Source organism: Schistocerca cancellata, chromosome 6 (assembly GCF_023864275.1).
Source record: "Schistocerca cancellata isolate TAMUIC-IGC-003103 chromosome 6, iqSchCanc2.1, whole genome shotgun sequence".
Taxonomy (NCBI): Eukaryota; Metazoa; Arthropoda; class Insecta; order Orthoptera; family Acrididae; genus Schistocerca; species Schistocerca cancellata.
Window position 1 is genome coordinate 724,194,333 of NC_064631.1, and position 144,179 is coordinate 724,338,511.

The 144,179-nt window shown below is 44.0% G+C and overlaps 1 protein-coding gene across 1 annotated transcript; it reads right to left on the minus strand.

Moving 5' to 3' along the window:
• Positions 1 to 20,079: 20,079 nt before the first annotated feature.
• LOC126088491 (translation initiation factor IF-2-like) lies at positions 20,080 to 88,934 on the minus strand. Its single transcript, XM_049906632.1, has 7 exons — positions 88,840 to 88,934; positions 83,108 to 83,313; positions 69,037 to 69,268; positions 51,542 to 51,712; positions 48,199 to 48,212; positions 38,583 to 38,728; positions 20,080 to 20,493 (listed from the first exon to the last, which is right to left on the minus strand). The coding sequence occupies exons 1-7, from the start codon at positions 88,932 to 88,934 to the stop codon at positions 20,080 to 20,082; spliced, it is 1,278 nt and encodes a 425-aa protein (XP_049762589.1).
• Positions 88,935 to 144,179: the final 55,245 nt, after the last annotated feature.

The following is a 144,179-nucleotide window of genomic DNA, read 5'->3' on the forward strand; positions in this document are numbered from 1 at the left end:
GTGTACGTTCTACACTTTCCAGAATGAATTTTACTCTGCGGTGGAGAGTGCACAAATTTAAAACTTTTTGGCTGATTAAAACTGTGTGACGGGCCCGGACTCTAACATGGAACCTGGTCCCTGGTTCGAGTCCCGGCCCGATACACAAGTTTTCATCGGTCTAAAAGTTTAGTTCTACACTTTGCCTGATTTTTCATCATATATAAGACATAGGGTTTTCATGTGCCGTTTTTTCGTTATGTTTTTACTTTGTTTATGTAAATCAGTGCACCAATGGCGCCGGCACAGAGAAGCGAAAAATAATAGTGATTTATCGTACTTGAAGAGACTTTCCACGAATTGGCATTACAGTCTTGAAAATTAGGAAAACTGCTTCTAGCTGTTTAGTGAAATGAATAAAGAACGGCAGATTTGGAAATATTTGAAATTCGCTTCATATTTTGGGATCTTTATTTCAGACAACAGTAGCCATTGTGTGATCACATTACATTCTATTGAATAAACTTCGCAAGTTATACATAAGATCTCCACTTTGATTATGAGAGCTTTCACCATTGTCTCGTTTTCAAAGGTACGATCTGTTAAGTAAGAGCGTGGTCGGCATTACACACATATGGTAAAAGATACCTCCTTATTTCTTTTAGAGCCCAGTAGAGGCAATCTTTGTCCTTCATACAATGCCCATAAAACATTAATTTACATTGAATTCTTGACTGAGGTACGCAAGAACAGATACGAATGCAGATTACGTGTCACATTTTGAAGCAGTGTTTCACTGCAGCCACGCCAAAGGTCCGAAAATGAGTCACGCAGCGGCGTCTGAATATATGGGGAAATCAGAGTGATTTGTACAGAAGTGGGTAACCCACTATAAATTGGTTTAAAACGTGGATGACTTTGAAAATGCGCTGCAGTCATTTCTTTTCTTGTGTGTCTCTGTCAAGAATTCAATGTAAGCGAACGCTTTATGGACATTTCATGAAGCACAAAGGTTCCCTCTATTGGGTTGTGAAAAAACTAAGGCAATATCTTTTCCCACACTCTTACTTAATACACCGTATATCACATTATCGTAAACGATCTACAAATAATAATTTTTTACACTTTTAACCGTGTAACGAATTAATTGATTTTCTGCGGCACCGCGTTCAGATCTTACGAGAATCGTGCCCGTGCTCGGTAAATCGGAAGGGAAGTCTCTTAAAGTCAAGGCCGCCGCCACAACAGCGCCTAGAAGTGAAATGCGTGCCATTAAAATGGAATTCCGTTTCTGTTTCCATCCTGTTGCATATTTCATGTGCGGCAGACATAAAATTCGGTCTACGCTGTCACATAAATCACAAATAATTAGCAAGCGCTGTAAAACTTAAAATATCTTTGCCTTTGGGCGGCTTCAAATTACAGGAATTGTTTGCGACTGTACCTCATTTGATCTTGTTAGATTAAAATAACTGTGGGTTTTATAGGGAATGTCGCTCCGTCCACATGTAGAGACTGAAAGGAATGTCGTTCCATTCTCAACTGGTACTAATCTTAGTGGTAGTAAACAGGCACAAGAACGGTTGTTTTGTATTTAAACGCACTGTGAGACCGTTTTTCAGAACTTGCGTTTACTCAGAAGGAAAAATTCCGAATTAGAAATGCAGTATACAGTGCTTCGGTTCCTACCTGCCCTGTCGGAAATCGGTTCTACCTGTGTTACGCCAAACTATAAAATGGTGGGGAGAAGGACGTGGGAAGGTGGGGAGAGAGGTACTAATCAGATACGAAAATGTGTGGGTGTGTTGCAGTAACTGTTAACTTGGCGCTTCGTAATTTTGTAAAATAGGATACTCGGATTCATCAAACACCAGGTTCAAATGGCTCTAAGAACTACGCGACTTAACATCTGTCATCAGTCCCCTAGACTTAGAATTACTTAAACCTAACTAACCTAAGGACACCACACACATCCATGTCCGAGACAGGATTCGAACCTGCTACCGTAGCAGCAGCGCAGTTTCGCACTGAAGCGCCTAGAACCGCTCGGCCACATAGACTGGCTCAAACACCAGGAAGGAACCCTGTATAGGTATATGATTAGGATGAAATAACGGGGTGAACCACTTTCTTTAAAGCTCAAGAATGATTATTAAAACACAGTTTAAATTAATGGTTCACGCTGTACAAAAGTAAATTTACTGTAAAAATGTCTTATCTGGTGGCTGTAGGCTTGGGTGTGGCAAACAATTATGGCGCCTACACTACTTCTCTTCCTGGCGTCGTTCATTTCTGCATACAGTAGCCCTATAACTCGCAGCTATACCGCAAGCCGTCCTCAGTCTTCATCCGAGGCATTTGTGGCTTACTTCCAGCGCTTGCTCTAGGCAGCGCACCAATTCGCCCTTGCCACCTTTTCCACTCCCCAGAGCCACTTTCGTTTTAAACAGAAGCACACTGGCTTTTACAAACACCTATTTCTTATGTTGTTGCTAAGCGTGACCATTTCTTAAATTGTCAAATTTACATCAACATGAACAATTTATACACACAAATATTTTTAAATACGAAAGGTCATCAGAAAATTATTTAAGGTAATAAACAATTTACATAATTTTTTACATACATTACTCACATACAATGCAAAGAACTTCAATCTCCAATATAGTACACTTTGCTTTACGTACAGAGAAAAGTTAGTGCCAATCTGCGAAATTTTTGAAGCAATAAATTATAAAAAAAATTTCAAATGAACCACAAACAAATATTGTTATAACATCGCTTGTAGATGTAATTTTCCCAGTCTAGTTTTTGAACTAACGTGTTGACTGATTTCAGGCACGAAGGAACTGTGAATTTGGTAATGGAGGGAAGCGTGGAAGGCAAGAAATAGTTCATGGTGACGAGAGTTTGCCAGAAGTCGCTAACTGCTCTCACCATCAAACAGTAGATGAATATGGTGTGGATAATTTGCGCAGCATTTTTAGCAAGAGCTAGTTTTGCACGCATCTCAGTGTTTATAACGATACATCTCCTGAACTGTGCGTCGCACAATGACATAATTTTGCAAGTTGATTCTGTGGTACATGTGGATAGTGTCTGCAAAATGTGTTGCAACAGAATTACTCATAAAGAAGTAATACATTAACACGTGATGCCTGACGCTCACGTTTTACTGCACGAACGGCGGAAATGTAGTAATCTTTTTTCCTTTCGCCATTTTGTGGGGACTGTTAGCGAGAAAAAGTTGGCCAAGTCGCTAAGTGCTCCCATTTATTAATTTGATTTTATTTACTGACGAGGCTACATTGACGAACCATGGAAATGTTAATTTGCATAAGATCCATTATTAGGCAACTGAAAATCCATGTTGCCTGCGGCAAGCTGCATACCAAAAACCGTGGTCGGTGAATGTATGGTGTGGGATTCTGGAGGACACAATTATTTCATGTAAGGAAATCTTAATGGTAGGAAGTACACCACATTCCTGCAAGAAACATTAGGTCTGTTATTGGAAGAAATACCTTTAAGGACAAGGAACAGAACGTGGTATCAACACGATGGGTGTCCGGCACATTTTTCGCTGTTGGCTAGAAACGAGAGAGACTATTCCCAAATCGTTGGATTGGACGCGAAAGATATGTGAGAGAGAATTTTCAGAGCACGTGCTTCGATCAGTGCGGCTGTGATAAGGAATACCACCCAATCGATGATAAGAAGATTGTAGCACTGCATTGATACCAATGGTCATCACTTCGAACACCTTCTGTAAATCGACGTTCATGCCACTTTTGTGACCTTCGTTGACCTTCAAAGACCTTACTGTTAGACATCATTGGATTCGTCTCGATAGCCGCTTTGAGAAAGTAAGTAGCAAACTATAACATCCAATTAAAAAAAAAAAAAAAGGTTGACCTTCATATCTCTGAAGTCACCCCTCATAGAAACAAAAAACCAACGTCATATTATGGCCCCCGTTGTCCCACGCAACATTTGTCCCACAAACTTTTCAGCTCCTGCCATACTTTCGCAGTTTTGGTGGCAATAGGTATTGACTCATCCTGTATAATGACATTAATAATCGTGTCTATGGATTCTATAGGAAGTGAATTTCCTCTCTTATTCTCGAGAAACTCTTCTGAAAGAGCTATGGTTTGGAGAGAGGGACCGACGAGCAACAAGTAAATTTGTGATCGGGTAACCAAAACGGACTATGAAATATTTTCCACAACATGAAACTTGCGTCTCAGTGAAGTGAATGGTGTGGAATGAAAGCTATTCCATCATTGAAACTTTTACGGTCTGACGTTATCTTCTTCTCGATTTGGAACAATCGTGTGTTAGATATAGGTAGGTACATAAAGCGCCAATGAAGGCATCACTACTGACCCGTGCAGATGTGGCACTACTTTGCAAATGACGTTCAGCTAAACCAGAGAGAAACGTGCTTCAGCTGTTGGTCGCACGACTTTCATCCTGTCTTGCCTCCGCTGAGAGCGTAAGCTGTCGTCCTCGTGTTTCTTTTACAGCAAGAGAGGCAGAAGTAAGAGCGCGAGGAGAAAGATTAAGAGATGAAGGATGGAAGAAAGGAACCGGGAGACGAGATGTGAAGTATCCAAACCGGAATGCCCTCCGAAGCGAGTCTCTGCATGAATCAAATCCGGTTACGGGATGAATTTTGAGTCCGAACCCACTCGGCGACCGCTCCGAACAGAGCGCGCGCGAATGCACGCAGCTCCACTTCCCCATCTTTCTTTCCGCCGTCACGTACTGCGATCTCCCACCACATTTCCGCACCGTTCCCCCCACCCCGCTTCCCCTCCCTGCTGCCACTGGGCAGCCTAAATAAAGAAAGTCGTCTTTTGAACTCTAACGCGTGGGGGAGTGGAGGGGGTAGGGAGGGAGGGGGGCACCGCTTTTATTTCGGCGGTCCTAAGGTCAACTACTTTTCGGGGAGGGGAATACCATTTTCTGATTCCGATATCCAAATAAGATTTATAGATGTACACGGCACATACATAGCGGGGAAACAGACGCAGCTGCTGTAGTCGTTTTTCCTAGTTCCACGGCCGCGCCGGGCCAGCGGAGCAGATCGCGATAGGCGAGTGGAGAAGCGGGCGGCGGCGGCGACGCGGCCGCGGGGACGACAATGCTAATTCGGCGGCCGGCTGATCGCATATTCGCTGCCGAGCACTTGGACGAGTTTTCGTTCGGATCGTTATTTCATTCCAAGGCCAGCGGCGAGTGGGGGAAGGTTAGCGGGCCGGGCAAACCGGCCCGTGCCGCTTGCGTGCGGCCGTGCGTGCGAACGCGGCTGCCTCCGCGTGCGTGCGCGCGCGCCCACGGGTTCCACGGTGAGAGGCCGATTTAGGCCCGCTGCCCGTCGCTCAGTGGCTCCTATTTAACGGCCGAGATTTAGAGCCACGCACACCATCTATCACGTTGCCGCGCTAACGGGAGCCGCTTTCTTTGTTCGACTGCATTCTGACCTTCCGTGTCACTCGCCTAGAACAGTTATAGCATTTTTAACGTATTTCCGTGTCTACGTACGTATTTTGTGTCACAATCACTCTTCGAATATTATACTATTCATTGTACCATTAACTGGTTTTCGAGATTCGTGATCAGACTAGACTTGGCCACTGTTTCTATGTTTCGATACAGTGTATCGATACCTGGAACTGTTTCAGTGTTTCGGAACGGCTGTGGTTCACTGTTTCGCAACAGTGGTGTTTCATTCCGCCCTTGTCTCAGATCTCGAGCCAGACACAGAAACTGTATTCGTTGTTTCAAAATAAGACTGTTTCAGTCCACCTGCGCCTGGAACGGACTAATTGTATCGAAACAGTGATGTTTCATTCCGCTCTGTGTCGGACGAGATTCGGGCTCGGCACAGGTACTGAAACACAACATACCACTTCATGAAACACTTTCAAGAGTGTCGAAATCTTTTGACAAGCAATAGCATGAAGCTCAAGATATCCGAAAATAAAGCTACGTTTCTAGCTGACTGTCCTATTCCGAAATGGCGTAACATCTCCTTTATAAACACTAACCAAACAATAAAACAACGCATACTATTCGCATTCAAAATAATAAATATGTGAAAAGTCATTCAGTTAAATTACACTTTTTTTTATAACATACGCTTCTCTGTTCATGTACAGTAATCATATTAAGAAACGCAAGTAAGACTACAACATTTTAAATAAAAAAAGGCGTAGAGTGACAGTTGTATATAAATTTGATGTAGGTATAATTGCAAGCAATCTGTTTGACATATCACTGATAGTGTAATGGTGAACGGGAAGCATCGTAAATTCATAGTAACGGTTCGAAACACCTTGAAACACAATTTTTTTCTGTTATATTTTGTTATTTATTCGAATTATTTGGCGTTATTTGTGAGTCTATAGTCACTGTGTGTATTATCCACAATGATTCCCTTTGTGTGCATGGAAATTAAAAAATGTTTGTGAAGCCTTATGGGACTTAACTGCTAAGGTCATCAGTCCCTAAGCTTACACACTACTTAACCTAAATTATCCTGAGGACAAACACACACACCCATGCCCAAGGGAGGACTCGAACCTCCGCCGGGACCAGCCGCATGGAAATTAGTAGGATGGGTATATTAGCCATACTAATGGAATGTGGGAATCCCAGTAGCATATCTGTTGTTTCTGCAGTTTGCTCCCACCTCCAGTTCCGTTCGTGGTGGTTCTTCTGTCTTCAGCCAAGGCTTTCCTCAGCCAATTGAAAAGTATGAAAGTCACATGACATAAAAGCAGCGCATTTGCTGCAGGAAATACGAAACTGCCAAGACGCCTAAGTGATAGTTTCATACTTTCTGCGATATGATTAGCGCTCTCGCACCTCATTTGTGTTTATATGGACATACTTATACAGTAGAGATTCAAGATGATAAAATGTGTAGGTTTATTAGATTTCAAAACAAACAAACTGTTTCACTGTTTCGAAACACCGTATCGAAACATTACATTGTACTGTTTCATTTGTTTCGAAACATTTACGTGTTTCAGTTTGCCCATCTCTACATCAGACCATTACACTGAGGTGACAGAAGTCATATGATAGCGACATGCACATAAACAGACGACGATAGCATCGCATACACAAGGTGTAAAAGGGCAGTGCGCTGACGGAGCAGTCGCGTCTACTCAGGTGACTCACGTGAAAAGGTTTCCGACGTGATTACGGCACGACGGGAATTAACACGCTTTGAACGCGGAATGGTAGTTACAGCTAGACGCCTGAGACATCCCTTTTCACAAGCTGTTAGAGAACTCAGTACACAGTGTCAACAATGTAACGAGATTACCAGATTTCAGGCACGATCTCCCACTACGGACAACGCAGGTACCCACGAACTTTTCTTAACGACCGAGAGCAGCGGCGTTTGCGTAGAAAAATGTTCAAATGTTTGTGAAACGTTATGAGAGTTAACTGCTAAGGTCATCAGTCGCTAAGCTTACACACTACTTAACCTAAATTATCCTAAGGAGAAACACACACACCCGTGCCCGAGGGAGGACTCGAACCTCCGCCGGGAGCAACCGCACAGTCCAGGAATGCAGCGCCTTAGACCGGTTTGCGTAGAGTAGGTAGTGCTGACAGACAAGTAACATTGCGTGAAATAACCGCAGAAGTCAATGAGGGACGTACGACGAACGTATTCATTAGTACAGTGTGACGAAATTTGGCGTTAACGAGTTACGGCAGAAGACGGCCGACGCGAGTGCCTTTACTAACAGCCCGGCATCGTCTGCAGCGCCTCTCCTGGGGTCGTGACCACAGCGGTTGGACCACAGAGACTGGAAAACTGTGGCGTCAGCAGATGAGTCACGATTTCAGTTGGTAAGAGCTGATGGTATGGGCCGGCAGTGGCGCAGACCCGGCGAAGTCGTGGATCCAAGTCGTCAACAAGGCACTGAGCAAGCCGGTGATGGCTTCATAATGGTTGCGTGCTGTGTTGGGATGGAATTTACTGGGTCCTCTGGTCCAACTGAACCGATCATTGACTCGAAATGGTCATGTTGTGCTCCTTGGGGACCATCTGGAGTCATCCATCGACTTAATGTTCCCAAATAACGATGTTATGTCACCGGCCTACAATTGTTCGCAACACTCGGACTAGCATCTTATATACGGCCTCCATTGCAGAAGAACTATAGTCTCCTAAAATTCCGCCAGTATACCGAAGCCGACCACTGGCCTTCCCTACCACAATCTTCACATGCTCTTTCCGTGTCATATCGTTTAACAACGTTACGACCACATATTTAAACGTGACTGTGTCAAGCATGACAATACTAATGCTGTATCCGAACATTACGGGTTTGTTTTTCCTACTCGTCCGCATCCGTCTTTCATGATGAAGACCTTGGAACAAACAACCTAGCGTCTAGGTGCACGTTGTCCGGAATGTAATGTTCTTGTAATTCCTCCTTTTGAGGAACCAACAGTGTCTCAAAAACTAGGTTATGGTACAATAAATCATATAAAATTCAAAAAGCGAATGGTTCCACATTATCTGTATCACTAAACGGCTAGCCTGGGGTATGGTCCGAGTATTGCGAACAATTGTAGGCCGGTGACATACGATTCGTACCAGTTAATTCTTGGTGAAGACTCATATGGTAAGGCTGATGTTTATGGCGACGTAGAACACGAACAACAACACAAAGATGCCTTTGAGATTTGACGCGAACTAACACAAGGATTCTCCGCAAATGAGAAGCATATCGACTTGCTCTTTGAAGCAATACGTCATTCACATTCGCTTGATTCGACGATACTAGTCTTACCGTTCTTCTCAGTGTTGTATTGCGAAACCGTCAAATGGTGTTTACATGTCAATGGCACGTTAGATGGATACGCCGTATTTTGCGAATATTTACTATTTGCACGATATACGAGAGAGAATGGTCAGAGCATGTGCTTCGATAAGTGCCGATGTGATGAGGAACACCACTCAATCCATGGTAAGAGGAATACAGCCCTGCATTGATACTAATGGTCATCACCTCAAACACCTTCTGTAAATGGATGTTCATGACACCTTTTTGACCTTCATTGACCTTCGAACACCTTACTGTTACACATCATTGGATTCGCCTCGATAGCCGCTATCAGAAAATAAGTACCAAACTATAGCATCCCACTTAAAAAACAAGAAATTGACCTTTATGTTTTTGAAGCGACCCTTCCAAGCAACAAAAAAACGTCACATTATGGCCCCCGTTGTCCCATGCAACATTTGCCCCACAAACTTTCCAGCTCCTACCATAATTTCTGAGTTATTCTAGACGGCAACAGTTAGTGCCTCACCCTGTATTTTGTTGCACGTCAGGTATTTTTTCTGAGCATCATCGAACACTGTATTCGTGATACCTACACATATATACATGTACAACATGGTTTAAATAGTTAAATTCCGTCTTTCACTGGAAATGTTCAAACTTTTTCTCGGCAAGTCCTCGGATGCACAGCGACGTGGAGCGGCCAGAATCGATGCACTCTTAGCAAACATTTGTTTGCGGGCAGGATCAATCGCCGGCACTGGTACACTTTTAAAACAGTCTCTGTAAAGGTTGGCAGCCTCGCTTTTAGCCGAAAGACAGGATAAAATCTGTCACTGGTGTGGAACACGTGCTGTGCTAAGAGTCAATACATCCACCCTAACAGATCCTTTACAGCTTGTGCGGATAATTTCCTCAAAAACAAAACAAGATAATGTATCCAAGTCACATAGCTCAAGAGCAATATCAAAACACTCAAGTAAACATGGGAAGAAATGTGTTTTAGCTGGAACTACCTTTCGCCATGTCCGTCAGTTACACCAAACTACACCTCCATCTAGTCAACGGATTCACGATATACTACTAGACCTTGACTACGAATTACGCGAGCCCTCACTAGGCCAGAACGCTAGGCTACAAAAAACAGGAGAAACTGATAAGAATTCACAAGCTGCGACATCGCCGTGAATCGAATTGTCGTCCAGAAAATGTAGAATACCTTTATTTATTTCTGTCTATGATTACACAGTGTTAGGTCTTCAGACTACCGGTTCTGGTCAGCAATGAGAATCTTCAGATCTGTTTTTAAAACATGTCCTAATTTAATGGAACCAAAGTGGCACCGTCAAAAGATATCACGAAATCAGCTCAGCATCGTCACACCTAAATGATAATACTTCCTCATGCCGTGCTTGAGAATTCTTGCAGATTTGGCGTAATGCAAAAATAACTTTTTAAATAACCGTCGCCAGGTTTCGGCATCGTAAAGCAGTAGTGCCACTCGACTCATCCTAAATCCAGCAGTGCTGCCGACAATAAGTGAGTTTTTGCGAGCTCCCATTCAGTCCCGAAATTGTTTTAAGCATCGAAATCTTTGTCAGTCACGCCTCAGGAGCAGAAATGTTAACTTCCAGCTCACAAGCAAACTATCACGTTGACCATCCCCTTCGTCAGCTAATAGCACTTCCCCGAAATGGTTTCACTTCTGTAAGTATTTCTCGCACTATGTTTTCCTAATAAATGCCACTGAAAAATACCGAACACTGGGGAAGTCCCTAACCTCTTCAGTGCTCCTAGGAGAGGCACAGAACAACAGCTTGCTCGTACCGTGAATCTTCGCTATAGCTCGCTTTATGTGGTTTAAGGAAAACCACGCCGTCAGTTATCAGCAGCAGTCAAACCGAGCCCTATAGCTCAAAGGGCTGTCGGAAGCAGTCATACGCCTGCTCTTCCGACGGTAGCAGCGGAGACCACGTCGAAAGGCCGGCCGGAGTAGCCGAGCGGTTAAAGGCGCTACAGTCTGGAACCGCACGACCGCTACGTCGCAGGTTCGAATCCTACCTCAGGCATGGATGTGTGTGATGTCCTTAGGTTAGTTAGGTTTAAGAAGTTCTGAGTTCTAGGGGACTTATGACCACAGCAGTTGAGTCCCATAGTGCTCAGAGCCATTTGAACCACGTCGAAAGGTCACGGGCGTCTGCGGCGACTGACGCATAATGACACGAAATCTCCACCCCAGTTGAAATTCTGAACTGGTAACTGTTCCTCTAAACTCGTGTCTCAAAAGCCTCGGGAATGATATAGGACACCATGAGTCCGTCGTTTCATTCATTTCAGCTAAATTTTATCAGGCTACCATGAGTTGTTATTTATGCGTTGTTTCTGTTATTTATATGACCACTACAAAAGGCTAACGGGTTAGACTGGGTGTTACAAAAAGGTACGGCCAAACTTTCAGGAAACATTCCTCACACACAAAGAAAGAAAATATTTTATGTGTACATGTGTCCGGAAACGCTTACTTTCCATGGTAGAGCTCATTTTATTACTTGTCTTCAAATCACATTAATCATGGAATGGAAACACACAGCAACAGAACGTACCAGCGTGACTTCAAACACTTTGTTACAGGAAATGTTCAAAATGTCCTCCGTTAGCGAGGATACATGCATCCACCCTCCGTCGCATGGAATCCCTGATGCGCTGATGCAGCCCTGGAGAATGGCGTATTGTATCACAGCCGTCCACAATACGAGCACGAAGAGTCTCTACATTTGGTACCGGGGTTGCGTAGACAAGAGCTTTCAAATGCCCCCATAAATGAAAGTCAAGAGGGTTGAGGTCAAGAGAGCGTGGAAGCCATGGAATTGGTCCGCCTGTACCAATCCATCGGTCACCGAATCTGTTGTTGAGAAGCGTACGAACACTTCGACTGAAATGTGCAGGAGCTCCATCGTGCATGAACGACATGTTGTGTCGTACTTATAGAGGCACATGTTCTAGCAGCACAGGTAGAGTATCCCGTATGAAATCATGATAACGTGCTCCATTGAGCGTAGGTGGAAGAACATGGGGCCCAATCAAGACATCACCAACAATACCCGCCCAAACGTTCACAGAAAATCTGTGTTGATGACGTGATTGCACAATTGCGTGCGGATTGTCATCAGCCCACACATGTTGATTGTGAAAATTTACAATTTGATCACGTTCGAATGAAGCCTCATCCGTAAAGAGAACATTTGCACTGAAATGAGGATTGACACGTTGTTGGATGAACCATTCGCAGAAGTGTACCCGTGGAGGCCAATCAGGTGCTGATAGTGCCGGCACACGCTGTACATGGTACGGAAACAACTGGTTCTCCCGTAGCACTCTCCATACAGTGACGTGGTCAACGTTACCTTGTACGGCAGTAACTTCTCTGACGCTGACATTAGGGTTATCGTCAACTGCACGAAGAATTGCCTCGTCGATTGCAGGTGTCCTCGTCGTTCTAGGTCTTCCCCAGTCGCGAGTCATAGGCTGGAATGTTCCGTGCTCCCTAAGACGCCGATCAATGGCTTCGAACGTCTTCCTGTCGGGACACCTTCGTTCTGGAAATCTGTCTCGATACAAACGTACCGCGCCACGGCTATTGCCCCGTGCTAATCCATACATCAAATGGGCATCTGCCTACTCCGCATTTGTAAACATTGCACTGACTGCAAAACCACGTTCGTGATGAACACTAACCTGTTGATGCTACGTACTGATGTGCTTGATGCTAGTACTATAGAGCAATGAGTCGCATGTCAACACAAGCACCGAAGTCAACATTACGTTCCTTCAATTCGGCCAACTGGCGGTTGAATCGAGGAAGTACAGTACATACTGACGAAACTAAAATGAGCTCTAACATGGAAATTAAGCGTTCCGGACACATGTCCACATAACATATTTTCTTTATTTGTGTGTGAGGAATGTTTCCTGAAAGTTTGGCCGTACCTTTTTGTAACACCCTGTATTCTGTATTAAATACATTGACACAAATGGTAATTGTTACTCCATGAACATTTTGACCGTATGCTACCACACTGACACTTCAGTATTTCCACGGGTCTGGGAGGTGTTTATTAAAATTCATCCTAACGCGAGTTTCACCGAACGAGGTGGCGCCGTGGTTAGCACACTGGACTCGCGTTCGGGAGGACGACGGTTCAACTCCGCGTCCGGCCGTCCTGATTTAGGTTTCCCGTGATTTCCCTGAATCTCTCCAGGCGAATGCCGGGGTGGTTCCTTTGAAAGGGCACGGCCGACTTCCTTCCCCGTCCTTCCCTAATCCGTTGAGCCCGATGACCTCGCTGTCTGTCTCCTCCCCAGCGAATCCTTTACGCGAGTTTATTTTCAGTACAGAAAATATCCATATCTACAAATGCTGCATGATGTGGGTGCACGATCGCTACCCGGTGTGTCTAATGTTACTGGAAACTTTCAGGCGGAGATTGCAGCACAGTGCTGTCGGAGAACGTGTACGTTCAGGTTGTGCCAACTTCGTACCTTGAGAAAGGTCGAATCATTAGCATGAGCGGTGTGGGAGTATCATACGGATATGTCGCAGAAACATTTGTGTGTAGCGCAATGATTGACGAACGAGTGGTGACGAGATGTACTGGGGACAGCAGTGCTGGCAAGAAGGGTAAGCACGGGTCCTTCCAGGAGCACTTCACCACGGGAAGATCAGAGCACCGTTCGAAAGGCTCGGACAAACAGACGAATAACTACAGCCGAATCAAGGCAGACATTGCAGGCAGAGTATCACCAGGCACTCTTCGGAAACCGATTACTTGGAGTTGGATTGAGGTGTGGTGCGTCGTTGCATTGCCAGCTAAGACTTGCACGGTGTAGAACCAGACACAGCTGGGGCACTGAGTGGCATTCTGCGCTGTTCAGCAATAAGTCCCACTTCTCTTTATGCCGGTTAGATCGGCGTCAACGCCACGGAGTGGCGGCGGGCGGCAGCAAGCAAAGATTCTCGAGACCTGTTCCTCTTCATCCTCTGGAAATCACGGTGTGGTGCACTATCGGATATGAAAATAGGACTGATTTAGTAACCGTTCAAGGTTGGCCGAATGCTCGCGAATATGAGGCACTAATGGGTAATGCCGTTGGCCTACCACTCGTGGTCGGAGTGAGACCTTCCTGCTCGCCCGTTTCTCGTGGCTGCTGTAGCGTCCGGCGAAGCCCCCGCGGCCGGGCCGTGCAGTGCGCGACGTGTTGCTCCGCAGACGTCCTTCCGAACGTTTGTTGGTGGACCTGGATAGTTTTTTGGCCCTGTTAAACCCACGCTGCAATGCCAAATAACGGACGCCAGTCTCGCTTAGGACAGAGAGACGGACTTAAGTCACTTGCGCTATGCCACTATTCAGTGCCCTGAACCCATCTGACTACCTTTAAAACCTCCCAAGTCTGACCACTGGATTGGACAATAAACACTGCAATCAGCCACCATACTGTCACCAGTCGAATTCTCACGTATCTTCTGTAAACAACACAGGAGCATAGCCAAAAGTCAAAGAAGGTAAGGACACACACGAGATTTCTCCACTTCAAATTTTTATTGGAGCAGTACTCATTTTATGTCCACCCAGTTCGCCGTGCGGTCTGACGTACGGCTTTCCTGGCGGGAAGGAGCGCCGGTACCCGGCACGAATCCACCCGGCGGATTTGTGTCGAGGTCCGGTGAACCGGCCAGTCAGTGGATGGTTTTTAGGCGGTTTTCCATCTGCCTCGGCGAATGCGGGCTGGTTCCCTTTATTCCGCCTCAGTTACACTATGTCGGCGATTGCTGCGCAAACAAGTTCTCCACGTACGCAAACACCACCATTATTCTACCACGCAAACATATGGGTTACACTCGTCTGGTGTGAAACGTTCCCTGGGGGGTCCACCGGGGGCCGAACCGCACAATAACCCTCGGTTCGGTGTGGGGCGGCGGAGGGGTGAACGGAGTGGCCGAGCGGTTCTAGGCGCTACAGTCTGGAGTCGCGCGACCGCTACGGTCGCAGGTTCGAATCCTGCCTCGGGCATGGATGTTTGTGATGTCCTTAGGTTAGTTAGGTTTAAGTAGTTCTAAGTTCTAGGGGACTGATGACCTCAGAAGTTAAGTCCCATAGTGGTCAGAGCCATTTGAAGCATTTTGGAGGGGTGAAGTGGACTGCAGTAGTCGTCGTGGGGTTGTGGACGACTGCGGCTGCGGCGGGGACGGAGCCTCTCCGTCGTTTCTAGGTCGCCGGTTAACATACAATACAATACAATATTCATTTTATTCTTCTCCTAATAACCCTCTCCAAATCCGCTTCCTTCGTTACACAATGCATCCCGCTATCCAGATGCTCCACACACTCTTAGGCGGTCTCTTACTTAACAGTCCCTGTACGCTCGCTAACATCAACATCCGCTTCGAAAACCACCAATAGATTAAGCATTTCACACGCGGGATAGGGAAACGCACTTCCGAACACGTCTGAACTTTCCTCATCTAGAATACAGCCTTACTTCAAGCTGACTGCGAACGTCCGAAAATACCTCACCGCACCACCTTTGCCCCAAAAGATTCAAACTCGTCTCCTGCGTCCTACCAGATCCACCGGTCGACTCCTCGATTTCGCGATCTTGCCCACAGCTCCACGACAGTAGCTTTACGTGCCGACATTTCGGACGATCAGCGTCCATAGCAGGAAGTAGGCACTAGGACTGGTCATTTCCTGATGATGCTTGTAGCACTACGGTGAACTGCTGCTTCCCGCAAACACATTTAGTAGTTTGTTTCCCAGACAGTAGTAGGCAACGGCAGCCATTCTGCTGGAAAAGCATTCGGGCCAGGCCAGCACCCTTTAGCCGGGTTGAGGGAACCCACCCCGTTACCTTCGGGCCTGTCAACAGCCGCACCCCCCACGGAGACTGGCGAATTGGCGCTGTCACTCACGATAGCGGTCAGCGCTTACCGATAGCCGCGGAACGTAAATAAGCCGTTAGCAGCGTACCGAACAGCATATTGCAGAACGATACTGCTAGATCCCAGACTGCAGTTCTCTTCACAAATCTGAAGAATGCTCCGATACTTAAGAGGTGTGCCCCTGTTTTTCGTCCATAAACCATGAACAAAAGAAAGTTTAAGGTGTGGGATAAAAATTCAGTGTGAAATGATATCCGTGACAACACTCGTGATTCTCTTTAGTGGAATTGACAGTGTAACGAGTGAACACTATGGACCGAGAATAAACCAAAGAAAAACGAAAGTAGTGAGGAACAGCAGAAATAAGAATAGCGATAAAGTGGACAAGTACACTCGAGCAGAGGATTCCTGGAAAAAGGAGTCTACTAGTATCAAGAAAATTCCCTGGATGCCCGCCTGGAGCACCGCAATGTATGGAAGTGAATCGTGGACTTTTGGGATACCGGGAAAGTAATTGAACTATTCGAGATATGGTCCTATGAAAGGCTGTTGAAGGTCAAGTGGAGTGATAAGAAATGAATATGCAGAATCGGAGATGAAAATGTGAGAAACATGCACAAGAAGAACGGACAGTATGATAAGGCATGTCTGAAGCCATGGGAAAATAAGTTCCTTGGTGCCAGAGACAGTTGTAGGGGATAAAAATTACATGAGAAGACAGAGGTTGGAATATATCCAACGAGTAATTAAGGACATGGGATGTAACTGGTACGCTGAGATGAAGAGGTTGGCACAGGGGACAAATTCGTTGCTGGTTGCATCAGAGCAGTCGGAAAAGTAGACGTATACTTTCATATACCAGTCAACAGCCAGCAGTCTGTATGAACAGGGACAACATGTGTTTTAGATACAACTAGAAGTTCTTCAAGATGACACGCATAGGCAACGTTTACGTAGGTGTGCATTCGTGGCTATGGATGTCACACGTCATACTGATGTTCAGTTTCGATATCAGTTCCGAGTGGGAGGTTAATCATCCACTACGCTGAATGTGATCGACATCTCCATAATGTCTGACAGATACCGGATTGTTCATTTATGCTGTAACAGTTTCCACTTCTGTCAATGTATTTATCTTACCGTCTAAGACCATTAGTTTAGATACGAATATGATAACAATGGCGATGACATGAACGTCTATATTTAAATGATTACTTCGCAGTTAACAATTAAGCACCAGCACAGGGCTCATGGAATTACCTTCAAGCTATTTGTCCACTATTTCACTCTCGAACAGCGCGCGGGAAAAACGAACATTTAAATCTTTCCGTGTGACCTCTGATTTCTCTTATTTTGTTGTGAACATTTGGTTCAAATGGCTCTGAGCACTATGTGACTTAACTTCTGAGGTCATCAGTCGCCTAGAACTTAGAACTAATTAAACCTAACTAAGCTAAGGACATCACACACATCCATGCCCGAGGCAGGATTCGAACCTGTGATCGTAGCGGTCGCTCGATTCCAGACTGTAGCGCCCAGAACCGCACGGCCACTCCGGCCGGCTATGATCATTTCTTCCTACGTAGGTGGGCACCTACAAAATATTTTTGCACTTTGTAGAAAGTTGGTGATTGAAATTTCATGACGTTGCGGCAACGAAAAACGCCTTTGTTTTAATGACTGTCACCCCATTTCGCATACCATAGGGCGTGACAATGTCTCCCCTATTTGGCGATAGTACAAAACGAGCTGCCGTTCTTTTGGCTTCATCGGTGTCCTCCATCAATCCTATCTGATGCGGATCGCACACGGCAATACAGTTCTCCAGAAGAGGGCGGATAAACGTACTGTAAGCAGTATCTTTACTGGACATGTTGCATCTTGCAAGTGTCCTACCAATAAATCACAGTCTTTAGTTTGCTTTCCCCGCAACATTAGCTATGTCACCGTTCCAATTTAAATTATCCGTAATTGTAATCCCAATGTATCCAATTGACTTTGCATAATTTAGACTTGTGTAATTTATCCTGTAAACGAAATTTAGCGGATTTGTTTTATTATTCGTGTGTATGACTTCACAGACATTATTATTTAGAGTCAATTACCAATTTTCCATACAGATATCTTGCCTACTTACTTTACAAGACTGTAAATGACAGCATCATCTGCAAACAATCCAAGAGGGCTGCTCAGAATGACACCTAAATCGTTTATGTAGAGCAGGAATAGCAGAGGGCCTATAACACTTCCTTGGAGAGCGCCAATTATTCCTTCTGTTTTCTCAATGACTTTCCGTTCGGTTACTACGAACTGTGACCTTTCCGACAGCAAATCACGAATCCAGTTGCACAGTTGAGACGATAGTCCACAGGCACGCAGTTTATTTATTTAATTACACGTCTAGTTCCGTTGGACCAAATTGAAGAGCAAATCCCCAAGGTCGCGGAACGCGCTAGCACGTGAAATTACTACGTAAAAGTAATAACACATAAAATAAAATGTTTATGAACCCAAAAATTGTCAACCCGTAAGTTTAAGTAAATGCAATCAACTATGTAACATAGGAATCAGCTTAGTTTTTCAAGGAACTCCTCGACAGAATAGGAGGAAACTTCAGTTTCGATTTGAAAGCGCGGGGATTACTGCTAAGATTTTTGAATTCTTGTCGTAGCTTATTGAAAATGGATGCATCAGTATACTGCACACCCTTCTGCACAAGAGTAAAGGAAGGGCGGCCCAGATTGCATTTCTGCCTAGTAGCAACTGCGTGAAAGTTGCTAATTCTTCGGAATAAGCTGAAATTGTTAACAACAGAAAAGAATATATATATATATTGGAAGCCCAACGTCAAAATACACAGGCTAGTGAACGGGGGTCGATAAGAGATTCGCGAACTTACACCACTTATTGCTCGAACTGCCCGTTTCTGAGACAAAAATATCATTTTAGAATGGGGAGAGTTACCCCAAAATGTAATACCATACGACATAAGCGAATGAAAAAAAAGCAAAGTAACTAACACGTTTGTTTGTGTGGCCATCCTCCGCAGCAAGCACATAAAAACTTGTTTTGCAAATCAAACTGCCTTTTCCTGCTGCTGTTTATTTTATTTAATCCATACGCGTTTCGCCTTCTGCTGTTTTAAGGCATCACCAGTGGGATCTATAATGATACAGTTTTGTTAGTTATAAATTATCAAACAGTTCACTTCGCGATTTTTTGTAAAAAATGTAATTACTTACGATTTTCTGATCTGCGTTTGCTCACATCTGGTCTGGAGGTCGCGCTACCACTTTTTTCAGTGTTCTACATTCACCTCTTAGAGTTTTCGCCATCCACACACTGTTCAGCATGTTTGTCACTCTTTTTTGTGGTGGACTATCGTTCTTCTGTCACTCGATACAACTATTTCGTCGTACACTTCTTTTCACAGCGTAAATATTGCGACTCCATTACGTGCTTCATCGTCTTTGGTATGTTTCCCTATGTCTCGCCAACCTAAAAATAAAAGAAAAAAAAGAAAAATCGGCTCTATCCCCCCGTCTCTCTCTAACTCATACGCACACACAGACTGCATAAATAGCATAAACAGAAGTTAGTAACGACCATATACTTAGTTAGGTTGGCGACACAAAGGTAAACATACCAAAGACGATGAAACACGTAATGGAGTCGCAATATTTACGCTGTGAAAAGAAGTGTACGACGAAATAGATGTATCGAGTGATAGAAGAACGATAGTCCACCACAAAAAAGAGTGACAAACATGCTGAACAGTGTGTGGATGGCGAAAACTCTAAGAGGTGAATATAGAACACTGAAAAAAGTGGTAGTGCGACCTCCAGACCAGATGTGTGGAAACGCAAATCAGCAAATCGTAAATAATTACATTTTTTACAAAAAATCGCGAAGTGAACTGTTTGATAATCTATAACTAACAAAACTGTATCATTATAGATTCCACTGATTATGCCTTACAGCATAGAAGGCGAAACGCGTATGGATTAAATAAAATGAGTAGCGGCAGGAAAAGGCAGATTGATTTGCAAAACAAGCAAAGTAACTAATTTTCGTGTCGAAGGATCACTTGCTTCAGATACCGTTCGTATAGTAAAAATGGCAGCATTAAGTGTTTGAACAAGATCCTGAACGTGGGCTTGCCACGACAGTTTGCTATGTGTGTGAACACCTAGAAATTTGAACTGTTCAATGTCACTAATCATACGCCCATTCCGATTCCGTCCTATTAACCGACCTATTAATTCTGTATTTAATTTAATTGTACAATAACGGGAAACGCGGCTGTTAATATGTAGAGCTGAGTGACGGAATTGTCCAGGTTTATCTGAAGTACGTAAATGCGGATGACGGGGACCACGACAGGTGCGATGCTGGTGTCCAGGAAGGGACAGGCCGGACAGGCCGGCTGGAAGAGTCGGCGAGAGCGCAGCGAGTTATTAGGCGGTTCCGGCGCGGCGGGATGCGCTGCGAATCGAGTGGGTGTGCGGCGTGCCGCGGCGGCGGCAGCCGGCGTAACAGGTTAGACGGGTCGTCCGCGCAGGCGCAGCAGTCACGACGCAGACGTCGCCGGCGCGCACGCAGCGCGGCCATGCGGCGCCGCAGGCCGTGCCGCAATGGGCGTGGGAACCACCGTGTGGACACCCGACCACCGAGCAACGCAACGAGGAACTTCACGGGGGCGGAGCAATTGTCACTGGGAGCGAAGCGCGCAGGTGCCTCTGGCAGAAGCAACATCTGCAGGACATATAACCAGATTCTCCATATCCGCATCCAGCGACGCTTGCGATCTGAGGATGAGACGGCGGCCGGTCGGTACCGTTGGGCCTTCGTGGCCTGAACGGGGCTGCGTTTAGTTTTATATAACCAGATTCCCCCCACGAATCGTGACCTTGCCGCGATGGGGTCGCCGGGTGCCTCGGGTGCTACTATGTCGGAATGGTATCTGTGGAGAGGTCAGACCGTAGCAACTGAAGCGACACTACTCAGCAGCCGTCGGCCGGAGTGGCCGAGCGGTTCTAGGCGCTACAGTCCGGACCCGCGTGACCGCTACGGTCGTAGGTTCGAACCCTGCCTCGGGCATGGATGTGTGTTATGTCCTTAGGTTAGTTAGGTTTAAATAGTTCTAAGTTCTAGGGGACTGATGACATCAGAAGTTAAGTACCATAGTGATCAGAGCCATTTGAACTACTCAGCATCCACTGGGTTGGCGTCACCAAAATTGGACGTGGAGGCTCCCAGATTGCTACGCTATCACCCGAGTGACGCCACTTTTAATCATGCCACTAACAGTTAAAGTCGCTGTAATTTCGTGGCGCTATTTTTCTCGCCCCCACCACAGATTATTCTCATTCGGCTACCGTCTCGTGGCTGAATTTCGAAGCGACGTCACTGTATTCTGGTTTTCTTGTTTCTTAGACACCTGTCCAGTGAATTCGTCTAAGAAAGTAACAAGGTAGCTAGTGGCAGTATACTTTTAGCTTCACTGTAGCTTTTAATAGAGAAACGTGAATATCCAATTTCCAACTACATTATAGTGTCTTTCAGTGCACGTGCGAAAAGCGTACCTCCAAAATTCAATAAAAAATAACTGCAATATTTACAATGCCCATGGTGAACATTCTGACCACCTACCTAATAGCTGGTATATCCACCTCTGGCACGGATAACATAAAATGGTTCAAATGGCTCTGAGCACTATGGGACTTAACATCTGAGGTCATCAGTCCCCTAGAACGTAGAACTACTTAAACCTAACTAACTTAAGGACATCACACACATCCATGCCCGAGGCAGGATTCGAACCTGCGACCGTAGCGGTCACGCGGCTCCGGACTGTAGCGCCTAGAAGCGCTCGGCCACGGCGGCCGGCGCACGGATAACAGCGCCGACACGTCTTCGCATGGAAGTGATGAGTTGGCACCATATTTGCACACACGAGTCCCTATTTCTCATTAATTCTGGGGAGGGGGGCGATGAGCTCTGACGCTACATTCAGTGACATCCCAGATGTGTTCAATCGGGTTCTGATGTGGCGGGTTGGGAGAGAGGGGGGTGGCAGCACATCAATTGGAACTCGCCACTGGGTTTCTCGAACGACTCCATCATAGTCCTGGCCTTGTGACACAGTGCATTATCTTGTTTAAAAATGCCACTGTCATCCTGAAACATGATCGTCACGACGGGGTGTACGTTGTTTGGAATCGGTGTACGACACTCGTTCGCCGTCATGGTGCCTTGCACGAGCTCCACTGGACGCACAGGTGTTTCCCAGAGGGTACTGGAGCCGCCACCAGCGTGTCTCCGTGCCGCAGTACAGGTGTCAAGGAGCTGTTCCCCTGTAAGGCGACGGAGTCGCGCCCTCCCATCGGCATGGTGAAGATGGGACTCGTCAGACCATGCAGTGCTCTGCCACGGTGTCAACGTCCAGTGCCGATGGTCACATGCCCATTTCACTTGTAGCTGCCGATGTCGTAAGTTAATATTGGGACATGCATGGTTCGTCGGTTGCGAAGGCCCATAGTTGGAAGTGTTCGGTGCACTGTGTGTTCAGACACACTTGTTCTGTGCTCAGCATTAAAGTGTGATGTTACTTGTGCCACATTTCGCCGCCTGTCCTGTTTTACCAGCCTGCCCATCCTGTGACGTTTGATATCTCTAAAGAGGAGTGGATGCCGAACCCCACGAGGTCCCCCGTGGTTTCAACTTGGTTTCATCACTTGTTGAAGACACTCCCCACAGCAGTCCTTGAACACTCCGCAAGTCGTGCAGTTTCCGAAATGCTCGTGCCGAGCCCCTGGGCCATCACAATCTGCCCTCGGTCAGACTCAGATAGATCGCGCGCGCATTCCCCATTCCACACTATGTGACGCTGCTATCGCCTGGACGGGTTTATATCGATAGTAGGTCGGTGAACCTTCTTGGCATCGTAAGTGGCATCCAAAACATCACACAACTCTGCAACTGTACTTGTGGTGACGTGGTTTATACTGAGTGAGTCAGGAGGAAAGGTACGTGCTTTGAGGGATGATAGTATTGGTGATTTTGAACAAATAATTTCACGTGAAAGTATACCCTTTTCTTAACCCTTCCGACATACAGTTGTTTGAAAATCCATATGGCCAGTGTCACAGCACCGCACTGAAACGTATCCTAGGCGTTAGAACGGTCGTTGTGGTGTCATTTCTTGGCTACCGAGGCTACCCATTCATTCTCTATTAGATTACTGTTCGTTGGGTTGGCTTGATTACTGTTCGCAGGGTGGAGTCTACAAGGGCACAGTAGACACAAAGGAGGACCTTCTCGCTTACATTTTAGATGCGTCCATCGCCCCACGCGCAAGTGAAGTGCGCTTTGAAATGGTCAGTAAAGACAACACTATGTAGCTTAACGTCGCTTTAGTTTTTCTTCGCGCGTGAGTGCTAGTAAAGAAGTACATGCGTCTGATGCCCGTGTGGTCAAGTAAAGGTTCGTGCGAATGACGCTCAGATCAGCAACACAGCATGTTTCTGCTAGAGCTTCAAAGTGCACTCCAGTTTCCTCGGAAACTGTTAAGGAAAGGAAATATGTTCACACGACATTTCTTGTTCCGGATCACTAATAGTGTCACCGTTCCTCCTGACTCACCCTGTATACGGGATATATGACACGCAGTCACCAGATGTTAAACATCCAAGTATCACTTGTAGTTTCATTCGAGCCAATACTGCATCTCTAGTGTGAGTAATGGATTTTTTTAATATAGCCCGATACGCAGCTCAGAAAGAATGCTAAATTTTCTATTATTATTCGGAAGTGGTTTACGAAAGGATTTTCGTTTATTTTTTTTTTTTAGACAACATAGTTGTATGGAGATAAACAGCGATTAATTTACTTATACTCAATTATTCAAAATGACGGTCACAATCGCATTATTTATTTTGCCGCCAACCGGTTTCAACCCGCGATGGGGTCATCTTCAGGGCAATTTACACCATTTGGCCGCTCGCTGGAGTCGTCACACTGTCTGATGGTCGCCAACCGTGCACAGGTAGGGTGACGACTCCAGCGAGCGGCCAAATGGTGTAAATTGCCCTGAAGATGACCCCATCGCGGGTTGAAACCGGTTGGCGGCAAAATAAATAATGCGATTGTGACCGTCATTTTATATAATTGATTTTCGTTTATAATGGCTAATTCCCTGTGCGTTTGATCTCTCTGTCTTATCTCTGTTCAACACCCATTTCCAAATCCAACATTAATGCTTTCTTTTCTTGTGAAGTGGATTCTTGGCTAAATTCTAGTGCCATAACCTGAATGACAACACCACAGTCCGTACGAATAATCTCAGTTGACGCCATATTGAGAAAGCTGCCACTGGGATTTTGAGACTATCGTGTGTAAACAGCAATGTGCGGTGCCACAGCCGTATCGCCGGTCATGCCATTTGCTGTGGCGTGGCTTCAGTTGCGTGTGGAATCTCGTCTTATCGTCTGTTTCTTAAACAGGTCCGTTTTAGTATCTATAGAGACTCAGAGACAGCAGTCTGGAAGTCACTGACCTAACCTTTAAATAATTAGCCGTCGTGGCCTTGCTATGTTGGAACTGCCAGCAGATAGAGGCAAGATAAAACTACAGCCATTATATTTCCCGAGGACTTTTCGGTCTGCTGTATGGCTTAATGGTGATGACATCCTCTTGAGTGGAATATTGCAAACGCAAAATAGTCCGCCATTCGGATATCCTGTTGCGGACTACTTTGAATATGTTGTCATCCGGAAAAACAAAAACTGAATTCCATGGGTCAGAGTATGCAATCTTAGATCTCAAAATCTGGCAGAAGTGTTAGAGAAATTAACAAGAGAACTGTATTAGTTGCTGTTATGTATCGCGGGAGTAAGAGAAGCCTGTGACAAGAAGAAGTGGACGCCTGGTGAGGTGAGTACAGGTTTAGCAACATCACACACACACACACACACACACACACAAACACACACACGCACACACACACAACGAGGACAATGCAGAAAGAGACCTAATTCGTTTCATTATTCATTATAAGAAAAAAGAGATTTCTAATAACAGAGAAAGGTTGCACACGGCAAGACTGGATTAGTGACGAACAAATTAGAGAAGAAATGGTTGTGAAGGGATAACAAACACAATTAAGAAATATATGAGAGAAGAAAGACTGACTAAATAACTGTTGAGATACAGTCCTAGAGGAAAAACACACCCTAACTAGCTCAAAATGAGATCAGCTTAACAGTAACCTCTGGAGATGGAACAGACAGCTAGCCTAATTCCTGAGAGTGAAGATGACGATAATAAAAACAGGAATCAGAGTGAGCTACTAAGAACAACAAAGTTAAATCACTGCAACAACCACGATAGACAGAAAGCCAACTTCCACTATAGCAGTACAAGTTTGAATGCCTACTACATTCGCAGATAAGAAACTGAAGGACTGTAGCCAATGATGAAATGGAAAAAAAATATTCAGATCGTTAAAGGAGACTAAAATTTAAATGTTACTGGGGACGGGAATTTGAAAGTGAGAAAAAGAAGAGAAGGAAAAACAATACGAGAATATGGACTGGGGCAAAGGAATGAAAGTGGAAGCTACCTCGTGGAATTTTTCACATGTACCTACCGTGACACTCACACATATACACAACATACATACACAATACACATATAAACAATTTTAACACAAACACTTATTTTTAGCTGACACAAATTCACCTGACGATGGAGACTCAAATATCCAATACGCATAGTGGAAACGAAAATAAATTGTTGACTGGTTACAATAAAATTGTAGTTTCTATTGGAAAAGGTGTAAGCTGGTATCAGAAACTTATGCATCGACGTAACCCACTGTTTAATACGCTGAACAGCAGGATGGAAATGTCTGTCTGACCTCCTGGATTTTGGCGCTTGTGGTTTTCCTGCATCGCTTCAGTGTAGAGTCTCATACTTGCACATTCGGAACTCTCACTTTGTCTCTAATGAGATAGTTGTCGAAGAGACGTGAGACTCTAATAGTATTTTCCTCTTCTTGCATATAAAATATTAACGGAGAACTGAGGATAATGTTCTTGAAACTATATGTCTGGAGCGTTGCAATATTTGGAAATGTACGTCGTAGTGTAAGAGAGTGTCTGCATATATGCATGAAGCAATAACACGGCACAACACAACAAGCGAATGGAAAAAAAGGTTCAAATGGCAATAAGCACTATGGGACTTAACATCTGAGGTCATCAGTCCCCTAGAACTTAGAACTACTTAAACCTAACTAACCTAAGGACATCAAGCCCGAGTCAGGATTCGAACCTGCGGCCGTAGCAGCCGCGTGGTTCCAGACTGAAGCGCCTAGAACCGCTCGACCACAGCGGCCGGCAAGCGAATGTAGAATGTAAGTACAAAGTGGCATCGTTAGTTTTTGTATTCCATTGAAAATTGAACTGTGTTGAAATTATAGGTACTGAAGATAATAGTACGACGTGAGGTAGACACTAACTGTACGTTTATTTAACGGAAAACGAACACCTATCACTTTCATTTCATACTATGTACCTTCAACAGCACGGTTTCATTGTTTGAAGTTAATCAAAACTAATTTATTTTGCAGTACTTTACTTTTTCTCGTACCACATTAATGCTCTGCCGGTAACTTTGTGAATGAATATGCACAGGTAAGGTGTGCTTGTATCCATCTGCAACAGCGAGACGTCACTGGGGCTATGGCCATACTTTACTAAATGGAGCTTCGATATTCACCGTGTAAATCCTTCTCGACATGCAAATAACCGCACTACGATTCAGATGTATGGGAATGATGTAAGTGCAAGGAAGTAAGGGAATGATGCCACTGACACGTGAACATAGCTGGGGGTCGGGTATGAAAGTAACAGATATGAGGGTAGCTTTGGGGACACATGACTATTGGAATGAAATGAGAATTCAGAAACATTATGCTATATTGACAATTTAGTCACATGTAAATTATCATTGGACAAAAGTATTCAAACCGTGTAGAATGTATGACCCAGTGCGGCTGATTATTGTACCAGGCGCCATGGTAAAACTGTAAAACGCTAACTTACAACTGTGTAGACTATGATATCAACATACCTTAGTAAGTAACCTTGAGAGGTAATGCACAAAGATGTCAGGCTGAAGGTCATGTTCCGAGACAGAAAAGGTGAAGGGATCTCTGCCACTCAATCTAACCTAATATCACTCTTCTTAATCAAATTCTCTTAGTTTTATAATTTCCTGTTTCCAATATGATGTGTAATATTTTTATAACAGAGCTGCCATTTAACTAAGAAAGGGGACAAACCGCATCTACAGGGCTATTACAAATGATTGAAGCGATTTCATAAATTCACTGTAGCTCCATTCATTGACATATGGTCACGACACACTACAGATACGCAGAAAAACTCATAAAATTTTGTTCGGCTGAAGCCGCACTTCAGGTTTCTGCCGCCAGAGCGCTCGAGAGCGCAGTGAGACAAAATGGCGACAGGAGCCTAGAAAGCGTATGTCGTGCTTGAAATGCACTCACATCAGTCAGTCATAACAGTGCAACGACACTTCAGGACGAAGTTCAACAAAGATCCACCAACTGCTAACTCCATTCGGCGATGGTATGCGCAGTTTAAAGCTTCTGGATGCCTCTGTAAGGGGAAATCAACGGGTCGGCCTGCAGTGAGCGAAGAAACGGTTGAACGCGTGCGGGCAAGTTTCACGCGTAGCCCGCGGAAAATTGGCTCATGCCACAACTGGAGACCGACAGCGCCGACTTCATCTTTCAACAGGATGGTGCTCCACCGCACTTCCAGCGTGATGTTCGGCATTTCTTAAACAGGAGATTGGAAAACCGATGGATCGGTCGTGGTGGAGATCATGATCAGCAATTCATGTCATGGCCTCCACGCTCTCCCGACTTAACCCCATGCGATTTCTTTCTGTGGGGTTATGTGAAAGATTCAGTGTTTAAACCTCCTCTACCAAGAAACGTGCCAGAACTGCGAGCTCGCATCAACGATGCTTTCGAACTCATTGACGGGGACATGCTGCGCCGAGTGCTAGTAATGTATCTGAACTGTCATCCAAATGTTTTAAAAAATGTCGTAATAATAATTTTGGTAATATAAAGTAATTTTTTTTAAAAAAGCATTCATTTCAAAAAAATCAGTTGCTTCCTTTCACAAATCACAAATGCATAGGCCAGCATTCATTTAAAAAAAATCAGTTGCTTCCTTTCAGAAATCACAAATGCATAGGCCAGCATTCATTAAAAAAAAAAAATCAGTTGCTTCCTTTCAGAAATCACAAATGCATAGGCCAGCATTGCACGGAGCTGTGCCGAAAAATTTTAGGTAAGAGCAGATATATTCGCCTTTTTTATTGAGGTAAGAATTTTTGCTTTTTATTCAGAATGATATTACAGGGCCACGACGCAGCACTGCTGTCGTCGAAATTTTACCAGGTTACTGAATTTATTTTTTTATTATGAGGCTTAGGAATTTTTCTGTTTCGTGCTTACATTAAACGAGAAAAGAATTTTGTGGGTACATTAAATGGGAACCAGTTTTGTTTGTTCTGAGGTCACACAAAAATAAGAGAATCGCTATCCATAATAATTATTATTAATTTCAATTTAATTTTGTGGGGAAGTTACACTATTATTTTAATTTCAATTTTTAATAAATTTTGTGGGGAGGTTACACTTGGCGTGAATATTATTTATGTTCACATTTTCTGTTGAGAGGTTGTGGTGGAAAAATTTTACGTGTGGAGAGGTTACAAGGTGAAGAACAAAGCGTGACCTGCTAGTATCATGAAGTCTAAAAGTTCCTATTCCCGCACGTGTGTTACTTGCTTGACACATTGCTGTGTAAACTTACAAAAGTTATACGGATCTGAGGTGAGAAGAAGAACAGAGAGTGAGAGTCTGGAGAGTACGCGATGTCTCCTGACCTCTGCTGTCCCCTCCTGAAGTGTCCCCGAAGAAGGCTAACGCGTGCCTGCCTGCCTCTCGAGAACACTCCCGCCTGGATGTCCAACAACCTGTGCTCTCCGCTTCTGCACTCGCGATCTACTGGTAAGTCAGTCTAAATGAATGTCTCAAGCTCTGCCAATGGGAGATCTCATCTCAAAAATGGAGCATTCATTGTGCAAAATAATCGGATCTATTTCGGGGAGTTGTGACGAATGGTAAGCCACGGTTCCCATGGTTTGCGAATGCCGACCAATCGTAACTCAGCCTTACTTTCCCAACTACTCTTCACATGGACGGTGCTTTTAATAGCGACTCCAGCGAGGAGGTTTCAGCAAGCTACAAAGCTGGTCTTCAAAGCGAAATTTTGCTTTTCCGAAGTTAAGAATCGGTCTCAACTTGTCAAGGTGTCCGGAGTCGCACGGCTTTACCTCCTGCCGACTGGACACCCCGCCCCATATGCGGGTGATGAACAGTAGTTCGGAGGCTCTCTACAGAATATACCGCGTCCTCGCCGAAGCGCCGCCAGTTCGAGGAAACGTTAATCCCCTCAAACATAGAAACCGCCGGCCTACCTGAAGGACCACGGCGAAGCGGCCCACTGCCCTCACCTATACAATGGCTTGTGGGTGAATGGATTTCCGGACGCTGACTTGGCTTCCAGGCCTTTCCTAACGGCATTCTCTGGCCACCGATCTGCTGTTCTGCCCTCTACATACCCACAGATGTAGTACAGAAAGAAGTATTGAAATCAGGAATGGGTTATCCAGCATCAATCACTCATGCCCTTTGGGAATTAAGACCCACATTACGTATACGTCAAATTCTCCAGAGCAAAATCTACCTGTCATTTTACTGATTCAATAAGCATGCGTGGTTAGAATTAAGCGCGAGGCAAGGATACAGCCTGATGCGTTCCACAGCAACGAAGCATTGTGGAGTACATCATAGCAAACACACTTCACTGAAAGAAAACAAAAACAGAGTCGCACAGTATGGGACTGCTACATTCCAGACTCAGAAGAATGCTGTTGGCAACAGTAATATTACTAAACAAAGAGTATAAGAATTTCCTTTAGGGTCATTCCATGTCAAGTGTCCCACTTTAGATGCTCCCAGCTCGACCAACTTGAACTTTGATTAAATTTGTACAATACGTACCTGAGGGCCCTACATGAACTTATGCAAAGTTTCAGGCTCACCTCTAACTTGGTTGAGGTGCTAGAGCCACTTTTGTGAAGACCACTTTTACTGAGACCGAAAAGTCGAGAAGAAATCTTCAAAGTCGCGCGGGTTTAGCGGATGGTCTCAGGCGCTGCAGTCACGGACTGTGCGGCTGGCTCCGGCGGAGGTTCGAGTCCTCCCTCGGGCGTGGGTCTGTGTGTTTGTCCTTAGGATAATTTGGGTTAAGTAGTGTGTAAGCTTAGGGAGTGATCACCTTAGCAGTTAAGTCCCATAAGATTTCACACACATTTGAACATTTTTTTGAAATCTTCAAGTTTGGCATTCTACTGTTCCTAATGTAAAAGAACTAGACTCTTGCTTCTGGATGTAGTGGTACAACTTTTTGTGCACTACGCACAGATGATTCAAGTACAGTTCAGCAATCAATCTCCATTCAAAGTGGGCAACAAATCGTGTCGTGAGATATTTGTCCCATACTTTAACGAGGCATAAGTAGTGGAGAAAGTGCGCTATGGACCTAGTCTACTACGATCTGTCTGGGTGTTTAGTATATCTCAAATTTGGGCCTGGCTTGTGTCTTTAATTACTGTGCTACCATCCTGTAAATTTGCTAAAAAACATGAATGTATCAAAATATACCCATGTTCAAAGTCATGTGTCTCAAAATGGACACCTACCACATTACATTCATTAACGACATTCAACAGATCACATTCCATTCTATTAGAAAAACGTTTTTTTTCATTTTGGTATCTCTTGGGTAAGGTGCAAAAATGCGCCTAAACTTCTTTTTTTATTTTTTTTTTTTAACTCGAGAAAAATCTTTGCGTTGGTCCATGGTGGGCTATGCCATTACCAATCTCAGTGACTGGTAGCCCCATCGCCAGGAGACCATTTCCGATAGCCATGCAAGGTCAGCTATTGGTGGATTTCTTTACTACAGGTTCCCAAGCCTTGTTTGGGTCTCTCTGTAGTTCCCAAACCATACTGCAGAATTCTTCAGTTGTTAAATACTTTAAATTTGTTGCTAATGTCCAAAACTATTGCTTCTGGCAAAATGTGTTGCCGCCCCATCATTGAAGCAGCTGGAACTGGTATGACTGCAATTATCTGTTGTTCTGGAATCCAGCATATGTCTCTTCTAGCTGGTCAGTGATATGATCGAGCAGCTCCATGAGAATGCATGAAATTAATCAAGGCATCTTTTTCTTCACATGAAAGTTCTCAGATACTTCCTATGCACCATTTTCCATGATAAATGCAAGCGACATACTGGCCAGGCGGTAGTGCACTAATGGCGGTTGACATTTGCTATAAAGGACGATGTATCATTTGATACTCTATGAATCTGAAGTCGCTCTTCATCAGTTGGCACAAAATGATTATGGTCTCTTTAGCGGTCACTGTACGTGAGACGTCCTGCTAAACCCGCTGGACTGAACAGGTGATTAGGATTGTGGAAAGGGCCAAATAAGGTTGGGGCGAGTTGCACCTTAAAATTGTAATTTATTGTAATTTAATAACAGATTTACAACCAAAGCGGCACATAGCCGAACTTTTACAACTACAAGTTTCCAAAATGCAATTCTTTCACAGCTGAAGGCCTCCAAACAGGAAATTTTAAAAATCAACAAGATAAAAATGCAGTTAAAATAGCGAATAAAATAATTAAAATATATTTTTATCACAGTTAGGCTGAACCCCTCAAGGCAAAAGTGGGTAGACAAACATAAACAAGATGCAGTACAAACGGCCGAAGGCCCACAATAAAATTTTGATGATTTTAAAATAAATTAGCATAACCTTTCAAAGGCAGAAGGCCGCAGTGTTTTGCTTAAAGGGTAATTTTAAGAATAAGGATCCAAGCCGCAATGTTTAAGCTTGAGATGTAATGAGGTTCCAAGGCTGAAGGCCCACAGTTAATTTTCCAAAATTAATATATATATATATATATATATATATATATATATATGTGTGTGTGTGTGTGTGTGTGTGTATGTATATAAGCCAAAAGTTTTAAGTAGCCGAAACCGGACTAAAAGAAAAGACAACACAACGGCAATAACCTTTCAGCAAATATCCACTTGCCGGAATTCGAACTTACTTTCAGAAAACACAGTAGAACCAAGAATTTTTTTGTCATTGGCTATGATAGATTATAAACAGACAACCAAACACCAGTGAGAAAGACAGTAAAGACAACAGCACGCAGAAGCCTCCGGGGGTCGGTCTGCCCTCGTTCACTTAGGTGAGACAGACAGGTGGTGAGCCCAACTACACTTGATCCGTCGGAACCCAACCAGGGGACAGCCACGGACCGACGGACAAACGACTTGCTTGCCACTAATCGGTACATGAGAATACAAACAAAATGTTATGGGAGTGATTATCCACAATCAAATATGTATATGTATTAAGCTGTCAAAAATACGCACCGTGTTGGACAGTGACAACAGGTGAGGAAGGACACTGCCTGAAATTACGTTAGTGGCCAGGGCAGGTAACCGGAACACTGACGGCCACAAGGCAGAAAATTCCACTGGTGCACTCGAATTGTAGTCAACCAATATAGTTAATTCAACCGCATGGCGGCTAAATTTCAGCAATACAAACACTCGGTGTTGCTCACAGGAAAACCTCCCCAACAGCGAACCACCGAAATGAACCACCACAACATGAATAGACGTGGCTTGGGTACTTGAAACCACTACTCAACTTTGACGTCCTGGGTCGGCGAATCACGAAGCCCGTAGCGATCGGACAGCTCCACACACGCTCCGACACTGCGCAGGGACCGCCAGCGGACCCAGCCGACTGCACCGCGCGGAGAAAACTTCCCTGGTCCGCAGCAACCGACCGACTCCCTGCAGACCCGCTAGCCGGAAACTATATGCACAAAACCAAAGATGGTACAAGGCGCAAGTATTGATACACATCGCTGTTGCCACACATAGGAGGAAGAAGCACCACGGCCTAACCGCAACAAGGGCGGGAAACCAAACCCAGACAGACAGCCGAGTTCACGAAACTGCATAGCTGGGAGTGAGCGCGGCTCAGTACGTCCATCCTCAAAACGTTTTTCTTGATAAATTTTTGCATCTTCAATAATTTTCTTTTTAATATACACCCCTGGAAATGGAAAAAAGAACACATTGACACCGGTGTGTCAGACCCACCATACTTGCTCCGGACACTGCGAGAGGGCTGTACAAGCAATGATCACACGCACGGCACAGCGGACACACCAGGAACCGCGGTGTTGGCCGTCGAATGGCGCTAGCTGCGCAGCATTTGTGCACCGCCGCCGTCAGTGTCAGCCAGTTTGCCGTGGCATACGGAGCTCCATCGCAGTCTTTAACACTGGTAGCATGCCGCGACAGCGTGGACGTGAACCGTATGTGCAGTTGACGGACTTTGAGCGAGGGCGTATAGTGGGCATGCGGGAGGCCGGGTGGACGTACCGCCGAATTGCTCAACACGTGGGGCGTGAGGTCTCCACAGTACATCGATGTTGTCGCCAGTGGTCGGCGGAAGGTGCACGTGCCCGTCGACCTGGGACCGGACCGCAGCGACGCACGGATGCACGCCAAGACCGTAGGATCCTACGCAGTGCCGTAGGGGACCGCACCGCCACTTCCCAGCAAATTAGGGACACTGTTGCTCCTGGGGTATCGGCGAGGACCATTCGCAACCGTCTCCATGAAGCTGGGCTACGGCCCGCACACCGTTAGGCCGTCTTCCGCTCACGCCCCAACATCGTGCAGCCCGCCTCCAGTGGTGTCGCGACAGGCGTGAATGGAGGGACGAATGGAGACGTGTCGTCTTCAGCGATGAGAGTTGCTTCTGCCTTGGTGCCAATGATGGTCGTATGCGTGTTTGGCGCCGTGAAGGTGAGCGCCACAATCAGGACTGCATACGACCGAGGCACACAGGGCCAACACCCGGCATCATGGTGTGGGGAGCGATCTCCTACACTGGCCGTACACCACTGGTGATCGTCGAGGGGACACTGAATAGTGCACGGTACATCCAAACCGTCATCGAACCCATCGTTCTACCATTCCTAGACCGGCAAGGGAACTTGCTGTTCCAACAGGACAATGCACGTCCGCATGTATCCCGTGCCACCCAACGTGCTCTAGAAGGTGTAAGTCAACTACCCTGGCCAGCAAGATCTCCGGATCTGTCCCCCATTGAGCATGTTTGGGACTGGATGAAGCGTCGTCTCACGCGGTCTGCACGTCCAGCACGAGCGCTGGTCCAACTGAGGCGCCAGGTGGAAATGGCATGGCAAGCCGTTCCACAGGACTACATCCAGCATCTCTAAGATCGTCTCCATTGGAGAATAGCAGCCTGCATTGCTGCGAAAGGTGGATATACACTGTACTAGTGCCGACATTGTGCATGCTCTGTTGCCTGTGTCTATGTGCCTGTGGTTCTGTCAGTGTGATCATGTGATGTATCTGACCCCAGGAATGTGTCAATAAAGTTTCCCCTTCCTGGGACAATGAATTCACGGCGTTCTTATTTCAATTTCCAGGAGTGTAGATCAATTCAATGCATGCTCATTCCTTTTTTTTTTTGTGATATTCAAACAGATCCGTTGCTGTTAAGATTTGGTTGTCAATTGAGAGTTGAAGGCTATCTCTTGCTGCTAAACGCTTAACTGTGCCCCCAATTCCGCCACATGGTGATTTCCCATGACTTGTTCCGAAAAAAACTCCATTCTGCAGTAACGCCAAAATCTTTTTTGTGGTGGCAAAGATTTCGGAAGCTCAAAATTTTTGTACTTTGCGGCCGAACCGTCACTAAAATCATGAATGTACTTAATTTCTTTAAAAATGCACTGCAGGGATTTGATCAAGTACGTTAAATACACGTGCACTGCAACTGTGTTACGTCGGAGGCAATCACTGATTGTGCAGTAGCTGACGGTTTTTAGGTCTTCATTATCTTTGTAGTAAATGACAAATGGATGTGTTGCAGCTTGACTGTTTTCCCAATGGAATCCTTGAACTGCGTTTTGGACGACAAAGGAGTAATTTTCAGCGAAATCCATTAATATAATCAGTTCTCCTGGTTTGAGACCTTCTTTAGTGAACTACAAATGCTTGCTCTGACGCTTTGCAATGTAGTGGTGAGTAGAAAGGGCCAAAAGTTTTGTAACTAGTAGTTCAATGAATACTTCAGCTGTCATTTCCCTGATTTCAAGTATATCTCTGTCAGTGTGAGTCCATTGTTTGAATTTAATTGTATTCTCAGGATCAATATCTGCAAAGGCGATTTCAAAATATTCCTTTAGAGCTTCTGTTCCTGCAAAAACTTCACAGGGATGAGGCATGCAATCTCTTGTTTCGAAATTACAGACAATTTTGCTCAGTAATATTTTGTAATCTTCTTTTATTGGGTTACGTGCCAACATTAGTTTCACATTTTGATGTACTGTGCAGACACAAACTGAATGTGAACCAGCTGTGCCTAAAGTGACACACCACTTTGGCCTTAATTCACAAAGTTTGGAAAATCCAATTTCCGGTCCATTTTTATTGCGGTACCTAAAAAACATTTCTTTTAAGTTGCTCAGTAATAAGTATTTTTGGTTTTGAACCTTTTCTCCGTCAATCCGAACAGTAACAAAGTCCTTTTTTCCTGGACAAATCCGACTAAACCCTTCATCGTAAAAATACTCTACGGCTCTTGCCTTCACAGCCTCAGAAAGCTTTTGCCCACATTTACCTGTGCGCTGTGCCAATATTCCCTGTTCACTTTTTAACTTTCTAGCCTTCCTTACCATTCATTCTGAAGCACAAAATTCTGTTTGATAGACCAGCTTTGGGGAACTAAGGTCAAAATTTGAATTTTCTCATTATGATTTGATATATGTAATTGTCTTTCAATTCTTGGATCAGCTGACTGTAATCTGAACAAGTCAAGCATTGCTTGCTTGTGGATGGTTGCTCCAGTTCACTGGGATCAAGTCCTCCCATTTCTGCAGTTTTCTTAATAATTGCACCTTTCAAATTTATATATTTTGCGCTTTGCATATCCTTTTGTATCTCTTGCACCAATTCGTTGAAATTTTAATGTTGATATTCCAACAACTTATATGCAAATTGTGAGCAATATTAGTCGTATCATCTTCATCTGACTGAGATGTAACTTCCATTTGTGAATTTTTCTGTGTAACAAATTCTTTTCTACAGGAAGAGCACATTTTTTGGCTTGGTTTAATATCAGACATGGTTATCCTTTTCAGTAGGTCAGCTGTTTCTACGTTGATTGAGCGCAAACTTATTCGGTTGCAGCATGATCTTTGCAAAAATTCAAATCTTTGTAGGAGTGAAGTTTTATGGTGGAAGCATTTTCAGTAGAGTGTAAACCACTCCGTTTAGTAAGTAATTCTTGTTCTTCTAAGGGAAGTTCCTTTAAAGCTTTTAGTCCTTTTAAGGCACTGTATGTCGTTAAATGGCATGGGGAATCAGCATTTTCAAAACTCTTGTTTTTCCGTTTTAGCAACAACTTGATATTCTTCAGGCACTAAAATCAAATTGTCGATTCCTAGGTGAAGAAAATAAATAAAATTAATAAGCATTCAGCTTCACAAAAATTATGTAAAAGTCTCTAGTAATGTTGAATGGTTAAATTTAGCAATGAAATTGTCACAAACAGGTCTAAAATCACCAAATAAACAGCAAAATGAATATTTAAACACTGCAGACATAATCAACAAAATTTCAGATTTCAGTCGCAAAGAGAAACCAAAATGACAGTAAGTTTTTCTAATAGAATGAAATGTGCTCTGTTGAATGGTATTAATTAATGTAATATGGTAGACTCTGAGACACATGACTTGGAACGTGGGTGTATTTTGATACATTCATGTTTCTTAGCAAATTTTTCAGGATGGTAGCACAGTAATTAAACACACAAGCCAAGCCCAAATATGTGGTATACTAAACACCCAGACAGACAGTAGTTTGGCAAAAGACTAGCTCTATAGCGCACTTTCTCCGCTACTTATGCCTCGTTAAAGTATGGGACAAATTTCTCACGACATGATTTGTTGCCCAATTTGAACTGAGATTATACCAAATCCATTGCTTTCTGAACTCTACTTCCATCATTTGTGTGTAGAGCACAAAAAGTTGTCCTACTATACCCAGAAGCAAGAGTCTAGCTCTTTTACATTAGGAACAGTGGAATGCCAAACTTGAAGATTTCTTCGCGACTTTTCGGTCTCGGTAAAAGTGCTCTTCACAAAAGTAGCTCTAGCACCTCAACCAAGTTACAGGTGAGCTTGAAACGTTGCATAAATTCATGTAGGGCCCTCACGTACATACTGTACAAATTTCATCAAAACTGAAGATGGTTGAGGTGGGAGCCCTACGACACTTCACGTAGAATGACCCTTTAGTTTCTTAATAACAAGCAAAGGAAAGGAATGGTATTGGCGATGATCTATTAATAGGAACAATCCTGATATTTCTCTTCAATGACTTGAGTAAACCATGTGAAACGACAGTTAAATGCCGGCCGCGGTGGTCTCGCGGTTCTAGGCGCGCAGTCCGGAACCGCGCGACTGATTCGGTCGCAGGTTCGAATCCTGCCTCGGGCATGGATGTGTGTGATGTCCTTAGGTTAGTTATGTTTAAGTAGTTCTAAGTTCTATGGGACTGATGACCACAGCTGTTAAGTCCCATAGTGCTCAGAGCCATTTGATAGTTAAATGCTGGAATTAGTTAAACAAACCATTACTGTTTTCGTACTTCCCACAGCATTATGTAAGTTGCTACTATAATAACACCATAAATCAGAATTAAAATTGTCATTCCATTCTTTTAACTGAATTTCACCTGTGCAACACCATTAAGTGGACTTGAAGAATTCATGTAGAGAAACGAAGTAGTTTGTTAGGGAAAAACCTTCTCTTTTACTCAAGAATCCAGCTACCTGTAATACACTTCGCCTACTGTGGAAACCTAGAAACCTATTGAAAACATATATTCTGATGCAGCCTCTTGTGGAGACTAGTCACAGATAGGGTAGCAACAAAAACATTGTCCTGTCTTGTAATTAGTAGACAGATTCTGCTGTCGCTTTTAAACAAGTTAATCTTCACAACTGCAAAGCTCACAAACGAACAGATGTACCTCGATGACAATGTAACAATTCTTAACTCGTTAACAACAGACCTACATGAAGTGATACTTGCTTTATTACATACGTATACTCTTGTGTCTTTGCCTCGCTGCCTCTGACCGTCCTCTTTGGTTTCCAGTACCACTAGCTGTTCCCGACCATCTCGCTGGTGAAGCAGAAATACACTTCTGGTGCTTAAGCACTCAGTGAGAACTTACAAGTTAACGAGAGCTGCACAGAGGAAATGCCCGTTAAAACAACGAAGCATCGAGCTGGCTTTGCATTAAACAGCGTTCTCACCCTGCGAGACGTCGATATCTTCCGAGAGCTAATTACAGCGTTTCTGTAACTCGTTAAACCCGTTTAGATGGGAATCTCTCAAGTTTTGATTGACTGTGGACGCGACGTAAATTGTCGAATCAGCTATAGCAGGTCGGGCGGGCCTCTCCGGCACTTCGGAATAAACAGTAACGGGCCATTACGCCGCCGGGTAGGCGCCGATAATTACGTGTCGTAATGGAGGCGCCGAGCCGCGCCGTACCCGCAAAGATTGGACTCCCGCCGCTGCAGTCCCAGAGGCCGACGGCTGCCTCAGCGTATCACACTGCCTGTCGTCAGTAACTCCCACCGTTACAGAATTTCGACCAGCAGCTCCTAGAAGCCACACGGAGAAGGTTCAGACATTGATTAGAATGTGTTGTACATTGGAAAGTTACATTACACAGAGGAACGAAAAAAATTTTCTTATCCTTTTTGTTAGGTAACAGTTGAATCTCTCAGTGTTTTTTGAACACTGCATGGAAATTTGACATCAGTTTTTTTTTCTATCACATACAGTTTTGTTGCAATGCGTCTTCGTTACAAACTGGACAATGATCAAAAAAGGTACCCGTCCACTACGTAGGAGTTTTGTATCCATTGGCATATACTGTATTTCCTTCCTCTTTTGTTCTTAAAGCATCCAACACAGCTTGTCAGTCGTACAGCTCTACGAAGTGACCAAAATAACTCTCTCATACGGATATTTCAAAGGCTCTAATTCAGTCTTTCCGTCACCTTCAACTCTTGATCAAAGCTCTCACCTTGTTCACCAACGACATCACATATTTCTCAGGGAAAAAAAAAAAAAACCAAATGATTGTTCAAGACTTACTTGTAAATATTGAAGCTCATCAAAGAGTCTAGATTCTTGAACTTCCCCATTTACACCTCCCTGGCAGATACCCGAGCCTGATTCTCATCGTTATCATCACTCTCCTGTCTGTCAAAGTCTTCTCCTCTCTTCTTCACGCATTCCCTCAGTCCAACCATATCATAATCATCATCAACATCATTAATAACTATCCCTTCACATCACGTTTATCTTTCCTCTTTGTCCCATTCTTCCCTCTCTTCTTCACAGACTCCTTCAGTCCAACGACATCATCTTTATCGTCATCTTCTATAGTTTCTGACCCTTCCCACTATGTTTCTCCCTCCTCTTTATCCAAATCGTCCTCTTTCTTCTTCACGTATTCCTTCAGTACAACGATCCAGCCATCTCAAGGTCTTTCTCTAGGTCTCTAGCCTTGTACTGTCATTTCACGTGCATGTCTCTGTATGCTGACAACTACCTGTCTCTTAACATGTACATACAATCTTTATCTTGTCTTTTCTACAGTCTCTTGCATGGGCATCTCTTTCACCGTCTTACCGTGTCATTCCTAACTCTATCCATTCTAATCTGTCCCATCCTGTTGCTCTGAAATTTCATCTCGCCAGCCTGTATCCTGCTCACCTGCTTCTCTTCATGCCTTGCCTTTGAAGCATACGGAAGTATTGAAGCTCACGTGAGTATTGAATCATGCACAGTATGTAATTTTGTTGCTTTAATTTCCTCTGAAAGCGGTGCTGCTATTCAAGACCATAAAAGTGGGTTAAAAGCTGTGAGCTGTCTGGGGAAGTTAACCTTGCATTACTGCGCAACTGTTTCACCAGGTATCCAGTCTAGCTTACCAAATTCCCAACCAGACTAACATTAATTATGATCTTTTAATAGTCATACGATAACTGGTGATATATATATATATATATACAAGAGAATTGAAATAAAAAGAAATAAATCAGTTTATATTTGGAAATTTATTTTAACATTGATCATTGAAATTTCAGCATATTAAACGTGAGTTATAACTAAGCTGGTGCCTTATTTAGGACTGTAAAAATGTGAGTTTGTAATCTTACGGAACACATCAAATATGGAGCCAAGATTGGGAGACTGCATACAACACTGCATTCATAAAATAACACACGAAGAACGTTGAAACATATGCAAGAGGAAATTAACCACAACCAACCGATTCAATCTTCACCCAAAGAAGTTACGTTCGTAGCGCAATCCTGTCCGTCATGAAATTACCACACACTGGTACACTAAATTCATACTAACTTTCTGTGAAATCTTCCCAAAAATAATAGCTGAGGGCTATTTGATGCTTACACCACATGCTTCACGTGGTCAACTTGGTTTACACAAAGAGTGTAACTCCACAATAATTTTTATAATAAAAACAAATTACATCGAAACGCGATTTACTAAAGAAAAACCTCGAACTGGTTACTATCGTCTTACTATTAACCTGATGGGTCAAACAATTGTATAAGCACGTGGTACTGGTCTCACAAAGTACACCCCACGTGGGTTGAACATAAAGAAAAGTTGCTATATTGAAAAATATTGTCAAGACGAGACGTTATAATCTCACGCACATTCGCATTTAAGATTGATGATCTTAGAGTTACTGATCAACACGTGGTTTCCCTTTACTCATAAAGTAGTGGCAAAGCAACTACTGGAATATTCTGAACTGTACACTCGAATTACACTGCGTTGCAATTTAAGATAACATTAGATATTTTAGAGCTAAACCTGAAATAAAGGTGATTAAATTTTTAGTTAGGCCGAACTTAAGAAATCCATTGTCCTACGGACTTAGCAGACACGCACTTAGCCGGAGATCTTACCACTTCAGACGCTCGCCGCGGACAGACTGCCTTGGTCCCTTCCTGAGGGTGGCTCACAAATACAAACGGAAGTGGCCAGAGGGGCAGCTTCCTATGCCAACAAGGGACGGACAGGACCATACTAAGGACAGAAACCTCTTTGCTTTTAGAAAGCGTAGCTACCTGTTCCGACTTTCGTCCTACTGTTCTCTAGCAGACAGGCTTGTCTGCTACCCTCAAGCATGCAATTAGAAATACATTTGCTCATTCATCCTCTCACACAGAAGGGAAGGGGGATGACAGTATCTTATCATATACAGTATATAAAAGAAAGCGGATGTAGTTTCCGTATGAGACTGTGTGACATGAATTACATATGAACTGTGTTTTAAAGTATAGTAGTGTGACAGATCGTTCTTGTTTATGTGTAAAAGTAACATGTTCCACTACTCAGTCTCCTCCCAGATAGTCAGAAACGCCACAGTAAATTTAGAAGAGGAATTTGTGCCGTAAATGACAACAGATTTAAGAAATTAACATGAAAGGAATCCAGCAGAGACCTTTCAAGTATAATCTTTGTTCCCACTGACGCATTCTTTTTTATTAATAAAATAAGTTTTACTTTATTAAATTAATTAATAATTAAGTAAGTTGATTAAACCAAAGACTGAATTTTACTGGCAGAAGACTTAGAAGATGCAACAGTTCTAATATAGGGACTGCGTACACCTCGCTTTTTCGTACTCATCTAGAGTACTTCTGCGCAGTATGGTATGATTAACGGAGGTCACCGAACATCGAAAAATTTCAAAGAAGAGCAGTTCATTTCGTATTGTCTGGAAACTGGGGAGGGAGTGTCACGAATATCACGAATATGATAAAGGAGTTGGGTGGGAATCATTGAGACAAAGGCGCTTTTCTTTGTAGCGAGATCTATTCACGAAATTTCAATCAGCAGTGTGTTTTGCAATGTTGAGGATACTCAACCCACTTGTCAATCGTGTCATTATTGCCACAACACGTTTCGGGATAACATTATAGCATTTTCAAGAGTTAAAAGCGAGGAAACCAGATAAAACAATCCTCCTTATATACGTAGACATATAACGGCTACAAACGTCCTGAGCTACAACCTGCCTTATGAAATTTTATGCCATTACGCCTCGTCAAAACTTAAAAACAAGTTGCACACGTTCAATGTATACTCAGACCATAAAACATCACAAGCCAGTGTAGCCATCGTTCCCGAGGTACAAGTGCAAACTGAAAGCTGCCATTACCTTTCCATGTTGATATTTACTTAGAGCCTAATGCACAGCACCAACGATATTATCGTCTCTCATGAAATCCTTGAAAAACGCCTGTTTTCGTAGCCTATTGTAAGTTAAACTATCTCTACGCCTCAATCTCAGCGGAAATGGCGTGCGAAAATCCTATGTCAGTAGGGAAAATACGTTGGTGGCAGCGTCTTACGGAGCATATCGCTAAAGAGTGTCCATAAATGCCCTTCAGATACTTACGTCCTCTCATTTAAAGCGCCGACGTACTCCTTTTTCAAGGCACAATAAATCTCTACCTCCTCTAAATTTGATAAGAACCACCCTTTTTCTTCAACGTGCAACACTCTCATGCATTCCATTATACCCCCAACCAATGCTGCTCATTCTTGAAATGCTTTGCTACGGCTATTATAATGCTCTTTAAATCTAACTTTAAAATTCTGTCCCGTGTGCCTCTCACATCTCGCTTCACAATCCTGAAATTTTACTTCATACACTCTCTATTTCCTCATCCAGCTCTCATCTGTGTCGATCTTATGCCTCGGCCTCTGTCCTAGTTTGATGTCCGTCTTGAAAGGAATTCTAACGCCTTTCTTGTTAAACAACTTCGCTAATTTATGTGAGAAGACCCCGTTCCCCAATACGCATGCCTATGTATTTTTCTGGATTGTTATCATTTTGCTGGTTACATGCCTGATTGCTACAGCCAACCGATCTTATCAAACCCGCGTCAAACACATTTTCTACCGCTAATTTTCTAAAGGTTTTTCATTTCCTCATTCTTGTTTTCTGGATTTAGAAGTATGAAATCAGCCCTGTGCACAGCGTTTTTGAAAAATGTTAATTTATATTTATGGGGGTGGCATCAGGACTTGTCAATAACCGCCCCTATGAACGTGGGTACCATAAAATTCCTATCTCGAGCTTGTTATGTTTGTTCTCGATCCTCAGGTCCACACATGTTCACATGTGTTTGAAATCTTATGGGAGTTAACTGCTAAGGTCATCAGTCCCTAAGCTTTCACACTACTTAATCTAAATTATCCTGAGGACAAACACACACACCCATGCCCGAGGGAGGACTCGAGCTTCTGTCGCGACCAGCCGGTCCTCAGGTCCAGATGATTTAAGACTACATGTTTCTCATGCTCTACTGTAAAAACTATGTGCTCATGCATCGTGCTAAAGTGATTAACCATCTCACAGTAGAGCATGAGCAACGTGGAGTCAAGCTATCTGGACAACGCACGTATGTAGTTTGTTTTTAAGTTGTGACGAGGCCTAATGACATAAAAAAATTTTAAGGCAGGTTATAACTCAGGAAATTTGTAACACTTTTATATCTGTGGGTATAAGGTGGCTTGTTTAACTGGTTTCCTTGTTTTTAGAACTTGAAAATGGTGCAATGTTGTCGCGGAACATACGAGTATTGAGGCAATAACCACACGATTGACAACTGGGCTGAATACCCTCAATATTGCTTCAATAGCAGCTGCACGATGACTTCACATCAGTAATGCAGAACATGAAAATATTTTGTTGACTCTCCTTACATAGGAATAAATAGTCATCGTAATGTAGTAGGAGGAATCAGAGCTTGCACGGAAAATTTTCGGTGATAATTTTTTCCACGTGCAATTCGAAAGCGGAAAGGTCGAGAAACGGCCTGAAATTGGTTCTGTGAACCCTCTATCAATCACTTAAGTGAGAATTCTATAGCAAATGTGCCAACAGAACAAAAAGAAATTTTCGCTGACCTCTATGCCCTCTCTGTATCAGTACGACAATTTTCCACTTTGTTCTAGTTAGTTTTCTTTTCGATTGTACAGGACGTGTGATAAAAAAGTAAAGGGAATTTTAATTGCGCGTGCTTGATACATCCGATATTTAAAACTTTTTTTTATTGTTGGTATGTTTGCATTTTCAACTGGTTTGAATATCTAGTTTATTGTTGACAGTCGGAAAAAGATGGGTCAAAGATCTGCATTAAATTTTGCTTTGAAAAATGGAATAAAGTGAAGAAGCGAATGTGAAATGTTGACTGTGGCTTTTGGCGAATTTACTATGAGTGACAAGAGCTTAGGAGTAGTATAAAAGTTTGAAAGGGGGTCGAGATGACGAAGACGATGGCTGCACTGGACGGCGTAGCACATCAATTATTGAAGACAGTGTGGAACAAATAAAGAAAATGGTTCTGGACAATCGCCGAATCACCATCAGAGAGGTTACTGATGATTTCGGCATATCCTTTGGCTGATCCCAAGCAATTTTTTCGGATGTTCTTGGCATGAAACGTATTACAGCAAACTTGGTTCCGAAGTTGTTGAATTTTAAGCAAAAATGACGTCACGTAGGCATCGCTCAGATCTTGCTGAATGATGTTGCCATCTATCCAAAACTTCTATAGACGGTTGTAAGAGGACGGGAAACATAAGTATATGAATATGACGTCGAAACCAAGGCCAAATCGTCCCATTGGAAACTCCCGGAAGAGCTGAGACCGCAAAAAATTCGACAAGTTCCATCACTTGCGAAGGTTATTCTCACTGTTTTCTTCGATTACAATTGCATCATGAGTTCCTATTTTATGTGGTACGGCCAGTAAGGAATACTAGCTGGAAGTTACGCTTCATTTGCATGAAGCAGTTGGAAGAAAACGATCAGAACTGTCCCAAAACCACTTGTGGAAATAGCATCACACCTCAGTGCTTGGTCGGGGTATTTGGCAAAAAGCAAAACCGTCATGTTTCCTTTTCCACCGTATTCGCCTTACATCCCCCCGGCGACTTCTTTCTCTCTACCCCGCGGCTGAGGAGAACCACGGAAGAACGTCGTTTTGCCACCACTGATGATAGAAAACAGAATCGCTGAATGAGCTGAACACCATAGCGAGAAGTGAATTCCAGAATACTTCTACGATTGGAAAAAACATTGACAGAAAGGTATTACACTGAAGCGCAAGAGAAACTGGTATAGGCACGCGTATTCAAATACAGAGATACGTAAACAGGTAGAATGCGGCGCTGCGGTCGGCAACGCGTATGTAAGACAACAAGTTTCTGGCGCAGTTGTTAGATCGGTTACTGCTGCTTCAATGGCAGGTTATCAAGATTTAAGTGAATTTGAACGTGGTGCTATAGTCGGTGCACGAGCGATGGCACACGGCATCTCTGATGTAGCGATGAAATGTGGATTTTCCCGTACGACCATTTCAAGAATGTACCGTGAACATCAGGAATCGGGTAAAACATCAAATCTCCGACATCGCTGCGGCCGGAAAAGTATCCTGCAAGAACGGGACCAACGACCACTGAAGAGAATCGTTCAACGTGACAGAAGTCCAACCTTTCCTCAGATTGCTGTAGATTTCAGTGCTGGGCCATCAACAAGTGTCAGCGTGCGAACCATTCAACGAAACATCATCGATATGGGATTTCTGAGACGAAGGCCCACTCGTGTACCCTTCATGACCGCACAATACAAAGCTTTACGCATCGCCCGGGCCCGTTAACACCAACATTGGACTGCTGATGACTAGAAACATGTTGCCTGGTCGGACGAGTCTCGTTTCAAATTGTATCGAACGGGTGGACGTGTACGGGTATGGAGACAACCTCACGATTCCATAGTCCCTGTATGTCATCAGGGGACTTTTCAAGCTAGTGGAGGCTCTGTTTTGGTGTGGGGCTTGTGCAGTTGGGACCTCTGATACGTCTAGATACGACTCTGGCAGGTGACGCGTACTTAAGCATCCTGTCTGATCACCTGCATCCATTCCTGCCGATTCTGACGGACTTCGGCAATTCCAGCAGGACAATGCGACACTCCGCCCGTCCAGAACTGCTACAAAGTAGCTCTAGGAACACTCTTCCAATGTTACTTATTATCCGTCTTGATTGTGTAAAATGTTTATTCACATGACTGGTTTCGGTTCCTCTAGAACCATCTTCAGATCTGCAATTTCGGTTACAGGAGTAACCCGTCCACACACAGCAAGCTTCACATGCTGTGTCACATAAACACTGATTGCGGTCATCCGATAAGACATTATGTCTGTTTTTGCACTCTTCCTAGTTAAACACTTCCGCTGGCCACCAAACTCCACAGGCATGTTGTTCAGAAGAGATCTCCGCGCCGTCATACTCTGACGTATTTATGGACAGCCCTGCAGGATTCACGGTGTCAGCTCCCTCCAGACATTAGTCGAGTCCATGCCACGTCATATTGCGGCACTTCGCAAATGAATTCCTAACGGACCGAACTGCTGAGGTCGTCGGTCCCTTGACTTACACACTAATTAAACTATCTCATGTTACGAACAGCACACACACACACACACACACACACACACATGTCCTAGGAAGGACTCGAACCTCGGGCGGGGGGTGTGGGGGGGTGGGAGGGATGGGCTGCGCAATCCGTGACATGGCGCCTCAAACCGCGCGGTGAGCCACTTCTGCGTGCTCGCGGTGGCGCTACACTATATTAGACAGGTGTACCAGTTTCTTTGGCTCCTAATTGGAAGGGGGCAAAGTTGATGTCGATGAATAGCTAAAGACACTTTAAGAAAAAGAAAAATTCACGTTATTTTTTGGCCCTTCATGGTATGACACTCTGACTCGAGAAAGAAAGCCACCCCGATAAGCCAGAGGCTTCCCCGGCCGACTACCAACAAGGAGCGCCGGGCCCAGTGGTCAGCGGTGTTTCGCCACCGCCGGGTGGGGAGCGCGCGGGGGCCGGCCGCGTTTATAAATCTCCGGCGGCGGCGGCGGCGGCAGAGGGCGCCCCTTTCACGCCTCCCGCTTAATTAGGCGTAAACTAATTTCTCGAGTGTGTTTGTTGTCCGGGTTAAACGGCGCAGCGCGGCCCGGCGCTGGCAGCTCCCGGGCGAGGCTCCCAGTTAGCCGGTTTTAATTTAGTGCGCGCGTCTCCCGCGCAGCTCGAGGACAAATTATGATTACTGGCGAGCGCTGAGCCGCTCCGACTTCCCTCCCGTTGTTTCGGAGTCCCGGAAGACGTGTTCTCAACATCTGTTGCGCTGTCGTAGCTCGCTGAATAGGGGCCGTGCGTGGTCTGCTTTGAGTTTGCCGTCATCCGACGCTTGCGCGACAGTCGCCGCCTGCGGGCAGCCGTATTGCCGCCCCACACACTGCGACGATAATAAGCACTTTAAAGCCTCGGATTTACGCAAAAGTTACTCAAAAAATCTGAAACTAACATGTGGTGTCGACTCTACAATACCTCTAAGCGTGTGAAAAATTGGCTCTCAATTTTATTTAGGGCCATGGTTAACTTCAGTTTTTTGAAACGAGTTAAATTTTCCGCTTCCAAGAATCAAACTTACAACGTCTTGTTTCGAAAACTGTTAAACTCACGAAATACTTTTTTTGCGATCGTTAATCAGCGCGACTCCCGACTCGACTAAAGATGGTTTCAAAGTTGCGTGTCGGATAGCGTTTGCCATATATATGCTTTAGAGATCGTTGTTTTTCCTTTAAAAATATTTATGAAAATTTAACTTCTTTAAGGTAAGATGTTTAAAGTCTCTAACTCGTACAAACGTCACGTAAAAATTCTGTAATTCTCATGCGAGATACAGTGTCACTCAGTATGTCAATAATATCTTGTTAATTTTACTTAGAGACAGAGTTCTGTTTTTTTTTTATTTTTTTCCCTTGAAAGAGGCTAAACTGTAGAGTCCGGGAACTGACAGGCACAAAAATTAGCGTGGCGGATGTGGCAACGCAGTGGGAGGCAAATATGCCGCTCTCCTATTGGCGTATTGGTGACGGGAGCAGTTTAGCCCGCTAGCTGCCAAGTGACAATTACTTTAAATCGGACTATAGCTAACAGTTTACTTACCAACCTGAATTTGCCTGAAACAAACACAGAGCAAATTTTAGACTTTTCACCAATATTTTAATTTCTATACGATATTAACACTCGTCTTCAAAAGTCCTTGTGTACCAAAAATACTAAATTTACGTACAGAGAGAAATGGTAAGAGCAATTGGAGAACAACTCACAACTTGTACTACGATAAGGAAAGCTAATCACAAAGTGACTATGTTACGTTTTCATAAGTCATTCCACAAAGAACTTCGGCTGGTTATCCTTCAATTACTTGCATTATACATCTCCTAAGGACGTCGTTATCTTATTAGCAAGATATTGTAGGAACCAACAAGCTGAAAAGAAAAGAAAAAAACCATCGCAATAAATAAAGCAAAGCAGGGTATAATCAAGATGTATGAGCTATTGTTCACTGTCTAGTAACAAACTAGGCAGTACAAGGGATCTGGTACACTTGTTGACGCATGCCGCACCCCTTGAAGTACCAAGAGCAGCAGACGCATTCGTTTGAAACTGTAAATTTGAGATAATTCAATTTATCAGTAGTCAAATTCTAGCCTTTCTTCCTCATAAATTTGAGTGTTTTCGGGCATATATAGTTCATCTTCATACTACAAAATTTGATTGGAGGTACAGCCCTATTATAATGATGTGAAAGGTAAAAATAATAACCAAACAAATCTTCTTCCTAACGAAGAAAACAAGCGATATTACGTATTTTCTTTTTCATAGACAACACAGATTTATATCCATTCCGCGTCGGTATACCGAAACACATTTATATATTCATTAAAGAAACTTTTCACTTATTTTATATCTTCACACACATCGCTTATTGTTTTTATTTGAGTTATTTCGTGGTTCAAATGGCTCTAAGCAGTATGGGACTTAACATCTGAGGTCATCAGTCCCATAAACTTAGAACTACTTAAACCTAACACGCATCCATGCCCGAGTCAGGATTCGAACCTGCGAACGTAGCAGCCGCGCGGTTCCGGACTGAAGCGGCTAGAACCGCTCGGCCACAGCGGTGGGCTGAGTTATTTCATGTACCAGTTGCTTTCGCACTTTTCTTTTTTTCTGGGAACGCCATATCTCGCGCGGGAATTTCAATGTGTACCACGTTTGCAGACACGTACCTCAAACAAACAAAAAATTAATTGAGAGAATGTGAATTTCTTAGCGAAGATCTATGGAAAAAAATCATATTATCGATTACGGGATTCGGTAACCGTTGTTACTATCTTCAGATATCGATGAAAGGTAATTGCATGTCTCCTAAAGGAGCAGTACAAGTAGTCTTTTTAAACAGTCTCAGGTGTGTGTGGTTGGAGACGATCGATACATCGACGAGTCAAAGTTAAAACCACAATGTACAGAGCAGTTCGTCAAATGCCCGTTTCCAGCTTATTGCAGCCAGGTCACCGCTGGGTCTAGGTCTAGCGGAGACCTGGATGCAGTGAAGTACTCAGAAGGGTGTGGCATGGGACTCAAGCACTTGGTGAATTACTCTGTATATTGTTGTTTTAACTTTGACTTGCGGATGCATCATTCACCGTGACCCCCACACAGCTGACAGTGTTTTAGAGAGAGTACTCGTACAGCTGGTTTAGGAGACACGCAATAATCTTTTACCGAGATCTGAAGACGGTTTTCACCGTGCCCAAAACTAAAAAGAACACATTCGAAGACTTCACTTTGTTAGTAATAAAGCGATACAAGCAGAGATGAGGTTGTGGCTCCGTCAACAAAGTCAAACATTCTACAGCGACGGTATCAACAAACTGGTCTCCCGCTGGGAGAAATACGTTCGTCGCCAGGGTGACTATCTTGAGAAATAAATATGTAGAAGTGAAGAATAAAGATGTAGAATGTTAATAACGTTCGCTTCGTTTTAAAAGCTGTAAGAGTTTTCACAAGAGTTGCAACATTGGCTCGGTTTCAAATAGTGCAGTACATGACCTGAGTACATGGCTTGTAGAAAATAAACTAACATTAAATCACAGTAAGACTCAGTTTTTATAGTTTCTAACACACAATTCAACAAAACCTGACGTTTTAATTTCAGAGAACGGGCATATGATTAGTGAAACTGAACAGTTCAAGTTTCTAGGTGTTCAGATAGACAGTAAGCTGTCGTGGAAAGCCCACGTTCAGGATCTTGTTTAAAGACTTAATACTGCCATTTTTACTATTCGAAAGGTATCAGAAGTGAGTGATACTTCGACACGAAAATTAGTCTACTTTGCTTATTTTCATTCGCTTATGTCATGTGGTATTATGTTTTGGGGTAACTCTTCCCATTCTAGAAGGATATTTTTGGCTCAGAAAAGGACGGTTCGGGCAATAAGTGGTGTGAGCTCACGAACCTCTTGTGGACCTCTGTTCACGAGAGTCTGGGTATTTTGACATTGTCCTCACAATATGTATATTCCTTACTGTCGTTTCTTGTTACCAATACTAGTTTATTCCCAAGAATAAGCAGTTTTCACTCGGTTACTACTTGGCAGAAATGAAACCTGCATTTGGATCGGATTTCCTTAACTCTTGTGCAAAAAGGTGTGCTGTATACTTACTGCTGCATCCATTTTCAATAAGCTGCAACTCGAATTCAATAATCTTAGCAGAAACCCAAGCGATTTCAAATCTCAACTTAAGAGTTTCCTCATGGGTCACTCCTTCTATTCTGTCGAGGAGTTCCTTGAAAAATTAAGCTGATTCTTATTGTATTGCTGATAGCGTTTACTTAAACTTATGGACTGACTTTTTTCAGCTTTATGAACATTTATTTTTATCTGTTATTACTATTATGTTGTAATTTCATGTACTGACACGTTCCATGACCGTGGAGATTTGCCCCTCAATTTGGTCCTATGGAACTTGACGTGTAAGTAAATCAATAAAGTAAATAAACATAAAAATTTCAGAGGCAGATTGCATCTTAGAAACGACGTACATTAGGGGACTGTATGAAAAGTTTACTCTCGTTCGAGTTTATTCGTACAACACGAATCGTAGCTTCCGATCCCACTTTGCCGGATTTTTTTTTTAATTTTTTTTTTTTATTCCGTAGCGCGTGCGTAGACTCACTCGCCTGCGCAGAGCCTCGCTTGCTGTGCGCGTGGAAAAAGAGAGCGACACACGTTTGATTCCTTCTGAACGGGCGGAAGAATTCGGTGTTTACGGAACGCATAAAGTGCTGTAAATGTTATGCCTCGTAGAGGGAGCGCGGGGAATAACAAGATCAATGGAGCAGCCAGCGCGGCTGCTGAGTCAGGAATTTATTTTTACCGCCGCTGCACCGAGCGCTCGGCGCGCCGCCTCCTCGCCCCCCTCTGCCCCCCCCCCCCACCCTGAGCCTCGCCGTCCCGACGCCGAGTAGCGCCCCGACGGCCGGGCGCCGCGACGCACGTGTCCAGCCGGCCAGGGGTCTTTGTCCGGTGCGGCGCCGCGGGCTGGGGCGGGGTATACGCGCCTTCCCCCGCGCGTAGCTCCAGCCTCCGTTTCAGCTGCGGGCCGCTTTCTGCTGTCACCCAACACCGAACGCGCAGTTTCGTTAGGTCGGGGTAAACACCAGCTTGCCTCCATATCTATGGCTACTAGTAAACGTAACAGCAGTGTAAGATGGCAAGAACTGTGCCCCTTACATGAAGTCATTAAAGATCACCTAACTCACGTTGAGCAAACAGTAGGGCTGAACAAAAATGACTGACAAGGCACAATGCATGTTGTAGTGGGTATAGTATGGACGTATTGGAATAATTAATGTCGGGTGACGTAAAGTAATTCACACGACATGAAAACTTTGTGGAAACGCATCGATTTACTGGAGGCTAGTTTATCCCAGGGAAATATTCCGAGTTGAATGTGGCCAACTGTGGAGCGGCGAAGGGAAGCGACAATAGGCAGCTTAGGGCGGCTCGAGCTCTGAGAAAGCGGTAACGGACCGTGGCCTCCAGCTGCCTTAAGATGAGTGACAGAGTGGGTGGTTGACCCCATGCTGGTGTACCGGGAAACAGACGGAGAACTTGTACGCCTGTTGATAAATGTCCGTCGTCCCGTTTTCAGTGAAACATGCGAGAAAGCCGCGCAAAGCTACAGTGGAGCGGTCAACAGAGGCCAAGATATGCGTGTTCGTGACTATAAAAACTTCAGGCTGAATTCACGGTCCGCAGAGTCAGAAGTAAATCAGGTGAAGAGCGAAAGAATGAAATACGCCGGCCTCCGATGGGAACGTAGGACTGAGGAATTTGAAGTACTATCAAGGGAGTCAGAATTCCCGAAAAATTGGTGTTTTGTGCAGACGCTAACATCCATCGGTGGCCTGGGAGGAGCCAAATAGCAGAAGTTGAGAGGAAGGGAAATTTTGTGGGAATAGTTCACTTCCCAGAGCAGACATTGCTCGGCGCTGGGAAGCGACGCATAATTAACGCGACTTGGGCTGCAATTGCCGTAAGTGATTTTGCTGGAGGGGAAACCGAGGCGAAGAGCGGACTGGGAGAAGTCTCCGTAGAGGTCTTCCGTTCCCAGCTTGCCTAGAGTGCGGACGTGGCGTTCTTTACTCAGCTTGCCTGAGAGAGAGTGAGCATCTCTGCAGTTTAGGACTTAGCAAATGAAACGATTGAGCTTGGAGATAGAAAGTTTTGGTTCAGCCATGTACTGAGCAAGATAGCTAGGAGTGAACAGACGAGCGCAGCCTTGCAGCACCACGAGGTCGGCCGACGTCCGCACAACAACGCCGCTCTGCCACGCTGAATTCGGTGATACTGCGCCCGCTCCGGCCACTGATTAATTTGTTGGATCACGTTGGCAAAGTCTCCACGAGGGTTTCATGGGTCGTGTATTGCAGAATTCTTCTCGCACTTCGCATTACACCCTGGGTCAGTCGGTAGGAATTAATTTTGATTTATCGCGCTTTACTCCACGTAAACGCAATTTATTACCACTGCCTGATAGGAGAGTCATGTAATGTGATGATCGAAGGTTGGGAGTTAAAATAAATTTGTGCTAACCAACTGTATCTGTTTTCAATCCAGTAGTTGAAATCCCAAGTCACTTTCTTAATTAATTTTATGTTCAACATTTGCTTCTGGTGTTCGATAGCTGAATATAACATGAATGTGCACCCCTTTTTAATTAAAAGTGATCAATTCTGAATAAATTAATGTCAACACTGCCACCGTATTTCAATCAGGAGTCACAGGGCCTTCTTACTTTCTTTGCGTTATCCGATATTGCGGCAGTTTTGCACTCTGTTTATCTGTTAGTCAATTAGCTGGGGTGAACACACGCCAAAACCAGATAAGTGACGGGTGGGATGTTACAGCATTTACTGAACTCTTCGTCGGCGTCTGGGACAACTTGGTAGCAAACACGAAATGATATCTTGGCTTTCAGCAACAATGTTAAAGTTCTCAGTACCCATTGTTGGGCTTCTTAGGAATGCAGTATAATGAGGAGACAAAAGTCATGGGATACCTCATTACGGCGTTTCGGACCTCCTCTTGCTCATGGTACTGCAGCGACTCGACGTGGCATTGACTCGACAAGACGTTGGAAGTCCCCTGAAGGAATACTGGACCACGACGCCTCCATAGCTGTCCGTAACTGCGGAAGTGTTACTGGTGCAGGATTTTCTGCACGGACTGGCCTCTCGTTATGTCCCATAAACGTTCGATGGGATTCATGTCGGGCGGTCCGGATGGGAAAACCATTCTCTCGAATCAACCAGAATATTCTTCAAACCAGTTGCAAACAATTGCGACATAGTGACATGGTACATTGTTATCCGTAAAAATGAATCGTTGTTTCGGAACGCGAAGTCAATGAATGGCTGCTGATGGTCTCCAAGTAGCCGCACATCCAGGACCCAGCTCACAGCCCATACTATTATGGAGTCACCACCAATTTGTACAGTGCTTTGTTGACAACCTGTGCCTGAGGGTTCATGGGGTCTGTGGTACACTTGAACTCTACCATCAGCTCTCCAACTGAAACCAGGACTCATCTCACCACGCCACGGTTTTCCAGTCTGTAGGGTCCAACCGCTATGGTCACGAGCCCGAAAGGCGCTGCGAGAGATGTACTGTTAGCAAAGCCACTCGCGTCGGTTGTTCACTGCCGTAGCCCATTAGCGCCAAATTTCCCCGTACTGTCCTAACGGATACTGTCGTCGTATGTCCCACGCTGACTTCTGCGGTTATTTCACGCAGTATTCTACACTCCTGGAAATGGAAAAAAGAACACATTGACACCGGTGTGTCAGACCCACCATACTTGCTCCGGACACTGCGAGAGGGCTGTACAAGCAATGATCACACGCACGGCACAGCGGACACACCAGGAACCGCGGTGTTGGCCGTCGAATGGCGCTAGCTGCGCAGCATTTGTGCACCGCTGCCGTCAGTGTCAGCCAGTTTGCCGTGGCTCCATTGCAGTCTTGAACACTGGTAGCATGCCGCGACAGCGTGGACGTGAACCGTATGTGCAGTTGACGGACTTTGAGCGAGGGCGTATAGTGGGCATGCGGGAGGCCGGGTGGATGTACCGCCGAATTGCTCAACACGTGGGGCGTGAGGTCTCCACAGTACATCGATGTTGTCGCCAGTGGTCGGCGGAAGGTGCACGTGCCCGTCGACCTGGGACCGGACCGCAGCGACGCACGGATGCACGCCAAGACCGTAGGATCCTACGCAGTGCCGTAGGGGACCGCACCGCCACTTCCCAGCAAATTAGGGACACTGTTGCTCCTGGGGTATCGGCGAGGACCATTCGCAACCGTCTCCATGAAGCTGGGCTACGGTCCCGCACACCGTTAGGCCGTCTTCCGCTCACACCCCAACATCGTGCAGCCCGCCTCCAGTGGTGTCGCGACAGGCGTGAATGGAGGGACGAATGGAGACGTGTCGTCTTCAGCGATGAGAGTCGCTTCTGCCTTGGTGCCAATGATGGTCGTATGCGTGTTTGGCGCCGAGCAGATGAGCGCCACAATCAGGACTGCATACGACCGAGGCACACAGGGCCAACACCCGGCATCATGGTGTGGGGAGCGATCTCCTACACTGGCCGTACACCACTGGTCATCGTCGAGGGGACACTGAATAGTGCACGGTACATGCAAACCGTCATCGAACCCATCGTTCTACCATTCCTAGACCGGCAAGGGAACTTGCTGTTCCAACAGGACAATGCACGTCCGCATGTATCCCGTGCCACCCAACGTGCTCTAGAAGGTGTAAGTCAACTACCCTGGCCAGCAAGATCTCCGGATCTGTCCCCCATTGAGCATGTTTGGGACTGAATGAAGCGTCGTCTCACGCGGTCTGCACGTCCAGCACGAACGCTGGTCCAACTGAGGCGCCAGGTGGAAATGGCATGGCAAGCCGTTCCACAGGACTACATCCAGCATCTCTACGATCGTCTCCATGGGAGAATAGCAGCCTGCATTGCTGCGAAAGGTGGATATACACTGTACTAGTGCCGACATTGTGCATGCTCTGTTGCCTGTGTCTATGTGCCTGTGGTTCTGTCAGTGTGATCATGTGATGTATCTGACCCCAGGAATGTGTCAATAAAGTTTCCCCTTCCTGGGACAATGAATTGACGGTGTTCTTATTTCAATTTCCAGTAGTGTATGTCTGTTGGCACTGACAACTCTACGCAAAATCTGCTGCTCTCGTTCATTAGGTGAAGGCCATCAGCCACTGTGTTGTCCGTGCTGAGAAGTAATTACTGAAACGTGCAGTTCTTGGTACAGTATTGACACTGTGGATCTCGGATCTAACGATTTCCGAAATGGAATTTCCCATGCGTCTAGCCCCAATTACCATTTCGCGTTCAAAGTATGTTCATTCCCGTCGTGCGGCCGTAATTACTTCCGTAACCTTTTCACGTGAATCACTTGAGCACAAACGACAGCTCCGCCAAAGCAATGCTGTTTTGTACCTTGTCTACGCGATGTTACCGGCATCTGTAAGTTCGTATCGCTGCCCCATGACTTTCGCACCTCAGTGTGTTCAACACTCTGAAATAACAGACACATTACAGCCTAAATACTTCCTTCCCTGTCTGTGCCGAGTGTTAGTGCACGAGTGCCAAAAACAGAGGATCTAAAGCCAAATCGCAGAGCTGAATAGCGAAATCCTCCAGTAGGGTGATCCAGTGGTATACGCGTCCATTAAGGGACGAATTTTGTTGGCGTTTATATAAATCATTAAAACTGTTGAATTTCTTTGTCGTTTAAATTAAATTCAAAGAACTGAAACATAAAAACAAAACAAAAATGTATTACAAACCCATTGCAGAAATGGTGACGTTATTCTAACATCGAGGTCAGAAAAATGTGTTGCAAAGGGTTGAAGGGTGTGGGTAGACAAATATGTGAGTCCGTTGGGTACTAACTATGGAGATGAAGGTAGGTGTAGGGGCGACTTGTGGCATTACACAGGATGAAGAGCAGTCCGGTGCGTGGGTAGAGCCGTACAATCAAGAGAGATGAACAGAGGGAACAGCGAGAGGAGAGCCGTGATATGAAATGTGATATGTGGGGCGGAGTAGTATTTCGTAGTATGGACAGATATCGGTGCCGATTTCAGCGTCTGTGACAGGAAGACGTTTGAACTTGCGTTGGATTAGGGTATTGAGTGCTGTAGGTGTAGAGACGGCGCCATGTTTTGGTAAAAGGCGGGACAGCATACCAGGATTGGTGATGAGAGGGCAAAACAAGGGTTGTTGGAATCTAACTTGTGGGTAGCCTCCTTTCTGTTTAGGTTAAGACGGGTGGAAATTTGATGAGATGTGGTACAGCACGGCGAATGCATATCCTTCCGACTGGCTACTCGCTGCAGGTGAGAGCACCACCTGACGTTTCGCGAGCACCTGTCTTTGTGGGCGACTGAGCAGAGTCGACAGCGACGTCTGAATCTGATCCTTAGTTGCCGTTATGCTGGGATACAAGACAAGTAGAGGATCAAACAGGCAAAAAGACAAGCCCTAGTATAAATCCTTGGATAATACCATAGATTTTAATTGAAGAAAGGAGAAAAAACAAAATGCAGCAAATGATACAGGCGAAAGGGTATGCAGACAGTTGAGAAATGAGGTTCACAAAAAGTAAGAGTGGCTAGAAGAGAAATGCAAATCTGAAGAAGGATGCGTGAATATGAGAAAAATAGATACAGCCTGTAGGAATATTTAGGAGATCTTTGGAGAAGGGAAAAGTATGGTAACAAGCAAGTACTACGCTAAGAATGGAAGCGTAAAAGGTGGAAGACATACATAGATAGGCTATACAAAGGCAACTAACTTGAAGACATCGTTATAAAAAGGAGGAGGAAATAGAGGAAGAGGAGAAGGCAGCTGTGATATCGCAAGAAGAATTAGACATGGGCGCTGAAAGACTAGAGTGGAAGACACACCCTTAGAATCATGAAAATCTTTGGGAGAACTGGCTCTGATAAAACCATTACACATAGCACGCAAGACATACTAGACAGATGAGATATCCTCAGATTTCAAGAATAAAACAACAGTTCCAATTACAGAGAAGACAGGTACACGCAGATGTGAATACTACAGAATACCATGTTACTAAGTCACAGTTACAACCCACTGACACAAGTTATTGACAGAAGGGGGCAAAAGACTGCTAGGTCAGCTTCAGTTTCGGAGGAATGTAGGAACACATGAACCAACACTGACCCTAATACATTTGTTAGTTCTACGTGACGATGCCATTACGGCTTTATCGCATTAGGTTCAAACGGCTCTGAGCACTATGGGACTTAACTTCTGAGGTCATCAGTCCCCTAGAACGTAGAACTACTTAAACCTAACTAACCTAAGGACATCACACACATCCATGCTAGAGGCAGGATTCGAACCTGCGACCGTAGCGGTCATGCGGTTCCAGACTGTAGCGCCTAGAACCGCTAGGCCACTCCGGCCGGCTTATCGCATTAGGACACGGTGTAGAACAGCTACTTTATCTGTACATTCCCCAGTTTGTATGAAAGTATATCGTGATAAGAAATGCTGTATTGTTTTGGAAGATAGATTGCCCACTAGATGTATATTATTTTTTTATATTGTAGATCTGAAGATGGTCATTACTGACTGAAACCGGTCATGGTCGAAGGACTTTATATTGTGATCAGAGAGCAGAATAAACAAACATTTCATTTCGTAGGAGATAGACTTGAGAAAGGTAAATTGTATTCACAGTAATTGTAGATTTATGAAAGCTTCTGATAATGTTAAATGACATACAGTCTGAAGGTAGCAGGCATAAATACAGAGTGGAAGGTCATCTGCAACTTGTACAGAAATCAAACTGCAGTTATAAGCGTAGAAGGACATGAAGGGAAGCAGTACTACCAAAAGGTAATGTGCGACGTGGTTGCAACCTATCCCTCTTGTTATTCAACCTATACATTGACCAAACAGTAAAATAAAACCTAAGGAACAATCTGAAAAGAGAATTATAGGCCAAATAAAAGAAACAAAAGCGTAGCTTTTGTCAGACACGATGAAGGATTTGGAAGATCAGTTGAGCAAAATTCGTAGCAAACAGGTTACAAGATGTACAACAACGAAAGTAAAAAGAGGCTAATGGAGAGCAGTCGATTTAAATCAGGTGATGCTGAGAGAATTAGTGACACTGAAAGTCGTATATGCTATTTGAGTAGTAGAATAATAGATGATTGCTGAGGTAGAGAGGATATAAAAGGCAGAATGCAACCAGCGTGAAAACAATTCTGAAAAAGATGAATTTTTTGAGATGAGATGTAAATTTCAGTGTCAAGAAAATGTTTTTGAAAGTTTAGAGTATAGCCTTGTACGAATGTGAGACATGGATGGTAAGAGTTCAGACAAGAAGAGAATATAAACATCTAAAATTTGATATCGAGACTTGCTTGAACACTTCATTTTATGTGTGGCTCGCGCACACGAGTGCAGAGAACGTGTGAGAAATTAAGAAAAACCTATCACTCCGTCTAAATCTGACAGTTTCAGAGAACATGAGAAGAAATAGCAATGAGGTACTTAGTTTAAACTCATGTTATACGTGAACATACTTGCGATAAGTGTTGTAATACGATACTTATGCGGTGCATTTTCCTTACCTTGTTTCATTTGCTTTTTATGTAGTACGAAGTAGTGACCGACGTTGGCATCGTCTGCGATCGAAACGACACGAGAACGCTGTACATCTCTAAGTCACCTACTTTCCTCTGTGTACACTAATATACTTACAAGTACACGAGGGTTTCACATTCTCTTTCTGGAACACATTGTTCCAAAGTTAAATTAAAAATAGTTCTAAACACCCTCACTTGGTTTCCCTTGGTTGCAAGGTAAATGCCGGAAGTGAAATTTTTTCCGATGTATTGGCAGTTGCTACACTTATTAACCCACTATATTTCGTTAGTATCTGGCTGAAAAGATTGACTCTGCACTTCGAACAGCCCACTGTACCTTTGGGGGGGGGGGGGGTATAAAATGAAATAATAATATTTTGAAAACACTGCTGAGAACAGAAAACAGAGTATTTCAATATAACAGTTTGATTATTTACTGAACACGCAACATGTATAACACACATTTAACGGAAAAATGAACTGTGTAATTCCGATATAATTTTATTTCTAATACAGCGCAGCAAGTATTCACTAGTACTCATGGGATGAAAATTTTATTTCCTTCTACAGAATTGGGTATCTGCGTTTCAGATGTACCTGGTTTTCAGAATAAATTCCGCTGAAGATGGTTCGGTACGACTGAAAAATGTTGTAACGTTGTTGCTTTAATTTGCTATGTAAGCTGAACTGACAGACAATAAAAGCGGGTTAAAAGCTGTGACCTGTCTGGGGAAGTTAATCTTGCATTACTGAGCAACTGGTTCACCAGGTATCCAGTTTAGCTTACCAAATTCCCAACCAGACTAACATGAATTATAATCTTTTAATAGGCATACGATAACCGGTGATATATATATATATATATATATATATATATATATATATATATATATATATATATATATATATATATATATATATATATATATATGAGAATTTAAATAAAAAGAAATAAATCAGTTTATATTTGGAAATTTATTTTAACATTGATCATTAAAATTTCAGTATATTAAACGTGAGTCATAACTAAGCTGGTGCCTTATTTAGGACTGTGAAAATGTGGGTTTGTAATCTTACGGAACACATCAAATATGGAGCCAAGATTGGGAGGCTGCATACAACACTGCATTCATAAAATAACACACGAAGAACGTTGAAACATATGCAAGAGGAAATTAAACACAACCAACCGATTCAATTTTCACCCAAAGAAGTTATGTTCGTAGCACAATCCTGTCCGTCAGGTAATTACCACACACTGGTATACTAAATTCATACTAACTCTCTGTGAAATCTTCCCAAAAAGAATAGCTGAGGGCTACTTTGATGATTACACCACATGCTTCACGTGGTCAACTTGGTTTACACAAAGTGTGTAACTCCACAATAATTTTGATAATTGAAATAAATTAGATCGAAAAGCAATTTACAAAAGAAAAACCTCGAACTGGTTACTAACGTCTTACTATTAACCTGATGGGTCAAACAATTGTATAAGCACGTGGTAGTGGTCTCACAAAGTACACCCCACGTGGGTTGAACATAAAGAAAAGTTGCTATATTGAAAAATATTGTCAAGACGAGATGTTATAATCTCACGACCACTCGCATTTAAGATTGATGATCTTAGTTAGTTACTGATCAACACGTGGTCCCACTTTACTCACAAAGTAGTAACAAAGCAAATACCGGAAGATATTCTGAACTTCACACTCGAATTACACTGCGTTGCAATTTAAGATAACATTAGATATTTTAGAGCTAAACCTGAAATAAAGGTGATTAAATTTTCAGTTAGGCTGAACTTAAGAAATCCATTGTCTTATGGACTTAGCAGACACGCGCTTAGCCGGAGATCTTACCACTTCAGGCGCTCGCCACAGACAGACTGACTTGGTCCCTTCCTGAGGGTGGCTCCCCACTGCAAACGGAAGTGGCCAGAGGGGCCGCTTCCTATACCAACATGACAAGGGACAGACAGGACCATACTAAGGATAGAAACCTCTTTGCTTTTAGAAAGTGTAGCTACCTGTTCCGACGTTGGTCCTACTGTTCTCTAGCAGACAGGCTTGTCTGCTACCCTCAAGCATGCAACTAGAAATACATTTGCTCATTCATCCTCTCACACAGAAGGGAAGGGGGATGACAGTATCTTATCATATACAGTATATAAAAGAAAGCGGATGTAGGTTCCGTATGAGACTGTGTGACATGAATTACATATAAACTGTGTTTTAAAGTGTAGTAGTGTGATAGATCGTTCTTGTTTATGTGTAAAAGTAACACGCTCCACTACTCAGTCTCCTCCCAGATAGTCAGAAACGCCACAGTAAATTTAGAAGAGGAATTTATGCCGTAAATGACAACAGATTTAAGAAATCAACATGAGAGGAATCCAACAGAGACCTTTCAATGTTTCTCAGATACATGCATATTCTGACAGCATTTTGGACAGCAGCTAATACATTTATGAGCAATGATGATGACGCTTATACAATTACCATATTTTCCATCACATATGCTTCACTTTTATTCTGTCAGATTTGTTTCATCACTTCCTAAAGTCATTACAAGAGCTGAACACAACAATGGCTATCATGATTCCTACATAATATTTTGGTACTTACTTTTTGTTACATGGGTCCAGAAAATTCCTTTTAACACTCTTGTCGCACACAGAGGGTTATGTATCATTACTGAAACCATTTATGTCATTCTATCCCATCGCGTCTACATGATGCTGTTTGTAATTTTTATTTTTTCCCCAGTGGATTTTGATATCTTAAGACTCTGCTTCCTACAAAGAATTAAGTTGATGTCAACATTCGAATGCACCACAAACGAAAGGTGTATGGAGACATTGTGATTAACTTTACGTATTACTTGTGACAAATAACCCTGATTATGGACGGACTCTCGTATATTATGTTATATTCAGTATGACTTTTGCATACACCGATAGTCATGGACCTTTACTGTAAGTGTAATGGTATTCTCACTTTAAAACGTGATCGTCATACATTGTAAATGTGAGCGTTTTCTACATTCCGTATAAACTTATACATCGTGATTTTATATGTATGCTATGCTGTTGATAGTAAACAACTACACCGATGTTCATGTCAGCCGATAGATATCGTCACATGCTATACTTATTACACATATGATATGTTTACGTCAGATAAGAGTCCGCTTCTGGATTGATACGCATGTAAAACTATTTATTCTCACACCATGTTACATTTTGTCACACGAACAAAATAAGACCTTACTGTCAAAACATACATTTACAGAAATTACACTCCAGATCGTACACCTGCCTTGACTGGGCGAAGTATGTAGACCATCGTACTTAATCACAAGTAGCCTATTATGTTACAAATAGTGTCTCTATCCCACATGAGTAGACCTTTTAACACGTGTTTCAATTTTAAATTGTAACCAAAACAACTATAAATGTTCTATTATACATAAGAGTTATACAGTCCTCAACACTCAAGATCCCTATATAGTTATAATATAGGCTATTTGGTTCTCCACAAAAAGAGTTGTTAGAAGAGTTACACTTTCTGTGGTTGATGTCTTCACTATTTGGATGCTTCGTTTTGTACAATATGTCGCATAATATGTTTGCTTTACCTCGGACCCTGAATATGGTGAACTGACCCACCCAAAGCCGTCCGTAAATAAACGAAAATTAATACACGCAGCTGAAGGCATCATCAATATTGCACAAAAAATCTTTTGGTTTTTCAAAAAGTCGTGACATTACAGTTAGGCTGATCTCGAATTGGTTGTACACTGAGTAGGTAAACTTCGTCATTTTATAGGAAAGACTTCTGTATTTTGATGCCTCATATGCTATTGCATACACAGCACTATAGTATTTTGATAAAGACGAAAACATGTTGGTGTGATGGTTTAGAGAACCATCCCATCATATTAGCGAAACTCCAAAAACTGTAAATGAAGGCACTATGTAGATTTCAGTGTCGCAGTTCCCATGTACGAGTGTAGCGCCTCAGAACATCGTTACAGCGCTTAATTTCAACGACATACAGAAATGAAAGCATTTTTAGAACTCTTCTAAATTGAAATAAAGTAGGTTTGTCGCACTTTTTGATTTCTCGAGACCAGCTAGTGCTGAAACGTTGTTTTCGTTAGTGCTGGAACGTTGTTTTCTAAATAAGAAACCCTCAGTCTTCACCGTCACGCATTACTTCGCAACGTTCTTACATCCTTCTCCTAGTCAAGCAATGAAATCTACTAAGGAAAGAGAACTGTGCATGACGCTTGAAAATTGATTCACATTGCTTTGTTTACAGTGATATGACATCAGGTAAAAACATCCATCTAATGGGGTAAATTATTCAGAAATCGATTTGAACCTGGAATATTTCGGAAAGCCATCTTCGCACCAGGTCATAACTCAAATCAATAAGCGTGCTCTTTGCGAAGCTCTACGAACAATGGAACCTGTTTCCCTGGATACGTCTCGCCATCAGTTCGGCAACACGCCAGGAAGAGTTTTAGTTGTCATAGGCGCGAAGCACCTGGAAAACCCACATTAAACGCAAATTCATGAGGTGGGCTAACGGGGAAAATTTGGACTGCTATTCCAGGTATGAGTCTTGGCATTTTTGATAAACACATTTCAGTAAATTTAAGATTTTTTTTTCTGTCCTACGAACTTCAGATCGAAACATTTTCATTGTTTACGTGACTGTATATTTAACTTTGCGCTTTCATTACAAAAACTTATTGTTAAACGATAATATGTACGAACCGCTCTGTGTATCTCTTAAAGACTTTTTAATTAGGAGCTTCTCACATGTCCTATTTACTTGCGTTATCGCTTCTGTTAAAGCTTCCGAGGCTCTTTTTTTATTTTAGCTCGGACTAACTTAATAGCTCACTGTCTAGAAGTTGGTATTTTGGTAAACTGAGCGCTGTACAATTGATAATAACGAGTGGAAAAATCCTCATTTCGGAAAATGTTGCCAGTAATACGAAATAGCTTTTCCTGGAAATCAACAGAAAGCCATAGCAACATTTTTAACAACAAAGTTTACTGGCAATACAAAAACAGTATTAGTATAACTGACATTGTTTAGTTGTGCAGGTTGCTTTTTTTTTAATTTGAAGATTATTACCACGCTATTCTGTGCATTTCTGCAATACCCACATCACATTGCTAGATATATTTTCAGTGTTTTTGTGTTTCCTCTTGGCCGTTGCTTCTACCTCACTTGGTACATTCAAAAACTCCAGTGCTTTTTTGTTTCTAAGTTCCGTTAGTGACTAGCTTGTTATTTTCAGAAACACAATCGCGATTGTAGACTGTAGGAACAAACTATGTTGAAAGTGAACACCGGCTAAAGCCTTTGATTGCGATAACTATCTTCCTTTTCCTACGCTTCATCTTCAACGATTGTGATTAAACCTGCAAATTATTAAATGATGTAGGCTCCTGTAAGAGCTAATACGTATTACATGCGACTGGAATAGGAAAGACACGAAGTGATAGGGGTACTCTAAGTACCCTCCACTAGTCACCATAAGGTGGCTTGTGAAGTATGTATATTCAGATGTACGAGGGTGGGTCAAAAAGTTACGCCTCGTGTGTTAAAAAATTAAATAATGAACATATAACTGCGGAATTAGTACAGATCATTGCCTGAAATGACATCTTACAAAAAATGGTTCAAATGGCTCTGAGCACTATGGGACTGAACATCTTAGGTCATCAGTCCCCTAGAACTTAGAACTACTTAAACCTAACTAACCTAAGCACATCACACACATCCATGCCCGAGGCAGGATTCGAACCTGCGACCGTAGCAGTCACGCGGTTCCGGACTGAAGCGCCTAGAACCGCACGGCCACCGCGGCCGGCTGACATCTTACACAATACTGCAATTCAACGCAGTCATCATGTATTTGTACACATTTGCGGCATCGTTGAACCCAAGCATCAAAACCAGATTGCAAAAAATACATGATCTTGCTTTTTGACCCATGATTTTAAAGCTGTTTTAAACTCACAAAAGTCATTGGACCTATAACTACGTAGATTGTCTTTCATAGCTGCAAACAGGAAGAAGTTGGACGGAGCCGAATCAGGACTGTAGGGCGCATGGGGTACCATTGAACAGTTCTGTTTTTGAAATCGCTTGGGTGGTGAAAAATGAAATGTGGTTGCTTACATTATTCCCTCCTTAATTTCCTTAAGGAAACAGGGTACTTTATTCGCTTCATATTATGTTAAAATGAACACCCATTTCATTCGTGCACTATTTATTTGGTATACGTTTTACAGTTTGACGCAGTTAATGCCGAATACTATCTAAACAATTTACGAGTAGTTTGAACAATTTACGACATACTGATGTTTTTAAAAACAATAACAAAGAAATTGCAGCACAAAATTTTCCAAATTGCTTCGTCAAATTCAGGTACCATTTAACCCTATAATACACATTTGAAAGAGACCAAATATTTACCATATATATGTATTTTGATGACAAATGCTAGATTTATTCAATTCCACACATTAGGTATATTAACCAAAAAATATTATTACATCTTACATCTTAATTTTTAAAATATTTTTCCTAATAAAAATTTTTATTTCTCTATAATTTGCATGAAACTGCAATAAAGTTTGTCCACTGGATAAGTACGCACAGAAAAAATTAGTAAAACGCTTTGTGAACCTAAGGAATTATAAATACATAAATTAAAAAAAGAAAAAAAGAAAAAAATACAACTCTTGGGAAACTGCGAATAAAGCCATGAGTCATGTTAAACTGTGCCTCAGAACATTCCTTAAGTATAGTTCTTGTTGTTGAATTTCTTCATTTTCAACCTTTCTTTTGGTATTCCTTTTAGCCGTTCTTGCTCTTTGGTGACTTTTAGCACGAACCTTTCAGCTTCCTGCACCTGTAGTCTATCACAGAGAAGCAATTAGTCTTTCATATCAGAGTCATATTTAATGCTCAAATTTCTCAGAATTTTCTCTGTATCTATCACTCCATCATTGAAATTGTCACTGCACACTAAAGATAATCTATACCCACAACTATAAGTAGAACTTCGGCAACAAGTATTCAGTAGAACGTAAACAGACCACCTTAGCAAAGTTAAACCAAATCAGGCCAAAATTATCATTTAGAAATGCTATAGAGCAGCAGTGTTACCATTATATAAATATATCCCAAACGGAATCGCTGGCAATAAAAACTTAATAACTGTTTTGCGAAATTCTAATGGTTTCTGTAATTGAAATAAAGGTAGCGCAGCAGCGTACACGATCCTAACGATGAAATTTATAAAATAACTGTCATTTTTTATTCTAAACCCAATAACGTTTATATCAATGTAACCAGGAAAGATATTCGAATTTAATAATGTTATACAAAAATTTCTATTTTTCCATCATTCAAAAGTACCCTGTACCCTTAAGTGCGGTTGTATAGGTTTTGCTGTCGATTGTGTACGTACCTTTCTTCCCAAATAACTTAATTTCAACTCTTCGATTGGCAGCTGTGACAGAAATTGTTGACTGTCCGGTTAATCAGCGACGTCCATTTCTCTGTTACCTAACTTCTCCACCCACTTCGCACATTGCTTATGCCCACTACAGCGTCACCTTACACTATCTTCATGGATGAGGCCAAAACAGTTTTCAAATCATGGGCCAAGAAGCAAAATCCTGAATTTTTCAAAACTGGTTTTGATGCCACAGTTCAACACAGGCGCGAATGTTTACAAATGCGTGATGTCTATATTGAACGATAATATTGCGTAGAGACAGATCAGGGGATGATCTGTACTAATTCCGTTGTTGCATGTCCATTATTATTTTTTTTATGGCACGCGAGTCATTATTATTTGATCGACCCCCGTCAATGTCAGCCGCTAAAGCGGTCTCTAGACGGTCAGTACGTCTACATCTACATCTACATCCATACTCCGCAAGCCACCTGACGGTGTGTGGCGGAGGGTACCTTGAGTACCTCTATCGGTTCTCCCTTCTATTCCAGTCTCGTATTGTTCGTGGAAAGAAAGATTGTCGGTATGCCTCTGTGTGGGCTCTAATCTCTCTGATTTTATCCTCATGGTCTCTTCGCGAGATATACGTAGGAGGGAGCAATATACTGCTTGACTCTTCGGTGAAGGTATATTCTCGAAACTTCAACAAAAACCCGTACGGACCTACTGAGCGTCTCTCTTGCAGAGTCTTCCACTGGAGTTTATCTGTCATCTCCGTAACGCTTTCGCGAATACTAAACGATCCTGTAACGAAGCACGCTGCTCTCCGTTGGATCTTCTCTATCTCTTCTATCAACCCTATCTGGTACGGATCCCACATTGGTGAGCAATATTCAAGCAGTGGGCGAACAAGTGTACTGTAACCTACTTCCTTTGTTTTCGGACTGCATTTCCTTAGGATTCTTCCGAAGAATCTCAGTCTGGCATCTGCTTTACCGACGAACAACTTTATATGATCATTCCATTTTAAATCACTCCTAATGCGTACTCCCAGATAATTTATGGAATTAAGTGCTTCCAGTTGCTGACCTGCTATATTGTAGCTAAATGATAAAGGATCTTTCTTTGTATGTATTCGCAGCACATTACACTTGTCTACATTGAGATTCAATGGCCATTCCCTGCACCATGCGTCAATTCGCTGCAGATCCTCCTGCATTTCAGTACAATTTTCCATTGTTACAACCTCTCGATATACCACAGCATCATCCGCAAAAAGCCTCAGTGAACTTCCGATGCTATCCACAAGGTTATTTATATTTATTGTGAATAGCAACGGTCCTACGACACTCCCCTGCGGCACACCTGAGATCACTCTTACTTCGGAAGACTTCTCTCCATTGAGAATGACATGCTGAGTTCTGTTATCTAGGAACTCTTCAATCCAATCACACAATTGCTCCGATAGTCCATAAGCTCTTACTTTGCTCATTAAACGACTGTGGGGAACTGTATAGAACGCCTCGCGGAAGTGAAGAAACACGGCATCTACCTGGGAACCCGTGTCTATGGCCCTCTAAGTCTCGTGGACGAATAGCGCGAGCTGGGTTTGAGACGATCGTCTTTTTCGAACCCATGCTGATTCCTACAGAGTAGGCACAATAACGTTTTGGAATATTACTGACATTGTTCCTAGCCTGCTCAATAATATTGACAATGATATAGTGCAATAACACTGTGGTTAGTAATCTTGGAAGACAAGGAAGCTGTTGCTGTGACAATTGCTCTACCTTGCTGCAAGCAAACAAAAAGGTGGATGAAAATTTGGTTTAGGGCGCGTCAAATATCACTCACGAAAGCTTGTCGAGAGAACTGAGGTTGAAAGAAAAACTGTCACAATTGTCACAGATGGTAGAGTATTTCGGGGCAGGGCAGAGTATATCCGTTCTCAGTATTATTGCTCAACGTCTCAGTCTCACATGTATATCGTCAATATTATTGCGCATCAGGAAATATTGCGCAATACTATTGTCCGTCTGGGGACCACTCAGTACCGACATCACTACTGCGACTGAAGTGTTGCCTGCGTCGATTGACATCAGACACTCCGCCTTGTTTTACGACGGATGTCTGCTAACGCGAGTTAATGACATGCCGAGCTGTAGTCGTGACGTGATAAATTTCGCGGATTATCGCCCGCGGCGTTCATTATTACGCCCCCGACAGTGGGCCACAGTGCAGAGCAGAAGCGGGGGCAGGCGGCCGGTGCCGGCGGGACATAAATCTCTGGCGTGCAGCCTGCGGGGGCGGGGGCCCGCTAATCCCCTTCCGGGAGGCTGGTGGCTGGAGGCTGGAGGCGGGTGGCGCAGACCTTGACCTCCCTACGCGCTGAGCGGCGCGCACGGGCCGTGATTCAGCCGCCGCCGCCGCCGCCGCCGCCGCCGCCGCTATGAATGGCCGCCTCCGGCCCGTCTACCGCCTCTCAAGGTCACGGCCATTGTGCGCCGCCGACGGGCGCCACGTTCAATGAAATTGCGCTTGCTGCTCTTTTTCCATCGCGTACGACAGCTTTTGCATGTTACTGGACGCCTTCTGCTTCGTCATCGTAGTCATGCCGAGTCGGCAGACCGGGATCTCTCAGTCTTGTCGCAGTAGTTTCGTAAATGGCACCTCAGACCCGGCCCAACTGTCCTACGTGCGTGCTCCCATGTCAGTAACAGGCAATCCAATGGTCAGTTGCGTGTCTATTTTAATGGAAATCCTACAAAACACAACATCACCTCAAAATATTTGGATGTCAGGCTTGAGTGACCCTCGTCATCTCGATCGCACTAGGCTAACATTACAGTCAAACAGTCTTCGTGGGTTTGCCGCTTGATGACGTGCAAATTCCACAATATTTCCTCGGCTAGGTAGAACTGACGTGCCTCGGGCATGGGTGTGTGTGTTTGTCCTTAGCATAATTTAGGTTAAGTAGTCTGTAAGCTTAGGGACTGATGACCTTAGCAGTTAAGTCCCATAAGATTTTACACACATTTGAACATTTTTTTTTTTCTTAGGGACTGATGACCTTAGCAGTTAAGTCCCATCAGATTTCACACACATTCGAAGTTAGGCACCAACAAGGTTCATCCACCTGAAGATGTCGAACAGTTGCACCGAGCAAATATTGTGGAATGTGCACAATGTCATCCAGCGGCAAACCCCTGAAGACTATTTACAACATATCCAACGGAAAAACCTGGACAGCCACATTACAGCCAAATGTATTAAATGACGGCATGTTCACTCTCGGCTCTTACTGTTAATTATAATTTCCACAATTGCAATTTCGAGCTTAACTCATTTTCAAGTCGTTGATCTGCAGTGAATAACAAGCTGATTAATAAACGCTGCAGAATCCTGGTGATTGTTATATTCCCAATCCCTCAAAACTAACTGTGGGCAGACGACTTCTTTAAGATGTACCCTTCAAATGTCAGTGCTGCGCAAATGTAAGTGGATAACGCGCAGTTTTAGCCTTGGCATCGACCTTGAAGTGGAAAATATGCATAAAGCTGAATCGGACTAACGCTGGGTGACTGGAGTAATTTAGGTACTTGCATAAATTTACTGTGACTGAAAATATCTCCCTGAACACTCGTTAATTGCGTGTAACTTGATAGAATGACGGTAGGAAACGACAACATTGATTAGTTAAAACACTCAAATGTATTCACAAAACATCAATTAACGACATATAAATTCAACTATGAAAATAGTGAAAATTCTGTTTCTAAACTGAGGTATAAGTTTAAATGGATAGCAGTGTTGTATTGTATTGTATAGAACTGGGGATCTAGAAACGAGGGAGAGGCTTCGTCCGCCGCGTTGTCCTCAGTGGTTCACAACCCCACAACAGGCCACAGCAGTCCGCCCCACACCGAACCCAGGGTTACTGTGCGGTTCCGACCCCAGTGGAGCCCCCCCCCCCCCTCTAGGGGAACGTCTCACAGCAGACCGAGTGTAACCCTAATGTTTCCGTGGTAGAGTAATTATGGTGTACGCGTACGTGGAGAACGTGTTTGAGCAGCAATCGCCGACATAGTGTGAGGCGGAATAAGGGAAACCAGCCCGCATTCGCCGAGGCAAATGGAAAACCGCCTTAGAAACTATCCACAGGCTGGCCGGCACACCGGACCTCGACACTAATCAGCCGGGCGGATTGATGCCGGGGACCGGCACGGCGCGCCTTCCCGCCCTTCAGCAGTGCGTTAGACCGCACGGCTAACCGGGCGGGACATAGCAGTGTTACTTACCCATCGATTAATTTACTGCTTGCCCACTTGAGAATTCACACTCAAATAAAGTGCAACAATAATTACAATATGTACAATCGTACGAACTGGAACAGTGACTGGAAGTGGGTGACTATCCGCAATGGTTCACACATTCATATACGCGTATTTTTGAACTCGAGAACTCCTGGATTCTAGAAGTGAAACCGAATTTAACTATTCTGCCGGTGCTGCATATTATGGAGAAGTTCTACTGCGGTGTACGCTGCAGGAGTACTGGCCCTTCGTGAACATGTTGCAGACTCAACCACGATGCAACACCGAGTCGAACTGTCCTGTAAGCTACCGTCCACGGGTTCGACCCGCACACCTCCACGACCAATGCTCAAGACGATGCGGACGCCGCCGCGACCAAGTATCTAGTTCCTTCTCTCTTGGCGCTCTCTTACACCGTCTTAATTTCTTCCCGACAAACGGTGTTAGTTGCCAATTGCAAAATTGAGAAGCACTACTGCCCAGTCGCAAGGATTCCCTTCAACTAGAGAACCCCGCGAAGCAAGTGCACCTCCTTCAGACGGCAAAACACTGTCTTCTGAGCTGTGCTCACGACTTCTCATACTATTACGCTGATCGCGCGTTCTGTCCCCGTCTGTGCCATCAGCGTCGCATCTCCGGGCTGGAGAAATAAAGCAACAGCCGCTACGAGACTAGCCCTTGTTTCCTATAGCGTTCGCTTTCCACAACAGGTAGATGGCTCCCTTCAGAACAGACCCCCCAAACAGGGTAAGGAGTCCCCGTCCGTGCGCCCGGCGCCGCACTGCCCGACGACCAGACATCTGTCTGTGCAGACGTACAGGTGGACAATGGACTGCTGCCCCGCGGGGCGGGCGTTCCCGTCTCCGTTCTAAGAATCAACCACCCGGGTGGCCCGCCCTTGACCACGGTTTCCCGCCTCTCCATGTCACATCCAACACGGTGTTCATTTGGAAGCACGCGAGAAACTTCCGCAAACAGTGAGTCGATCTCTTCGTTAATAAAGGACAAAAGTCACAATTACGTAGAGCACCATACTCCCAAGTCACCATCATTCCATCTCACCAGTGCACTTTCTCATATCGATTTACCCTGATTTCAGTCTCTGAATATCAAAATCTCACATTATTTTTGACGAAAACAGCATGCCGAATTGCATGCCGCTCTTCAACTCCACAGACAATAATCATAGACATTTCACTGTATTTCCATGAAAAATCTGCACTGGTAAGTGACAAAAATTACTCACCTGTTGAAATTACAGTAGTTGTCAACTTAAATAAAAGAAGTAAGAAGAATTGGAGTCCACATGGCTCATCTCAGCATTATTCATCTATATTTTTTAATTATTATTTTCTTTCTCTTTTTAATTTTGTCCCTCCCACCATCCACCCCACACTGGCAGCAAGTGTCCTGTCAGCGCCAAATGGTTCTAAAATTGTTTAAAATACGAGTACTTTACAGAGGGAGGAAATGAAGTTATGAGTTTATGTAGAGTGCAGTGGGCAATAGTATTATGAAATTTGTGGGTTTTTGGGTGGAATGAAGCATGGATTTCATGTGGATGGATGTTCGTTTGTCGTATTCGGAAGAGTGATAACAGAATGGTTTCGCAACAAGCCTTAGGATGCTTGTTCAGGGGATCGGTGACGATGGGTGGATTCTGCTAGAACTTGTAGGAGAGTTACAAATCTGGGCGGACTGAATATCAGGTAAGGAAAGGCGATTAAAGTTTCCTTTAGAGTTGATGTGAGGAATGTGTAGGCTTAGTTTCTGTAGGCGCAGCAGAGTCTAGAAGCGGAGAGAAAGGGGGAAAATACAGGGTGTATCATAATTAATGGCGTAAACGCATACAGTTGAAAGTACACGATACTAGAAGCAAAAAGGTGTCAGTAAACATAAGGTCAAAAATGCATATCTTAAAAGCTACGAGCAATTTTTCATCTACGGTACTGCGAAAGAAATCTCTTCTACTGCAAGCTCTTTGCTTTCCATATTTCGGAAAGTGGCAGTATGGACCAAAACAAGAAAATATGTCCAGTAGGCATGTGCTCTAAAATGCATACGTTAAGAGCTATTGAAACGCCCCCTTAGAAAAATTTATGAATTACTGTGCTGATAAACCCCTTACGTTATCTGATTTTCTAACAGTTGAGCAGAACTGAACGTACTCAGGCATTTCGCTCTTTACTTATTCTGATCAACACTAAACTGACACACAATATTTTTTTTTAGCGCAACGCAATCCGACTTTCAATAATCTCTACAAAAGAATGTCCCTGACTAACAATAACCTATACCTTTCATGAATCATTTACCTCACAAAAATCTTCGTTGCTCGAACTACTGCGATACAGTGAGCGCCAATACTGCCAGCTAAATAAAAGATTCAAACTACTGAAGGCACTAACTACTGATAGGCATAGTTAGCAAATGAAAGATTTTGATAGAGAACAAACAATGTATTTACCTTAATAGTGTTCAAAAGTCATTATATATATATATATATATATATATATATATATATATATATATATATATATATATATCAGTTCATGACATCCAGTCTTACAAATTTACTGTCTCTGATGGACACACGTCCAGATCATCCGCTCTCAAAACTCCGCCATCTCTCTCCCCACATCCACCACTGCTGGCGGCTCACCTCCAACTTCGCAACGCTACGAGCTGTTCACATCCAACTGCCCAACACTACAATAGCAAATATTTCAACAATGCAAACCAGCCACAGACTTCACACAGCACAGTCAGTGATTTTCATACAGAGCGCTACGTGGCGTTACCAACATAAAAACTTAAACAGCCCACTTACACCATGAGCACTTTTTCATCTTCGCTACTTTGAAACATAATTCTTCTAATGAACAAATGTTCATAACTTTTAAGGTACGAATTTTAGAGCAAATGTTTACTGGACTTTTTTCCTTATCTTGGTCCATACTGACACTTCCCAAAATATGGAAAGCAAACAGCTTGCAGTGGAACAGATTTGTTTCACAGTATCGAAGATCAAAACGGCCCCTCCCGCCGGAGGTTCGAGTCCTCCCTCGGGCATGGGTGTGTGTTGTTCTTAGCATAAGTCAGTTTAAGTAGTGTGTAAGTCTAGGGACCGATGACCTCAGCAGATTGGTCACTTAGGAAGTCACACACATTTGAACATTTTTGGAGATGAAAAAATGCTCGTAGCTCTTTAAAGGTATGCTTACTGAGACTTTTTTGCTTCTAGTATCGTGTACTTATAACTGTACGCGTTTACGCCATTAATTATGATATACCCTGTATAAGATGGTTCGTGGCAAGTTGGAGAGTAGTGTAGGCAGTTCAAAAGTGTTCAGTATAGAAGACAAGTGTGCAAAATTTCATAAGTTCATAGAGAATTCTTGTAGGGGACAGTAATGGGATCCGAAACGCGAAGTGGAGTGCGTGGTGTTCCAGGATCCGTAGGGCACGTGAGAAATTTGGAGGAGCGGAAATTCGCGCTACGTTTACATAGCAGAGGATGGGTCTGATCAGGGAAGGTGCGTGGGACTGTAGTAACAGGGTGTCCCCGTGTTCAGGCAGTTAGTAGCTTTAGTGCACTGTGAGCCTTTGCTTGGATGGTTAGAAAGGGGGGATGGACGGTTTCCGTTTTGGTGATCAAGGTCAAGAAGCTCCAGTCCAAGGTTCATCATGTCACATACATAATACGTAACAGGGATCAAAGTACACACTCTCATCACGAAGACATCTCGCAAAACAAGAAAATAAATAAAACACTCTTAACTAATTTTAAAGTGAAACTGGACCCGTGATTTCTACGCATGTCAATAACGTACTTCGTACTGGTCAAAACAGGTGGGAATCAGCTATAATGTATTTACGTCATTTCCAAGCACTATATGTAAGACACACACAACCGTCTTTATACAAAACTTGTGCTATTACTGGCAGAGATATTCGTGTGTGCTAAACTTAAGATAACAGAAAAATGAGGAATATGACACTTTATTAACTATGGTAAAGACCCACATCCATATCAGAAAATGCATTATAGTCGAATTAAGTGAGGTGATGATGCGGCAATTAGATTAACAAATGTGACACTAAAAGTAGTAGACGAGTTTTGCTATTTGGGTCGTAAAAAAACTTCTGGCGGCCGAAATATAGAGGATGTAAAATGGAGAATGGCAGTGGCAAGAAAATAAAATTTGTTATACCAAATATAGATTTAAGTGTTAGGAAATCGTTTCTGGAAGTGTTTGTCTGGAGCTTAGCCTTGCATGTAACTGAAACGTGAAGGATAAACAGTTCGTACAAGAAGGGAATAGAAGCTTTTCAGACGTGGTGCTACAGAAGAATGCTAAAAATTTGATGAGTTGATCACGTAATCAATGAGCAGGTGCTGACTAGTATCGGGGACGAAAGAAATTTGTGGCGTAACTTGGCTAAAAGAAGGGATCGGTTGAAAGGACACATTCTGAGACATACAGGAATCACCTGTATAATACTGGGTGCAAGTGTGAGCGGGTGAAAGTTGTAGCGGGAGACCAAGAGACGAGTACAGTGAGCAGGTTGAAAAGGATATGGGTTGCAATAGATATTCTGAGATGTTGAAGCTAGCACAGGATAGGATAGCATGGAGATCTGCATCAAACTAGTGTTCGGACTGAAGATGACAGCTCGTATTTTGTTCAGTAAATGGAAGTGCGGAAACCGTTTCCAAAGCCACGCATAAGTAAAGGAACACGGCGTCAATTTGGGCGCCTTTGTCTATGGCGCTCGGGATTTCATAGGCCGACAGAGAGCTGTGTTTCTCAAGACATCTCGTTACTGAATCGATGTTAATTTTCATGGCAGATTTTCTCATTCTCCAGGAAGTTATAACGCGTCTGCATAGAACAACTGAAAAGTCTGAGTACCATTAGAGCTATCAGCAGACGTCATCTATTCTTCATCTTCTGGTATGGCTACTCTCTGTACTGAAAACGAAGTCCCTGAAGTATGAAATTTTAATCGACCTGTATCATCGGTATGCTGGAGTATTATTTTGTTAGCGTTGTGTCAAGGTGTTCACGGTGTAACGCTTTTTACAGGATGTCCCACATAAAACCGGTACACTTCAGGTACCGCTTAATCATCTCTAGTCGAATTGCTTGTGAAGTGACAACACTGTCACGAAAATTGGCTTCACTGCTTATTATCGGAGCGTTTGACTGCAGCTGTGTGTTCGTGCGTCAATTGTTGTCAAAAGTTAGTATTGTTGAGTTGTTACAGAAATGGGGCAGTTTGCATTAAAACAGCGAACTGATATTATGGAGTGTTACATATAGACAGGATCTATCAATGAATGTAAAGAAATGTCGCGAGCGAAGTACCCTGGTAGGAAACTCCCCACGACCAGCACTATCCAAGATCTGTACAAGAGCTTAAGGGCTATAGGATCGGTTCAGAATGTGCAGAGAAACAGGCGACCGACAGTGGGGACCCTGAAACGACAGACAGAATTCGCATCGACATTACGAGAAGTCCCCGTAAGTCGGTAATTAAGTTATCGCAGCAGGCTAGTGTATCTCGTACAACGTACCATCGCGCACTAAAAGATGTGGAACTAAAAGACAGTCTTGTGAGTGTGGCGCAAGCGTTAAAATTTAAGATCGGGAAAAAAAAAGAGTTCATTATTGTAACTGGCTGTTAGCATCGATTCCAACGGTCACCTGGACCACTTGTTTTACTTCAAGTCAGTTGAGGCCTGGTTTCATTTGCCAGGGTATGTAAACTCCCAGAATTGCAGATACTGGTCGCAAGACAACCCACATCTTCTGCATGAGGAACCTCTCCATTCGCGTGCGTTGTCCAGCATGCGTATTATTGGCCAGATATTTTTCTATTACACCTTAAACAGTGCCATACATCTATATATCTTCGAGTCTCTCTATGCAGAGTTAATAGATAAAGAGAAGCTGTGTGCAGTATTCTAACAAGATGGACCAACCGCTCACAGATCCAACCAAAAATGGCCCACATCACCAACGTGTTGCCTGAGGAGAGACTTGTCAGAAGAGGCCTCTGGCCCCAAGGACCCTGGACTCAACGCCGTCTCACTTTCGTTTATGGATCGCACTAAAAAGCAAAGTGTATGGTGACAATTCTCGTACAGCAGAAGATCTTAAACTGAAAATTACTAGAGAGATTAACATCACGCCTGCAGAATTACTGCGTTTTGCTGGTAACGTCATAACACGAAGTCAGCGCCGACGCGATGCCCATGGCAACGACTAAATGCGTAGGAATTACAATTGCGAGCAACTTAAATTGGAAAGACCAGATAGATAATATAGATAATACTGTGGGGAAGGCGAAACAAAGACTGCGCTTTGTTGGCAGTACACTTAAAAGATGCGACAATGCCACTAAAGAGACAGCCTACACTACACTTGTCCGTCCTCTGCTGGAATATTGCTATGCGGTGTGGGATCCATATCGGGCAGGATTGACGTAGGACATCGAAAAAGCGCAAAAAAGGGCAGCTTGTTTCATCTTATCGTGCAATAGGGGTGAGTGTGTCACTGATATGATACGCGAGTTGGGGTGGCAGTCACTGAAACAAAGGCGGTTTTCTTTGTGGCGAGATCTATTTACAAAATTTCAATCATCAGCTTTCTCTTCTGAATGCGAAAATATTTTGTTGACACCCACCTACGTAGGGAGAAATGATCATCATAATAAAATAAGAGAAATCAGAGCTCGAAAGGAAAGATTTAGGTGTTCCTTTTTCCCACGCGCCATTCGAGAGTGGAATGGTAGAGAAGTAGTATGAAAATGGTTCGATGAACCCTCTGCCAGGCAGTTAAGTATGAATTGCAGAGTAGCCATCTAGATGTAGATGTAGACTTGCAGCATCTCTTATAAACATGTAACTACATGTTTTGTAACGCTGCTATTACGTATTCTACAGGGTGTTTCAAAATGCATATACGGGTTTTAAGGCTTGGTAGCGTTTATTACATTCAACTTTTAATTATAAATAACACATCAAATGAAAGAGCAACTCAAAGAGATTCGTTTGTATAGTCATGCGCAAAGGTAACAGTATCGAACGACCAAGAATGAATGAAAAACTTCTTGAACTAGTGAAAGTCTATCACGTGTAGTCCCAAGAAGTCAATCAGGTCGTCCTTGTCGTTCGCAGACGTTACAAGCTGTAAAGCCTACATACTACAATTTACGTGCTAGCTTCGCAAACGAAATTTTGCTGCATGAGATGAAGATTTTCTGGAGTCTGTCGTCTTCAGTGGTGAATCGACATTTCACCTAAACGGAAATGTGAACACACGTAGTGTGTGTATCTGGGAGTAAGCAAATCCCCACGGGAAGGTACAGTTGCAACGAGACTCCTCTCGACATTGTCGGTGAAGTAATTGTAACTGGTGATTCTCAACAGCAAAATAGTGCACCGCCTCACTGGCATAACTCAGTACGCTACTGGTTAAACGACGTTGTACCCGACCGATGGATTGGCCACAAGGCGCTGGATGTCAGAGCTAGTTTTGTATCATCTTCATGTTCACACATGATCTGACCCCACGCGATTTTTGCCTTCAGAGGATGATGTGTGTATATGTCTCCGCTACCAGGTGGTCTATCCGACTTCAGAAACGCCAGAAACACACTGTTGCAACCAATCACTACGGACATAGAGATCAAGGTTTTGGAAAAAGTCGCCTATCGACTCCACGTGTGACGATGGTTCTCACATTGAATGTCATCATCATCATCATCATTTAAGACTGATTATGCCTTTCAGCGTTCAGTCTGGAGCGTAGCCCCCCTTATACAGTTCCTCCATGATCCCCTGTTGTTGTTGTTGTGGTCGTCAGTCCTGAGACTGGTTTGATGCAGCTCTCCATGCTACTCTATCCTGTGCAAGCTTCTTCATCTCCCAGTACCTACTGCAACCTACATCCTTCTGAATCTGCTTAGTGTATTCATCTCTTGGTCTCCCCGTACGATTTTTACCCTCCACGCTGCCCTCCAATACTAAATTGGTGATCCCTTGATGTCTCAGAACATGTCCTACCAACCGATCCCTTCTTCTGGTCAAGTTGTGCCACAAACTTCTCTTCTCCCCAATCCTATTCAATACTTCCTCATTAGTTATGTGATCTACCCATCTAATCTTCAGCATTCTTCTGTAGCACCACATTTCGAAAGCTTCTATTCTCTTCTTGTCTAAACTATTTACCGTCCATGTTTCACTTCCATACATGGCTACACTCCATACAAATACTTTCAGAAATAACTTCTTGACACTTAAATCTATACTCGATGTTAACAAATTTCTCTTCTCCAGAAACGCTTTCCTTGCCATTGCCAGTCTACATTTTATATCCTCTCTACTTCGACCATCATCAGTTATTTTGCTCCCCAAATAGCAAAACTCCTTTACTACTTTAAGTGTCTCATTTCCTAGTCTAATCCCCTCAACATCACCCGACTTAATTCGACTACATTCCATTATCCTCGTTTTGCCTTTGTTGATGTTCATCTCATATCCTCCCTTCAAGACACCATCCATTCCGTTCAACTGCTCTTCCAAGTCCTTTGCTGTCTCTGACAGAATTACAATGTCATCGGCGAACCTCAAAGTCTTTATTTCTTCTCCATGGATTTTAATACCTACTCCGAATTTTTCTTTTGTTTCCTTTACTGCTTGCTCAATATACAGATTGAATAACATCGGGGAGAGGCTACAACCCTGTCTTACTCCCTTCCCTACCACTGCTTCCCTTTCATATCCCTCAACTCTTATAACTGCCATCTGGTTTCTGTACAAATTGTAAATAGCCTTTCGCTCCCTGTATTTTACCCCTGCCACCTTTAGAATTTGAAAGAGAGTATTCCAGTCAACATTGTCAAAAGCTTTCTCTAAGTCTACAAATTCTAGAAACGTAGGTTTGCCTTTCCTTAATCTTTCCTCTAAGATAAGTCGTAAGGTCAGTATTGCCTCACGTGTTCCAGTATTTCTACGGAATCCAAACTGATCTTTCCCGAGGTCGGCTTCTACTAGTTTTTCCACTCGTCTGTAAAGAATTCGTGTTAGTATTTTGCAGCTGTGGCTTATTAAGCTGATTGTTCGGTAATTTTCACATCTGTCAACTCCTGCTTTCTTTCGAATTGGAATTATTATATTCTTCTTGAAGTCTGAGGGTATTTCGCCTGTTTCATACATCTTGCTCACCAGATGGTATAGTTCTGTCAGGACTGGCTCTCCCAAGGCCGTCAGTAGTTCCAATGGAATGTTGTCTACTCCGGGGGCCTTGTTTTGACTCAGTTCTTTCAGTGCTCTGTCAAACTCTTCACGCAGTATCGTATCTCCCATTTCATCTTCATCTACATCCTCTTCCATTTCCATAATATTGTCCTGAAGTACATCGCCCTTGTATAGACCCTCTATATACTCCTTCCACCTTTCTGCTTTCCCTTCTTTGCTTAGAACTGGGTTTCCATCTGAGCTCTTTATGTTCATACAAGTGGTTCTCTTATCTCCAAAGGTCTCTTTAATTTTCCTGTAGGCAGTATCTATCTTACCCCTAGTGAGATAAGCCTCTACATCCTTACATTTGTCCTCTAGCCATCCCTGCTTAGCCATTTTGCACTTCCTGTCGATCTCATTTTCAGTGCTAACATTGGTGCCTCTTCTGATGTTAAACCTATTACTTCAAAATCATTCTTAACCGAATCCAGGTACCTTCTCCTCGGTCTGCCCCGACTCCTCCTACCCTCTACTGCTGAATCCATGAGTCTCTTGGATAACCTTGCTTCTCCCATGCGTGTAACATGACCCCACCATCTAAGCCTGTTCGCCATGACTGCTACATCTATAGAGTTCATTCCCAGTTTTTCTTGGAATGTTTTCATTGAATGTTTTTAAGAAAAACCGTTACAGTTGTTTTTTCATTTGATGTTAATTTATTTATTTACATAGTTAACGCCATCACAGGAGCACTAAAATCAAACATAATACAACAGAGTCTACAATAATTAAGTTTAAGTCTTAGCAGTCAGCAATTTCTTCGTTTCCCAAAACTTCTTCATTCGCTGTGATCTGACTGCTCGTTCTTCTGCAGATATGACATAGTTCTTCCGTTCTGATGATTTGAATGTCAATCGTGTGTATTTGTTCTTCACAAGCAGTTTCTCTTCTCTTTGTTGAATTTGGTGTGTGGTGATGTTCAGTTCATCGATATCATTTTGTACTTCTTTAAACCAGATGTTTTTGGTTTTACTGTTCCAGAAGTAGTCAAAAAGCTGCTTCAGGATTCCAGTATTTGGTAGGCGAGATATGTGGCCGAAAAATACAATCTTTCTTTTCCGCATTGTATTAATAATGGATTCACTTTCTTTATACACTTCTGAATTGGGCAAAAGCCTGCACTGCCCATTAACTTGGTGTTCCTTGCTGATAGTTGTTCGGGGTATTCTTCTATGAACTTTCTGCAATTTGTCAGTTGTTGCTTGAGTATTTAGTCTGAATAGTGTTTCACTATTGCTTCCGGTTTAATGATGGAGGAGTAATGTCGAAATTTAGCATGTATTGAGAGAGATCGTTTTTTTGTAGGTTGGCCACGTGGTTCTCTGCGCTCGCTGAAGTTTTAATGTTCTACTATCTATTGATGCTCTTTCATTAACATTCTAGGTAATAATCTCACCAAGATATTTAAACTTTTTTACTACCTTAATTTTTTGATCATTATGGAGTATGATAAGGGGTGTGTCAACTGGGAAGGTGGGGCATCATTTCTGTTTTCTCAAACGAAATTTGCAATCCGACCTTTGCCGCTAATCGTTCTAGTTGTTTTATCTGAACCTTTGCTTCATCAATATTGTTTGCCAACAGCGCCAAATCATCTGCAAATGCAAGGCAGTTAAAAGTTGATTCTTTCTTCCAATCTTAACTGATGTTGGGCTTATCTTGTTTAATTCACGCATGATTTTCTACAGCACACAATTGAACAATAATGGAGACAATCCATCGCCTTGTCGAAGGTCAGTATGAATCTCAAAAGGTTCCGCGAATTCATTTATGAACCCTACTCTAGTTTTAGTATTTCGAAGGGTGACTGCAATGTGGTTGGCAAGTTTCTGATGTAAGCCAAATTCTTTAAGAATTGACAGTAGGGATTCACGATGGATACTATCGTAGGCTTCTTTAAAATCGACGAACGTGATCACTAGTTTCTTGTTCAAAAAATGGTTCAAATGGCTCTGAGCACTATGGGACTTAACATCTGAGGTCATCAGTCCCCTAGAACTTAGAAGTATTTAAACCTAACTAACCTAAGGACATCAAAGCCCGAGGCAAGATTCGAACCTGCGACCATAGCGGTCGCGCGGTTCGAAACTGAAGCGCCTAGAACCGCTCGACCACAGCGGCCGGCTAGTTTCTTGTCCCTGACCCTTTAATGTTTCACTATCCATTTGAGGCTAATAATTTGATCAGGACAGCTTCGTCCTGGACGAAAGCCTCCTTGATATTCGCCTAGTTCACCACCAAGCTGTTCATGAATTCTGAAATACAGAATCTTGGAAAAAATTTTATACGTAATATCCAGCAGGGATAGACCCCTATAATTATATGGGTCCAATCTATCTCCTTTTTTGTATAGTGGATAGATTATTGCAAGATTCCATTCCTCTGATGTATTATTTATAATTGTAAGTTAAATGCAGTAAATGCTACAAAGCCTTAAAACCGGTACATTCATTTAGAAACACCCTTTATTTAGTTAGTTCATTGTTGTTTGAATCTCTGACGTAAGGCGTATACTGGTTTTATGTGCGATGCCCAGTATTTCTGTCACTGTATTAGCGTAGTCAGCGATATAGGAGCTCAGATGAGTGAATTTCGGGCAACGAATTTCCCATGCAGCGCAACGTCGGTAACGAATTGGGGCTGTGGAATGGCCTACAGTATACGGTGCGGCATGTAGCCGGTTATGGTCTCGTTGCTGCCGCCAGTGGGGAGAAACTGTGCAGGCGAGAGCTGCGGCGGGGACGCAGTGGCTGCCGCCTTCGTCCCTCGGCCACGAAGGGCCGCCACGTTACTGTGCTGCGCACCCTCGCGCGGCGCCGTGTCTGCACCGCGGCCCGCTGTCTGAGTCGCGCCCTCCGAGTTCGGCCGCCTTTTGCAGAGTGCCAGAGCTACAAGCCTGTGGCCCTGCACTTGAGGTGGCCTTGTCTCCCGGAGCCGGCCGGGGTGGCCAAGCGGTTCTAGGCACTACAGTCTGGAACCGAGCGACCGCTACGGTCGCAGGTTCGAATCCTCCCTCGGGTGTGGATGTATGTGATGTCCTTAGGTTAGTTAGGTTTAAGTGGTTCTAAGTTCTAGGGGACTGATGACCTCAGAAGTTAAGTCCCATAGTGCTCAGAGCCATTTGAACCATTCGTCTCCCGGAACTCTCTGCCAATGAATGGCCTCTTCTTATGGCCACATTAGCGCCACTGGCGTTACAACTCCGATACATTAACCCCCAGAAGTCCGCCCCCGGTAGCTGAGTGGTCAGCGCGACAGACTGTCAATCCTAAGGGCACGGGTTCGATTCCCGGCTGGGTCGGAGAATTTCTCTGTTCAGGGACTGGGTGTCGTGTTGGCGTAATCACCATCATTTCATCCCCATCGACGCGCAAGTCGCCAAAGTGGCGTCAAATCGAATGATTTGCACCCGGCGAACGGTCTACCCGACGGGAGGCCCTAGCCACACGACATTACCACCAGAAGCACGAACAGGCAATTAAATTTGTAACGTAATTCTCGGCGTTTACCGTCATTCAGCCAATAAAATTGCCATCTTCCAGTACCTCTGCAACCTTTAACAGCTGACGCCTGATTGATTCCGATTACCTTTAGGCAAGGAGAATAATCAAATAACAGGAGTATACAATCCCGCGTCTACTATAAATGCAAAAGTTTGTGTATGAGTATGTTTGCTACTCTTTCACACTAAAACGGCTGGTCGGATTTGGAAGAAATTTGGAATGGAGGTAGCTTACACCCTGACTTCACACAAGGGCTACTTTTAGTAGCGTACGCGAAATGTGGAACTATAATTACTCTATGGAAAAGCTTCTTCTACTTTTGAAATGTTTAATATGTTATTGTTTAATATGTCCTGCATAATACGATTCAACGTGATGAAAACAATGTTCATACAATCCTCAAAGTGTTCAGTCCGTTCTCACATAAAAGCCCGTTGCATTTTAGCCGTTGAGGGTCTCTCAGCTTCTGAGACGCATGAAGGGCCTCGACGACGATGCCATGTAAATGCAGGGAGACGTCGTGCCTTCACATACACCACGTGGTAGGCTTTTAGTGAGGCTGGATTTCACTGTGATATGCAAGCGTATCCTCTGATAATAGGCACATACGTTATAGCACATATAAAATTTCAGCTGCTCCGAACTAGTAATTGCTTATTTTTTTCCTTCGCCCAGTTACTATATTTGTTACTCCTTCACGCTGGAGCGGCTCGTTAGATTTGGATGAACTATGGAATGGAGACAGTTTACACTATGAATTAACACACACGGTATATTGTATTCCGAAAAAAGGCAGTTACCATGTGATGGCCAATACTTACTTTCCAAGTCCGGAACTAGACTTCAAACTTCCAAAAATCAGCAGCCAATATGGCCTTGTCATTTGCCTCCCGTAAGTCATTCATTGTGCAGGGCTGGTCTAAATGTGGACAGATAAGCAAGGAGGTGTTGAGGATCCTGGACAGAACCACACAGAGAGTGTTCTCATTCTCTTTTAGGAAACCTCATTGCTGCAGGTTTGTCTTGCACTTTGGCACTTCTACCCTCATACGGTTTTGGGTTCTCCAAACTGTGTATGCTAGGTCTCCACCAGGCGCCAGTTCATCTTTTACATCTTTATGGGGGTTTCTCAGGTCGATTTCCCACCTTTTCAAACGATTCTCTGCAGCCGACCCTCCCTTGGCTCGGGTACGTGACAGGAAACTCTTCCTCGAACAAAGCCGTCGGTCAGCTGGCTGGTGTCCATATAAAGGGTGACGCATGTCCTTTTCTTGCTTGGTTTTTTCGGCTTCGGCAGCGATGTCACGTCGTATGTTGGGCGGTGCGATCCCCACGATTAAGTACATCTTGTGCACTGGGGTTGGCCTCAACCATCCGGTAACAATCCGTGCCGTTTCATTCACCGCGACATCAACTTTCCTCACGTGTGTTGATGCAGACCGCACTGGAGCGGCGTATTCCGCGGCTGACACACTGAGCACAAGGACTGAAGTTCTCAGGACTTTTGGGTTTGCACCCCAGGATCCGCTGGTTAGTTTCCTGATGATGTTGTTTCTAGTTGAGACTTTTTCCCTTGTGGCATTATAATGATGTTTATAGGTCAGTGTGCGATCCAACGTGACACCAAGATATATCGGTGTTTCACAATGCTCCAGACGTTCATCTCTCCATATTACATTTAGTTCACGATTTGCCTTCCTGTTCTTTAAGGAATGCACAGACCTGCGTCTTGGAAGGTTTCGGCCTTAGGTGGTTTGCCTCATAATACTGGGAGAGAGCTCCCAAGCTACTGGTTAATTTCTCCTCTACATCCATAAAATTGTTACCTTGGGCTGCAACTGCAGTGTCATCGGCATACATAAATTGGCGTGTGATGTTTGGCACTGGTTGGTCATTTGTATATATATTATACAGAGCTGGGGCGAGGACGCTTCCCTGAGGCAGGCCATTCCTCTGATTTCTCCACCTGCTCTTCTTGCCCTGGAGGCAGACGAAAAATCTCCTATTATGCAGGAAAGTACCTAACAGTGATGGTAGATGGTAATCTCTTGTCACATTATATACAGGATTACTACAAATGATTGAAGCGATTTCACAGCTCTACAATAACTTTATTATTTGAGATATTTTCACAATGCTTTGCACACACATACAAAAACTCAAAAAATTTTTTAGGCATTCGCAAATGTTCGATATGTGCCCCTTTAGTGATTCGGCAGACATCAAGCCGATAATCAAGTTCCTCCCACACTCGGCGCAGCATGTCCATCAATGAGTTCGAAAGCATCGTTGATGCGAGCTCGCAGTTCTGGCACGTTTCTTGGTAGAGGAGGTTTAAACACTGAATCTTTCACATAACCCCACATAAAGAAATCGCGTGGGGTTCAGTCGGGAGAGCGTGGAGGCCATGACATGAATTGCTGATCATGATCTCCACCACGACCGATCCATCGGTTTTCCAATCTCCTGTTTAAGAAATGCCGAACATAATGATGGAAGTGCGGTGGAGCACCATCCTGTTGAAAGATGAAGTCGGCGCTGTCGGTCTCCAGTTGTGGCATGAGCCAATTTTCCAGCATGTCCAGATACACGTGTCCTGTAACTTTTTTTCGCAGAAGAAAAAGGGGCCGTAAACTTTAAACCGTGAGATTGCACAAAACACGTTAACTTTTGGTGCATTGCGAATTTGCTGCACGAATGCGTGAGGATTCTCTACCGCCCAGATTCGCACATTGTGTCTGTTCACTTCACCATTAAGAAAAAATGTTGCTTCATCACTGAAAACAAGTTTCGCACTGAACGCATCCTCTTCCATGAGCTGTTGCAACCGCGCCGAAAATTCAAAGCGTTTGACTTTGTCATCGGGTGTCAGGGCTTGTAGCAATTGTAAACGGTAAGGCTTCTGCTTTAGCCTTTTCCATAAGTTTTTCCAAAAACGTCGGCTGTGGTACGTTTAGCTCCCTGCTTGCTTTATTCGTCGACTTCCGCGGGCTACGCGTGGAACTTGCCCGCACACGTTCAACCGTTTCTTCGCTCATTGGAGGCCGACCCGTTGATTTCCCCTTACAGAGGCATCCAGAAGCTTTAAACTGCGCATACCATCGCCGAATGGAGGTAGCAGTTGGTGCATCTCTGTTGAACTTCGTCCTGAAGTGTCGTTGCACTGTTATGACTGACTGATGTGAGTGCATTTCAAGCACGACATACGCTTTCTCGGCTCCTGTCGCCATTTTGTCTCACTGCGCTCTCGAGCGCTCTGGCGGCAGAAACCTGAAGTGCGGCTTCAGCCGAACAAAACTTTATGAGTTTTTCTACGTATCTGTAGTGTGTCGTGACCATATGTCAATGAAAGGAGCTACAGTGAATTTATGAAATCGCTGCAATCACTTGTAATAGCCCTGTACTTTCCTAAGGAGCCTCCGATGGTTTACAGTATCATATGCAGCTGAAAGGTCTATGAGTGCCACTCCCGTGATCTGTTTTCTCTCAAACCCATCCTCGATATGTTGGCTCAGGTTCAGGACTTGACCGCAGCACGATTTGCCTGGTAGGAAACCTGCCTGCTGTGAGATGATCTGTTGTTCCAAGACGCTTTCTATGCGACTTAGCGTCAGGCGTTCCAAGACCTTAAAACAGTGGCGTAAAAGAGACACAGGTCGGAAGTTTTTTCGATCATCACGGTCCTTCCCTGGTTTCAGAAGTGCAACCACTCGGGTTTTCCTCCACATCTTTGGAATATGGAGCCTTTCTACACATGCGTTTATCAAATCTAGCAGCCACTGTAGGGTATTACTGCCAAAGTTTTTAATTTGCTCGACTGTAAGCTCATCGATACCAGGAGCTCTGTTAATCTTCAAGCTGGAAATGGCTGCAGTAAGTTCTGACATTGTAAATGGTGCCTTGAGGTGATGATTTTCCTCCGCCGGATCACGCGCTGATGGTTTCTGGTACTTCCTGCCGTGGGTTTTGCCATTCATAAGGAGCGTAGTGGCGACTTGGTCTGCCGTGACGTTAGTAAATTCATCATTTGACTTTGTGGCGTCACCCTTAAGGTTCTTTAACTGTTTCCGAGCCCACCTACTGTTCACTTTCATGTCCAGGTTCTCCACGAGGTCACACCGTTTGGCTTTGCGGTCCTCAGCTATGAGTGACACGAGTTCACCGCCTGCTAGAAGTGTCTCATCATCAAATGGGTCGTTATCGAAGAGCTTCTGGTATCTTTCCAGTAGTGGCTTTGCGTCCTCAGGCCCGTAATATACTGTGTTCTGCATCCTCGTGGTATTGTTTTCCCAGACACCTTCTCAACGAAACGTACATCTCAGGTTATGCGAGGATTATTGTTATTTCTACATCAATGAGCCCTCTAAATTTTTTCCAATTGGCCTTTTTAAAATTGAACCTTCTTTTGAAAGGAAGTTGTTCAGGCTTAACAACTGCATTGACCGTGCAAATTATGAACCGATGCTGCGTATGGGGAATTGGCTCCCCAATCAGTTTTCCACGTTGGCCAGCGAGTTTCTTGCTAACAGAGATGTTATCGGGATTGTACCCTTTCTCCCATCTGCCACTATTAAAGGAACTTGGCAGTTTCGGGTCATGTTTGAGCAGTAGACCGTGTACCTCAGCCCAGGTCTCTGGTTCCACTCCGCTGCTGTTAGTTCCTTTATAGCCCCATGTAGTGCCCTGACAATTGAAATCGCCCAATACAAAATTAAAAAAAAAAATTATAGCCCCCTGTAGTGCTCTGACAATTGAAATCGCCCAATACAAAATTAAAGTCTTGGTAACTGAAATTCCCAGGCTCAGTAAAGACAAAATCTGATTCTAGGGGTTTGTACACAGTGGTAACGTTATACTGCTGAGTTCGAACAGTTAATATCTCAATGTCTTGCCTGTCAGTCAGTGATGCAGAAGTGACTCTAATTCCTGGCCTGGCGAAGATGGCACTACCGTACCGTTCATGTGGTCTCTCCAAGATCATCTTCATTCCATCTATTTTGGGTGTGGGTCTCGTATTGCCCCGATGAGTTTCTTGAATCAGGAGGAAGTCACATTGATATTCTTTACACAAGTCAGATAATAAAACTTCTTTGTCTCTGGATATTCCTTCAATGTTTATCGACATCATCACAAGTGGCCTTAGAAAAGATCTTTTTGGTAGGGTCTTATTGGTCTTCATTTCCTCAGAAATCCGTTCCGGTTGTTGAAGGATTAGCCGCTGATAGATCAACGTTGCCCGGGGTGCGCCCGATTGCGGTTCTCGGTTGTATCTTGCTGTCGCAATCTTCGGGGAGGCTCCTTCATTGCACCCCAATGGCCAATGCGTCTACTTTTCGTTTGGAACAGGTACGCGTCTAAAAACTCATCCATGAAAGTAAACTATCAAATGATTCCATAAAGTTTACCTTCGAGATTAGTTATTTCCTTTAGTAAACGAGTGAGTTGTGAGCTATATGTATTCTGCAGCTTCTTCCATCCTCTCAAAAAGGAAAAAAAGTCCTGCGGTTTGTTGAGCCTGGAAGAGACAACTTTTGTGATGGCGCATTAGCGTGGATAGTCACTTTCGGCTTTAACATTTCTTCATAAATGATTGTTTAACCGCGAGCTAGTATTGTATAAAATATCTTTTAAAACATTATTCTTCATTTTTACGTACATTACATGCAGAGTGTCACATACTATTACAAGGTAATATTTAGAAAAAGAAATTCAGTTAAGCACTGCAGAATTTCAATAGCCAGTGGACCACTTAAAACGTTCCATTGTTAATATAGCCACCCATGTGTAACATTCATGTCACGTAAAAATTGAACAGGCTTATTTCAACCCTGTTCTCTCATCCTGCACTAAATTGCCCAAAGAGCTTATGTTACACGCTCTAGACATTGCAAAGATACTTGACTATCGATGTATCCCAACTACCAACATGTCAGAGATGTCATTTTGTTCCGAAATTCAACTAGCTACTGTATGATCTAGGCTTAACATTATTTATCTCTTCGTTAGTTTGTATTAAATGTAAAATTAGATCATTGAAGTACTACATTCATACCATCCTATACGTTCGTATAATAATTTCAAAACATACAAATTTAGTGGAAAGTATAATAAAAAAGACGATTTGTAGAAATCCAATGGTAAGTCGCCAGTTGATGTGGCGGCATGTGAAGGTTTCCAGGTGCAACTACCTCGCTCCATCGCTCATTACCCAACATATGCCGTCGCGCTTTCTGTGCCAACGCAACGGAGTATCACCGCACTAGTGCACATGTGCAAGAGAATGTCTTTAACAGTGACCTGTCTCAGCGACTGGTCGGCCTTAAGCGCCATAACGATTTCCCATTGCATCGTCTGCCTCCAAGAACGCCGGACCTCACGGTATGTGACTTTTTTATGGAGGGGGAGTAGGGATGGCGGTTATCGCTAAAACAACCGATTTTTGGTTATATCGGTTTTTTTCCACGTCAGTTTATGCTGAGTCTTCTAACCGCCGAGAATAATCGGTTCTGAAACAATTGCTTTTCGGCTCTTTATTTCTATTACTTCTTGTAGTTGACGTAAAATCGAACAAAGATTGATAAATTTTGAGCCTCCCAATTTTAGGTTGCACAGAATCAATATAATAAATTAAATAGGCAAACAAAAGAAAATGTAGTAAGTCCACTCTTCGCCGTATTTCTCGAAAGGTGGTAAGGGGTTCAGTACTACAAGAAATCACCAGCATTCTCCAACTGATTCTAATTCTTTGAAACTCTGCTCAAAACTAATGTTGACATAAGGGACCATTCCACTAGTCAGTCCTAAATGGTGAAAGCTGAAGTTGCAGAATTTTGTCTTTCGTATTAATTTGTCTGTTTTAGACGAGGGTAGCAAATCAGCTACTTTCTATTTTTATACTACGACTGAACTGTTGTTAAGTTTTTAATTTATTACTGTTACCATAATTACATTCTTCCTTTATTCTTTCCCGGTAAACGATGAAGGAAAAAATGTGGTTTCTCAACACAAATTTTAGAGAACTCAGACTTACTATTGGGTAATAAAACACGTAACTGGTCCATGCACTTATACAGTACACAACTGATTCTTTGAGATGAAGATGGTAGCGGTGTCGGCCACCTGTGGCCAAACTGATTCGTTGAGACGAAGATGGTGGCAGTGTCGATCTCCTGTAGCTACTCAAAAAAGGCGGCAAAAGTATCCATGGCTCTTGCTATATAACAAGCTCCGAAAATTCTCTTCTTTCACATCCGAGGCTATATAAAATAATCTTACTGCTCTTCTTGTCTCATTCCGCTCACAAAATGCGATCACTGTGCATGTTAGCCACCGACTAACTCTTGCCACATAGGACCCTTTAAGTACGAGCGTCAAATCCACCCTCTCCGTTCCCGCCAAACTAGTGTTGCTGCGGAGGGACAAAACACAGTGTGCGTGAACCAGTATTACAGGTGAAGTTTCAACATTTCCGTTCTCTCGTAGAATATTACTTTTAAAATTACATCCAAATGTTAATTACAGTTAAATAAATTATGAAGAAAACATTTACGTAGAAGTTACATCAAAGAGCATGGCTACATACACGCACAAAAAAAAACGTTTTGCATCACCTTGGTTCCGACAATTCCGAAACCTGTACAGAAAATTGCAATAGAGATCAACATAAACATCATTTCCGCCCTTTATATGGCTCATTAAAACCAAACATTGCATACTGCTGTACACACCAGTTCCTCTAATACCCCGTAGCATGTCTTCTTGCATTGATGCATGCCCATATTCGTCGTGGCATACTGTCCACAAGTTGGTCCAGATTATCCCACTCCTCAACGGCGATTCGGCGTAGATCCCTCAGAGTGGCTGGTGGGTCACGTCGTTCGCAAGCAGCCCTTTTCAATCTATCCCAGGCATTGTCGATAGGGTTCATGTCTGAAGAACATGCTGGCCACTCTAGTCGAGCGATGTCGTTATCCTGAAGGAAGTCATTCACAAGATATTCACCGTGGGGGAGCGAATTTCCGTCCGTGAAGACGAAAGCCTCGCCAGTATGCTGCCGATATGGTTGCACTATCGGACGGAGAATGGCATTCACGTCTCGTACAGCCGTTACGGCGCCTTCCATGACCACCAGCGGCGTACGTCGGCCCCACATTGTGGCACCCGAAAACAGCAAGGACAGGGAACCCCCACTTTGCTGCACTGGCTGGACAATGTGTCTAAGGCTTTCAGCCTCACTGGGTTGCCTCCAAACACACCTCGGACGATTGTCTGGTTGAAGGCATACGTGACACTCATCGGTGAAGAGAACATGATGCCAATGTTGAGCGGTCCATTCGGCATGTTGATGGGCCCATCTGTACCACGCTGCATGGTCTTTTTTGGTTTTTTTTCGAAGCGTAGCGGTTTGTTAAGGGCAGAGGGAAAAAAGTGCCAAGGCAAGCGCCAAGGGAAAAAAAACCTGCGACAGTAGGACGGGTAGTAAGGGCAGTAGCGGCTTGCTAGCTGCGACAGTGCATGCAAGGTGTGGTTATGTTAGTGCGAGGTGTCGCGCATCGTTAGCTTTGTCGTAGCGGGTGCTCGTTGCAGGGCCTGCTGCAGTGCTGCGTCCCTGTAACAGTTCGAGGTCGTCACACATTAGTGGGCGATCGGTCATAGATCGGCTCACAGTGTAGGGGCTGTGTGTGGCTGGTTTGCGTGCTGTGTGCAGTTCGGCTTCCCTGCGATTGCCGGTTTTTCGGCGGGTCGAGCATCTGGGGTTGCAAGTAGTAGCTGTGTTGCAGGGGCTTGCCAGTACTGTCATGTTAGCGTGCTATGGACCATAGATGTTTAGTTTTTTGCTAATAGTGTCTTTGGTCTACTATGTTTCCATCTATGGTTGTGGTCGTAGTTACCCAGAGAAAGGATAAACGGGTTACGCGAGTGTATCGTGTTTCTGTACAGTCGTGTGCAGAGTTTTTGGAATACCTGCAAGATGGTATCTAGCAGATATTCCCGGTGAAGATCCGCGGTGCGTGTGTAACGCGGTGCGTTGCTTATGATTCTGAGTACTTTGTTCTGTATGAGCTGCAGACGGATAAGGCGTGTGGGCGCAGCGTATCGCAGACGGGAGCAGCATACGTCATCAGAGGTCTGATAAGTGTGGTGTAGATGGACCTGGACACCCTTGTGCTACGCCTGTTAAGCATAGGGCAGAGTTGTTTGAGCCTCGCGTTTGCTTTGTTGGTCACGTGATGTATGTGGTTCCCCCGGAGTAGTTTCCGGTCCAGCCAGACACCGAGGTATTTGACACCCTCGCGGAAACGTATTGGGCGTGCATGCAGTGTTATTGGGTTGCAGTGTTGATGTTTGCGCAGTAGTTTCGGTCTTCTAGTGAACAGAACGGCTTCGCACTTGTCGACGTTTGCTCTAACACGCCATTTCACCAGCCAAGGCTCTGACGCTCTGAGTGCAGTCTGTAGTCGTGAGTTAATGTTAGACGGCATACAATTTTGCGCAAGGATGGCGGTGTCATCCGCGAGGACTGCCACCGTCGTGGTTGCAAAGAGGGTCCTCGCCATGGACGTCGGGAGTGAAGTTGCTCATCATGCAGCCTATTGCGCACAGTTTGAGTCGTAACACGGCGTCCTGTGGCTGCACGAAAAGCGTTATTCAACATGGTGGAATTGCTGTCAGGGTTCCTCCGAGCCATAATCCGTAGGTAGCGGTCATCCACTGCAGTTGTAGCCCTTGGGCGGCCTGAGCGAGGCATGTCATTGACAGTTGCTATCTCTCTGTATCTCCTCCATGTTCAAAAAACATCGCTTTGGTTCACTCCTAGACGCCTGGACACTTGTTGAGAGCCCTTCCTGGCACATAACAAGGCGGACGCGATCGAACCGCGGTATTGACTGTCTAGGCATGGTTGAACTACAGACAACACGAGCCGTGTACCTCCTTGCTGGTGGAATGACTGGAACTGATCGGCTGTCGGACCCCCTCCGTCTAACAGGCGCTGCTCATGTATGGTTGTTTACATCTTTGGGCGGGTTTGGTGACGTCTTTGAACAGTCAAAGGGACTGTGTCTGTGATACAGTATCCACGGTCAACGTCTATCTTCAGGGGTTCTGGCAACCGGGAGGATGCAAAACGTTTTTTGATGTGTGTAGTTCCGAGTGTTCTAATTTATTATGCGAAAGTGGTTGTACTTGGATGTAATGTTGTGTTGTCATTTGCACATCCAATTATACTTTTGAGTAGGTCAAAAGACTGCTAATCAAAGCACATTTGTTATTTAAAGAGTTATAGTTTGTTGTGATTTACTTAATTAGTAATTAATGATATGAATACTTGTCATTCCTCATACAAACTGGTGTAGTTTTGTTAATGAGGATGGTTCTGAAAACGATGGAGGCTTAAGGGTCCTCATGTACTAGGCTAGTTAGTTAACGAAGCAATGCAAAGGCTCCTTCAGAGTCAGTTTACTTAGATTTGCATTCTGTTTAGTTGCTTCAAGCCACGTTTAAGTAAGAACTGTTTATTGTGTTCTCTATTCTAATGCAAGGTGGTAAATGCACTAGCATAGAGACCCTGTACTAAACAATGAAGTTATATATTATGATCATTAGCAGACCACCTAGTTTAAATCCAGAATCATTCCAAGTTTTCCCTAACCGGTATTGCTACTAAATTCTTGTGTGTAGGTAACTGGTTTTATAAACTTTTGCACCTAGTTCATTTAAGGTACGTGTTGTCATTTCATTGGCCATTTGTTTGTTAGAACCCATTTACCTCCAAGGTTAGGTTACCGCGTTCTAGTGCGAACAGATATAAGGAAAGAGTTTGGTGTATTTGTCAAGGAAGGTTAGGTTAGCCTTAGCACTGCCTCCTTCTTTATCATTTTGCTTGACACAAGAGCGTCTAATTAGGCTTTCGACTTTTAAAATAATCTTGCTTCTCTTCTTGTCTCATTCCGCTCACAAGAAGCGATCGCTTTTCGTGTTAACCACCAACTAAATCTTGACACAAAGGACCCTGCAGTTCGACCGCCAAATCCAAACCCACGTTTCCTGTTCCCGCCCCGTCGCTGCGGAGGGACTTGCCTCCAAGGTTTACGTCAATACAAACCTAAGCACCGTATGCACGAACCAATATTACAAGTGAAGTTCTAACATTTCAGTTCTTTCGTAGAATATTGCTTTTAAAATTACATCCATATATTAATTACAGTTACATAAATAATGAATTAAACATTTACATAGTGTTTCATCAAATAGCATGGTTATATAGATGTCAGATTACGTAAAGCAGACAATGAAGTTCTATGAGTATAGAGAATATCGGTTTTGGTGGTACAAGTTGCACTTCTCTGCGACAGGTTGAACGGCCACCAGAGTGGATTACTGTTGCTTGTGTTACCAGGCTTGGCAGGATGTGCGAGAGGCGTGGACAGCGTCAGACGTTAAGTGGGCTTTGTAAAGGGCGCGGAGGTGCCACACACTCTTGCGAGACAGTTATCAGCACGCGAGGGATTTTGAAAACGGACTCTCTGTGGATCTTCATTTAGCCAGCTGCTCAGGTCGTTCAATTCCAGATTTGTGGGTCACTAGAATGTGACAGTGACACGATGGTGAAGTGCATTGGAACATAAGCATAGCCATACTGGTCGTCAATATTCCACTCGGCCACACTAGAACACTGCATGAGACACGCGCTGTTTTGTGCGAACCACGCCTTCAGACCCACGCTTGCCAATCGAGAGCAAGTAATGGGCTCCCTGCAACGTTCTATGTCATTCCGCACCCTTGCTCGGAGATTAATAGCAGCCAGCCTAGGAAATAACAGTCCCACATGTAGGCTGCCGTCAACTCCGCAACAGTAGCGGGCCAGTTTGCCGCAGGAGAGGATGCAAGGGCTTTATAACGCTGCCTCAACCGAAGCAGTGCATGCTGCAAGTCATTGTGGTAAGTGGGCCCCTATTGCCAAGTTCTTTGTAAATTTGATTCGATATCGTTATCACTGCAGCTTCATCACACACCCTCTAAACCTGTGGAGTTTCATTTATTTTCCTCCTCTCTTTCTGGGTGCATCATCTTTTTTGTCAGGTAATGTACAACTTTAATAAGTTCCGAGACTGATTTTACTTCTGGCGTGTAAGTGACTTCAGCGAAATAACTACCGTGCCAACTTGAACTAATGACTGCAAACCACACATGTGCATTCAGCCAGTCAGCTGTGCGCAGACAGTGTTAAGTAGTGGGCGTCCGGTCAAAATGTGTCAACGTTATTGTGCCACAAATCACAGTGGACAAACATCTCTGTATCAAGTGTTCAAGAGATTCTCCAGAATCTTTCGAAGAAGACAAACGTGTTTGGAAAGTTTGTCCTACATACTTTGACTGCCGGACAATGAAAACGATACTTGAACGTCTGTCGCTACTTGACTGAAACGCAATCTTTTCTGGAAATAATCATCACGGGTGTTGAAACATGGAGTTATCAATACGAACCTAGAACAAAACGACAAAGTGCACAAATTCACCAGAAGGTTTTTTCACTAATCCAGTTTCGAAACTTTTCCTACTGACATGGTGTGTTAGACGGAAGACCTCTTATAATATGCTTGTCGTAATGAATGTAATGTACAATATGTAGACTGCCTGATTAGATACAAGACTGTCTTTTTTTGAACTTAAATAAATACACAACTGTCCATTAAAATTGCTACACCAAGAAGAAATGCAGATGATAAACGGGTATTCATTGGACAAATATATTATACTAGAACTGACGTCTGATTACATTTTCACGCAACTTGGGTGCATAGATCCTGAGAAATCAGTACCCATAACAACCACCTCTGGCCATAATAACGGCCTTGATACGCCTGGGCATTGAGTCAAAAACAGCTTGGATGGCGTGTACAGGTACAGCTGCCCATACAGCTTCAACACGACACCATAGTTCATCAAGAGTAGTGACCAGCGTTTTGTGCCGAGCCAGTTGCTCGGCCACCATTGACCAGGCGTTTTCAATCTGGAGAATGTGCTGGCCAGGGCAACAGTCGAACATTTTCTGTACCCAGAAAGGCCCGTACAGGACCTGCAAGATGTGTGTAATGTTGTTGCTTTAATTTGTTCTGAAAGCAGTGCTGATATTCAAGACCATAAAAGTGGGTTAAAAGCTGTGAGCTATGTGAGGAAGTTAACCTTGCATTACTGCGCAACTGTTTCACCAGGTATCCAGTCTAGCTTACCAAATTCCCAACCAGACTAACATTAATTATAATCTTGTTCCGTTAAAATTTCAGCATACCAACTTGATTCATAACTAAACTGGTGCCTTATTTAGAATTGTGAAAATGTGAGTTTGTAATCTTACGGAACACATCAAATAGGGAGCCAAGATTGGGAGACTACATACAACGCTGCATTCATAAAATAACACACGAAGAACGTTGAAACATATGCAAGAGGAAATTAACCGCAACCAACCGATTCAATTTTCACCCAAAGAAGTTACGTTCGTAGCACAATCCTGTCCGTCATGAAATTACCACACACTGGTATACTAAATGCATACTAACTCTCTGTGAAATCTTCCCGAAAAGAATAGTGAGGGCTACTCTGATGCTTACACCACATGTTTCACGTGGTCAACTTGGTTTACACAAAGAGTGTAACTCCACAATAATTTTGATAATTAAAATAAATTACAGCGAAACGCAATTTACAACAGAAAATCCTCGAACTGGTTACTATCGTCTTACTATTAACCTGATGGGTCAAACAATTGTATAAGCACGTGGTACTGGTCTCACAAAGTACACCCCACATGGATTGAACATAAAGAAAAGTTGCTGCATTGAAAAATATTGTTAAGACGAGACGTTATAATCTCACGCACATTCGCATTTAAGATTGATGATCTTAGTTAGAGTTACTGATCAACACGTGGTTCCACTTTACTCACAAAGTAGTGACAAAGCAACTACCGGAAGATATTCTGAACTTCACACTCGAATTACACTGCGTTGCAATTTAAGATAACATTAGATATTTTAGAGCTAAGCCTGAAATAAAGGTGATTAAATTTTCAGTTAGGCTGCGTTTCTGGATGAGGTATCGAATATATTGCTTCCCCCTACTTATACCTCCCGAGGAGATCACGAATGTAAAATTAGAGAGATTCGAGCGCGCACGGAGGCTTTCAGACAGTCGTTCTTCCCGCGAACCATACGCGACTGGAACAGGAAAGGGAGATGATGACGGTGGCACGTAGAGTGCCCTCCGCCACACACCGTTGGGTGGCTTGCGGAGTATAAATGTAGATGTAGATGTAGAACTCAAGAAATCCATTGCCCTACGGACTTAGCAGAGATGCGCTTAGCCGGAGATCTTACCACTTCAGACGCTCGCCGCAGACTGACCTGGCCCCTACCGAGCGTGCTTAGCAGATACGAACGGAAATGACCAGAGAGGCAGCTTCCTATACCAACATGACAAAGGACGGAGAGGACCGTACTAAGAATAGAAACATCTCTGCCTTTAGGAAGCGTAGCTACCTGTTCCGACGTTGGTCTTACTGTTCTCTAGGTGACAGGCTTGTCTGCTACCATCAAGCATGCAGCTAGAAATACATTTGCTCATTCATCCTCTCACACAGAAGGGAAGGGGGATGACAGTATCTTATCATATACAGTATATAAAATAAAGCGGATGTAGGTTCTGTATGAGACTGTGTGACATGAATTACATATAAACTGTGTTTTAAAGTGTAGTAATGTGACAGATCGATCTTCTTTATGTGTAAAAGTAACATGTTCCACTGCTTAGTCTCCGCCCAGATAGTCAGAAACACCACAGTAAATTTAGAAGAGGAATTTATGCCGTAAATGACAACATATTTAAGAAATTAACATGAAAGGAATCCAACAGAGACCTTTCATGTGGTCGTGCATTATCCAGCTGAAATGTAGGGTTTCGCAGGGATCGAATGAAGGTTAGAGCCACGGGTTGTAACCCATCTGAACTGTAACGTCCACTGTTCAAAGTGTCGTCAATGCGAACAAGAGGTGACCGAGACGTGTAATCAATGGCACCGCATACCATCACGCCGGGTGATACGCCAGTATGGCGATGACGAATACACGCTTCCAATGTGCGTTCACCACGATGTCACCAAACTCGGATGCGACCATCATGGTGCTGTAAACAGAACCTGGATTCATCCGAAAAAATGACGTTTTGCCATTCGTGCAGCCAGGTTGGTCGTCGAGTACACCACCGTAGGCTCTCCTGTCTGTGATGCAGCGTCAAGGGTAACCGCAACCATGGTCTTCGAGCTGATAGTCCATGCTGCTGCAAACGTCATCGAACTGTTCGTAGCCGGCCGAAGTGGCCGCGCGGTTCTGGCGCTGCAGTCTGGAACCGCGAGACCGCTACGGTCGCAGGTTCGAATCCTGCCTCGGGCATGGATGTGTGTGATGTCCTTAGGTTAGTTCGGTTTAAGTAGTTCTAAGTTCTAGGGGACTAATGACTTCGGCAGTTGAGTCCCATAGTGCTCAGAGCCATTTGAACCATTTTTTGAACTGTTCGTGCAGATGGTTGTTGTCTTGCAAACGTCCCCATCTGTTGACTCAGGGATCGAGAGGTGGCTGCACGATCCGTTACAGCCATGTGGATAAGATGCCTGTCATCTCAACTGCTAGTGATACGGGACCGTTGGGATACAGCACGGCGTTCCGTATTACCCTCCTGAACCCACCGATTCCATATTCTGCTACCAGTCATTGGATCTCGACCAACGCGAGCAGCAATGTCGCTATACTATAAACCGCAATCGCGATAGGCTACAATCCGACCTTTATCAAAGTCGGAAACGTGATGGTACGCATTTCTCCTCCTTACACGAGGCATCACAACAATGTTTCACCAGGCAACGCCGGTCAGCTGCTGTTTGTGTATGAGAAATTGTTTGGCTCATGTCAGCACGTTGTAGGTGTCGCCACCGGCGCCAGCCTTGTGTGAATGCTCTGAAAAGCTAAGCATTTGAGTATGACAGCAGTTTCTTCCTGTCGGTTAAATTTCCCGCCTGTAGCACGTCATCTTCGTGGTGTAGCAATTTTAATGGCCAGTAGTGTATATAAAAATATCAGCAAGTGGCGGACGAAGCGACATAGGATACAAAGAAATGAAAACCGTGAACTTCCGGCCAAGTTCTTCGAAAACGCCTCCCAGCCCATCTGGGTTCGTGGACGTGGTTTTGTTGGAGCCTGTTGACGTTCGTAGCGCTGTGGACGGAAATCACGTCGCGCTGACGACTACGGAAACCGGAGGAAAGCTCTTCGCAAAGAACTTCTTTTCTTGAGACTCTCGTACACCGGAATATCTTCCGGCCATTCAACTACGGATACGCGCAAACAAAAAAGAGGAAAGAGAAGGGGGATAAAAAGTGTGGAGATTTAAAAGTCCGGATAATTTACAAGGGATGCTAGGCTGTGGGCCTCGGCAAGTGGGGAGCTTTAAAAATAAACTCTCTCATCGGTCATAACTGTCGTGCTTAAAGTGCGCGATTTATGCGTCGTCGGCTCCTCTCGCGCCCTGCGCCGCGAGCGGCTGCGTGCGTGTGCGTGTGCGACTGCTTGCGCGTGTGCGTGCGTGCGTGCGGTCGGTTTATTCCTGGACGCAGCCGGCTGCGTGCGCGGCGGAGCGCGTGGCGCGCGATGCGGCCTGCTTCCGAAGCGAACCCCGCCGGTAGCGTCCTGCCAGGGCACAGGTAGCTGCCCGTCTGTCCTGTCTCATATCAACTCATAATTTTACTCTGCATCACTTTTTTACCACTGAAGTCGCATAGAAACCTGGCTGTCGGGTACTAACACCATTACTATCAGCAACATCACCAACACCTCCTTACTTAACTCTTCTTTTTAGTGAAAACTTTAGATGGCCGTGGGAGAAGCAGCCGTGACAAAACTCTTCCATCTGGTGTGCGAAATTTGCAAGACAGGTGAAATGCTCTCAGCCTTCAAGATGAATATAATAATTCCACTTCCAAAGAAAGCAAGTGCTGATACTAGTGAATATTATCGACCTATTTGTAAAATAAGTAACGTCTGCAAAATATTAACACGAATTCTTTACGGAAGGATGGAAAAACTGGCAGAAGCCAACCTCGGGGAAGACCAGTTTGGATTCCGCAGAAATATAGGAACACGCGAGGCAGTACTGAACCTATTAATTATCTTAGAAGATAGGTTAAGGAAAGGCAAACTTACGTTTACACTATTTGTAGATTTAGAGAAAGCTTTTGCTCGTGAAGACTGGAATACTCCTTCAGAAATTCTGAAGGTATCATGGGTAAAATACAGGGAGTAAAAGGCTATTGAGAACCTACTCAGAAACCGGACTGCTGTTATAAGGGTCGAGGGGCTTGAAAGAGAAGCAATGGTTGAGAAAGTCGTGAGACAGGGTTGTAGCCTATCACCGATGTTGTGCAATTTGTATATTAAGCAAGAAATAAAGGAAACCAGAGAAAAGTTTGGAGTAGGAATTAAAGTACAGGGGAAAAAATAAAAACTTTGAGGTTTGCCGCTGGCATTGTAATTCTGTCAAAGACAACAAAGAACATAGAAGAGCAGTTGAACAGACTGGACATCGCCGTGAAAGGAGGATATAAGATCAACAAAAGCGAAACAAGAATAATGGAATATTGTGGAGTTAAATCAACTAGTGCTGAGGGAGTTAGATCAGGAAACGAGACACACAAAATAGTAGATGAGGTTTGCTATTAGGGCAGCAAAATAGCAGATAATGGCCGAAGTAGAGAGGATATAAAATGTAGACATGCAATGGCAGGAAAAGCGTTCCCGAACAAGAGAAACTTGCTAACATCGAATATACACTCCTGGAAATTGAAATAAGAACACCGTGAATTCATTGTCCCAGGAAGGGGAAACTTTATTGACACATTCCTGGGGTCAGATACATCACATGATCACACTGACAGAACCACAGGCACATAGACACAGGCAACAGAGCATGCACAATGTCGGCACTAGTACAGTGTATATCCACCTTTCGCAGCAATGCAGGCTGCTATTCTCCCATGGAGACGATCGTAGAGATGCTGGATGTAGTCCTGTGGAACGGCTTGCCATGCCATTTCCACCTGGCGCCTCAGTTGGACCAGCGTTCGTGCTGGACGTGCAGACCGCGTGAGACGACGCTTCATCCAAACATGCTCAATGGGGGACAGATCCGGAGATCTTGCTGGCCAGGGTAGTTGACTTACACCTTCTAGAGCACGTTGGGTGGCACGGGATACATGCGGACGTGCATTGTCCTGTTGGAACAGCAAGTTCCCTTGCCAGTCTAGGAATGGTAGAACGATGGGTTCGATGACGGTTTGGATGTACCGTGCACTATTCAGTGTCCCCTCGACGATCACCAGTGGTGTACGGCCAGTGTAGGAGATCGCTCCCCACACCATGATGCCGGGTGTTGGCCCTGTGTGCCTCGGTCGTATGCAGTCCTGATTGTGGCGCTCACCTGCACGGCGCCAAACACGCATACGACCATCATTGGCACCAAGGCAGAAGCGACTCTCATCGCTGAAGACGACACGTCTCCATTCGTCCCTCCATTCACGCCTGTCGCGACACCACTGGAGGCGGGCTGCACGATGTTGGGGCGTGAGCGGAAGACGGCCTAACGGTGTGCGGGACCGTAGCCCAGCTTCATGGAGACGGTTGCGAATGGTCCTCGCCGATACCCCAGGAGCAACAGTGTCCCTAATTTGCTGGGAAGTGGCGGTGCGGTCCCCTACGGCACTGCGTAGGATCCTACGGTCTTGGCGTGCATCCGTGCGTCGCTGCGGTCCGGTCCCAGGTCGACGGGCACGTGCACCTATCGCCGACCACTGGCGACAACATCGATGTACTGTGGAGACCTCACGCCCCACGTGTTGAGCAATTCGGCGGTACGTCCACCCGGCCTCCCGCATGCCCACTATACGCCCTCGCTCAAAGTCCGCCAACTGCACATACGGTTCACGTCCACGCTGTCGCGGCATGCTACCAGTGTTAAAGACTGCGATGGAGCTCCGTATGCCACGGCAAACTGGCTGACACTGACGGCGACGGTGCACAAATGCTGCGCAGCTAGCGCCATTCGACGGCCAACACCGCGGTTCCTGGTGTGTCCGCTGTGCCGTGCGTGTGATCATTGCTTGTACAGCCCTCTCGCAGTGTCCGGAGCAAGTATGGTGGGTCTGACACCCCGGTGTCAATGTGTTCTTTTTTCCATTTCCAGGAGTGTAGATTGAAGTGTTAGGAAGTCTTTTGCCAAAGTAAAACGTAGTGCTACAGAAGAATGCTGAAAATTAGGTAAGTAAACCACGTCACTAAGAGGAAATGCTTAACAGAATTGTGGAGAAAAAAGTTATCCCATAACCTGATTAGAAGAAGGGAACAGAACACACTCTGAAACATTAAGGGATGACCAATTTAGTAATGGCGGAAAGTGAATGGGTTAAAAATAGTAGAGAGAAACAAAGTAAGTAGATTCAGAAGTTATTCGGAAATGAAGAGGCTTGCTCAGAATACAGTAGCATGGAGAGCTGCATCAAATCAGTCTTCGGACTGAAGACCACAGCAACACTTTAGAAAAAAAAGTGCAATTTCATGTTACGCGGCTGAAACTTACCAGATGGTAAGCGAAACGTACAAAATTTCCAACTTATAGCACGCTGCAATGCTTCGTCCCCAGCCTATCAAGCCCCTAGACGCAAACTATTTATTTCCGTAGGAGTTGGGACGATACTAGTGAATCCGCACTGAAGGAAATGTCACGATATCAGTAGAAGAGATTTGTTTCACAGTATTGAAGGTCAAGAATTGCTCGTAGCTCTTAAGGTATACGTTTTCGAGCCCATGGCTTTTTTTATTTCGAATGACATTCCTGTCATACCTCTGATTGTTGACCATCGCTTCTGAAACAAGAGAGATCCCAACCCCTGTCACTGTCGCACACGGCAATGATACTAACAGTTTGCCGTTTGTCTTTGGGCAAAGAAGACCTATAATGGCTTTATATTCTGCACTCAGATTTACACGGTACAGCTACTCAAGTAGACTGAAAAACACACCCGTCTGTACTTAATCTATTAGCTCAAATGCATCAGTCGGAATAGAATATCTCATTTTATGCGCTAGAAGAGAGGAAAAAATAGTGTAAAATGTCAAGGTCGAAAAAGTGTCCTGCCCATAAATTCGAAACGACATCAAATCTTAAATTTATCCATGCTACACAGCTGCTGTTTGAGGGCTGCGACTGTGTTATAATATTTTTATGAACTAATATATAATGCAACAGACACGTGTTAATAATATTTTATTAGCACGACGCGTTTTGGCAGCGTGCGCCTGATGATGGCCGCATGATTTTGAAACACGTCGTGCTAATAAAATATTAGGAAAATGTGACTTTTATGAAATAATATATACTGCAACAAAGACATCAGGTGCAATAAACCTATTTTCGAAGTTTACACCCAGTGGCTCCATTTTCAGGGCTATTCATGCTGTCTATATTTCGTTAATATGAAACAGGATTCTTTCAATCGTTCTGCCTTTCTTCTGCTGCAGTTTTTTAATTTTCGTTTCATACCACACAATGGAGCAAGAGGGCCAAACAGGAAGTGCTAGAGGACAACTATAAGGACCTGGTAGCATGCATTGCTAGTGGAAAGATACACTCCTGGAAATTGAGATAAGAACACCGTGAATTCATTGTCCCAGGAAGGGGAAACACTATTGACACATTCCTGGGGTCAGATACATCACATGATCACACTGACAGAACCACAGGCACATAGACACAGGCAACAGAGCATGCACAATGTCGGCACTAGTACAGTGTATATCCACCTTTCGTAGCAATGCAGGCTGCTATTCTCCCATGGAGACGATCGTAGAGATGCTGGATGTAGTCCTGTGGAACGGCTTGCCATGCCATTTCCACCTGGCGCCTCAGTTGGACCAGCGTTCGTGCTGGACGTGCAGACCGCGTGAGACGACGCTTCATCCAGTCCCAAACATGCTCAATGGGGGACAGATCCGGAGATCTTGCTGGCCAGGGTAGTTGACTTACACCTTCTAGAGCACGTTGGGTGGCACGGGATACATGCGGACGTGCATTGTCCTGTTGGAACAGCAAGTTCCCTTGCCGGTCTAGGAATGGTAGAACGATGGGTTCGATGACGGTTTGGATGTACCGTGCACTATTCAGTGTCCCCTCGACGATCACCAGTGGTGTACGGCCAGTGTAGGAGATCGCTCCCCACACCATGATGCCGGGTGTTGGCCCTGTGTGCCTCGGTCGTAAGCAGTCCTGATTTTGGCCCTCACCTGCACGGCGCCAAACACGCATACGACCATCATTGGCACCAATGCAGAAGCGACTCTCATCGCTGAAGACGACACGTCTCCATTCGTCCCTCCATTCACGCCTGTCGCGACACCACTGGAGGCGGGCTGCACGATGTTGGGGCGTGAGCGGAAGACGGCCTAACGGTGTGCGGGACCGTAGCCCAGCTTCATGGAGACGGTTGCGAATGGTCCTCGCCGATACCCCAGGAGCAACAGTGTCCCTAATTTGCTGGGAAGTGGCGGTGCGGTCCCCTACGGCACTGCGTAGGATCCTACGGTCTTGGCGTGCATCCGTGCGTCGCTGCGGTCCGGTCCCAGGTCGACGGGCACGTGCACCTTCCGCCGACCACTGGCGACAACATCGATGTACTGTGGAGACCTCACGCCCCACGTGTTGAGCAATTCGGCGGTACGTCCACCCGGCCTCCCGCATGCCCACTATACGTCCTCGCTCAAAGTCCGTCAACTGCACATACGGTTCACGTCCACGCTGTCGCGGCATGCTACCAGTGTTAAAGACTGCGATGGAGCTCCGTATGCCACGGCAAACTGGCTGACACTGACGGCGGCGGTGCACAAATGCTGCGCAGCCAGCGCCATTCGACGGCCAACACCGCGGTTCCTGGTGTGTCCGCTGTGCCGTGCGTGTGATCATTGCTTGTACAGCCCTCTCGCAGTGTCCGGAGCAAGTATGGTGGGTCTGACACACCGGTGTCAATGTGTTCTTTTTCCATTTCCAGGAGTGTAGATACCACCGATAGGAAAATTAAAGAGGCCTTTAGAGAAAAGAGAGGCAGCTGCATAAATATCGAGAGCGGAGATGGAAAACCAATTCTAAACAAAGAAGGAAAAGCTGAAAGGTGGACGGAGTATACGGAAGGTCTGTACACGGGAGATAAACTTAAAAGGTGATGTAATGTAACTGGAAGAGAACGTAGATGGAGATGAGGGATACGATACTCCGAGAAGAATTTGACAGAGCACTGAAAAATCGACGTCGAAACAAGGCCCTGGGAGTAGATGACATTCTGTCATAACTGCTGGTAGCTTTGGTGACAAAACTCTTCCATCTCGTGTGCAAGATGTATGAGACAGGCAAAATACACCCAAACAGAAAAAAAGAATGTAGTAATTCCAATAGTAAGTTATGGTTGAAAAATACTAACACGAATTCCTTACAAAAGAATGAAAAAAACTGATAGAAGCCAACCTCGGGGAAGGAACACGCGAGGCAGTACTGATCAAACGACTTACCTAAGAAGAAAGGTTAAGGAAAAACAAGCCTACTTTTATGAGATTGTTTCCAATGTTAACTGGAGTACTCCCCTTGATTTTCTGAAGGTTCAGGGGTAAAATACAGGGAGCTAAAGGCTATTTACAGCGTGTACAGAAACCAGACAGCTGTTATAAGGGTCGAGGGGCATAGAAGGAATACAGTGGTTGAGAAGAGAGTGAGACAGGATTGTAGCCTATCTCAGATGTTATTCGATCTGTACATTGAGCAAAAAAAGCTGGAGAAAGAATTAAAGTTCAGGGAGAAGAAATAAAAACTGAGAAGTTTGCCGATGAGATTGTAATTCTGTCAGAGACAGCAAAAGAATAGGAACAGCATTTGATCTGAGTGGATAGTGTCTTGAAAGAAGGATATAAGATGAACTTCAATAAAAACGAAAAAGGATAATGGGATGTAGGCGAATTAAATCAGGTGATGCTGCGGGAATTAGATTAGGAAACGAGGTGCTTAAAGTAGCGGATAAGTTTTGCTCTTTGGGCAGCAAAATAACTGATAATGGCAGAATACAGAGGATTTAAAATGGAGACAGTCAATGGTTAGGAAACGAGATGCTTAAAGTAGTGGATAAGTTTTGCTCTTTGGGGAGCAAAATAACTGATAATGGCAGAATAGAGAGGATTTGAAATGGAGACAGTCAATGGCAATAAAAGCGTTTCTGAACAAGAGAAATTTGATTACATCGAATATAGATTTAAATTTTAGGAAGTCTCGTCTGAACGTATTTGTATGGAGTTGAGCCGTGTATGGAAAGAAATCATGGACGATGAACTGTTTAGACAAGAAGAGAATAGAAGCTTTTGAAAAGTGGTGCTGCGGAAGAACGCTGAAGATTAGATGGGCAGATCAGGTAAATTATGAGGAGGTACTGAACGAAACTGGTAAGAAAGGAAATGTGAGGCACAAGGTGACTAGATGAAGGGAACAATTCGTAGGACACGTTTCGAGACGTCAAGTGACTACCAGTTTCGTACTGGAGAGGAGTGTAGGGGTTAAATATCGCACAGGTAGACCAATAGATGAATACAGTAAGCAGATTGATAAGGATGTAGTTAGTCGGAGCTAAACAGTTTTACACAGGGTAGAGCAGCATGGAGAGCTCCAGCAAACCTGCCTTCGCATTGAAGACCACAAAAAAAGACAATTAGGCTGTGAATAATTATTTTTTTTAATTTTCTGGCTATATTTCATAACTCTAAGGATACCCTAGATTTAATCATATTAAGATGAGATTCTGAATAATTGAATAAAAAAGGTGTAATCAACGTTCACATTAATAACAAGACATGATGTATTTTGCCTATACAGCTGGATGGGGTTACAGTATGGATATCAAAGTAATCTGACCTAAAAATGTTAATTGAATTATTGTCAGTCGTTTGACCAACAATATGTTTTGTGTTGTTCTTGTAAAAATTTAGTTCCTGGTATTCGACAGGTTTTCAGGCTCATCAAAATTTTTAATGGGTCAAATGGCTCTGAGCACTATGGGACTCAACATCTTAGGTCATAAGTCCCCTAGAACTTAGAACTACTTAAACCTAACTAACCTAAGGACATCACACACACCCATTCCCGAGGCAGGATTCGAACCTGCGACCGTAGCAGTCCCGTGGTTCCGGACTGTAGCGCCAGAACCGCTAGACCACCGCGGCCGGCTCAGGCTCATCGAATCAGATATAGCAAAAATGACAATTTCAGAATTTTGACCCCTCTTATAAAAATTTCTGTGGACACTCATGTGTGTATGCAGTTTCCCTCGCCATGTCCACCTGGAAAATGTTTGAGACTGACCCGCTATCACTGATAGCGGAAATTCCTGTCCGATTTGAAACCAAATGTCACTAGCAGAGTCTTCTTACGACCACCGTCCTTGCGCCATGTTACGTAGTTACTAGTGTACGCCATTCCTTGTAGATACGCTGGACAATGCTCGTTGATACACCAGCAAATCATGTAACTTCGTTTACGGTGTCGTCATCGGCTCTTTAAAACATGCTTTATGCCACGATTCCAACTCGACGCACCTTACTTCACTAATCCCATACAACTGACTGGCATAGGCTTACCGCGTGGTTATATTTAAAATGCAGCTACACAGAGAGGTCCGGTGTGGTCTATAATTATTATCTTGTGTAAGCGAAACGTGGTCGATATAAGGTATGCGTTAATGCGGAACCTGTTTGCACTGGAAGAAAATTACTTCCAATTCTTACACCGAGGTACAAATCTGGTGCTATGAATGAAAGAGAGGGTTATAGAAATGTTTCCATGTGTAATGTGTTAGGAACGGGACATGTGCAGGAAAGATCAGACAAGTGGGAAAAGCATATGTTGATTTTATTATTGACCTCAGCTTACACAGTTTGTTCAATATGAGCACCGAGGACTTCGATGAGATGCTACATCCGCAAAACGACACGATCATCAGCTGCTCGCAGCAGTTACGATGACATCTCAGCGACGTGTTTCTGTATACTGGCATTTAGATCAGGTAGTGACAGGATGAGTCCCTGGTAAACGCGTTCTGTTAGATATCCCCACAGCCGAAAGTCACATGGATGAAGCTCAGGTGATCTTGCAGGCCAAGCACCGGGAAAACATCTAGGGATAACACGTTCGTGGAAGATTACGTTAAGCAGATCTTTCACTGGGCGAGTGACATGAGGTGTTTCCCCATCTTGCCTGGAAACAGTCATCAACTTTGATCCGTGCTAGAAACCCAAGGGCAAATTCAGAATGCTGCTGCGGATCATGAGGCTTCAGTTGCTGCACAGTGTGGATGCCAGACTTCTCAGTCGGCGATACTCTCTCAGTGCAGCACTGTAATTCCTGCCGTTAAGGTAAAACATTGTCACGAACAGCGCACAATCTCTCTTCTCGATCCATACCGTTCACACACGTTATGGCTTCTACCATGACAGCGTGGATGTCATACCGTCGTGCAAGCCGTCTACAGCGCTAGATTTGTACTTGGTAGCCACTATAGGAACTGTTTCTTTTTTTTTCAGCCTAAATCGGTTCCGTATTAACGCGCTAGAATACATACCAAGTTTCGCTGCCATACTATAATTGCAGCCCACATTGGACCTCTGTGAGTAGCTACAGTGCTGTAATTAATTATAACCATCTGGTACGACTTCATTGCCATGACGTATGAGCGGTAGAGGGCCACAAGAGCGACCAGTACCACTTCTACCCACCAACTATAGCGCTGGAAAGTGATCAGTGTGCCCTTTTAACAAGACGGCTAATAGTTTGTACGATGAGCTTGTAAGACTAAAACAGAACATAAATACAGAATGTCTTTATTAGACTCAAAAGTCATCGCCAGTCACCCCAATACACTTTTGGCAACATTTAAACCTTTTGGTGCAGAGGACATAACTAAAATGAGTGTTTGTCATATTTTGTGTGGTTCTTCAGGCTTCAACAGCTACAGGCGCCCTAGCGGATCCGTATAACAGCGGGGTCATGTTTCCGTAGTTCTGCTGTCGAATAACACACAGTGTAATCAGTTTGACAGAGACCGAGGAACCAAACTACGGCTGTACGAGTTACCATACGTTTTTTAGTCAGTGCAAGAGCGTCACGGAAAAGATCAACGGCACCCTCCCTCCTCCAACCAGGACAGAATTTGTGTACCCCAACTGTCCGCGCCTGGCGTTATCCCACGTGAAACTGCGCGAACGTTTTCTAAATGTTATAGAAATGTGTGACAGAGGCGGGACGTGGGTGACAGCCCGGTATTCACCGAGTGGGATGTGGGTAACCACCTAAAAACCACATCCAGGCTGGCCAGTACGCAGATCCGCTTCGTTAATCCGCATGCCTGATTCTTTCTGGGGTCAGAACGCCTCCCCGCATTCGAGGAGCGGCGTGCTAATGCGCTCGGCTATCCGGACGGGTCCATACGTTGCCTTCTGTTCGCGATTAAAATTTTGAAGCATGCACTGGACCGTCTGTTTACCCAAACTTAGCGAGTACCGGTATTAACAGCGTCCTCGCCAATTCCACAGTCCTGCGACATCAGTCTTTTCAAAATTCGGTAATTTTATGACAACAGTCACAAGTACTCTACGTTGTATGTCGTTGTGTCTGTTTTAGGTTGTCTCAAACTTAACGGTTTTCAATAGTTTTCTTTCCGTCTCGAAATTCCACGAACCTGTCGCAAACACGCATTTTGCCATGGCTTTTGCACAGCACGCTTTCACGACTGAACTATCTTCGTACGCGTTTTCCTCACTTTGTAACGATGCTATATTTTTGTGTGTTACTCTATTGCACCATGAACGAAGCGTGAGTTTCACTGTGTTTGACTGCAGTAGAAGACTCTGCTTCAGCTTATCGTATTCGAAGCAACATGATACTTTTGGACGTATCTCTCTAGACGCACACACCTACATGTATTTTAACATACACTTCCGTCTAGACATCTAACCACGTATAAACTTTTAGATGTACCTTGCGTTAATGCCTTAGTCGATAGTAATGCTCTCAGTGGCAGTCTTTCAACATGCATGACGCGTCTTTTCAGTGGAAAAATATTGACATCGTATCCACATAAGCAGTTGGCTCTTACTGCGGGTAACTGTAAAGGTGTACGTTTCGCGAAATGTAAGAAGCGCGGTACCCTTTGACTAGTTGACTCTTAATTCCAATTGGTGATATTCATATCATACGAGTACCTGCAGAAACGACGCCTTTCTACGTGAAACATCAGTTCGGGTTGACTAACTGAAGAAATACAAAGAAGATTATCACGAATAGTCACATTCTTGTTTCAGTCAAAGGGGAGTAATGCAAATGCTTCAAAATCAGGAGCTGGCAGCTACCTGAAGTGACCTAACGTCTTGCGAGAATGTACATGTAAATACCAGGATTCTGTTTTCAGGACGAAATCTACCCATATTCGTGAAAAAATACGTAATATTTCTCTATAAAAACATAACAATAGTTAACTTGGAGATATATGACCAATACTTTTATTCACCCTCCATCCGCGAATGGAGAGGGGAAATAGCTTAATACCGGTATACAGTAAAGAAAATAGTATCCTCTGCGACACACTCTAAAGAACAAATGTAGGTGCTTCAGTGTAAAAACTGCTCTCCTGTTAGCGGAAATTTCTGTTAGGTTATCAGCTTTAAACGGTAATTAACTTCCGTCTTAAATTTGCGTAAGAATGTGAATGCCTCGACGAAAATGACTGCCATTATTTCTTGCTAGCGTTACCACCCTTCTGGTCCGACTTGAAATATTTATGCAGCTGTCTGGAATTATAAAGTTCGCCTCGCTGGCAAAAAGTAGCTCCATTGGAAGTTTTATGGGACTATGATTTACTTCTCACCGGTTTTCATAACTGTTATCAATTTATGATCCAGGGATAATGTCACAGATAAGAACATGAAAGTTAGACTGTTTTTATGAGGTGGCTCATTGACAAGTCCACAGTGACAGTTCGTATCTTCACACCTTCTTTCTTCATGAGCTCGAAAAAACAAGGGAGGGATTTTGATGGTATTTTGTCTATTGAAGTACTAGAAATTGTGTGTCATTCATGGAAGCAAGACAAAATACGAAAGAAAATGTGTTAATATTCTCAACAAGTATTTGTACTGAAATAATGCAGGATCCACCGAAATGAAATTCACAGATAGCTTTCAACAATTTATAGACTAATTTCAGTCTGCATGTGCCATATCCAGACGGAAGCATCAAATTACATCAAATTATCCCCATTAGTTTCCAGACACACAAAATAATTATCAGTTCTGTTAACCACAATAGTAATAAATGGAGACTAAGGTCTCTAGTTAACTAGCAACACCACTTCGCTACCAAGTGTCATTTAACTGAAGCACTCTTAGTATCATTCTTCAACAACACAAATTCCTATACAGCCATGAAATAAATGAAGCGTGGTTTTAAATTGATATCATTGTTGGCATATTAACAAAGTGGTGCAATCAGTTGAATCATCAAACACGTTGAGTAGTCTCTACATTTAGCAAAAGAAGGAAAATTCACCTGTGGAAAGAAAGATTTATTACAATTTTATTCTTACATCCCGCAACCAATATCTGCTTTGCTTATCACACTATTCTGCTTAACAGAACTTTGCATTGAATTGGAAGGCCCATTGAGTATTCCCTTCAGCTAAAAAAAAAAAAAAAAAAAAAAAATCCCGTTATTCAACTGAAATATGCATGTGAAAGCAGCATGACCTACAGACAACCTGAAACAATAGCATTTCTCACACTACGAATTTCTCCAAGTCCAGAAAGTTACATTTAAAAGAAGTCAAAAGCACATTAATATTTGCAGCTTGAATAGTTTTAATTGTAGTATACTTGTTTAACACAGCATTGCAAATGTATATGTGCAGTAATGAAAGTTAAAGCCCAAAAATTTGCAAAGAATGTGTAACGCCGGAAATGCATATCCTCCTATTTCCATCTATTGTACTATTTTTTTTCCTTGCTTTGTTACCTCAAGATATGACATTTCTGTCTCTTTGTATATTGTAATTGTTTTACTATTTGTATATTTATGCATTTATGTCGATGTATAATTGGTTTGTTTCGTAAATATTATTTGTATTTTTACGCTGGGTCTTGCCTAGGGAAAACTGCTATCGAACGATTACGTCGATAGGTCGTGTGAAGAATCAAAGTGTGTAGGATCTTTGGTAGTGTTAACTCTGCCACGTGGAGCGCGGGCTGAGGGAAGGAGTCTGGCGGGAGTAGCGAGTGGAGCAGGTGTGTTGTGTGACGCTCCCGCGAGTTGCCGCGCTTTCGGGGTTTGGCAGCATGTAATTGCGCTCGACTTGCGATGATACTTTCTGACATGGTGTCGCGGACGGGAAACATTAACTAGCGCACATCAAGAGCCCGTTTCGTCTGGTGACCGTGTCGAGAAGAAGGCGCGCCAACATCCAGCTTCTGCAACAGCGACGGCCGACAATGAGTGACTGTCGCCACCTCCTCGATCGACGGCTTCAAACCTTCAATCAACCATCAAGGAAGACTGGAAGCAAGTAAAGTTTTAGAACTGTATGGCAGACCTCAGCTTTTCAAACTGTACCATTTTCGTAACTATAATAACAGCAACTTAGCATGAACCTTTGTTGCTCATTGTCCCAATTGCATTACCAAGCAGGGTCCCTTCCTTTTCCGAAATGAACCCGAGTGTCGTTGAAATTTAAACGCCAGCACTAAAGTAATATAGCTAATTCTATTTCACTGCTTTAATTTCAAAGTTCAGTTAGCTGGCTACAATATTCAGATTACACAAGCACAAATTAAGAGTGCGAGTTTTGTTATCGTATTTTAGCTTACCTGTGACTGCAGCTCAGCTTGGTACGTACTAAATTTTACTATTGTTAATTGTTCAGAATCATTTAATTCAAGTTCAAAGTTAAATCTCTTATTTCCAAATTGCGTAGATTCAAGTAGTTTTTTGAAATGATTGTTGAGGTAGTCCAGGACTAACCGTATTTTACTGAATTTTGATGTGCTTCAGAAAGGAAGCTCATTATTAACTTCAGTCACTAAATTAACTTTCGATTTTCCGGTTTTATTAATTCTTTGCTAAATTAAGTCAGGGTGTAGCGAAATTTATTACTTCTGACAAACTTTCAGTTTTCACACTACACGTGTCAACCTTCAGTTGCCACGCTTCTAGTGCTAATTATATGTGTAATAACCTTTCTTTTTCAGTTACTATAGTAATTGTCCTTAGGACTGGCGACCGTGATTTCCCCCAAATCTCAAATACCTAATTACCGCTAGTTAATTGTTAACGTAATGGCTGCACATTTACTTTCTTTATTAACTTTACCCCTTTTCAAAATTAATTTCCACCAGTTTCATTAGCACATTTCCTTTCATCTAGATGTAACCCTTTCCTCCCTCTTTACCGACAGGTTAACTTCGGTGACGATTGCTTTTCCAAAACTCCCATTAGGTACACGCGGTTTCATTTTTCACTGTCATTAAGGTCGGAAAGTGAGGGGGAGGTTACACGTGGCGACCTGGTGACAGGACAATCTTCGGATTTGAGGTTGTTCTGGACACGAATTTTGCATTGTGCAAATCTCGTAACAAAGTACTGGTTACGTACAGGCCGTTACGTCAGCGAGAATAAGTAGTGGGAGTAATCCTAATTATATTTGAGGTTTGGCATTTATATTGAAAATTTTTAAAATGAGTGAAGGCAACAATTGCCAAAATTTGGTAGACTTGGATACGGAACAATCGGTCGAACAGTGGGAAACGCGCACCGCGGTACCCATTGTGCCGCGTGGGATTAGCCGAGCGGTCTGGGGCGCTGCAGTCATGAACTGTGCGGCTGGTCCCGGCGGAGGTTCGAGTCCTCCCTCGGGCATGGGTGTGTGTGTTTGTCCTTAGGATAATTTAGGTTAAATAGTGTGTAAGCTTAGGGACTGATAACCTTAGCAGTTCAGTCTCATTAGATTTGACACATTTGGTACCCATTGTTCAGGGGCAGGCGGCTAGCATGAAAGACGCGACCGCCGAAACGCAACAAAGAGCAGAAATGGAATTCCACACTTTAGAAAATGTTTCGGAATCGGAAGTGAAAATGAAATGTGAATCCCTTGATGACGAATACGGGGGGACAATTAAAGAGGAAGCCGCTACGGAAGTAAAACCGGTAGTTTCCGGGAATTTAACTGATTTATTGAATGTTTTGATTAACGAAATCAAGAGTCAATCGGCCAAGCTAGACAATCAGAACAAAGCTATTAACGTTGTTAACAACAATGTTGGAGTTGTTAATACAAAAGTTGATAAAATCAAAGAAGATATTGTTGTAATTAATACCGAAATCGGTAATCTTAAACAGGAAATGATAGGCGTTCAGGCGGAAATTGCGAGCATAAATACTCGTTTTGATTCCGAAATTAGCAGAATCGAGAAAAGTGTAGGAGAAGCAGTTGCTCCGATCATCGAGAATAAGGTGACGGAACAAATTCAATTAGTGAAAAAAGAGGATCAACGGAAGGCGGAACTGTTTTTCTTCCTGGACAGCTGAAAGAATTCTACTGTCAATATTTATGTTTTATTTTATCTGCTGTATATTATTTTCTTGTTTAGCGTTGGACATGACGAGAATATTAATTATGAAAAGGTTACATAAAATTGTGTATTCTATGTAATTAATTATTAGTTTGCGTATTTTGATATACCTGTTTTTTATGACCATGTACTCTGATCAATTTTGCAAATAGTATTCCATTTCTTACAGTGTTACGAATTTTAATGATTTTGGAATAGCTAAACCATTTTCTATGATTTCTATGAATTTTGATATGTTGTCAACCTGTTTTATTTTGTGCAAGATGACAGAGTGGAATAAGATTAGGAGTGTCTCCACTCAATTATTATCGTCTCAAAATTGGTTTACGATTAATTAGACGAATGCTAAATTTTGTTATGTTTTGAGCATATGCATTTCCGCTGTTTCTTTTTTTGGGACATTTTCTGAGTCTGTTTACGTTGCACGAATATCCTCAGACAATGTGGGGCACGTGTAACGCCGGAAATGCATATCCTCCTATTTCCATCTATTGTACTATTTTTTTTCCTTGCTTTGTTACCTCAACATATGACATTTCTGTCTCTTTGTATATTGTAATTGTTTTACTATTTGTATATTTATGCATTTATGTCGATGTATAATTGGTTTGTTTCGTAAATATTATTTGTATTTTTACGCTGGGTCTTGCCTAGGGAAAACTGCTATCGAACGATTACGTCGATAGGTCGTGTGAAGAATCAAAGTGTGTAGGATCTTTGGTAGTGTTAACTCTGCCACGTGGAGCGCGGGCTGAGGGAAGGAGTCTGGCGGGAGTAGCGAGTGGAGCAGGTGTGTTGTGTGACGCTCCCGCGAGTTGCCGCGCTTTCGGGGTTTGGCAGCATGTAATTGCGCTCGACTTGCGATGATACTTTCTGACATGGTGTCGCGGACGGGAAACATTAACTAGCGCACATCAAGAGCCCGTTTCGTCTGGTGACCGTGTCGAGAAGAAGGCGCGCCAACATCCAGCTTCTGCAACAGCGACGGCCGACAATGAGTGACTGTCGCCACCTCCTCGATCGACGGCTTCAAACCTTCAATCAACCATCAAGGAAGACTGGAAGCAAGTAAAGTTTTAGAACTGTATGGCAGACCTCAGCTTTTCAAACTGTACCATTTTCGTAACTATAATAACAGCAACTTAGCATGAACCTTTGTTGCTCATTGTCCCAATTGCATTACCAAGCAGGGTCCCTTCCTTTTCCGAAATGAACCCGAGTGTCGTTGAAATTTAAACGCCAGCACTAAAGTAATATAGCTAATTCTATTTCACTGCTTTAATTTCAAAGTTCAGTTAGCTGGCTACAATATTCAGATTACACAAGCACAAATTAAGAGTGCGAGTTTTGTTATCGTATTTTAGCTTACCTGTGACTGCAGCTCAGCTTGGTACGTACTAAATTTTACTATTGTTAATTGTTCAGAATCATTTAATTCAAGTTCAAAGTTAAATCTCTTATTTCCAAATTGCGTAGATTCAAGTAGTTTTTTGAAATGATTGTTGAGGTAGTCCAAGACTAACCGTATTTTACTGAATTTCGATGTGCTTCAGAAAGAAAGCTCATTATTAACTTCAGTCACTAAATTAACTTTCGATTTTCCGGTTTTATTAATTCTTTGCTAAATTAAGTCAGGGTGTAGCGAAATTTATTACTTCTGACAAACTTTCAGTTTTCACACTACACGTGTCAACCTTCAGTTGCCACGCTTCTAGTGCTAATTATATGTGTAATAACCTTTCTTTTTCAGTTACTATAGTAATTGTCCTTAGGACTGGCGACCGTGATTTCCCCCAAATCTCAAATACCTAATTACCGCTAGTTAATTGTTAACGTAATGGCTGCACATTTACTTTCTTTATTAACTTTACCCCTTTTCAAAATTAATTTCCACCAGTTTCATTAGCACTTTTCCTTTCATCTAGATGTAACCCTTTCCTCCCTCTTTACCGACAGGTTAACTTCGGTGACGATTGCTTTTCCAAAACTCCCATTAGGTACACGCGGTTTCATTTTTCACTGTCATTAAGGTCGGAAAGTGAGGGGGAGGTTACAAATGGACCTGAACACACACGCTAATAGAATCTACATGAATGAGATGTGCTCGCACCTGCTGTAACTCAGGACAAAGACTAAACGAGCACACGTGCCACTGGCTCTGATAGTTTTCAGACGTACCTGACTCTGGCTGAGGTTTCGTTATTTATGTAGTCAAAACTACTACGTTTTTTGACTGCAAATATTTTAAATCTTTAATCGTATATGCACTTTACTACGATGGCGCTGTACCATAAATCTTGTTACAGCTTGTGTTTCTGTTATTTTAATAAAACGTATTAGGTTACATACTTGTCACTTTTATTTTTCTTTTATTTTATTATATTTATGGTCGCAAAACCTAAATAAACATTCAACTCAATTTTTAATGTGAACTCAGGTGACTTTTTAAGCAATTGCATATTTTAAAATTATGTTATTCAGTATACCAACGTTATGAAGCATGCCATCTCTCTTGTCTGTCGATGATTATACACTCCTGGAAATTGAAATAAGAACACCGTGAATTCATTGTCCCAGGAAGGGGAAACTTTATTGACACATTCCTGGGGTCAGATACATCACATGATCACACTGACAGAACCACAGGCACATAGACACAGGCAACAGAGCATGCACAATGTCGGCACTAGTACAGTGTATATCCACCTTTCGCAGCAATGCAGGCTGCTATTCTCCCATGGAGACGATCGTAGAGATGCTGGATGTAGTCCTGTGGAACGGCTTGCCATGCCATTTCCACCTGGCGCCTCAGTTGGACCAGCGTTCGTGCTGGACGTGCAGACCGCGTGAGACGACGCTTCATCCAGTCCCAAACATGCTCAATGGGGGACAGATCCGGAGATCTTGCTGGCCAGGGTAGTTGACTTACACCTTCTAGAGCACGTTGGGTGGCACGGGATACATGCGGACGTGCATTGTCCTGTTGGAACAGCAAGTTCCCTTGCCGGTCTAGGAATGGTAGAACGATGGGTTCGATGACGGTTTGGATGTACCGTGCACTATTCAGTGTCCCCTCGACGATCACCAGTGGTGTACGGCCAGTGTAGGAGATCGCTCCCCACACCATGATGCCGGGTGTTGGCCCTGTGTGCCTCGGTCGTATGCAGTCCTGATTGTGGCGCTCACCTGCACGGCGCCAAACACGCATACGACCATCATTGGCACCAAGGCAGAAGCGACTCTCATCGCTGAAGACGACACGTCTCCATTCGTCCCTCCATTCACGCCTGTCGCGACACCACTGGAGGCGGGCTGCACGATGTTGGGGCGTGAGCGGAAGACGGCCTAACGGTGTGCGGGACCGTAGCCCAGCTTCATGGAGACGGTTGCGAATGGTCCTCGCCGATACCCCAGGAGCAACAGTGTCCCTAATTTGCTGGGAAGTGGCGGTGCGGTCCCCTACGGCACTGCGTAGGATCCTACGGTCTTGGCGTGCATCCGTGCGTCGCTGCGGTCCGGTCCCAGGTCGACGGGCACGTGCACCTTCCGCCGACCACTGGCGACAACATCGATGTACTGTGGAGACCTCACGCCCCACGTGTTGAGCAATTCGGCGGTACGTCCACCCGGCCTCCCGCATGCCCACTATACACCCTCGCTCAAAGTCCGTCAACTGCACATACGGTTCACGTCCACGCTGTCGCGGCATGCTACCAGTGTTAAAGACTGCGATGGAGCTCCGTATGCCACGGCAAACTGGCTAACACTTACGGCGGCGGTGCACAAATGCTGCGCAGCTAGCGCCATTTGACGTCCAACACCGCGGTTCCTCGTGTGTCCGCTGTGCCGTGCGTGTGATCATTGCTTGTACAGCCCTCTCGCAGTGTCCGGAGCAAGTATGGTGGGTCTGACACACCGGTGTCAATGTGTTCTTTTTTCCATTTCCAGGAGTGTATAAATCCACCAAAACCATCATCTGCAGAGCTTCTAAACTATGAGTGTACAAGATGTATAGCTTACTTACGATAGGATACAGTGAGCAATGGGAAAAATTGGTTTGTTTGTACATTGTACAAGTACATCCTGACGTAGAAGGTGAAGCGTCCAGAAGTCATTGTCGGATGTCAATGTGACTTTGTACTCGCACCCTCAGTGGGCAAGTAATTGATTGGAGTTGTAATTCTGCGTGACTGGTAACTTGGCCACCAGAGTGCATTAGTGTTGATCGTGATTATTACTGTTACCAGGTCTATTAGGGCACATAAGGGGCATGAACAGCGTCAGATGCTGTGTGGTCACTATGAGGGACTCAGAGCCGCAGCTTACACGTGTAAAACAGCTTTATCAGCACCTTCCAGAGTTTGAAATGGGCCCCAGTCTGGGTATACATGTAGCCAGCTCGTCAAATCGTGCAATATCCAGATTTGTGGGCCTTTCGGATCTGAAAGAGGTCCTGTGTTGTAAGCACTTTACATCTCCGCCTGCTTTCTGAGAGCAAGCAATGGTCTCTGTGCAACAGTTTTTGCCATTCCGCACCATTGGTCAGAGACCAGCAGCAACTGGACTGGAGCATTACCGTCCAATGCATACGCTACCATTGACATCATGAATTGGAAGCGTGAACTCCTGATCAGAGGTGTCGTAATGCGTTCAATAATAAATCGCGGTCGTGCTCTACTCTGGATGACCATCATTGGGGAAGTCGTCCCACTCTTCCAGTGTATCGGAGAGGCTCGGCAGTGTTGCTGCAGCCGTCATCGTGTGGGGACACACTGAGTATGGCCTTACATCGTGGTTAGTAGTGACTGACGGAACTCTGATGACACAACGGTGCATCACAGACAGCCTGCATCCTCATGCATTATCTCTCATACAGCAGTATTGGGGCAGTATTGTTCTACAGGACAATGCTCCTCCACAGATGTCATGTATCTCTGTGACCTGTCTGCATGACGTTGAGGTACCCCAGTGGCCAGCAACATTCCCAGACCTATCCACGAAAGATCATGTGTGCGACCACGTCGAAAGTCATCTCCTTCCCAGTGCCAATATCCAGGGTATCAAAGGTTAGTTCCAGCAGTTGCGGGCCAGCACGGCTCAGGAGGATATACAACGGCGTTATAACACAATCATTGGTTTCATGCACGTCAGAGAGTGCGAGGGGTTGTAGGGAGGGGGGGGGGGTTAGCGTCATACTAATAAATCATCTTATACTCTCAATTTCTCTGTAAATTTGCCTCGATTTTGTAGTCACTGTTATAATATCACGTATCCTCTCAAGGACCGAAGTTTCATTTAGTTTCCCTCTCCCCATCTGGATGCCTCACTCTTTTGTCAGTTAATGTGTATTAGTTGTAGAATCACACGTGTGATTTGTAGTCTGTTATTCTTGCTGTGATTTATTTTCATTTACGCGTCAAGCTCCGTAGGACCAAACTGACGAGCAGATCTCCTAGGTCATGGAACGTGTCAGTATTTGAAATTAGAACGTAAAAGTAATAACAGATAAAAATGTAATGCTTATGAACCCGAAAAAAGTCAAGCCATAAGTTTAACTAAACGCAGTCAACAATACAACAAGAATCAGCTTAATGTTTCAAGGAACTCCTCGACCGAATAGGACTGACACATGAAGAAACTCTTCAGTTCCGATTTGTAAGCGCGTGGATCACTGCTAAGGAAAAAAAATGGTTCAAATGGCTCTGAGCGCTATGAGACTTAACATCTGAAGTCATCAGTCCCCTAGAACTTATAACTACTTATACCTAACTAACCTAAGGACATCACACACATCCATGCCCGAGGCAGGATTCGAACCTGCGGCCGTAGCGGTCGCGCGGTTCCAGACTGAAGCGCCTAGAACCGCTCGGCCACTCCGGCCGGCTCACGGCTAAGATTTTTGAATTCGATCGGTAGCTTATTGAAAATGGATGCAACAGTATACTGCACACCTTTCTGCACAAGAGTTAAGGAAGTCCGATCCAAACGCAGATTTGATTTCTGCCGACTATTAACTGAGTGAAAGCTGATTATTCTTGGGAATAAACTAATATTGGTAACAAGAAACAACAATAAGGAATATACATATTGAGACGCCAATGTCAAAATACCCACACTCGTGAACAGGGGTCGACAAGAGGTTAATGAACTTACAGTCCTTATTGCCCGAACCACCCGTGTCTCAGCCAAAAATATCCTTTTAGAAAGGGAAGAGTTACCCAAAAATATAATACCGTACGAAATAAGCGAATGAAAATAAGCAAAGTAGACTAATTTTCGTTTCGAACGAGCACTCACCTCAGTTACCGTTCGAATAGTAAAAAAGGTAGCATTAAGTCTTTGAAGAAGATCCTGAACGTGGGCTTTCCACGACATTTTACTACCTATCTGAACACCTTGAAATTTGAACTGTTCATTTTCACTAAGCATATACCCATTCCGTGAAATTAAAACGTCAGGAGTATTCCCGCTTCGGACCCTATAATTTCGTGAAGTTCCGATAGGAAGCGACGCTGTGCCTAGCCTTCAAACTGGCATCTATAACGGAGATACGTTCCAAGCAGAGAGATGTCATTGAGTTTCTTTTAGCGGAAAACCAGAGCATCTCAGACATTCATAGGCGCTTGTAGAAAGTCTACGGAGTCTGTACACGGCGAGTCGTTGCTTGAGGCGTCTGTCATCATCGCAACAAGCTCGCCCAAACCTGCCCAGTCCAGCCCATACTGGCCGGCCGTACAGTGCTGCGACTCCTGCGGTGTTGGACGGTGAGGACACTCTCATTCGCGGTGACTGACGGATCGCAATCAAACACCTCGCCGTACCAGCTGGACATGTCTGCTGGTGGCGCTGACACACTCGTCCACCAGTTGGAATAGAGGTTCGTGCCCGCTGGGTTTCTCGCCGCCTAACAGGCCCTTAAGAGCAGCGAAGGACGATCTGTGCGAGATTGTTTCCGCGTTATGAGGCTGATCGTCACAATTTTTGGTCGAACATGGAAATGGGAGAGAATGTAGATGAAGATGAAATGGGAGATACGATACTGCGTGAAGAGTTTGACAGAGCACTGATAGACCTGAGTCGGAACAAGGCCCCCGGAGCAGACAACATTCCATTGGAACTACTGATGGCCTTGGGAGAGCCAGTCCTATCAAAACTCTACCATCTGGTGAGCAAGATGTATGAGACAGGCGAAATACCCTCAGACTTCAAGAAGAATATAATAATTCCAATTCCAAAGAAAGCAGGTGTTGACAGATGTGAAAATTACCGAACAATCAGTTTAATAAGCCACAGCTGCAAAATACTAACACGAATTCTTTATAGACGAATAGAAAAACTAGTAGAAGCCGACCTCGGGGAAGATCAGTTTGGATTCCGTAGAAATACTGGAACACGTGAGGCAATACTGACCTTACGACTTATCTTAGAAGAAAGATTAAGGAAAGGCAAACCTACGTTTCTAGCATTTGTAGACTTAGAGAAAGCTTTTGACAATGTTGACTGGAATACTCTCTTTCAAATTCTAAACGTCGCTGGGGTAAAATGCAGGGAGCGAAAGGCTATTTACAATCTGTACAGAAACCAGATGGCAGTTATAAGAGTCGATGGACATGAAAGGGAAGCAGTCGTTGGGAAGGGAGTAAGACAGGGTTGTAGCCTCTCCCCGATGTTATTCAATCTGTATATCGAGCAAGCAGTAAACGAAACAAAAGAAAAATTCGGAGTATGTATTAAAATCCATCGAGAAGAAATAAAAACTTTGAGGTTCGCCGATGACATTGTAATTGTGTCAGAGACAGCAAAGGACTTGGAAGAGCAGTTGAATTGAATGGACAGTGTCTTGAAAGGAGGATATAAGATGAACATCAACAAAAGCAAAACTAGGATAATGGAATGTAGTCGAATTAAATCGGGTGATGCTGAGGGAATTAGATTAGGAAGTGAGACACTTAAAGTAGTAAAGGAGTTTTGCTATTTGAGGAGCAAAATAACTGATGATGGTCGAAGTAGAGAGGATATAAAATGTAGACTGGCAATGGCAAGGAAAGCGTTTCTGAAGAAGAGAAATTTGTTAACATCGAGTATAGATTTAAGTGTCAGGAAGTCATTTCTGAAACTAATTGTATGGAGTGTAGCCATGTATGGAAGTGTAACATGGACGATAAATAGTTTGGGCAAGAAGAGAATAGAAGCTTTTGAAATGTGGTCCTAAAGAAGAATGCTGAAGATTAGATGGGTAGATCACATAACTAATGAGGAAGTATTGAATAGGATTGGGGAGAAGAGAAGTTTGTGGCACAACTTGACCAGAAGAAGGGATCGGTTGGTAGGACATGTTCTGAGGCATCAAGGGATCACTAATTTAGTATTGGAGGGCAGCGTGGAAGGTAAAAATCGTAGAGGGAGCCAAGAGATGAATACACTAAGCAGATTCAGAAGGATGTTAGTTGCAGTAGTTACTGGGAGATGAAGAAGCTTGCACAGGATAGAGTAGCATGGAGAGCTGCATCAAACCAGTCTCAGGACTGAAGACCACAACAACAACAACAACAACAACAACAACATCTTCACAGGTGACGAAACAAGGATTGATCACTTCGAATCGGAAAGAAAACTGCATAGCCGAGCAGTCTAGGGCACTGCAGTCATGGACTGTGCAGCTGGTCCCGGCGGAGGTTCGAGTCCTCCCTCGGGCATGGGTGTGTGTGTTAGTCCTTAGGATAATTTAGGTTAAGTTGTGTGTGAGCTTTGGGATTGATGACCTTAGCAGTTAAGTCCCACAAGATTTCACAAAAAAAAAAAAACTGCAATCCAAGGAGTTGCGTCACAACACCTCTCCTCGAAGAAAAAGTTCAGAGCCGCACACTCAGCCGGTAAAGTCATGACGACGGTCTTCTGGGACTCTGAAGGGGTCGTCCTGTTTGATGTCCTCCCTCACGGTGCAGCGATCAACTCTGAAGTCTGTTGTGCTGTCCTCAGGAATCTGAAGAAACTGCTTTAGCGCTATGGTCGCCAAAAAGTTACAAACGAACTTCTCTTTCTGCATGACAACGCAAGGCCTCACCCAAGTCTGCAAGTAGCTCGCAAAGCTTCATTCGACTAGTCTTCCTGATCCACCCTACAGCTCGGATCTCACAACTTCCGACTTCCATCAGTTTGGCCCAATGAAGCAGGAAGCAGTAGCCTTTGCGGATGATGGGGACGTTACTGATGCAGCAAGACATTGGTTCCAACGTCGACCAGCAGAGTGGTACCATGGGGGTATAGAAGCTCCCCCCCCCCCCCCCCCCACTGAGGTGGCGCAAGGCAGTCGCACTGAACGGAGATTAAGTTGAAAAATAGTGTTTTGTAGTGGGAAATGGTGTCTTGGAATCCTGTATAAAATCAACCAGCATTGCAGAAAAAATTGTGTTACATTAGTTATTGAACGACCCTCGCAAATTTAATGAAAATGCCACCATAAACAAGGCTCTCAATGTGACATTATATCCGTCTCTGAAAGACCTACTACATTTATTCGTTTCGAGAAGTTCTTTCACTATAGAGGCTGAACTGGCGGTCTTCAATACGGTTTCTCTGTGATCATTTCGTCATACATAAATTCCTCATATAATAATGGTTGTACCACACATCCCCGTTACGCTTCTTTGTTAAGCGTATCAAAAAGTCCGCAACTGAGTGCAAAACGGAGATGAACACTCCTCCGAAATTATTTTCCTTAGCACTCACCAGTTCAGTTCTCAGTAGAAATTGTTTTGAAAGCTAACAAACTGAAAATCCACTTGATTATCCGTATCCGCCATTTTGTGCAAAGAGCGGAAATTGGGTATGGAGACAGCTAAGAGGTCTTTTGAGTTGTTGTTGTTGTTGTTGTTGTGGTCTTCAGTCCTGAGACTGGTTTGATGCAGCTCTCCATGCTACTCTATCCTGTGCAAGCTTCTTCATCTCCCAGTACCTACTGCAGCCTACATCCTTCTGAATCTGCTTAGTATATTCATCTCTTCGTCTCCCTCTACGGTTTTTACTCTGCACGCTGCCCTCCAGTACTAAATTGGTGATCCCTCGATGCCTCAGAACATGTCCTACCAACCGATCCCTTCTTCTAGTCGAGTTGTGCCACAAACTCCTCTTCTCCCCAATTCTATTCAATACCTCCTCATTAGTTATGTGATCTACCCATCTAATCTTCAGCGTTCTTCTGTAGCAGCACATTTCGAAAGCTTCTATTCTCTTCTTGGCCAAACTATTTATCGTCCATGTTACACTTCCATACATGTCTACACTCCATACAATTACTTTGAGAAACGACTTCCTGACACTTAAATCTATACTCGATGTTAACAAATTTCTCTTCTTCAGACACGCTTTCCTTGCCATTGCCAGTCTACATTTTATATCCTCTCTACTTCGACCATCAACAGTTATTTTGCTCCCAAAATAGCAAAACTGCTTTACTACTTTCAGCGTCTCGTTTCCTAATCTAACTCCCTCAGCATCACCCGACTTAATTAGACTACATTCCATTATCCTCGTTTTGCTTTTGTTGATGTTCATCTTATACCCTCCTTTCAAGACACTGTCCATTCCGTTCAACTGCTCGTCCAAGTCCTTTGCTGTCTCTGACAGAAATACAATGTCATCGGCAAACCTCAAAGTTTTTATTACTTCTCCATGGATTTTAATGCCTATCGCGAATTTTTCCTTTGTTTCCTTTACTGCTTGCTCAATATACAGACTGAATGACATCGGGGAGAGGCTACAGTCCTGTCTCACTCCCTTCCCAACCACTGCTCCCCTTTTGACGCGTTCCACATCATTACGAAATATCGTATTCATGGAACTAGTATTAATATAATCTCAGAACATGTCCTACCAACCGATCCCTCCTTCTTGTCAAGTTGTGCCACAAACTCCTCTTCTCCCCAATCCTCTTCAATACTTCCTCATTAGTTACGTGATCTACCCATCTAATCTTCAGCATTCTTCTGTAGCACCACATTTCGAAAGCTTCTATTCTCTTCTTGTCCAAACTATTTATCGTCCATGTTACACTTCCATACATGGCTACACTCCATACAATTACTTTCAGAAACGACTTGGTGATACTTAAATCTATACTCGATGTTAACAAATTTCTCTTCTTCAGAAACGCTTTCCTTGCCATTGCCAGTCTACGTTTTATATCCTCTCTACTTCGACCATCATCAGTTATTTTGCTCCCCGTCTTTTGAGTATCCGTGCTATTTACCACGGAGGGCAGTGTTTGTTCGATGTAGATGCTTACGTTCTAGCTCTGAACATTTTCTAGAACGTTGTGAAGAAGGAGTGCCTGCAGCGCCAGAACAGCCGCCGGAACGCCGTGGCGGGTCAGCGGCGCAGCGCTGCCACTGTGCGGGCACAGAGCCGCGAGCCGCGACCGCCCGGCCGGCTGTGTTTCGTCACGTGATGCTCGTCACGGCACGTAGCCAGTGCGCGGCTGACGGCGGCCGGGAAATTGTAGCGGATAATTAAAGTAGGCGAGTGCGCCGAGGGCCGGTCTGGCGTGTTTCGACATCCGATTCGAGTCAGACCGGCTCCTGGAAAATAATCGAGCGGTGCGGCCGCCCTGGCCGCTGGACACGCGGCTCTTCCAGCCGCCTCGCCCAGAGGGCGCCCCTGTGGCCGCGGCAGCCGGGACTCCAGGACGTCACCGTGGCGCGTAAGACAACCCCGAGTACCAGCGGCGCTCAACAAGTGATGAAAAATACGCTACTGGACATTAAAAATGCTACACCACGAAGATGATGTGCTACAGACGCGAAATTTAACTGACAGGAAGAAGATGCTGTGATATGCAAAACATTAGCTTTTCAGAGCATTCACACAAGAATGGCGCCCGTTGCGACCACCTACAACGTGCTGACATGAGGAAAGTTTCCAACCGTTTTCTCATACACAGACAGCAGTTGAGCTGCGTTGCCTGGTGAAACGTTGTTGTGATGGCTCGTGTATGGAGGAGAAATGCGTACCATCACGTTTCCGAATTCGACAAAGGTCGGATTGTAGCCTATCGCGATTGCTGTTTATCGTATCGCGACATTGCTGCTCGCGTTGGTCGAGATAGAATGACTGTTAGCACAATATGGAATCGGTGGGATCAGGAGGGTAATACGCAATGCCGTGCTGGATCGCAACGGCCTTGTATCACTAGCAGTCGAGATGACACGCATCTTATCCGCATGGCTGTAACGTATCGTGCAGCCACGTCTCGATCCCTGAGTCAACAGATGGGAACGTTTGCAAGACAACAACCATCTGCACGAACAGTTCGACGACGTTTGTAGCAGCATGGACTATCAGCTCGAAGACGATGGCTGCGGTTACCCTTGACGCTGCATCACAGACAGGAGCGCCTGCGATGGTGTAGTCAACGATGGACACGGGTGCACGAATGGCAAAACGTCATTTTTTCGGTTGAATCCAGGTTCTGTTTACAGCACCATGATGGTCGCATCCGTGTTTGGTGACATCGCGGTGAACGCACATTGGAAGCGTGTATTCGTCATCGCCATACTGGTGTGTCACCCGGCGTGATGGTATGGTGTGCCATTGATTACACGTCTCGGTCACGTCTTGTTCGCACTGACGGCACTTTGAACAGTGGACGTTACATTTCAGATGTGTTACCACCCGTGGCTCTACCCTTCATTCGATCCCTGCGAAACCGTACATTTTAGCAGGATAATGCACGACCGCATGTTGCAGGTCCTGTACGGGCCTTTCTGGATACAGAGAATATTCGACTGCTGCCCTGGCCAGCACATTCTCCAGATCTCTCACCAACTGAAAACGTCTGGTCAATGGTGGCCGAGCAACTGGCTCGTCACAATACGCCAGTCACTACTCTTGATGATCTGTGGTATCGTGTTGAAGCTGCATGGGCAGCTGTACCTCTACACGCCATCTTAATGCCCAGGCTTATCAAGGCCCTTATTACGGCCAGAGGTGGTTGTTCTGGGTACTGATTTTTCAGGATCCAAGCACCGAAATTGCGTGAAAATGTAATAATATCTCAGTTTTAGTATAATATATTTTTCCAATGGATACCCGTTTATCAACTGCATTTCTTCTTGGTATAGCAATTTTAATGGCCAGTAGTGTATTTTTTTCCGAAAGCGGGTTGGTTTCGTTTAGGATTCCAATACATCACATTGTTGCCCACTTATTTGGCTACAAAATCCTATTTTGGAATACAATCACTGTTTAATGTGACGACCTTACGCCTCGTTACTGTGAGGGTGTGTATACCCGCACGATGCCGCTCTACTGGTCGATGTCGGAGCCAGCGTCCTGCTGCATCAAATAACCTCCCCGTCACCCACATACTGCTTCCCGGAGAGTGCATCCTTCATTGGGCAAACAGATGGAAGTCGGAAGGCGTTGGACCCGGACTGCGGGTAGGATCCCAGCGGATGCTCACGTTTCAGTACCCCAACTGTTGGGCGAGTGTGTCAGCACCATCAACAGAGACGTCCATTTGAGCAGCGGTGTGTTTGACTGTCGATCACTCGAATGAGAGTGTCCAAACGTTCCAACGCTGCAGGGGTCACACCTGTGAGCGACCAGCCGGTACGCGAGAGGTGAGACAGTCTTACGTGACATTGTTGCTATGATGACAGACGCCTCACCGTGCTTTTGGTCGCTGTCGGGTATGTGCAGACACTCTGCAAGCGCCTCTGAGCATCTGCGATGCTCTAGTTTTGTGCCAAAAGAATCTCAAAGACAGCTCTCTACTTATAACGCACTACCGTTACAGACTACGATTTGAAGGCTACATATAGCTCAGCCACCTATTGGAAATTCCTGAAGGGCCTAAAGCAGGAATATTTCCACGTTTTTTAAACCGAAATTGGGCAGCAAAAAGGTGTTGCATTACTTAATGAACGCCTACCGTAATTCAATTTTTCGCAAATAACTAAGTTCTCCTTGGTTACTCTTATTACTTTCAAGCTATTAAATATTTTTTGCAACACCAGACAACACGTTGATCAATTTGACACCCTATTTGTCCATCCCCCACACGTTGTTTGGCTATGAAAATTTAGACAAAATTTTCCCCTGAAACCCAGACTGAAGTTTTTCTTAATTACCCAAGCTAAATTGAAGCAAATAAATCTCACTGGTCAGTTTGAGATCCCAGTTACCCATTCTCCATTCTTGGTTTGGCTACGAAAATTAGGAGAAAAATCCATTGTGAAATTTCTAGGGTGTGTTGTTTTCACTCCGCTCAAATATTTAACCAAAAATGTTGCTATAATGATCTTTAACTAAGACTCTGGTGTCAGCACAATGGTACAGTCATCATGTAAACCTCGTGACACAGTTTATGTCGGCTCAGAGCTGCGCTGTATTGCTAGAAAACAAAATAAATGATAGTATGAGACACAAAGTTCACTCCACAGTGTAACACTCGTGAACTCTCTGAAAATCGCTTCATAACCAAGAGTCGTCGACAGCATAGGCACCAATCCACGCCGGCCAGTCTGGCCGAGCGGTTCTTATTTTATTTTCGTATGGCTAATAGAATACAGCAGTAAGTAAGTAATAACACAAACAACGTCAAAAACAATGAATGGTCAATATGTTACAGGCAACAAACAATTATCAGATCTAAAAAAGGAAGTAAAACACAAAAAACACAAAAATACATAGAAATTATAGTAATAGTATCTAGTAATAGGTTTTTCAGAAAGAAAACAGTAGACCAGACTCATGGTTGTATGTCCAAGTCCCTCAGCCAGCCAGAAGCATCTCCGTCCAGGAGGTGCAGCTCCTGCACTGTGCCAGGAAATCTCCTCGTAGGGCAGTCCATTGCGATATGATGTAGAGTTTGTGGATTCCCACAGTCGCAGTTGGGTAAGTCAGTCTGTCCCCATTTGTGCTTCCAGTAATTACATCTACCATAGCCTGTTCGGATACGATTTAAAGTTGTCCAAGATTTTCTGGGATGACCGAAGCCCTCGGGCCGTACGGTTGGGTCCGAGACTAAGTTAAGGTGATCAGGGTTAGACATATCCCATTCCCGACGCCAGGCTTCGTCGATATCATAATTGTCCTCGATCAGCTGTTGCCCTAATCTCCGTGATGGCTTACGGGACTTGAGCCTGTGGCTGGGATTCTTGCAGTCTTCGTGTAAGGGTAGGTCACGGTTGTTGGCGCACTTTTGCCATTCCCTTTTCAGTGCAGATCTTCGCCTTAGATGAGGTGGGGCTATGTTAGCCAGTACCGGGAGCCATTGGTGTGGCGTCGGTTTAATAGTGCCTGAGATGAGCCTCATGGTGTCGTTTAGCTGGGTGTCCACCGTTGCTGTATGAGTGCTGTTTAGCCAGACCGGAGCACAATATTCAGCCACCGAATATACTAGTGCAAGAGCAGATGTTCTGAGAACTGTGGCGCTTGCTCCCCAGCTACTTCCAGTGAGCCTGTGTAGGACATTATTTCTGGTTTTGATTTTTGCTGCGCATTTGTATAAGTGCTCCTTGTACATCAGAGATCGGTTCAATGTAATTCCCAGATACTTTGGGAGGGGATTGTAGTTAAGCGGCTGGCCTCTGAACTCTACTTGGGGTGCATAGTTTGCCTGTCTGTTGTTGAGGTGGAAACAGGAGACTTGGTTTTTAGAAGTATTAGGTCTGAGCCTCCATGTTTCGAAATATTCATCCATTTTGATAAGGTCTCAATGATTCTTTCGGAATTGTGGAAGTCTTGATGTTGATATGTGAGAGCAATATCGTCTGCATAGATAAACTTCTTAGAAGATGTCTCTGATAGGTCTGATGTATTTATATTAAAAAGTAATGGAGCTAGCACGGATCCTTGGGGCAGGCCATCATTTAACCTATATTTCTTGCTTATCTCTCCATCTAGGTGTACTTCAAAAAATCTATTTGAAAGCGTATTGTTGATTAGGGTAGCCGTTTTCTTGCAAGGAATAATGCGTTGGAGTTTAAGAATCATTGCCTCCCTCCACACTGTGTCATATGCTGACGATAGATCTATGAACACGGCGACTGTCTTTTTCTTCCTTTGAAATCCACTCTCAATATGTGTGGTAAGAGATAATACTTGATCACAGCAGCTCCGACCGGGTCTAAATCCGGCTTGTTCAATAGGAATGAAATTCTCAGCAATGGGTTTTATTCTGTTGAGAATAAGTCTCTCCAATAGTTTGTAGCATACACTTAGAAGAGCTATAGGTCTACAATCCTCTGGGATCTTTCCATCTTTGCCAGGCTTAAGAATGGCGACGATCTTGGTTTGTTTAAATAGTGGTGGTAGTGTTTACGATCGTTGGATGTCATTGTAAAACTGAGTTAGCCACAGTAGAGCTCGAGGTCCTAGGTGCCGTAAGAACTCGGGGTAGATCTCATCTAAACCAGCCGCTTTACTCATTTTCATTTCTTTCAGTGCTTCTGTGATCTCTAGGACGGTAAAGGTTTTTGAGAAATTGTTGTCGGGTGTGGATTGTCGGAGCTTGGTTCTCAGTTCTTTCTTTACTTTCATAGTCTTATCCTTGTTGCTGCGTGGTGTTTTTCTCGTAAGGTTAACTATTCTGTTTGCTACCTCTTTGGGGTGTGTGTTGCCACCCATACAGGTTTTAATGGAGCTTTCACCTAGGTTTTTAAGAAGGCACCAGGCTTTCTTGCTGGTGTGCTTGAAGTCCATATTTTTCATGAGAGTGTGCCACTTTTCTCGTCTTGCTGAGTCCAGGCATTGGAGAAGCTCGTCCGCAATTTCAGGATCGTTGTTTTGCGAATATGCATTATATAGGTCTATGCATTCTTGGCTCGAGCAATGGCTAGGAGTAATCCCACAAAGCGGTTGTAGTTCTTCGATGCGGGTGGTATCCATTGAATGTTGTGGTCCATTTCGGCGGTAAAGGCTTCCCAGTTGCTTTGCCGAGCGGTTCTAGGCGCTTCAGTCTGGAACCGAGTTCGAATCCTGCCTCGCGCATGGATGTGTGTGATGTCCTTAGGTTAGTTGGGTTTAAGAAGTTCTAAGTCTAGGGGACTGATGATCTCAGATGTTAAGTCCCATAGTGCTCACAGCCATTTGAACCATTTGAGCACCAATCCACCGAGTAGAGTCCTTGAGAGAAAATCAAGCATCCTTGCTGCTTTCGCTGTCGTTGAGTCCGTTGGGCAGACCGCGATGCTAGACAGACAGCAGATTCGTAGCGCCAGGAGAGTGTCGATGCTGCCGCGGCGGACGGCGTTTATCCCAGAAGTCGGCGGACTGGCCACGCCCATGTGGCAGGGAGGGGCCTATGGCTTGTGAGGGGGTGTGGCGCGCCGAGCGAGACGCTGTTCCCAGTTGCTTAGCTCTCTCTGGCGGATACCAAACACAGCATATGCAGGGTGGATCAAAAGAGTAGCAAATTTTGGAATGTATCCTGACAAGGCTGTGAGGTACGTGGCGTTGCATGACATACAGAAAACTGCTCCTTCTGTCTGCTCTGTCTTGCCACTTAGTAAACAGGATACAGGGAGCAACGGAAAGGTGCGCAGTGAGCCTTTGCGGTAAAGGCCTATTACAAAAATGGAAGTGTGGAGGTCTCGTGTCGAGAATTTCGGCGTCATTTCAACACCGGACGGCATGGTCGAGTTCCCTCGGCGCACGCAGTCAATGCCCGGGTCCAAAATTGTCAAGCAACAGGTTCTGCATTGAAAAAGCGATCTGCAGGGGGACACCGAACGACTCGTACGGTAGGCAATATCGAGGCTGTGCGAACTGCTTTCGTAAGGGCCCTCAGCGGCCTGTTCGACGTCACGTTGAGTCTTTAGAGTTGCATCGTTCGGGTGTCTGACGACTACTGAAAGTGCATTTAAAGTTCCATCCGTAAAATCTGCAGACCGGTCAGTAATTTCAAACAGGCTGTTGTGGCCGAGCAGTTCTAGGCGCTTCAGTCTGGAACAGCGCGTCCGCTACGTCGCAGGTTGAATCCTGCCTTGGGCATTGATGTGTGTGATGTCCTTAGATCAGTCAGGTTTAAGTGGTTCTAAGTTCTAGGAGACTGATTAGTCCCATAGTGCTCAGAGCCAATTGAACCATTTTGAGTAATTTCAACCTAACGATCTGCTAATGCGCAGACAGTACGTTGAAGGCGTGTTATCAAAAATGCTTGACGATGACAGTTTCGTTAACAACCTGTGGATGTCGGACGAAGCTCATTTCTACGTCAGTGGCTTGGTCAATAGACAGAATTTTCGCCATTGGTCCCAGCAAAATGAACGTCAGCCACACTAGCGTCTACTGCACAACAGCAAGGTTACTGTATGGTGCGCCATGCCATCGAGTGGTATTATGCCTTCTACGTTTTTGGAGATGATGATCGATGCACAACCACAGTAACGTCTGTTAGATATGTTACCACGGTGCAAAACTTCTTTGAGCACGAACTGCCCCATTTTTCTGCCAACAGTTAATTTCAATATGTCGGAGGAACTGCAGATACGGCTCGTATATCGACTAGATCTGTGCGACGACTTTTCGGCAGCTGTGTCATTTAAGGCACGGTGATAGTGCATGGCCCCCAAGATCGCCTCACCTGACAGCGCGCCATTTTTTCTTGTGGGTCCACCTTAGAAGGGAGGTTTTCCCTACTCGACCTGTTATCGCCGAAGGACTTAAAGCAACAATACGAGAGGAAATCTCCGAGAGTCCTATTGAAATGTTAAGTCGAACCATTCCTGACGATCCTATGAGGCCGCTGGAATGTGTGCTCCGAGGAGCAGCTCATGTATCAGGTGCGATATTCAAGAAATAAAAGTGGGTATGACATTCAGTAATGACATACTCTGTTCTGTGATTGCCCCCATCCATTAATCTCCACTCCAAAATTTCCCGTTGTTTTGAGTCAGCCAGCATAAAAAGTGAAAAGTCTTATGTAGCCAAAGGACTTGGTGCAGAGCTTAGAATATGTTTGAGTTGTACGAAATGAATGTGTCAGCTCTGTAGAACACTAGTGATATCATTACGAGTTTTATTTCACACATGTCTGTAGACAATTTTTTTTTCCAAGGAAAGAGTAAGATGACAGAGCACCGAGAAATACTTTCGGGTACACAAATCCCTTCCGCCAGTTACTGTAAGTGAACACCTGATCGTTCAATCGCGGTCACAGATGATAAACAAAAGAGTTAGTTAGAAAAGCTAACCAAACATCCCTCAAATTCTGTTCGCAGTGGCGATCGAGAGAGAGCACATAACCTGGGTTGCATATAACATTTAACAGATTTGTCACACACACTTATGATCACACTTAAACGACATACCTTCTTGAATGAAATTTTCACTCTACAGCGGAGTGTGCGCTGATATGAAACTTCCTGGCAGATGAAAACTGTGTGCCGGACCGAGACTCGAACTCGGGACCTTTGCCTTTCGCGGGCAAGTGCTCTACCGGCTGAGCTACCCAAGCACGACTCACGCCCCGTCCTCACAGCTTTAATTCCGACAGTACCTCGTCTCCTACCTTCCAAACTTTACAGAAGCTCTCCTGCGAAGCTTGCAGAACTAGCACTCCTGAAAGAAAGGATATTGTGGAGACATGGCTTAGCCACAGCCTGGGGTTGTTTCTAGAATGAAATTTTCACTCTACAGCGGAGTGTGCGCTGATATGAAACTTCCTGGCAGATTAAAACTGTGCACTTGCCCGCGAAAGGCAAAGGTCCCGAGTTCGAGTCTCGGTCCGGCACACAGTTTTAATCTGCCAGGAAGTTTGACATACCTACTTCCTTGTCTAATGCATTCTTCACTAAAAATACATAACAATTATGGTTGTATTATAGACGAACGTAACAAAAATTTAGTTAGAAACATTATTCTATATTCGTGTTGGCAACATGTTAATAACGTGCCATATGATCCAAACAACGCCGAATATCTTAACGCCAAAGAATGTGTGCTCCCGTCACTGTTCTCACCTCCAATCTGTATCATAAGAGCCACGTGCACAAATTAAGAAATCTACTACAATACAGTTCTGTAACTTCATGGTGTCATAACCTTTGGAAAATTTGGAAATTTGTGGCAAGGTCTTATGGGACCAAACTGCTAAAGTCATCGGTTCCTAAGCTTACGCACTACTTAATCTAACTTAAACTAACTTACGCTAAGGACAACACACACACTCATGCCCAAGGGAGGACTCGAACCTCCAACGGCGGCACCCGCTTGAACTGTGACACGACGCCTTAAACCACGCGGCTAATGACGCTTCATTGTTTGCAGGATGCTCGATGGGACTCAGCCGTCCAATTTCAAACCGTTTCAGTCACTCGCATCACATTATTTCTCCTTGACTGACGTGATTGGACTAGTCCTAGGTGTAGCTTGTAAGCTCCGTGTCCAGTTCTGAAAACGGATTACCTATAAAAGCAAGTCCGACGTATGCCCTGAATTAGCATGTCCCCTCATATAGAAATTTTTGACCTATGATTTTATATAGTACCGAGATCTGAACGCAATTTTCAGAAAATGTGACTTAGAAAAGGAAAGACTTACTTAGCATAACGTATTCATAGTGGGCACAGTGCATAGTTAATTTATTTGAGTGAACCTTATTAATCATAGCAAACTTCCGAATTTACTTGAAAACATGTAAGCAACTATGGCTGCAACCTTTATAGGTGCACTGGGCATGGTGTACCCGGACTGGTATTATAACTCACAAATACAACAACTAAAATAATCACACTTTGTATGAAATGATGAACTGCAACTCTGCCACCTTCGTCACATACGTTCTGTAATGGAAAACGGTGCTTAGAAGGACGATACGTAACACTCACCGTGATCCATGAACATCTTGAAATTGTTCGCGCACACAATTTAAGACAGAAGAAACAGTCTTTGCTGATGGCGAAGTCTACTCCATATCGAGTGCAAAGTACAACACTGCGTGAATTCGTCTGAATAGAAACTGACAGGAAGCAAATTTTTTGATTTAGAAAGTATTCGAGGGAAGTAGCATATAAGTATTCCAAAAAGTTCTTTAGCGACGATAGAACATATATATTAATGCTGAAAACACTTGGGATAAGAAGTTACAACACATGAAAACTTGAAACAGAAGAAAGCCTACTTACCTCGAAAACCACTGAAGAATGGCCATTGGCTTCGAGCGTGACGAATTTAAATGCGCTGCTATTCGGATGGATTAGTACCAAAATGATTCTGTACCGCTCATCGAAGTCTACTCTTTTCGCAAAGGACGAAAGTAATATCTCCACGTTGAAGACACGATTTAAAGTCGTGAGACATTTCCTGAAATTATGCGCCTCAAACCTTGCAATACGAACCACAAAGATCGGTACACGTAAATTACATGATATTCTGAACGACTAACGCAGTCGTATTGGAAAAGTGCTCAGCCTCTGCCATGTAGCATCTTATCAAAATCGTAGTGCCCCATTTACGGACCGACGCAAGCAGCAGATGGGAGAAGAGTAGACTAGACTAGACGCACTATTGTGTCTTTCAAATCCACCGTTCCGCAGTTATCTCTGGAGTGTGATTGACTCGTGGGACCGGAGCTCAGAGAGTATTTCCGACCCTCCCACAGACTCTGCCAATGTCAGTTATGTTTACAGAAATAGCTCAGTACATTACGTATCTTTGTAGTGAGCCTTCGAGCGAACCAATGAGTTTGCCCGCATCTCGTGGTCGTGCGGTAGCGTTCTCGCTTCCCACGCCCGGGTTCCCGGGTTCGATTCCCGGCGGGGTCAGGGATTTTCTCTGCCTCGTGATGGCTGGGTGTTGTGTGCTGTCCTTAAGTTAGTTAGGTTTAAGTAGTTCTAAGTTCTAGCGGACTGATGACCATAGATGTTAAGTCCCATAGTGCTCAGAGCCATTTGAACCAATGATGTTGGAGTGGAAGTTGCAAATGTGACAGACAACTTTCAAGCCCTTCATAGTTTATAACGATGATGGAAGAGAAGGAGGAGCTAAATGTAGTGTGTACGGTCTTATCTAAAAGATCCGTCGTAAGTAACGTCACCATCCGACGAACATACTGGCACAACCTTTTGTGTTACACCCTACGAGATGCAGAGAGATCTGGACGTTAACCTGCTACATCGGTACGCTGTTTTGTGATTAGTAATTGCACTCCGCCCCTTCTTGACGGCCAAATTCTGCTTATGAATATTTATTCCACCATTAGGATCCGAAACGGCTGCCTGCGGGTTGTGTGCGATCGCGTGCTGGGATTCAGTGACCTCCTCGCTCAAGGAGCAGCGTACCTCGGCTCTGACACGAAGAGGTAAGTGGTTTCATGCGTCGTGCTGGGAAGCTCTGCTATTGAAGCAAAATTCATTATACATCCAAGTCGCCTTGTCACTGTATTTGGCACGTTGTCCTCCCTCTTCCTCTCTTAATGCGATCCGCACACTAGCGTCAATTAGCTCGCTGTGCATCTGGAATAATATGAGATATCCCTGCATGATAAGCATGTTATTATTCAGTGGTCTGAAAGACACAAAACTTGGAGCATACGACGTCTTATTGACATATTGAGGTTGGCAGAATAGATAACAGAGAAATAACCAGACAGCTGATGGAGAGCTGAAGAGCTCGTTGGCCCTAGTTGCCAGTAGAGTGCGTTGCGTACACTAAGCTAAACGTTCTTCTCACAAGGGAACCTCCCCATCGCACCCCCCTCAGATTTAGTTATAAGTTGGCACAATGGATAGGCCTTGAAAAATTGAACACAGATCAATTGAGAAAACAGGAAGAAGTTGTATGGAACTATGAAAAAAAATGAGCAAAATATGCAAACTAAGTAGTCCATGAGAAGATAGGCAACATCAAGGACAATGTGAGTTCAGGAGCGCCGTGGTCCCGTGGTTAGCGTGAGCAGCTGCGGAACGAAAGGTCCTTGGTTCAAGTCTTCCTTCGAGTGAAAAGTTTTAATTTTTTATTTTCAAACAATTATTATCTGTCCGTCCGTCCGTCCGATGCGATCACTTTTTTGGGAGTGATTATCACATCGACAAGAAAACCTAAATCGGGCAAGGTAGAAGAATCTTTTTACCCATTTGCTAAGTGTACAAGTTAGGTGGGTCGACAACATATTCCTGTCATGTGACGCACATGCCGTCACCAGTGTCGTATAGAATATATCAGACGTGTTTTCCTGTGGAGGAATCGGTTGACCTATGACCTTGCGATCAAATGTTTTGGTTCCCATTGGAGAGGCACGTCCTTTCGCCTACTAATCGCACGGTTTTGCGGTGCGGTCGCAAAACACAGACACTAAACTTGTTACAGTGAACAGAGACGTCAATGAACGCACGGACAGATCATAACTTTGCGAAAATAAAGAAAGCAAAATTTTGACTCGAGGGAAGACTTGAACCAAGCACCTCTCGTTCTGCAGCTGTTCACGCTAACCACGGGACCACAGCACACCTGATGTAGCATTGTCCTTGTATTGCTTATGTTGCACATGGAGTACTCAGTTTGTATATTTTGCTTTTTTTTTTTCATAGTTCCACACAACTTCTTCTGGTTTTCTCAATTGATCTGTGTTCAGTTTTTCAAGGCCTATCCACTGTGCCAACTTATAACTAAATCTGAGGGGGGTGCGATGGGGATGTTCCCTTGTCAGTGGGTTGTCCTCTCTAGAAGGATCATCTGTGTGTCCATTTGCAGCAGAAAAAAACTGTCCATGCGAGAAGCGTTCCTTCGCGCCGGCGTACACTGTGTCTACATCGGTAGACTATGACAGCATTAACGCTCTACGCGAACAGTGGAAGACCTATCTCGCAGTGTTTATCTGCGGTCAACAACGATTAACTACGCATACCGAGAATTGTAACTCATAACTACACGATACAGAATCGCTGCCTTGACCCAGAGTATAAGAAACCGCCTCTAGAAGGACAGTTCATTCACCAGATGATCACCACTACTACGCAAACCAGTGGAGGGTACCCAGTATAACCGTTAGTCATTCCGTGTTCCACTCGCAAATGGAACGAGGGAAAAACGAACTGTCTATAAGCCGCAGTACAAACCTTAAATTCTCTGACCTCGCCTTCGCTGTCCTTACGAGGAATGTACGTTAGTGGCAATAGAATCGTTCTGCAGTCAGCTGCCGATGCTGGTTTTCTAAATTTTCTCAATAGTGTTTCGCGAAAATAATGTCGTCTTTCCCCCCAGGGACTTCCATTTGAGTTCAAGAAACATCCCGTAGAACTTAAGTGTCGATCGAATCTACTAGTAACATATCTGGTTGCACACACCTGAATTGCTTCGTTGTCTTCCTTTAAACCGACCTGGTGGGGATCCCGAACACTAGAGCAGAACTCAAGAATGGTTCGCACTTCAACAGATGAGATCCTTAGAATTTTCCCAATAAACAGAAGTAGACCATTATTCTTTCCTACTGTCAACCTTCCGCATTCATTCCATTTCATTTCGCTTTGCAACGCTACGCATGAATATTTAATCGGCGTGACTGTGTCAACCATCAAATCACTAACACCATGTATACCATATTCTAACATTATAGGATTCTTTTTCCTACTCATCTGCAGTAACTTACATTTTGCTACATTCAGAGCAAAGCTGCCATCCACCACGGCAGAAAGAAATTGTGTCTAAATCAATCTGTGTCGTTGTACAGTCACGCAACGACTGTAGTTTCCCGTACGCTAAAGTTGCTCCCTTTTTCCTTTAGTTTGTTTCTGTATACAGAGAACAAGAGCTATCCTGTCAAACGTCCCTGTGGCACTCCTCACCAAACCTCTGTCTTCGATTAACACTCCCTACCGAGGACAACGTACTGGGTTCTATTACTCCGAGCCACTCACATAATGAGAACCTGTTCCGTTTGCTCTGACCTTTGTCAACAGTCTGCAAGCACTGTGTCATATGCTTTCCGGAAATCTAGGAATATGAAAACTGCGCGTAGACTTTCATCCATGATTCGCAGGATATTGTGAGAGAAAAGGCTAAGTTGAGTTTCGAACGAACGATGCTTCCTAAATCCGTGTTGATTTGTGGATATAAGCTTTCGTCGCTCGAGGAAATTTGTTGTATTGATACTTAGAATTTGCTCAAGAATTCTGAAACAAACTGGCATTAATGATACTGGTCTGTGATTTTGCTGTCCTGTTCTTTTAACCACCTTTTATACAGGATTCACCTGCACTTTTTTCGTGTCGCTTTGTACTTTCCGCTGGGTGATAAATACAGCCTAAGTAAAGGACCAGTGCAAGGGACTGCTCTTTGTAAAACAGATTTGGGACTCCATTCAGACCTAGCAACTTAGTTGTTTTCAATGTTTCAGTTGCTCTTCAACGCCACGGATGTCATTTCTATGTCCTCCATGTGGGAGTCTGTGCGACAGTCTAACGACGATATGTCTATACGATTCTCCTGCGTGAATGAGTTTTTTAACACGAGATTTAAAACTCCATCCTTCCTTTTGCTGTCATCTATTGCCACATCAGACTGGTCTACGAGCAACGAAATAGCGATATTAGATAGAACCAGAATTTTCAAGGATTCTCGACAAAATCTTTCGATAACATATAATGGTGTAAGTTGTATGCTGCGCCATCGATATTTTTGTGGAAGTACGGATAACTGCCAAATTTTACCTGTAGTAATGTCGTAATTTCTGCGTACTTTTTGAACCGACAGAGTAACAATCTCTGTTTTCTCAGCATTTTTCTAATTTTGTTATAAACAATTGCGGATGTTTTCCGTCCTTAATCCGCTTACTCCGCACGATCAGTTTAAACTCTGCCAATAATTCCTCAACGTCCCTCGGGTCGGTACTAATGACGTCCATTCATTGTCTAAGTAAAATTTTGTTTCCAGCATAACAACACTTCTAGCCTTGTCTATGGATTTTTTTAACTTTAGTAACCATCGTGGCCATGACTTCGTGACCACTAATCGCTTCCTCTATACTGACTGTGTCGATAAGGTTTAGATCTATTTGTTGCTACGAGGCGTAAGATATTTTCATAGCGCGTGGGTTGTCGCACAAGTTGCTTGATACAGTTTTCGGAGAAAGTGTTCAGAACTCTTTCACAGCACTATCCGCACCACCTGAAATGAATTCACAGACGTCCCAGTTTACGCATGGCAGATTAAAGTCGCCTCCACCTAATATTGCTCGAGCAGGATACTTCCACACCGCTGAGCGAAATCTTTCTTTGAATGATTCTAGAATTGTTACATCAGAATCGAGTGGATGGTAAAAACATCCAATGATTAATTTGGTTTCGTCTAGAGTGGTTACTTGCTTCCAGGTAAGTCTGCAGTCAGAATCAATTTCGACCTCGCTAGGCGTAATATTTTTGTGGATTGCATTGTAGTGAATACCACCCCCTCCCTGCTCTGATGTTAACTCCCAAGTAACCCAATCTTACGAGAACCTGTGTATAAAAAAAAAAAAGAGTGGAACAGAATTGCGTAGCGAGGAAGGTGAATAACAACGGGTGGACTAACTGTACAATAAACCTTCCCTGAGAGTGAACTTCTGAGGTGGAGACAGTACTGGTGAATGCATTTTCTCTGTTGTAATTCTTACTACAAAGTTCAGGATGTGATTTATAATACTTATACACGTCAGTCACTATTCTCGATAAATGAAGTGCACGACTTCGAAATGGTGGTAGAAGAAAACTTTTGAGAGTAATGTGTTCACCTCAGCGGCTTTCATTAGCGTGAAATTCAAAATATTCCCCAAATGACGAAGAACAGATGACGAACCGCGGCGTTATAATGTAACTACTCCCTGAGTCGTTAGCCAAGTCTATGCGTCAGCGCCAGACAACAGCCACGAGCCCCAAGCGGGGATGTCTTAAATATGTATTTCAGAGAGTCTAGCAGATCGGCCACAGATTAGATATTTTGCAGGCATCGTGTTGCTATTTCACGCCAAGCATGAAATTAATGTAGGAAACAATAATATTTATAAATGGAATACAGAAAGTTTGTACATACAACACAGCAAGTGAGTGCGACAAGGTAAACTTTGGGAATATCTCACACGAAAATAAATTATCCACAAAAGAACTGTTGCCTTCAGCAAACACTGGGCGTGACTAATGAGCAAAGTGCTTCAACACTCAGAGACCGAGCGAAGTAGCGTTGCGACAAGAGACTGGAATCTCACACGGTAGGGCCGGCATTCAGATCAGCTTCCAGCCTCAGAGATCTAGGTTTTCTGTGATTTTCCTAAATAAGTTGAGGCAAACTACAGAACAGTTCGTATGAACGGGTTTCCCCCGCTGTCCTCTACCATTCCGAGCATCTGCTCCAACTCTAAAAATCTCTTCGTCAACGGGTTGTTCAGCCATAATCGTTATTCCTTCGTTCAACGTCTAAAGATTCCAGAGTTGATCTCGAAATTTGTTGTGGAAAATACAGGAACATAGTTCATAATATCTGGACAGTGATTTGAGTATGGATCTTCTCCAACGAAAGTTTAACCCTTAATCACTGTGTTGCCTCAACCAAGGTGAAGACATGGTCTCTCTTGGACTTTTATTAGTTGTAGAATTCACTTTATCCCAATGAACGCAGATGTTCTGTCTGAAGCAGGGGAATAGGTACACTGATTTATGCAAACAATTCACAATGATTAAAAATTATTGTTTTCTGTTGTTTGAAAAAAGTTGTTTGTCGTAAGTTTCCTCAGCTTGACGAAGAGGTGGTGCTAGTTTGCAGCTGTACAAACTTGGATATTTGGGAAAGAATTTTCCAAATGTCTCGTTTACTAGGGCATAATCTATTTTAGAATATACAGTTCCAATATAAATTATAATGTTCACATAATTAATTTCGTGATGGTAATGGCAACACGTCAGTCTTAGTAGTGCATCCGTTTCAGAAGATGTATGATATTCATGCGAAGGGTGTACAGTTGAGCCCAGCAATTGTGTGCGCTAACTTGCAACAGGTATTCCGTAAGTGAAAAGCCAGCGTTGACGTATGGAAAAGTGTATTACACTTTCTTTCGGCTACATTAAAAATTTATGATGGAACTTCACAAGAAGACTGTGCTGAGTCGCCAAACGTATTCTTTGTTTGGTTTCCTAAAACCGAACAAGAGAGCGATACAGAAGTTGGACATGGAACGGCAGCAAAGATCGAACGAGAGCCAAAGACTCAGCGATCTCGTCCGCTGTCACTTATTACTACTGCCACTAATTATGTCTGGCGGGCCGCTTGAATTGGCGCGCGCAACGGCCTGATTGACTCACTTAAATGGTAATTAACTCGAAAACGGTGCAACTTGGCGAATTTTTTTCTTGACAGTTAGTTCTCAGCAAATCCTTACCTGCAACACACTTCCATATTTTGAGGCCGCTTCTGATTACCCTGTATGTCCTGAAACCCCCTAATGCTCCTACAAACGAGACAATAAAAGC

Coding starts and splice junctions, on each gene's coding strand:
- LOC126088491 (XM_049906632.1), bottom strand. CDS start 88,934: ATGAAGATGATCTTGGAGAGACCACATGAACGGTACGGTAGTGCCATC. Junction 83,314..88,839: donor TCTGCATCACTGACTGACAG/GCAAGACATTGA, acceptor ACTCTGCAAAAG/GCGGCCGAACTCGGAGGGCG. Junction 69,269..83,107: donor AACCGGCTACATGCCGCACC/GTATACTGTAGG, acceptor GGCCATTCATAG/CGGCGGCGGCGGCGGCGGCG.